General features: G+C 37.4%; 1 protein-coding gene across 3 annotated transcripts; it reads left to right on the plus strand.

Annotated features, from left to right (window-relative positions):
• Positions 1–15,630: 15,630 nt before the first annotated feature.
• RASSF9 (Ras association domain family member 9) lies at positions 15,631–59,810 on the plus strand. Of its 3 annotated transcripts, none has more exons than XM_021092782.2 (3): positions 15,631–15,808; positions 20,466–20,607; positions 55,835–59,810. In XM_021092782.2, exons 2-3 carry the CDS (start codon positions 20,498–20,500, stop codon positions 57,093–57,095), a joined length of 1,371 nt encoding a protein of 456 aa, XP_020948441.2. In that variant the 5' UTR covers positions 15,631–15,808; positions 20,466–20,497; the 3' UTR covers positions 57,096–59,810. The 3 variants fall into 3 exon arrangements, with proteins under 3 accessions (XP_020948441.2, XP_084881357.1, XP_020948443.2); XM_085025231.1 differs by lacking the exon at positions 20,466–20,607 and adding an exon at positions 53,260–53,386; XM_021092784.2 differs by lacking the exon at positions 20,466–20,607.
• Positions 59,811–144,179: the final 84,369 nt, after the last annotated feature.

Consider the following 144,179-nt stretch of genomic DNA (forward strand, 5'->3'; position numbering starts at 1 on the left):
AACCAAGACCACAGGCCCCAGAGTAATCTAAAGATTAAACTTGAAATTTATTTATTGGAAACCCACTCTGTGACAGGCACGGTGCCAAGTTAATTTGATTTCCTGTAACATAGCGTACTGTGAAGCAGGGTTCACAAAATATTACTCCTATTGTGTAGATTAAAAAAATAGCAAAAAAAGAGCCATAAAAAGTTTAAATAAGGATAAGAGGACTTATTAAATAGAGCTTGGATAGGACTGAACGAGGCTTTAATTTCTAAAGCAAGAGCTAATCTTTGTCATATTAATACCAGATCTAAATACAAGTCAAAGAAAATCTTGTGTTAACATGCCACAGAAAATACCAAGCCAAATAAGGACAGGCTAATACTTCAAATCACACATAACCTAAAATCACATACAGTAAAAAGTCAGACTGGATTCTATTTTCACAATGATTCCAATTCATCAGTTTATCCTTGTTTTCCTCCCTCTCCGAGTTTAGGTGTGTTACACATATTAAGCAAATAAACTTTAAAAAGATCTCAGAATCCTCCTCCTAATTGTTAGGGCTGTGTAGCACCTCAGTGACTTTGCATGCATTGAATTGTTTTAATTGGGAGAGTAATTGAGAAAGTGTGGAAGAAGAACCAAGAAATTGGAGTTCCCGTTGTGGCGCATCCGATTAGGAACCATGAGGTTGCAGGTTCGATCCCTGGCCTTGCTCAGTGGGTTAAGGATCCGGCGTTGCCATGAGCTGTGGTGTAGTTCGCAGATGCTGCTCAGATCCCATGTTGCTGTGGCTCTGGTGTGAGCCTGCAGCTACGGCTCCGATTCGACCCCAAGCCTGGGAAGCTCCATATGCCGCGGGAGGGGCCCAAGAAAAGGCAAAAAGACAAAAAAAAAAAAAAAAAAGAATCAGGAAATTAATTGAGGTCACAGCCCTCGGTGAGTTGGGGTGAATGATCTGCAAAGGAGAACACCTCCCACTTTGTTCTCTGGGTGGAGGCACTAGTCTGTATACAATGGAAATACAAGACAAGACCTCTTGTGGTTCTGGGGCCATATTTTATTGTCATCCTAATTCATGAAGCCAAAGAATGTCAGAACTGAAAAAGGCTATAGGACAACCAGTGAGAACAACCAGTCTTAAGAACAACCAGTCTTAAACTTCAGTTTTACAGATGAGGACATACAGATCTAGATAATGTAAGTAGGTTACAAATTTCCTTCACTTTCCAACTCTTTACCCCATTGGTCCTGACTGACTACCCAGAGTCTCACCTCACTTCTTATCCCAGAGCAGGGTTACTCGTTAACATCAGGCAAGCAATTTTGAGAAATTAACTTATCTTCTGTGAGTTGATTACAGGCCAGCATCCCAACCACAAGCTGGAACGCATACAATGGGTATTACTCATATAAAATGGACTTTCCTTTTGGACAGGTCTCTGTTTTTTGTCTTTTTCTCTTACGTGATACTTTGGGCTTATCAGGTTTTGCTTTATTTTTTTTTTTTTCAGTAAGCACAAATGCATTCACTCCTAAATCATAGAAATCCTAGACTTTTTACTCATATGATCTTCTCTCCTTTCCTTTTTTTGATAGAAAAATTCTTTAATCCAAACAAGTTTACATGTTGACACTTAGGGCCTACCTAGAAAAATCTGTCCAAATTTAGATTGCCTTAAGAACCAAATGGATAGAATCTAACAGCAAGTTTCCTCAGAACAGTGGGTCCTAGTTCCATTGTAAGACCTCTCAAAAGCAAAACGTCAATAATGAAATAATTCAAACTTTTCATCTATGGTTGAAAACTGTAAAGATCAGAGCAAAGGTAAATTATCATCACCTTTTTTCCTATGTCCTCTTTGGCCTTGAAATTAGATAAACATGGTCATAAGTCAGGGCTCAATCCTCAGATGCCTCCAGGCACCAGGCAGGTAACACGTCCTATGGAAGGGGGTTGTCTGCTTGATACTGAGCTTCAGATGATTTTTACCCATGTGGGGACATGGACCCCCAAATCAGATGTCTTCCAATTTTGCAGCATTTTTCAGAAATTCGGATTTAAATAGAAATATCACAACCTTTAAATGCTACTTCATTTTTTTTTTTTTTAACAAATTGAAAGTCTGCACTGAATTCAGCCTCAAAATCCACCATTCTATGAGTCCCTGGTTTAAGTCCTAGTCTGATAACTTTCCACCTTGTAGCTTTAGACTTTAATTCTCTGGGCCTCCATCATCATCTCAAAAATAGCAATTACTCTAAAAGATAGTATGCATATATCAAAATGTGTGTATAACAGGCACTCATTAAATCTTAGCTTGTGGATCTGATTATAAGCTACACACACTCTTTTTTCTTCTTAAATTTCCCCTGTCTTCTATCTTTCTGCTTTACATTCACACAGCTCAGTCTTTGAAGAAATCATTCCAGTTCTTTGCCTCCTTTGTTTTAAAGGTAGTCAGATACATAACTTTTGTTGCCCTGTGGCTTATTGTTTCAATTAAGATATGATATACATATGGTATAAAGCATAGATCTTAAGAGAAAAGTTTGATGAGTTTTGGCAAAAGTTTGAATTTGTCTAATTCAAAACCCAATAAAGATGAAGATCATTCCTTCACACCAGAAAATTTCTTGTACACATTCCCAGTGAATTTCACTGACATCACAGGCAAAAACTGAATTTTGCCTTTTTTAAATCTTTATCTAAATGAAATTAAACATTATGCACTTTTTGGTGAGTGTCTACTATTCCTTAATACAATCTTTTTAAATTATCCATTGAATTTTATTACATTTATAGTTGCACAGCGATCATCATAACCAAATTGTATAGCATTTCCATCCCAAACCCCTAGCCCAAGCCCCCACCTGCCATCTTGTCTCCTTTGGAAGCCATAAGTTTTTCAAAGTCGGTGAGTCAGCATCTGTTCTGCAAAGAAGTTCATTGTGTCCTTTTTTAAGATTCCACATGTAAGTGATAGCATATGATGTTGGTGTTTCACTGTCTAATTTCACTTAGCGTGATAATTTCTAGGTCCATCCATGTTGCTGCAAATGCCATCATTTGTTTCCTTTTAATGGCTGAGTAATATTCCATTGTGTATATATACCCCATCTTCTTTATCCACTCCTCTGTTGATGGACATTTAAGTTGTTTCCATGTCTGGGATGATATGTCTTTACATCCGTTTGTGTCATCATAACTTCTTTCATCAGTGTCTTAACACATTTCAGAGTACAGGTGTTTTGACTCTTTAGGTAAGTTTTTTCCTAAGTGTTTTATTCTTTTTGATGAAATGGTAAATGGGATCGTTAGCCTAATTTCTCTTTCTGATCTTTCATTGTTAGTATATAGAAATGCCATCGATTTCTGTGTATTAATTTTGTATCCTGTGATTTTGCCAAATTCATTGATGAGCTCTAACAGTTTTCTGGTAGCGTCTTAAGGATTTGCTAGGTATAGTATCATGTCATCAGTAAAAAGTGAAAATTTTACTTCTTCCTTTCCAATTTGGATTCCTTTATTTCTTTTACTTCTCTGATTGCTCTGGCTAGGACTTCCAAAACTGTGTTGATTCGTAGTGGCGAGAGCAGACATCCTCGTCTTGTTCATGATCTCAGTGGGAATTCTTTCACCTTTGCATGATTGAAAAGAAAATGAAAACTTTCTGTGTTAGCTCTTGGCTTGTCATATGTGGCTTTAATAACGCTGAGGTAGGTTCCCTCTATGCCCATTTTCTGAAGGGTTTTGATCAGAAATGGGTGTTGGATTTTGTCAAAGGCTTTTTCTGCATCTATTGAGAGGGTGGTATGGTTTTCATGCTTCAGTTTGTTAATGTGTACACACTGATTGATTTGAGGATATTGAAGAACCTTTGCCTCCCTAGGACAAATCCCACTTAATCATGATGTACAATCCTTTTAAGGTATTGTTGGATGTGGTTTGCTAGGATTTTGTTGAGGATTTGTGCATCTATGTTCATCAGTGAAATTGGCCTGTAACTTTCTTTTTTTGTGGTATCTTTGTCTGGTTTTGGTATCTGGGAGATGGTGGCCTCATAAAATAAGTTTGGGTGTATCCCTTCCTCTGCAATTTTTTTGGAATAGTTTCAGAAGAATAGGTGTTAGCTTTTCTTTAAATGTTTGATAAAATTCTCCTGTGAAGCCATCTGGTCCTGGCCTTTTGTTTGTTGGAGGTTTTTTTAATCACAGTTTCAATTTCAGTACTTGTGATTGGTCCTTTCATCTTTTCTTTTCTTCTTGGTTCAGTCTTGGAAGATTGTACTTTCCCAAGAATTTGTTCAATTCTTCTAGGTTTTCCATTTTACTGGCAAATAGTTGCACATAGTAGTCTCTTAGTATCCTTTGTATTTCTTTGATGTCCAGTCTAACTTCTCCTTTTTCATTTCTAATTTTATTGATTTGAGTCCTCTCTCTTTTTTTCTTGGTAAGTCTGGCTAAGGGTTTATCAATTTTGTTGATCTTTTCAAAGCACCAGCTTTTCGTTTCATTGATCTTTTCTATGGTTTTCTTCATTTCTATTTCATTGATTTCTGCTCTGATTGTTATGGTTTCTTTCCTTCTGCTAACTTTAGGTCTTGTCTGTTCTTCTCTCTCTAGCTGCTTTAGGCGTAATGTTGGAATGTTTATTTGAGCTTTTTCTTGTTTCCTGAGGTAGGCTTGTATTTCTATAAACTTCTCTCTTAGAACTGATATCAGTTCAGTGCTGGATCGCATTCTTGACCTGATTCCCTAGATCAGTTTGGGGGTCAGAAAATTTGCACATGAAACACAATTTCCATGTGACGCTAAGGCTGTTGTTCTGAGGACCAGACTGGAGGGACCACTTCTCTCAGGCATGTTACTGATTCACAAGGGATGGCAAAGATTCTTTGTCAGCAGTATGGAAATCCAACTTCTTCCAACACCTGGCTGCTTCAAGAATCTCTATTCTGCTCTCATTCAACAACTATTCTGTTTCTGGTATGTAGAGTCAAGCCTTGCATAGCACTGCTTTGGGCTTATTTAGTAATCTATCTGGAGGGACCACAATGCAGACTTGTGAGATTTCTTCTCTGTGAAATTCCCTCAACTCTGCTAGCCTGTAGCATACATCAGCCTTAATGGCTCCAAAATGGAATTGCCATTTTCTTTGCCCAGTAGGTTTGCTGCCTTTGTTGGGGGCTGTTCATCCTCAGGCAGCAGTTTAAGTACCCAGGCAGAAAACCAAGTTGAATGTGGGACTCAGCTCAAGTGTTATCCTTCTTTCAGGAATTGTAGTTATATGCTGTGTTTTTTCCAAAGGCTGTAAAGAATTGTTTCATATATTTTATCCTATTTTGTTTATTTTTATGGCAGGAAGATAAACCTGATATGCATTACTCCATTGTGGCCAGAACTGGCTGGGTATATACATCATTATTGCAACCACTTACCCTCAAATGAATGAAATGTTTTTTCAAATAACTAGTTTCTTTTCCTTTCCTCCACTTCTCATTTTCCACTTTCCAATTTCTGTTCCAATTGTAAAAGGTAGAGCAAAATATTCAGTACTTGGAACTCAACTAAAAGGAGACATCAATGAACCAGAAATAATTTTTTTTTTTTAGGGCCACACCCATGGCACATGGAGGTTCCCAGGCTAGGGGTCAAATTGGAGCTCTTGCTGCTGGCCTACGCCAGAGCCACAGCAATTCCAGCTGTGTCTGCGACCTATACCATGGTGAATTCATGGTAGCACTGGATCCTCAACCCACTGAGCAAGACCAGGGATCAAACCTGCAACCTCATGGTTCATAGATTCATTTCCTCTGCGCCATGACGGGAACTCCCCAGAAATAATTTTCCACTTAACAATTTGATTGATTCAACAGACAACCTGATACTAAGAAATCTGTTTTTCAATTTGTTTGTTTATTTTTTGGCCATACTCATGGCATGGGGAAGTTCCCTGCCCAGAGATCAAACTGGCACCAAAGCAGTGGCCAAGCCACTGCAGTGACAACACCAGATCCTTAACCTGCTGAGCCATAAGAGAAGTCCTTGTTAATTCATTTTTAATTCATTCATTCCATTTATATTTCTTGAACACTGACTTTTTGTCAAGCACTGGGTCAACATTGGGTATTAAACAATGAGTAAGAGAGACAATTCTTTTATTACATTTTTTGAGAGAGAAAGTCTGAAAGAAAAGTCTCACAGTGGAGAAAAGAACCTTCCAACTGCCTAGATGCCAGGAGTTCTTTCTGGTTGGTGTCTGTCTTGGTGAATTCACCATGGTTCAGGATCCAGAAAAATGCTCATGCTTTGATTCTTGATGAGACCAAACCTTAGGCAATTTAATTCATGTTGACTGAACTCACTGGAGAGTAAAGCACCTTACTCAAAATAGCAATTCCTTAATTTATAGTACGATCTCTAACCACCACAGTGTTTGCTCTCACACCCCTGGCCCATGGCATTCTTTCATTTTTACACAAGTCTGTTATAATCAGGAATTGTTTTGTGAGAATGGACTCCGTCCAAATATTGTTAAATGATAAGAATGGTTTCTGGCACCAGGCTCTGGTAATCTAATGCTTCACCTCCACAGCAATAATAGCTAATATTTATTCAGCCATTACTTTCTCACAGCATTTCAAGGTGGTGCATATAATTATAATCCTTCTTTTATAGAGATGCTGTGTCACAGAGAGCTTCAATACCTAGTAAGTGGTAAAGCTGGGATGCAAACACATGGAGTCAGGTTCTCAGTGGCTCTGCTGCTGGGCAATATCTCAGGATGTGTATGTTGATTTGGGGGATGGGCAGTGTTGTCCTGAGATCACTTGGATACATCATTTCTTTCTACTTTTCTATGTTTCGGTGGCTGGCTAGTGTCTCTTTGACTGTGACATTATTTCTTTACACACGATGATGAATTCAGTCCTGTTTCAGTGATGTGTGTCAGGTGGGTTTCATCTCCTTAATCCATGATCGTTAACCCGTAACGTGATCTCAATCTGGAACACGGTAAATGGTGTCTATATTCAAAAATGTTATATACGGCTTTGGTATTTAAAAAAAATTAACTTGTTGTATATGTAATATGGTAAGTTATCACATCTAAAAAATCAAAGTTTTGTGGATTTTCTTGAAATGCGTCAGAAAATTTTTAATTAATGGACCCATGTTCCACATCGTTGCAATCCACGTGGTTCCAGGTCCCTGTATTCATTAGCATCACCTGCTACCAACTTCGGGCATTTTCATTAGCAATCCTTGAGGCGTTGTTTAACTTGAAGGAAAATAATTTGTAATATTTCATCAAGTTGTATAGCGACCTCCTTTATGACTTTTAATCATCATAGGTGTGTCTGTAATGGGAGTGCATTATTTATTTCAATATTCTCTTAGTAAAATGCATTCAAAATATTTCTGCAACCTACACTGCAGCTCAGGCCAATGCCTGATCCTTAACCCACTGAACAAGGCCAGGGATTGAACCTGCATCCTCACGGATACTAGTCAGGTTCGTTACTGCTGAGCCACAGCAGGAACTCCAGCTTGACTGTTTACTCAGCCTCTCTCCCAGAGACATACGTACCGTGTTCTTGCATTCTCTATCATCCCATTTAGTTTATACACAGAAAGCATGTCTTTTGTCTCTGTAATCTTCCAGGTAGCTCCATATTGAAAAATTGTTTACCAAATGTCAAACTGTGGGCAACTCCCTATCTTGTTCTCAAGTCCACATCATTTTCTACTTACCCCTGTCTTGACAGGGTTAGAAGCCTGCAAACTATGTATTTTTGAGATGCTCTGCCAAACTAGTGGATTCAGTGCCAACTTTCTCTTAAGTTCTAAGATTGAGAAATAAGGGCAGAAGTTTGGAAAGTGGGAGGAGCTAAGAGATTTGCAAATATTGACCCAGCACTGTTGGAATGCACACTTCAGGGTTTTCAGCAGGAAAAGTTCTCACCGGAGTCAAAGAAATTTCGCCGGCAGCTGAGCAGCCGTCTCTGGCTCATGAGTTCCAGCAAAAGCATGGTAGCAGCTTTTTGGCCCTCTGCTTTTTTTTCTCCATTCTTTCCAACACCCTGGTAACCAGTTCCCTGTGTTTAACCTCCATTGGCTTGGGCTCCCTAAAGTGGTGTCGAGTATCCTCACTGGAAACATACGGCATCACCTTTTCTTATATATTCCATTTCATATTTACTGAAGGAGAGTTTTGAATATGAAAATTATCAGCCTGTGACACATTAAAAGTTAAAGAGTACATTTCTAGTAATAAGCATATCACATATCTCCGTGACTTACTATTTTTTCAAGAAAAACTCTGCTAGTGCTTCATGAGTTCATGAAAATTGTTGTCACTGGATTAAAACTATTTTTTTTTCCCTTAATAAACTATGCAACAAAAGTTGTTTAGGCCTGTGAGACTTGAATCCAAGACATTTAAATTCTTGCAAATAGATTAAGCACATAGAGTAATATAATTTTAAAAATAATGAATTAAGAGAATTGTGTTTCAAGCCTATGAATGTGTTAAGTTTGGAAGTTAATTTATTTTCTTTTGCACTCAAAATCCTTAGCAGTAAACTGAGCACTTGCATGAATAGATTCAAAGGTTAATTTTAAGCTCTGGATTTTTATTTTGTTCTATTTTTATGTTAATTGAAGACTGTATCTGCGTTATTAATTAGTTGATAAGGTCTGTTCTTGGTTCTACATCAAGCTAACATGTTTCTGAGCAAGTGTATTTATCACTGAGCACTATCTTCTTCATTTATATAATGAGAGTTTGAAATAGAGGGTATGTATGCTTTTAACCTGCCCTAAAATCATCTTTGATTCCAGTTTTTTCCTTGGTCTTGAGTAATAGTTAAATCATCCCATGGCTCTAAATCTTGGTTTCCTTATTCATGAAATTGAAATATTTTCTCTTTTGCCGAACATACTGGGATCAAATGAGGTAGCATTACATAAAAATGCTTTGTGTAAAGCACTAAGACATATTATGATTCTCTGATTTACTGTAGCAGGCGAAGGTGTATTTGAGGGTGTTAATATATTCATATGCACTCATTTTATTTTACTAAAGTATCAGGGTTGCCCAACTCTTTCTTTGAAGTTGAGCAATTTCCAGTAGCAGCCTCCCTTATATGGATTTGTCACTTTATCTCATTAAGAGTTAGTAATGGCCATGGCTACTGAGTGGAGAAATTTGGCCTTTTATTTAGGACACAGGTATCTGGCCAACACCCAGCCAGTCAGCTATTCAAATACTGTTTAATTATTTGAAAGCTTGGAGCCACCTGTTGAAGCTGGATGACTAATTAGATATGATTATATAAATCTAACAACAGCTTAGGAATCCTCATTCTAAACTTTTTTTTTTTTTTTTTTGGAGACTCACAAGAACATTGCCAGCACAGAATCCTGGAGCTTAAATGGAATCTCTGCTTCTGAGCTTTTCCTCAACCATTCAAGATTGTTCTTTCTTCCTTGCTCAGAACTGTTAGAGAGGTTCTTTCACAATTCATGAGACCTACATCTATTATGTAAAAGAGTCTATGAGAAAAAACATACCCATTCCAATGTTCAGACACGATTGCTATTTCTATGAGCAACCTTAGGAAAGAACTGTAGAAGGCAGGCACTCCTTGGAATAGTAACAGTAGTAATACTCTTAGCTCCGCAGCTCAGCTTAACCATTTATTCTCCACTAACTTTGGGAGATTTTCTACCGCTTGCTATAAATAGCTCTGTTCTGCATGGTAGGTACACTTGTGCCACACCTTCTCCCTCAAGTCTGAGCCCACTTTTCTGGCTAGTTTTAATTACTTCTGAGTTCTTTGTTGTCCAAACAAAACAGGATTGCGATTTTACCGTTTTTTTCCCATAATTGAAAATGGGGTTTTGAGTAAATCAGATAAACTGATGGCTAATAACAAACTGTATAGTATTTTATTTCCTCACACATGACCACATAAGCGGTGGCAAATGGGCTCAAACGGAAGTGTGTGTGTGTAATTCAAGCCCTAGATCTGCAGCTCCCATGTTTTGTTCCCGGAGGCCCTGGGGAAAATTGGCTCTTACCAGCCCAGATGTGTATGATAATTACACCAGTAAGCTAATTTTATCATTAAAATTCAAAGAGTAAATTTCTAGTAGTAATAAGAGTGCAACACAGCTGTACAAGATTTTTTTTTTTTTAAGATTAAATCCTCTTACAAACTTACTTAATGGAAAATGAGACTGCATTGGTATTTTTCTTTCCATTTTGCAGATCAGAAATCTGAGGCTCAGACAGGTTAAGTAATCTATCCAAGATCTTTACTAGCAAGTGCTGGGGTCTTGAGTATGATGTGGATCTCTGTGTGGCTGCAAAACTCAGGCTCTTAGCCCTACGCTTACACCTTCTCTCCTTTGAGTGAAGTCATATGTGCTAACGCTAAAACTTAGAAAAGTTTGTGAGTTCCCATTGCGGTTAAGTGCTAATGAACCCAACTAGTTATCTGTGAGGGTGCGGGTTCAATCCCTGGACCCACTCAGTGGGTTAAGGATCCAGAGATGCTGTGATGTGCAGTGTAGGTTGCAGACGCGGCTCGGATTGCACATTGCCGTGGCTGTGGTATAGGCCGGCAGCTTCAGCTCCAAGTCGACCCCTAGCCCAGGAACTTCCATATACCCTGGGTGCAGCCCAAAAAAAAAAAAAAAATTAAATTTAAAAAGGGCGTTCCCGTCGTGGCTCACTGGTTAACGAATCTGACTAGAAACCATGAGGTAGCGGGTTTGATCCCTGGCCTTGCTCAGTGGGTTAAGGATCAGGCATTGCTGTGAGCTGTGGTGTAGGTTGCAGATTCAGCTCGGATCCCACATTGCTGTGGCTTTGGCATAGGCTGGTGGCTACAGCCCTGATTAGACTCCTAGCCTGGGAACCAACATATGCTGTGGATGCGGCCCTAGAAAAGACAAAAAGACAACAGACAAACAAACAAAATTTAAAAAGTTAGAAAAGTTCATATAATAAAAGGCCTTGAATGTGGCCGGGACGTAGGGATGGGGGGAGGGGGAATTGCAGGAAGGTGGTCCAAACTTGCAGTTCCAAGCTAAATCAGCACCTAGGGATGTAATGTGCCACATTTATTATACATAGCTGACACTGATGTATAATATATACCAACATTAAGAGAGCAAGTCCTGAGAGTTCTCGTCACAGGAAAGCGTTTCTTTCTACTTTTTTGCTTCCTCTTTTTACTGTACCTATGTCAAGTGATAGATGTTCGCTAAACTTATTGCAGTAGTCATTTCACAATATATGCACGTCAAGTGATTATGCTGCGCATCATAAACTCATACAGTGTCAATTATAACTCAAGAAAACTGGAAAAACAAATTAAAAACAGACTTCCTAATATGAAAAGAGGCTGAGTCTATGGGATGAACTAGACCAAAAATTGATGCATTAATCCTGTTGTGCCTTCTCCAAAAACAAGGTTTTCTGTGAGAATAGATGTTTTAATACTGTTTAGCTTCTGATATCAACTTAACCACAGATTAAATAATCTTCATTTGATTGAGAGGAATATTCATTGATTCTTCTATTATCAAGTGTAATATATCATCTTCCAGGTTGATTTTTCATGTTAATTTAAATATGTAAGGAAATATATCTTTTTTATTTATAATGATATTTTTCCATTATAGCTGGTTTACAGTGTTCTGTCAATTTTCTACTGTACAGCAAGGTGACCCAGTTACACATACATATATATATTCTTTTTTCTCACATTATCATGCTCCATCATAAGTGACCAGACATAGTTCCCAGTGCTACACAGCAGGATCTCATTGCTTATCCATCTCAAAGGCAATAGTTGGCATCTATTAACCCCAGATTCCCTGTCCATCCCACTCCCTCCCCCTCCCCCTTGGCAACCCCAAGTCTGTTCTCCAAGTCCATGATTGTCTTTTCTGTGGAAAGGTTCATTTGTGCTGTATATTTTGGCTGAGCCTCATACTTATCGATGATTGAAAGAATATTTTTAAGTATTTTCTACCATCAAATCACATTTTACAGATTTTATCTTTTAAGATAGGGATAGTATAAATAAGCAACCATCTTTCCCCTATGAAGACTTCCTATTGGTTCTGAAAGGACAGATGCATGCCCAGAGGTTTTCAAAGTGCAGTTTTCAAAAAGCAGAAATGTAAGAATCTCATACAAATATTTAGTGGGCAAATGTCAGAGACTGACTTATTAATGAGGAATTCAGCCAAATTGTAAAGCTGGTCCAAAGAGGATAGGAAAGACTGCTACATATAGAGAATGACTTAAAGAAAGACTGCTGAAATAAAACTGAGATGTCAAATTGGTTCATGTATTATAGGGCAATACAATTATAACCTTTGGAGTTACCTTTCTAGTTGCAACTTTCCTTTTTTCTTTTTTACTTATTTATTTTTTTTGTTACAACGTAAACCATAATTTCACGGAGTCTGGGCCTAGTAAATAGTAAGTTTAAAACATTATATTCTGGCAGGGACTGGATAATCTTTGTTAGATTACATCACTGGAAGGACATACAGTCATTAGCTTGCCTTATTTTCAATTTGAGATACTCTTTATACTACTCCCTACCCTGTTTTTTTTTTTTTTTTTTTTTTTTTTTTTTTTCTTTTTTTAAATAGCACCTTGTCTCAATCTACGTGTTAATACTTGGTGTGCAGTATTTCATTTAGATTTCAAATGATCATTAACAAGCGTAAACCTTTTCATGAAACTCTGATTATCTCCTTTTGAAAAATTCTTATGAGAACGAACATGGATATAACAGTTTGCATATTTTGAAAGTTATTGATGCACACAGCCAAATTCATTTTTATAAGGCATTTGACAGTCTGTACCACTCCTATACATCGTACTGACAGAGTTGAGCATCATTGCGTTAAAAATTAGGCAATTTGGTAGATGCATATTAAAATCTCACTTCAATGTACGTATATACCACCTGGTTACTAGTTGATTTTTTAAAGCATGGTTTGTTATTTTCAAATTGTTATACTTGCTTACTTTTCTATTTAAATATTAGTGCCCATGTTTTTAATTCCTTTCAGCTTTTACTATCAGAGGGACATTAACCCTTTGTGTTTAATTCTTAGACATAAAAGAGCTTGTCTAAATAGTATCAATAGAATGTTTTAGGTGAGGAATGATAACATCCTAAATGAGGTTCATTTGTGCTAACTTGACACTCAACACTATGCTAATAATAATAGTTGTTCCCTCTTGTTCCATTAAAACTCCTCTATTAAAATTTGTTTTATATGAAAACTACATATACAAATGTTAAGAAGGGTGGAGGACTGAAACGACAGGAAACACAGGGATATTTGTAAAAGTAAAATTCTTTGCCAATTGGCTGCAGTCATTATATTAATAAACAAGCAGTATAGCTTTAGGGGATTCTATTTTCAACAACCTAGAATAATAGCAGTTTTCCATGAGAGTTTAAATCATTTTTTTTTTTTTTTGTGATGTGCTGGTAAAATAAGTCAAGAACTGAAAATGGAGAAAACTAAAGATTGTGTTGCTTATGTTGCATGTAAAGAGTGTATGTGGGAGTTCCTTGAGTGGCTCATTGGTTAAGGAACCCAACCAGCATCCATGTGGACTAGGGTCGGATCCCTGGCCTTGCTTAGTGGGTTAAGGATCTAGCATTGCCTTGACCTGTGCTGTAGGTCACAGACGCAGCTCAGGTCCCTGGTTGCTGTGGTGTAGGATGGCAGCTACAGCTCCAATTCGACCCCTAGCCTGGGAACCTCCATGTGCAGAAGGTGCGGCCCTAAAAATGCAAAAAAAAAAAAAAGTGCATGATTATATGACATATGTATATATAACAAAATATGCCATTACTACTTAATATTTTCACTGCTGTAAATGGTTTCTCTTGTATCAGTACCACAGATCCATTTAGGAGATGACTGTATTTTTTAAAATTATCCTGTCTTCCAGGAATAGAAAAAAGGTAACTGAATGAAAGCACTGGCTAACTGTAATGTTTCCCAATTTATAACAATTAGGGATATATATATATATATATATCATATATTTTCATACAATTACAAACAATAAACAACACTTAATAATGTTACACAAAATACATATATGTGCATATATACATATGTAACTATGATTATGTACAGTACAGAGGACTAGAGAAGCATTATGAGAGTAAATTTTGGAAAAATGATTTTTTCACTTTTATAGAGTCCTGCATAAATCAGTGCACATAAAAATCATACAAGCCCCTGAGATCCCTTTTTTGGTTTGCTTTTGTTGTGGGGGGGCGGGGAGTGCTCCCGAAGAAAGTGTGAGCCTTTCGTGTTCTTTACTAAGGGCTAGAGCTCCACTAGCCTGAAGTGCTGTTCAGAGGGAAGCCACAGTCCTTTGATTTCTTTTTCCTCCCTCCCACTGCTGCGGAAGCCAAAGAGAGGGCAGCGGGGCCAGGGGCCAGGGGCCAGGGGCCAGGGGCGGGCGGATGGGGAGGACTGCAGGGGAGGGGAGTTGGAGCCCGGCGGGGGTGGAAACGAAATCCTAGGAACAACGTTCTGGGAAATTCTGCAGGGCCTCGCTCCTGGGCAGCGCTTTTCCAAAGCATCGCGGGCGCAGGGAAGCTCCGACCCTACTGCTCCTGGCCTCCAGCACCCGCATCCGCTCGCCCAGCTCTTCCTGAGCCGCACAGGTTGTGGGTTCGAGCTCACGTGTGACTCAGTGATGCCCACACACCCCTCGACGTTTGCTGCACTCTTCGGTTGCTTCCGGTCCTCCGGGCTCGTCCTTTCTCGATTTACCAGTTGAGGGACCAGAATGAACAGTTGGCTCTCCCTTCAGATCCCCGTGGTCCAGTCGGTCCTGTAACTGCCAAAGATGGGCCAGGATCGGGACCCCGAACCTGGCTGGTTCCTCTGCCAACTCTGTGATCATTCAGCCTTGGAGCCCTCTCGTTCTTCAGGTCCTCCAGCTTTTGGAAGGGGACCCTGAAGAGCGGAGGGATGAAGCTGGGGGAAACTCGTCATGAACTTGGGAGCTCCGATTCCCGTGTGATCTGAGTGCGCCTGGATCCGACCTCCTGCCTGGTCCTTTAGAGCTCTGACACCTCAGGCAGGGGATTTTTGTGTTGAGTCTGTAGGCAAAGAATGCTTGGCCCTCACTCCTGCTTGCCACGGTCAGATTACTTTTCACAGACTGGAGCTGGCTGGCAGGCCGGGGTATTTCCTTTTCAATCTTTTCTGTGTGTTCAGTTCACCCTGTGCGGTTGGGAGTGGAAAGCAGGGCAGGGGGGTTTCCAAATGGAGTGAAATTCCTATTCCGTGGGTATTACCATGCCCGTGGGGTTGGCAGGGCTTAAAGTTGAGCACGTCTGCAAATAACCATAGAACACAATAGAGGCCCCCTCCCTTCCTCTCTCTCCCTCTCTCTCTCTCTCTCTTTTTTTTTTCCTTTTCCTGCCTCCAAATGCCTTCTCCGAGGCTGAAGCTGGGCAGGTCTCCAAAGGTACAGCAGCCACAACAATCCCGCAGTTCAAAGTTAAGCAGCAGTTGCACAACTTCCAGCAACTCTCTTAACAGGCTGCTAATGAGCTGAAAGCCAGAAACATCTAAGGAGGTGAAGAGGAAGCTTCTAGTTCTCCACCCTCCACCCTGGAAATCCAGATATTCCCAGCCCCCACCTTCAGATAACTTGGAGTTCCAGTGGTTGGTGTTCCCTTGCCTAACGGACCATGGCTCCCTTTGGAAGAAACTTGCTGAAGACTCGACATAAAAACAGGTAAAGTCTAGCGCGTGTGTCCTGGAGACCTTAGCTGTGAATGTGTGTGTTTGGTGGCAGTTACATTCTGATGAAAACTGCTCTTAGGGGACAAAGCCCTAGGGGGTTAGCGCTTGTGTTTATACTCCCTGGTGAGGTCTCGTTCCAGTAACAAGGGTTACAGAAGCCAGTTCAAAGATCTCTGAAAATAAGGGATGCTCATTTTGACTCCCTTTTTCTCCCTTTGGCCCCTTCTGGTTCCACAATCATCCAGATCTCTCTCTGTGTGGCCCTGCCTAGTTGAGAGGAGTGGGAGGGCGAGTTTTATTCGGCTCCAGACAGAATCTCAGTGTATGCTAGCAAGAGTTACAGTTTGGATGAAGACAGAAGGAGAATTTATTAGCCACTAATTCGAATGAAAAACACAGCTGCTGTTACAGTTCCGAAATAGTGCTTTGGCTCCCCTTAGAGCAGGGCATGCCTGAAACCTGGAAAGTTCCCAAAGTGAAAACACTTTGTCCGGAAACTTCTTGTGAACGCATCATTCTTTTGAAAATCTTTGAGAACTTGAACTGGTTTTAGGCACTTAAAAAAAAAGAGCTTCAAATGGCTGCCCTCCTTAATCCTTATTACTCTTTTAGTTTGATTTGCTATTTTAAGCCTGCAATGCCAGCAGTATAAATGTTTCTCTCTCTCTCTCTCTCTCACACACACACACACACACACACACACAGATGTTTCTTGAGTATGTGTGTTCAATCCTATTGTATTAAGTCGAATGTTACATTTCCAGGCCTAAATAATATGAGGATAACTTTAGACATGGGCTGTACTTTTTTAATACATTTATTTTGGCATCAGGGCTTTTCCACAACTCTTCTCTCAATCATGCCTGTTTGTACTTGTCATAATTCACTTACTGTACATTTAAAAGCATACAATTACATGGTAGGAAATGATAACGTTATTTTAAAGTGTCTGCAATGACAATATAGAGTGGTACAACTTTAAATCTCCAGACTATTTTGTGCATGAATGCCTACCTGAAGAATTCTGATATTACCTTACTCTGTGTCTTCATGATTGCGTTGACTCAGTTACCTAAAGAAATGAAAGCAGCAATAATCAATGCTGTCAAACTTTCTAAACCCATTTTATTTGCTAGTATTTTGGTACTGTGTCACAAATATGGTATTTCTGATAATGAGTGAAATGTCTATATGTTAAAATAAAGAAATATGTCTGAGTGTTCTTAAAAAATAAGTTAGTGATGGATATTCACAGAGGGTTGTAAAAAAAAAAAAAAAGTAGGGCTGTATTTTAGTGTTGTCTATGTGTTAAAACAGTCCAGCTGACTCTTCTGGCCAAAACAAAACCGTCACTACTTTTTAAAGATTATTCAGTAGCATCTTTTTTGAAGTGTGTTTGTTTAAATGCTATAAAAAATATAAGAACTTACTTTGGGGAAGTTCATGGTATTACAAAACAAGTTATGTTTTTGGCATAGTGATCTTTGAATACCCTGGTAGTTCAGGGTCGTTGGGTATTTGTGGGTGTGTGTTTTAATTAATTCAAACTACATGCACCCTGTGAGTTCCCCTCAGTAACTTTCATTCAAGGAGGTGAATACACAAGCATTTTTTAATATGACATTTTCTATACAAAATTATGGAAAAAAGTAGAAGAAAACAATAAAAGATGGGGAGTTTAATAGTATTTCATGTTTCTCTGAGAAAATAGAATGCTACTCCCGAAGATGATGCTTTATTATCAACACGTTTTGGTGAAAATGGCAACAGTGAGGTTATGTGTAAGTTGCTGTAATTAACAGCGCTTCCCTTTAAAGATTTGTATTTTTCCCATCCTTAAGGAACACTGAAACCACAGCAGTGGTGAGGGACATAAAAATATGTGTATTTCCAACTAAGCAGTAAATAAACCATGTGGTGTGTTGAAATAGAATTGATGTATATTTGTTTTCAGTGTTTAGTTTTGGTATAAATGAGATAGTTCTTGTTTTGTTTTTTTCACCTTTAAAAAGGGGCAATAATGACCTAAATAATCATTACTTATTTAAATAATGGGGTCCATAATGATTTAAATAATTCTCCTCCAAACATAGAAACAAAATAACTTTCCTTAAATGACAAGTGATTCATCCTTTGATGGAGTCATCCTTTGATTCATCCCTTGGCTTATGATAAAGTGGTTATCTGATAACAATCAATGAATTCCTCAAATATACAGTATAAAATTCCTTGTAGAATGTAAAGGAAGCATTTGAACCATATACATATATGTATCTTGTGATGTAAAATTTATAGAGTGAAAAGAATAACTTGAACATAATTGCGACTTTGTCAGAAGGAAAAAATGAGGACTAGTAGAAGAAATATTAGGATTTTGAGGTCATGACATTTTGAGAAAGTTTGTTTATTGAGCTTCTCTGCATCCTTTTCTCTGTCATTTTTCATTTTTTTCACTCTTAGAATGATATGTAATCATCCAAGATTGAACCTCGTAAGGTAGTTCTGTAAACAGCCTTATAATTCATGGCTAATTGAGAGTTTCAGAGATAGATGGAAAACAAATGGAACTTGAAAGTATGAGGCATAAAAACTTTTAGAAGGTACAAACTAAAGCTTGAAGAGGGCAGGGCCATATCTGTCTAGTCACCCAAGTATTCCTGTGGCTAAGACAGTACTTGGCGTATTATGGACCTATATAATACAGTTGTTTATATAATTTTGTAAACTAAAGTTATAATCTGTAGTCTGAGCAAAAACATAATAACTTCATTCTCTAATCATCCTCCATATCAGCTGGCATTTTATAAAAGTGAATATTTTATAAAGGATTTGATGACATCTGATATAATCCAAAACCCAGGAGGATGGACAAATAATTACATGGATCTGGACACCAAGCTAATCCTAAACTACTGGAACATACTTTCTAACTTTTAAGAAGCAATCCAAAAATTCTGAAAGCAGTCTTAAGCAAATTTGAGGATAATACATGGCCGTAAAATGATTTTATTTGGACAAAGAAACATTTTGTGCCTTTCATTTCTAACTTTTGGGTAAATAAAAGAAATGGAGCCGATCTAAAATCTTTATGCTTACATTAAGAATTAATTTGTAAGAGTTTTCTAATTGCCATAACATTTAGTAGGAGGAGTATAATTTTCAGAAGGACTTTTGGTTTCAGGAAATGGGTTGTTTACTTTTCCCTAATAATAGAATGTTCTGTGACTGAATCCCAAAACTGATAATTATCTTCTTACATAAATGAAGAATAAAAATAGTGGCGAGTTGAGACAGTTTATTTTCAATAAACTATTGAAGTCTCTGAAAATATTTTCTAAAAGTCAGTAGGCAGCTTTTCTTTCTCATAGAAAACCCAAAGATCCAAATAATGAAGCATGAATTCACTTGATATCCATATAGACATTAAATAATATTTAGATTAGCATATTCAGGTATTCACATAAGGTCTTATCTATTGGTGTGATTATCTTTTTTTTTTTTTTTTTTTTGTCTTTTGTCTTTTGTCTCTCTTTGTTGTTGTTGTTGTTGCTATTTCTTGGGCCGCTCCCGCGGCATATGGAGGTTCCCAGGCTAGGGGTCCAATCGGAGCTGTAGCCACCGGCCTACACCAGAGGCACAGCAACGCGGGATCCAAGCCGCGTCTGCGACCTACACCACAGCTCACGGCAACGCCGGATCGTTAACCCACTGAGCAAGGGCAGGGACCGAACCCGCGACCTCATGGTTCCTAGTCGGATTCGTTAACCACTGCGCCACGACGGGAACTCCCTGATTATCTTTATATTAAGTTCTATTTTCAAGACAGTGATTGTTTTAAAAGCTAATGCTTCTTAATAGCACACAGCAACTTTTTCAAAAAATTCTGAAAGTGGAATGTCACTATGAAGCTTTTTGGGATACTTGATTGTGAGTTATGATTCCTTGGTATTTTAATTAATAGAATTTGGGGGCACAGAATTGGTTGAACTTTTTACCAGACCTTGCTAGAAGCAGAAAGTTATCATAGTAAAGCGGTATTTTCATGGTTGTTGGAAATATAAAATTAGAGTTCTTTCATGTGATTCATTGAACATTAACAATGAATATGAAAGGATCTAATTTAGTGAATAAGGCTTTTATAATTATTGATCAGTACTATTCAGTCAGCCTTTGGCTTTGCCTGGGCTTTTCTCACATCTATATGCCACAGGTGGTAACAAACATTGTTCTAATACCAACCTAAAATTGAAAGTCTCCAAAAAATAGGTTTGTAATAAAATTGTTGGAACTAAATAATGCAGCTCTACTCTTTCATAATGGACACAGAGTATTTGCATTAAAATTTGTTTTTGAATGAATTAGAATAAATCTAACCAAGTTTTTAAAAAGCAGGTGCCTCATATTGCTCCTTTAAGCACCTCATGCTGCACATACTTACTCTGTTGGAAGGACTGAGTTTTGTGGTTATGGTAAAAGTTGCTGGCAACACTGATGTTTTCTCTTGGTAGTTAGAAGTATGGTAAGTTCTGAATTCTGCAGAACAGGAAATTATCATGTACTATTTTGTCTAACCTCTAGTAAATACTTGAAATGCCTCCACAAATGGGGGTTGAGAAATGTCAGCTATTTGAGTACAAACATCTTTTCAGTTCCCAGGTGTTCCTGAAAGAGATTTCCCCTGATGATACCTGGTAACTTAAGTAGTTATTACTTGGCAGCAGACAGCCCATTAGAAGCAATGATTGGAATGCTCTGTCCCTGGCAAAAATGTCCTGACAACACTGGCAGCAGGTAAATTGAGCTCTGGGTTAAGTCCCGAATTGTTACGCAAAAACCTATAAGCCAACTTCAAATCCACTACATGAGGTGTTTTATTATGTACCATATCGACTTGTGAAACATGTCAAGGTGAAAATCTTAAGGATTTTTTTCTAGGTTTTTAAAGGTTTATAGCTGGTTAACAATTTTATTTACGTAACCTCTTTATTGGCTGGATGTATAACTTAGAAAGTTTCAATGTTATTTGGTATGTGGATTGGGAAGTCTGATAGTAGCTCTAAGTAATTGACAAAAGTGTGACTCTCTTCTTTGATTTTAGTTTTAAAATGGAAGAAAGTTGAGGTAGGAGCAGGAGTTTACTTCTTCCAGGTGAATGTGGATACTAGCTCTTGACAAGCCATCTTTTTGTCCCTAGCGTATTGGTTTTCTAAAACAAGGCTTCGTGCCATCTGCACTGTATACATGTGAAAGGAAAAAGTTCCGCATATTTCTGTGTTCTAATCTCTTTAGTGTATACTTGCTTAGGAGTTTTAAAATGATCCCTTTGGCAAAATGCACTGAATACATGCAACACGGATTTCTTAAGAGTCAGTTAGTTGTTTGTTTGTTTTTTAAAATAGATTGAGATTCAGTTATTGTGGAGTCTGTTGTAAGGCTACACTAGAGAAAGTCTGCGTATTTTTTTATTGTAATTTACTAGCGGGAACAGTCACCCAATGCAAAGTGATTACTTATATGAATTTAATAGAGCCTTGATGAGATATTTAGCACTGGCGGTGATGAGTAAGATATTTCAAGAATAAAAATTAAAATTCATATTTCAGTTATATGAATTGAATAGAGCTTTGGGGGAGATATTTAGCACTGGCTGTGATAAGTAAGATATTTCAGAATACTGAAAAACAAGGCAAGTTATCCTCAAAGGTTTGTATCTGCAGGTTAAAATGTCTTCTCTTCTTATAAATAAAGTGTCTTAAAAGATAGTTATTAAAAAATTATCATTGGTATAGGCTCAGTGAGATCAGGGACCTTACCTCTCTTGTTCCTTTCTAGTTAAACACTGGATTAAGTGCCCAATAAATATTTGTTGGTTGAATAAAAGCAAACTATACACTCTCCAAATGTAGCTGGTCCCATAAAGTACTTGGATCAGAGCAGTGGATCAGCACATTTGTGGTGAATGGATTCATGGATAACTTAAAGACGGCATGCACACATTAAAAATTGACCTCTCCTCGTCTTTGCTTCTAGGGTCAACGTCTCCTTGCTTCCGCATGGTTAGGGGCTGTATCTGAGAAACAGATGCTGTAAGAGACTTGGCCAGGCTTCTGGTAGAAAACGAACCAAGGAGCAGGGTAATTTATCCTGCTCTAGGACTGCTCTCCCTTCCTTCACACTCCATGCATGTAGCCATGTATGTATATGAGTGAGGTCTGGTGGATGGTGTTGCTTGGTTGCCATAGACCCCACTGTTGAAAATGGTCATTTTCCTCCTTCTTTTGAGATAGAGGGAAATAAGATTGGAAAAGACTCGTTTTCTCATGTGAAAGGAGGATTTAATCTCTTTGTGTAAGGTAATTACAGTTTATGAGACAAAGGGAAAATGCGAGAAATAGGCAGAAAGTATCTTGGTTAAGGACTCCAGCTCTTGAGTCACACAGACTTGAGGTCATCTGGATACGCCATTATTAGTTGTGTGCCCTGATGCAAATATTTCATCTTTCTAATACAACAGTGACAATATGTGAAGGCAATTTTAAGTTTGACAATTGGAGGGGTTGCTCGTTAAGTAAAGGAACACACATTTATGAATAATAATATTACTAAGATCATTCTGGGGCCTTGGAATGTGACTGTGCAAATGAGGCAGCCCTTATGCTTAAGGTTTGTTCTCTTCAGGGTAAATCCACCTCTGCCAACACCTCTTCTCACACCATGTGCCACGCAGTGTTCTAAGTGGTTTACCTAATACTTAAAATCATGCTGTGAAGAACCACTCTTTTCCCTATTTCACATATGGGCCATTCAAGACCCAGAGCAGTGTAACAATTCATCAGTGGCAGAGACAGGATTTGAATCCATGCTCTTAACCATGGCTCTCTATGGCCTATTTGGTATTTAGCTTTCCTCGCCTCTAAAACAGAGGTAATCCTAAACCATTAAGTGCAAGGATTAAATCTGATTATATAAAAAAGTTTAGCACAGCACTAGAGCATAATAAAAGTTCAATAAATATTCACTCCTTGTTCCAGCCTGTTGGATTAAATATGTTATCAAGCATATCTAAGTTTTTAATACCTAAACATGATATTTTTGGCTTTGAAGCCTCAAACTTATTGGAATTTCTGTATCACCACGGATCTCTTTTCCTCCTTAGATACGAAAAGGTACATCATAAATTACTGAATATAATTAGAAATGAGTCTATAAATGTTGTGCAAATACTATCTTTGGATCTTGATAAAATAGTTCAATTCTGACAAGCTATTATGTTTAATCCTCACATCTCATCTGAGCCCAATTATGAGACTATTAATGATTTTGCAATGCATAGCATAGTTCAAAATTTTTCCTCCTGTGTCTTTGCAGAGTTTGGATAGAAACAAAGCTACCTTATTTAAATATTTTATGTTTGTTTAATATTGAGAGGTTGAATTGGATACAAAAGATCTCTTTCTTGACTAAGCTTTTGTCATTTAAAAATACCCTCTGCAGAGCAGAATTTACTTCTCTTGTCCTGCTGCTTCTTTTTTTAACGTTTTCAAGAAAACTTTAAGACATAGAATTACAAGAAGGATTTTTTTTTTAAATTTCATTTTACCTAAACATCATCACAAGAGGTAGTATTATGATAAGACAACTGTGTTATTTCCAATTATAAATAGATGCATTTCTTTGAATGTACTAGGAAAGGCTGAACTGTGTACTCCAAATGGGTGAATTTCATCCTTTGTGGAATAGATGTCAATAAGCTGTTTTTAAAAAAGAAAAAAATGTGAACAGTTTATAAATTATATCTAAGAATTACTGAGTGTTTACTATTTGCAAGGCACAATTTTAAGTTTAGTAATACAAACATATGAATGTTAGGAATAGCTATCTTTTAATTTTATTCCTTTAGGTCTAGAAAACTCTGTATTTTGTATTGTACTAAACATGCAAAGACACAACCTCATTCCTAAGGGATTAAACTCCTAATTGAGAAAACAGCATTATGGTTAAATATCTCATGCATGAACTTTTTTTAAAAAATCACTCTTCCATGGGAAACTGTCATTGACAGGGTAAATAAAATCATAATCTTCACAATACAGTTGAGAAAATGAGAATATGATCTCTCGAAGTTGAGGAAGCCTCTTCCTCTGTAGAGTAGGTGCTCACTAAATATTTTTGATTGTCTCTAAGTAGAAGTATGTAAGGGAGGAATAAATGGAGATAAATGAAAATAAAAGATGCATCATCATAATTAGACAACATTTATTAAACTCCCACAGCAGATGACAGGCTTGGACAAGAGAAGGGAACACAAGAAGATGTACAAAAATATGTAGGAGGGGCTGAATCACACAAAGCTAAGAATGACTCAGGATAATCAAAAGACAAGAATTCAGGAAGTAGGCAGAAATATGGTCAGTTTGGTAAGAATCCAGAATCTTGCTTGGGTTAGTAGAAAATAGTGCTTTATGGTGACAGAAATGTTGGGAGTTCCAGTTGTGTCTCAGAGGTAATGAACCCAACTAATATATCCATGAGGACACAGGTTCAACCCCTGGCCCTGCTCAGTGGGTTAAGGATTCCGCATCACCGTGAGCTGTGGTATAGGTCACAGATGCAGCTTGGATCCCATGTTGCTATGGCGTAGGCCCTTTTAAAAAAAAAAAAAAAAAAAAAAAAAACTACAGATGACTGATGTTTGTTCTAATAATCATATTAAACTGGCAGTTTATCATCTTATAAAATTGAATTATTTTAATTCCATTAATGTAGATAGTGGTCCGATCTGAAAAAATGTTCATTCTCACTTCTCATGGTGTATAATTGGTAGGAATTTCGTGTCTGAGGTTTATTGATGTGCTGCACAGTGTATGCTTGTTGTTCTCAACCAAGGACCAAGACATTGTATGGCCACCTCAAATCCCTTTGGTTACTCCATTGCTCCTCATTTACGCTGACCTTGGTCAATCCTTGTGGAATTCCCTGCAGTTATGTTTAACTGAAGATACTTAAGATCTAGTAGCAGCGCATTAGTTTGGGGGGGGACGAGTCTCCCATAGTAGAACCCAAGGATACCTATTTTTAGCTCTGTACATAATTACATTGTCTGGAAGCTATGAGAGATGCTATTGAAAAACCACAGATGTTCCCATGGGTATATAGATAGTAATTAAAATCTCATATGAAGAAGAGTTGTACACAATTAGAAAAAGTTCTTATGAAGCTATAGTGGACCTTTGAGAGTCCACCTTTTTTAACAGTGCAGGAAGTCAGGTACTTGACAGAAGTGGACCATAATGTATTAGCTTTAATTTCTTGAATGTTCTTCTACTCTAGTACTGAAAGCCAAATAATTTTTCCTCAGACTTAATAACCAGCATGAGGCTTAGACTACATTATTTTTTAAATGATCATTTGTAGTGGTTCTACTTTTAGTTAGGAGGACTTTCTGTAACCCCAGTTTAGAGAAGGAGATACAATAGCTGCTTGTGCTACATAGTGTTTTTACATAGTCCGAGCATATTTTAGTATTGCTTTCTCCTCTTTCTTAGCATCTAAAACCAAAATAGTCATAAACTATCTCACTCTATCATATTTGACATCTACCTGCATGTATTTTCCTCATTGGATCTCAAGATAATTATTTGATGATTTTTAAAAATCCAGAAATATCAAATGAGTCACACATTTTAAGGAGAATTATGAAAAATTAAAGATAAATCAGATCAAGAGTTCTCTCTGCGGCACAGTGAAACAAATCTGACTGGGAACCCCAAGGTTGTGGGTTTGATCCCTGGCTTCGCTCAGTGGGTCAAGGATCTGGCGTTGCTGTGAGCTGTGGTGTAGGTCACAGATAGGGCTTGGATCTGGCAGTGCTGTGGCATAGGCTGGCAGCTGTAGCTCCTATTCAACCCATAGCCTGGGAACCTCCGTATGCCATGGGTGTGGCCCTAAAAAAGCAAAAAAAAAAAAAAAGATAAATCAGATCACACTTCTAAGGAATTTGTTGATTAGTAGACACTAATATAAAATACAATGCAGACATTTTAAAGTATCATAATGAAATCTATATATTTGACAAAAAATAGTTATTTGCTTTATAACGTGTGCCACGTAGTGTTCTAAGTGCTGAGGTTAAAACAGTGGAAAGATAGTCTAGGTCTCTGTGCTCATTGAGCTTTTAATACAGTGGTGAACAGACAGCCAATACACACACAGTAAATGATTAAGAAATTTCAGATAAAGGGTACTGTTAAGAAGTTCCCATTGTGGCTCAGAGGTAACAAGCTCAACTAAGATCCATGAGGATGCAGGTTCGATCCCTGGTCTCAATCAGTGGGTTGAGGATGCAGCGTTGCCATGAGCTGTGGTGTAGGTCACAGATGTGGCTCGGATCCCGCCTTGCTGTGGTTGTGGTGTAGGCCAGCGGCTGTAGTTCCGATTCGACCCCTAGCCTGGGAACTTCCATATGCCACAGGTGTGGCCCTAAAAAGAAAAGAAAAAAAAAAAAACCTACTGTTTATAAGAGTCACTAAGGAGGCAGAATTTTTAGAGTTCTAAATTAAGTGGATGGATGGTGGCAGGAGAAAGTATTAGGTTGGGAAAAAGGGAATCCGTGCTCATTACAATTTTGGGTCTGTGTAAATGGGAATATAGTTGAATCATCATAAAGAACAGACAAAATGGCAAGGGTAATTTTGGGGAGCAAAGAACTTCAGGGTGAAGAGTGAAAAATTCATGGCGTCATTTGAATGTTTCCAAATACTGCACCTCCAAACACCTGGTGTTTGGACACAAGGCACCGTGAAAGCAGCCTTTCATCCATCCTACTCCCATCCCTCTGACATCCATACGGGACTGATGAGTAGGGAACATACTGCACCTGGAATGGGTCTTTAAAGGCAGGACTCTTGTTGGTTTCCCAGCCAAGGCCTTTGAGCTGACTCATCCTACGTTAAACCCACTCAGTCTCCCTGAAGCCTTTCATAGACCTCCTGGGATGATCCTTCAATCACTGCCTTTCGTTGATTCCTTCCAAACATGGCCCTCACTTCCATGAGATTACATATTTCTTCTGTTTAAAGAACACATTATTTTCAATGTTTTTTATCCCCTAGAGAATCTAGAACAAAATCTAAATGTTTGCAGCCGGTAACTCACTAGGTCAGGAGTTGACAGACTTTTTGTATAAAAGACCACATGATAGGAGTTCCCGTCGTGGCGCAGTGGTTAACGAATCCGACGAGGAACCATGAGGTTGCGGGTTCGGTCCCTGCCCTTGCTCAGTGGGTTAACGATCCGGCGTTGCCGTGAGCTGTGGTGTAGGTTGCAGGCGCAGCTCGGATCCTGTGTTGCTGTGGCTCTGGCGTAGGCCGGTGGCTACAGCTCCGATTCGACCCCTAGCCTGGGAACCTCCATATGCCGTGGGAGTGGCCCAAGAAATAGCAACAACAACAACAACAACAAAAAAGACAAAAGACAAAAAAAAAAAAAAAACCACATGATAAATATTTAGGGTTTTGGGGGCCCTGATGTCACAATCTCAGCCACTCACCTCTGTCAGTGTAGTGTGAAAACAGACGTAATTAAATGGACATGACTGTATTTCAACAAAATATATTCACAAAAATGAATGGTGGGATCATTGTAGTCTAGTTGATGAAAATATTCCCTTTATTTGCCTCCTCTAACCTCCTTCCACCTCTCAGGCTCTAAAAAAATAAAAGAACATTTAACTCTAGTATCTTAGGCTCTTAGGCTCTAAAGATGAAAGAGTTAGCCTGGGACCTGCCTGGCAAACCAGCAAAAAAGAAAAGCAGAAAATGTTATCACACAGTGAACACTGAATTCTAAAGGTGCATCAAGAATGGGCACCCATTTCCATGTGGGGTGTTGAGAGTGGGGTTATTCAGAAACAGTGAGAAAATTGAGGAAGCAACATTTGAAGCAGACTAAGAGTTAGATGAAGAAAGGGGGAAAATGTGTTTCAGGCCAAGAAAGCAGTTTTCGGAAAAGCCCAGAGTGAAAAATGAAAGTATGGCACATACAGTTCATGCAATCTTAGCAATTCACGGGGTGATAGATGTGACAGTGACAGTCAGTTGCCTCATATTAGATCTGTCGGAGATCAGCAAGATGTTGGGAATCGCAGACTCACCTTGTATATTGAAGAGAGCTTGGCTGTGAGTTGGAGGAATCGTATCCTGTAAGTAATTCTAGGCACACTCAGGAGAGAAATGATGAACAGAAGAGATAGTGAGAAAGAGACAGAGAGAGAGAGGAGGGTATAAGAAGGGAGAGGAAGAAAGGTAAAGAAAATAAAAATGTGAAGTTCCCATTGTGGCTCAGTGCTAAGGTAGTACACCTGAGTAGTATCCATAAGGATGCAGGTTTGATCCTTGGCCCCGCTCAGTGGGTTAAGAATCCAGTGTTGCCATGAGCTGTGGTGAATTTCACAGATGAGGCTTGGATCTGGCATTGCTGTGGCTATGATATAGGCTGGCGGCGGCAGCTCTGATTCAACCCTGGGTTTAGGGCAGATGCAGCCCTAAAAAAGCAAAAATAAAATAAGTAAATAAATAGGCTTGGAATCCATTAAAGATTTTATTTATTTATTTTTTTGTTTGTTTTGTTTTTTTCTCCTTTTTACGGCTGTACCTGCGGCACATGGAAGTTCCTGGCCCAGGGGTTGCATCGGGGCTGCCGCTCTGGCCTATGCCACAGCCAGGAGAGTACCAGATTGGAGCAGCACCAGTGACCTGGGGTGCAGCTTGTGGCAATGCCGGATCCTTAACCCACTGAACGAAGCTAGAGATTGAACCTTATCTTCTCAGACACTATGTTAGGTTCTTAACAATAGAAAGCCACAATGGGAACTCCCATTTAAAGGTTAAAACGACAGTTGTCTGAATTGTAATAGTGGTGATAGATATGAAGGCACATATTTGGGGGAAAGGATAAAACATCGTGACTGGCTGTTGAAGTGGGAGGAGACAGAATCTTGGAAGATTCTCAGTTTTCAAGCTTGAGAGAAAGGGGGGAGCAGACAGTGACAACATTCAATAAGGTGGGAAATCAAGAGATAGACGAGTTTGAGATTTGCCGGGAGAGGATGGTGCATTAGTTTTGATGGGTCAGATTTGAGGTGCCTTTGGTAATATAAACATCAGGTAAACATGCAAAGTGGAAATTGGGAATAATGTTCTAGAGCTCAAGGGAAACATAAGTAGATTTGGGAACTGTCATCACCAATTAGTTGATGGAGTTGTACCTGGTATTACACTGGTAAGATGTATACATAGTGAGACAAGAAATGAGTCATAGAAACCTGGGGGGGGGGTGCCTATTTTCTTAGTTATCACTTACTGATGGTCAAACGTCCTAAAATTAGTTAGAAACGATTTATTATTTGTCCTGATTCTTTGGGCAAACTGAGGTGGTTCTTTTGGCTTTTACCTGGCTGTCTCATGGGCAATAGGTTGGTTGAAGGTTAGGTTCCCCTAGGACAACTGTGATGGCAGGGTCTCTCTCTCTCTCTTTCCATAAGATCTTTCTTCTCAGGCTTTTTCATCAAACAGCAGTCTTAGGATGGCATTCCAGGAGGAAGAAGGCAGAAGCTTCCAGACTTCTAGAAGCTTGGACTCTAGAACACATGGTTTTCACCACATTCTTTTGACCTTACTTAGTCCCAAGATTTATTCCAGGAAAAAGAAAGAGACTCCATCTCTCGAGGGTAGGAGCTGCCAAAACTTTGTGGCCACCCTTGCGTGGTAGCTATATTGACTAAATATGGAGAGGAAGCTTGTGCAAGAACTAAGAAGAAGCTAGAAAGGGAAAGGAAGAATCATGGAGGATGAAATCAAAAAGCCAAGGAATAGATTGCTGCAAAAATGGGAGGGAAGGGTCACGGTGCATAATATTACAAAGAGGTCCAATCAGATCAGTTCCAAAAACGGCTACCGGGTTTGGAGGTTAGAGCTCTGCTAAACCTAAGAAGAAACGTGTGTGCTGGGGGTAGGTGGGGATAGGAATCCCATTATGGTTGCGGTTGTTGCTGGAAAGTGATGAAACGGAGAAAGTGAAAGTGACTGTGGATCACTATTTGAGTTTGTGAAGGCAAGATGGTTGAGGTGTGTATGTGGTCAAATGAAGGTTTTATAACGTGACCTAATGGGACGAAGGCCCAGAAGTAAAGGTAGAAGGAAAACAAAAGAGTTTAAAAAGGGATAAATTGTGAAGCCCAATCCTAGAGGAGGTGGAGGTAGTGAAATTCAGAGCATATTGGAGTTAAAACCCTTGGGAAGATAAATGGACTTCAGATATTTTTGATATAGATGACCAGTGTTTTTCTCTTATCAGTGATGTTTTCAGTTATCTTCCTTTTCCTTAACAAAAAGTCCTGACAGGCCCTGGTATATTCCTGTTTCTACAAGTTATTGATTTGTTGTTGCTTTATAGGTGATTGATTTGTGGCTAATGGGAAGAGCTGACTATTGTAGATGAAGCTTCCAAACGGAAATCACAGTTTTCTGCATGATAAACACTATGTTGCCTAGAACATGGAAATCAGGGATAAAGGAGCTCATCTCGTGTTTTCAGCTATCCTGCAGGATAATTCAAATTCTTACTTATTTCCAGAGTTCCCGTCGTGGCGCAGTGGTTAACGAATCCGACTAGGAACCATGAGGTTGCGGGTTCGGTCCCTGCCCTTGCTCAGTGGGTTAATGATCCGGCGTGGCCGTGAGCTGTGGTGTAGGTCGCAGACGTGGCTCAGATCCCACGTTGATGTGGCTCTGGTGTAGGCCGGTGGCTGCAGCTCCGATTGGACCCTTAGCCTGGGAACTCCATATGCCGCAGGAGCGGCCCAAGAAATAGCAAAAAGACAAAAAAAAAAAAAAAAAAAAAAAAAAAATTCTTACTTATTTCCAGTGCCATTCAAATATGCCCGCATATCTCAGAACACATTTCAAGGGAAAAGGGTGGGTGGCTGCAGGCAGATACAAGCTGAAAATCACCAGCATTAGGAAATGACTTCCACCAAGAAGGCAAAACCAATTATGGACTTAGCTGCCAAAAGGAAAACAAATGTTGACATAGCTACAGCTATCATTACCCTAAGTCTTCAGGCTTGGTAACTTTCCTTTAATAAATATGCTTTGTTGTTGTGAAATATTTCTTTGCAAAGTACAAGCCAGTAAGGAAAACTTTATGTATTTGCCAGGTGCAGGTAACACTTGGAAGTAAGCCCTAGAATTTCCTATGAGATTTGGTATTTTCTCAGCATTTAATCTGATAAATACCGCATGTTAAATATTTACGTTTTGAGGATAATCAATTTCTGGAATCTGAACTATGAGCTTGGTTTACTTAACCCCCAGTGGTTTCCACTACTCATTCTTTACACATTCCCTTCCCTTTTCTCTGTTTATGGGAATTGGGTAGTCTATTATAGCTACTCTGCAGTTATGGAATGCCTAGAGTTTTTCTTATCCTGCATGACCAGCTGTATTATTACTCCCCAGAAAATTAAACTGGCATTAGTAGAGCATAAAACTAGTGATTTTTAAAATTTGCTTACACATATAAAATTTTAGTTTTCAAGTAATTTTATTTTTTGACTGTCCCGATTTTTCGTAGAACAATTAATTTTCCAAAGGACTCCAATATTAGGACTATTTTAATAAAAGTTGGAGTTCCCATCGTGGCGCAGTGGTTAACGAATCTGACTAGGAACCATGAGGTTGCGGGTTCGATCCCTGCCCTTGTTCAGTGGGTTGAGGATCCGGTGTTGCCGTGAGCTGTGGTGTAGGTTGCAGACGTGGCTTGGATCCCGCATTGCTATGACTCTGGTGTAGGCTAGTGGCTACAGCTCTGATTTGACCCCTAGCCTGGGAACCTCCATATGCTGCGGGAGCAGCCCAAGAAATAGCAAAAAGACAAATAAATAAATAAATAAAATGTTAATAGTTGGTGTTTCGTGAAAACTATTTGATAGCACTATTTTCATGCTTCATCTACCAAATCAGTGATCTAAATTTGCATAGCGACCTAAGAAAAAGCTAGCATTATTTTTGGCTGACAGACCTGTGATTATCTCTTCCTGAGACTGCAGTACTGTGATGTCAACAAGATGTTACTTCAGAGAGCATTTGTCATACTTTGGGTAAAACAGTCAGAGTTAGCTTGTGGGCCAGAGAGTTTCCTCACTATTTGCCTGCTTCATTAATTCTAATTTTTCTTAGATTTTATTTTGTGTGTGTCTGTATACTTGATAGAAATAATCAGAATTGTCATTTAAGGTATATTTTTAGAATTTTATATATAGCATAAGGGAATAAAACGTTTTCTTTGACCCTCATAAGGTCCCTGCCTGAGTCTGAAAATTAAACTGAGAGCGATTAACACAAGAAAGGCACTGAATTTTTTTAATGTAAATTTTATGTGACATAGAAGCCTTCTTAAGGTTAATGGTTAATCTGAGTCATATGGTAGGTTTCATGAAGAGAAGACAGCCATGGACAAGCTCTGTAGACAGGCCAAAGGATAGAAAGTAAGTGCAGTAAACTGGGAGGAATTTAGCAGGGCATGTTTGGAGTCTTCCCATCCCTTTGTCTTCGGAGATAAAGATGCTCTCTACTTCTGGGTATGGGAAGGGCATCTGGGTATGGGAAGGGCATCTCTTACATGAGGGTGTTAGGACTTGCTTCAGGGGAGAGGCATGGGTGGAAAGTCCAAGTGAACTTCTTGCTTATCCCATTTTCTAAACCATCTTCAGCTGAAAGTATTCAATACACCAAGGTGCCACTTTTTGGAGTATCAGGTCCTGAATCCCATCAACAGTATATTGCTTTATTCAAATACCTTCAGGGTGCCTAAGGTGATTGATTTTTTTTTTTTTTTTTTTCCTTTTTTGGCCATCCCTGTTGCATGTGGAAGTTCCTGGGCTAGGGATCAAACCTGCGCCACAGCAGTGACCCAAGCCACTGACGTGACAATGCTGGATCCTTAACCTGCTGAATCATGTAGAAACTCCATTGATCTATTTTTATTTTTGTTTTTTTTAAATGATTTTTTTTTTCCATTATAGTTGGTTTACAATGTTCTGTCAATTTTCTACTGTACAGCAAAGGGACCCAGTCACACATAAATATATACATTTTTTTTCTCACATTATCAGGCTCCATAAGTGACTACATATAGTTCCCAGTGCTATACAGCAGGATCTCATTGCTTATCCATTCCAAAGGCAATAGTTAGCATTTATTAACCCAAATTCGCAGGCCATCCTACAACCTCCCCTGCCATCTTGGCAACCACAAGTCTGGTCTCCATGTCCCTGACTTTCTTTTCTATGGAAAGGTTCCTTTGTGTCATATATTAGATTCCAGATATGTGATATCATATGGTATTTGTTTTCTCTTTCTGATTTTCTTCACTCAGTATGAGAGTTTCTAGGTGCATCCATGTTGCTGCAAATGGCATTATTTTGTTCTTTTTTTATGGCTGAGTAGTATTCATTGTGTAGATCTTCTTAATCCATTCATCTGTTGATGGACATTTAGGTTATTTCCATGTCTTGGCTATTGTGAATAGAGCTGCAGTGAACATGCAGGTGCATGTATCTTTTTCAAGGAAAGTTTTGTCCAGATGTATGCCCAAGAGTGGGATTGCTGGGTCATATGGTAGTTCTATATTTAGTTTTCTGAGGTACCTCCATACTGTTTTCCATAGTGGTTGTACCAATTTACAGTCCCACCAACAGTGTGGGAGGGTTCCCTTTTCTCCACCCACTCTAACATTTGTTATTTGTGGACTTATTAATGATGGGCATTCTGACTGGTGTGAGGTGTTACCTCATAGTAGTTTTGATTCTCATTTCTCTAATAATCAGTGATGTTGAGCATTTTTTCATGTGTTTGTTGACCATTTGTATATTTTCTTTGGAGGAATGTCTGTTCAGGTATTTTGCCCATTTTTCAATTGGATTATTGGCTTTTTTGCCACTGAGTTCTATAAATTGTTTGTGTATTTTAGAGATTAAGCCCTTGTCAGTTGCATCATTTGAGACTATTTTCTCCCATTCTATAAGTTGTCTGTTTGGGTTTTTTTAATGGTTTCCTTTACTGTGAAAAAGCTTGTCAATTTGATTAGGTCTCATTGGTTTATTTTTGCTTTTATTTCTGTTGCCTTGGGAGACAGACCTGAGAAAACATTTGTAAGGTTGATGTCAGAGAATGTTTTCCCTATGTTCTCTTCTAGGAGTTTGATGGTGTCTTGTCTTATGTTTAAGTCTTCAAACCATTTCGAGTTTATTTTTGTGCATGGTATGAGAGTGTGTTCCAGGTACATTGGTTTACATGCAGTTGTCAACTTTTCCCAGTACCACATGCTGAAAAGACTGTCTTTTTCCCATTTTATGTTCTTGCCTCCTTTGTCAAAGATTAATTGACTGTAGGTGTCTGGGTTTATTTCTGGGTTCTCTATTCTGTTCCATTGATTGGTATGTCTGTTTTGGTACCAGTACCACACTATCTTTTTAACTGTGGCTTTGTAATATTGCCTGAAGTCTGGGAGCGTTATGCCTTCTGCCCAATTTTTGTTCCTCAGGATTGTTTTGGCAATTCTGAGTATTTTGTGGTACCATATAAATTTTTGGATGGTTTGTTCTAGTTCTGTGAAAAATGTCATGGGTAGTTTGATAAGGATTGCATTGAATCTGTAGATTGCTTTGGGTAGTATGACCATTTTTACAATATTAATTTTTCCAACCCAGGAGCATAGAATAGGTTTCCATTTCTGTGAATGCTCTTTAATTTCCTTGACTAATATTTTATAGTTCTCAGCATATAAGTCTTTCACCTTCTTGGTCAAGTGTATTCCCAGGTATCTGATTTTTTGGGGGTGCAATTATAAAAGGTATTGTATTTTTGTATTCCTTTTCTAATGTTTCATTGTTAGTATACAGAAATGCGACTAGTTTCTGAATGTTAATATTGTATCCTGCTACTTTGCTGAATTCGTTGATCAGTTTGAATTGTTTTTGGGTTGAGTCCTAAGGTTTTTCTATATTTAGTATCATGCCATCTGCATGCAGTGACAATTTTACCTCTTCTCTTCCAATTTGGATATCTTTTATTTTTTTGTTTGTCTGATTGCTGTGGCTAGGACTTCCAACACTATGTTGAATAAAAGTGGTGAGTGTGGGCATCCTTGTCTTGTTCCAGATTTTAGTGGGAAGGCTTTCAGCTTTTCTCTATTGAGTATTATATTTGCTGAATGGCTTTTGTTATGTTAAGGTCTGTTTGCTCTATACCCACTTTGGTAAGAGTTTTTATTATGAATGGATGTTGGACTCTGTCAAATGCTTTTTCTGCGTCTATTGAGATGGTCTTGTGGTTTTTGACCTTTCTTTTCTTAATGTGGATATATGATGTTGATTGATTTGCATATGTCGAATCATCCTTATGAACCTGGGATGAACAAATGTGGTCCTGGTGTATGATCTTTTTTATATGTTGTTGGATTCGGTTGACTAAAATTTTGTTGAGAAATTATGCGTCTATATTCATCAAAGATACTGGCCTATAGTTTTCTCTTTTTGTGGTATCCTTGTCTGGTTTGGAATTAGGGTGATGTTGGCGTCATAGAATGTCTTTGGGAGTATTCCTTCTTCTTCAACCTTTTGGAAAAGTTTAAGGAATATGGTATAAATTCCTCTTTGTATGTGTGGTAGAATTTGCCTGTGAAGCCATCTGGTCCTGGACCTTTATTCGTAGGGAGTGTTTTTTATTACATAGTCAATTTAATTTCTAGTGATTGGTCTGTTCAATTGATCTATTTCTTCTTGATTCAGTTTTGGCAGGCTATAAGTCTCTAGAAAGTTGTCTATTTCTTCTAGGTTGTCAAATTTGTTGGAACAAAATTGTTCATAGTACTCTCATAGTTTTTTGTTGTTGTTTTTTTTTTTTTTTTTTTTTTTTATTTCTGCAGTATCCATTGTGATTTCTCCTTTTTCACTTCTTGCTTTGTTTATTTGGGTTTTTTCTCTCCTCTTTTTAGTGAGTCTGGCCAGAGGTTTGCCAGTTTTCTTTATCTTATCAAAGAACCAGCTCTTGGCTTTATTGATTTTTTTTCTATTGTTTTTTGAATCTCTATTTTATTGATTTCCTCTTTGATCTTTATAATTTCCTTCCTTCTGCTAACTCTAAGTTTTGTTTGTTCTACTTTTTCTAATTCATTTCGGTGGTGGGTTAAGTTATCTATTTGAGATTTTTCTTCTTTTTTGAGGAAAGCCTGTATCACTAGGAATTTCCCTCTGAGCACTGCTTTTGTGGCATCCCATAGATTTTGAACAGTTGTGTCTTCATTATCATTTGTCTCAAGGTATTTTTTAATTTTCTTCTTGATTTCCTCATTGACCCATTGGTTTTTTAGTAGCATGTTGTTTAGTCTCCATATAGTTAGTTTTTTCTCATTTCTTTTCCTGTGGTTGACTTCTACTTTCATGCCATTGTGGTCAGAGAAGATACTTGATATAATTTCTATACTCTGAAATTTGTTGAGGTTAGTTTTGTGTCCCAGTATGTGTTTGATCCTTGAGAATATTCCATGTGCACTTGAGAAGAATGTATATTCTGATTTTTTTGGATGTAATGTCCTAAAAATGTCGATTAAGTCTAACTTCTCTATTGTGCCATTTCAGATCTCTGTTGCCTTATTGATTTTCTCTCTAGAGGCTCTGTCCATTAATGTGAGTGGGGTGTTAAAGTCTCCTACTATGATTGTATTCCCATCAATTTCTTCTTTTATGTCTGTTAGTATTTGTTATGTGCATCTGGGTGCTCCTATATTAGGTGCATATGTATGGACAATTGTAATAGCCTCTTCTTGAATGGGTCCTTTAACCATTAAATAGTGTCCTTCTTTGTCTTTCTTTATGGCCTTCATTTTAAAGTCTATTTTGTCTGATATGAGTATTGCAACTCCCGCTTTCCTGTCTTGTCCATTGGCATGAAATATCTTTTCCCATCCCCTCACTTTCAATCTATATGTGTCCTTTGCCCTAAGGTGAGTTTCTTATAGATAGCAGATTACAAGTTTTTGCTTTTTTATTCAGGCTGCCACTCTATGTCTTTTGATCAGAGCATTCAGTCCATTGACATTTAAGGTAATTATTGATGAATATGTATTTATTGCCATTTTAAACCTTGTTTTCCAGTTGATTCTATGTTTCTCCTTTCTTCCTTTCTTTTTTTGGCTGGATGATTTCCATTAATTTTATGCTTGTGTACTTTTTTTTTTTAGTTTTTGTGAATGTATTGTTTGGTTTTGATTTGTAGTTTCCCTGTTTTTTAAGTGTGTTAATCCCTTGCTGTATCTGCTTGCTTTAGCCTGATAGTCATATAGGCTGAAAGACATTATTAAAAAAAAAAAAAAAGTCTAGATTTTCTTACTTTCCTTCCCCACATTCTATGATTTCCTATTTCTTACTTCTTTTTTTATTTAGAGAATCCCTTTCAGTATTTCTTTTAGAATGCGTTTAGTACTGCCATACTCTTTTAACTTTTATTTGTTGGAGAAATTCTTTATTTCCCCTTCTATTTTAAATTATATTCTTGCTGGATAAAGTATTCTAGGCTGCAAATTTTTTCCTTTCATAATTTTGAATATATCTTACCACTCTTTTCTGGCCTGTAGTGTTTCTGTAGAGAAATCAGCTGATAGCCTTATGGCGGTTCCCTTATAATTAAAGCTTTGTGTTTCTCTTTCTGCCTTTAGAATCCTTTCTTTAACTTTTGCCAATTTTATTGTAACATGTCTTAGTGTGAGCCTGTTTGGGTTCAACTTATTGGGGCCCTCTGTACTTCCTGTATCTTGATATCAGTTTCCTTTAGATTAGGAAAGTTTTCAGATGTAATTTCTTCAAATATATTTTCAATCCCTTTTTCTTCTCCTGGAATTCCTATTATGCGTAGATTGTCCCAATTTATATTATCCCATAGAATCTTATATTGCTCTCCTGTTTTGCATTTGGTTTTCTGTCCACTGTCCTGATTGGGTGATGTCCATTATTCTATCTTCCAGGTCACTAATTCATTCCTCCGCATTATTCATTCTGCTCTTTAGTGCCTTTAGCTCACTTTGCTTCTCTGCAAATGAATTTTATAATTTTTCTATGTTCCTCCTTATATTTTCCAGTTCCTTTCTAAAGGAATCTTCATTACTGTTCATATCTGCTCTTAATTCCTTGATATTCAGTCTTAATTCCTTCAGTATTTTCACTATCTCCCTTTTGAACTCAGCATCTTCAGACTGCAGAGATGTTTCATTGTTTGCTGCTTCAGGTGAATTCTCTTGTGGTTTTAACTGGAAATGTTTCCTGAGTTTCTTCATCTTGCTTATGTTTTTCTGTGCATTTAGGGAAGCCAAACTGTAGTCTTGGAGGGCTACTTCCACGCAAGAGCACCCCTTTATATTTTGTGGGGGTTTACTATTTATTTTTGGCATGGGAGTTTGGATGTTTGCTGTCTCTTTCTTTGGTGTGAGCAGGCTATTATCCCCAGGATGCTCAGTGTGTTTTCAGTGAGAAGGAGGCAATGGGTAGGGCTAGTAGTCAGTGCCTATTTACTGGGCTCTTAACAGCAGCAATTTCCTGCAGGAAGATGGCACAGGCTACTCCTAGTTGCAGGGCCCTGGGAAGTGGTTATAAGCCTTATGTAGATTTACCAGGTGCCCAGAGCATTTGGCAGTGGCAGCAGTAGGGTTTGTGAGTTCCCAGAGGAGTGAGAGCAAAACAGGTAGTATTTGATCACAGTACCCTCCTCTGAGGTTATTGGGGCCATAAGTTGTGCCTGTTCAGTTACCCCTACTGGTAGCAGGCCATGCCCACCTCTAGAGTCAGTGATTACTGTGGTGGTTTGCCCCTGCCACCTGTAGACCATGCTAGAAGCACCCTGTCCCACTTAGCCCACACAGGAGGTGCTGCACAGGGTCCTGGGAAGTGACAGTGACATTGATCTATTTTTAAGTACAGAAAATTGTCAAAACAAACTTAAAATAGATTTAAAAGGTCAGTGTAGGTTTAAAAGGTCCATGTAGCTTTTAAATGAGTAGGGAACCATACCATGCTTTAGAATTTACTAAAAATAAAGTTTATATGTAGACAAATTATAAATGGTAACTACCTCTAGGCGATGGGATGAATAAAATACTTTTAAAAATCTGAATTGAATGGACAATTCAATATTGTATCCAGAGGTTTACCAGAGAAACTGCAAAGTAATTTTATATTTGCTTCTTCAACAAGTAAAGGAATTAGGAGTCTGTGTAATGACATGCCCCCCAGATTTCCAAGAACATCAATCATTAAATTTTTCATTGATAGATGATCCTGTATGTATTAACAATGGATGGAAGTAGCTAATAAATAATGAAAAAATACATATTTTTATAATGCCAAAAAATCCTTTTTCTCAATAGGTTAGTACATCTGACTCATATTTGGTATCCTGTTTTCAGAGGGAACAATAAAATATGTTGATTATTGTATTAGGCAATAGGGAGTTCATCAGTGTGGATTCAATTCTAACTCATTTATCCAAATTATTCTTATTTTCCTGATTTCCATATGATCTTTCTATTCCCCCACTTATTAGCTGAGGGCAGTATTGAACAAATCCTTAATATCTTGTGCCTCATTTTTTAAATCTGTAAAACAGATTTGATTACAGACCTGATAGGGCTGTGACAAAAATTATGAGTTAATATGTGTAAAGCACTTAGAACAATGCCTGGCATATATTAACCATTCAATAAATGTGAGCCATTATTTTCCAGTGTATCTTTTACATATACCCCACTGTTCTCTGTAGTCGTCTTTCTATTTTTTAAGTACCTTTCCTCAACTACCAGGCCCAAATATAATCATGTTAAGTAATACTCTGAAAGGGTCTTCCTTACAGACAAGACCCAAATCAGTATCTTAACTCAAATGATGTCTCTTAAGGCTCTTTTACCTAATCTGGCTTTCTTCAAAGGGTTTAGGGAATTGAACATGAATTGAAGATGTTGTGATCAACTCCTATGTCTTATTATTAATTATTACTTAATTTTGATTATTGTTTTTCTTTTGAAAATTTTGATGTATATTTATATAGAATGTATCTCCTGATTTCCAGTAACGCTTAAGATGGCATGGAATTTTCTTTTTTCTTTCTTTTTTCTCTGCCGCAGTTGTGGCATGTGGAAGTTTCTGGATCAGGGATCAAATCCAAGCTGCAGCTGTGACCTATGCCTCCGCTGCCATAATGCCAGATCCTTAGCTATTGCACTGGGTCAGGGATTGAAGCCACAACACCTTGGAGAAACACCAGATCCTTAACCTGCTGCACCACGGCAGGAACTCCAGATGGTGCTGAATTTTCAAAATCTTTCTCTCTAAACATACCTTTGCTTCTTCCTAGCTATCTGACACATTCCCGAACATAAAGATCACCTTATCTTCTACGTCATTTTACCCCCAGCATTTATTCTCATTTACTAAATCTGTAGTTCTGTTAAGAAATGAGCATTGAATCAAGTTATAAAACTCATATGCCATAATTCAAAATGGGCCATTTATTTGGGGGTTAACTAACTTAGAATGATTCATTTGATTTACATAAAACTTTTTTTTCCAATAGTACATTTAAGCATTTATTGTTAACAAATTCTGTTTTGAAATTTCTGTTTGTTTTTGTTAATCCATTTCTCTTACCGCAAAACCACCCAATTATAGTATACAAAATATAGTATTTCTTTAAAAAGTAATTTATTATGTAAGCTAAGTAATTGATTAGCTCAATTCATTATAGTAGTACTATAATTTTTATTATTAGGAAAATATGCTATTTAATTTGGAAGTTTGACCTTTATATCAAAAATAGGGATGATACATAATTTAATCCTTCACCCTCCAAACTAATTATTTATGGCATCCTCAGCATTTTAAACTTCATAATTTGTATACATCTGGGTTTGTAAATTCCAATACCAGTTTATAACCTTTGATAGGGAATGTGATTTATTAAACTTTTCTTGTCTTTATTCTATCCTTTTATTAAAAGTATTGGGAATTTACACAAGGCACTGTCAGATTTAAGCCTGAGATAAATATACTGAAATCAAATTTCTTTGCCTCTTACTGTTTTATAGCTCCTATTCCAATCATTGTTTCTGAGTCTTTCATTCCTGAGTTCTTCTCTCGCCAGGTATAATTAACTGACATGTTTTTAAGATGAGTGCCACATAGACTGGGTTATACATTGACGGGCTAGAGACTGGATCTCATTCCCTGTGTTAACTTATTTGGGTAAGATAGTTTGAAGAAGGACTGACTAGGAAGGATTTTTATAATTTCACAGAATCTATGCTTTTCATGAAAAATCTATTATGAGGCATTAAAATCTGTTTCCTGTTGGATCAGAATCTGTATGTAGAATGTATTTTTTCCTCTGTATTGTTATTTGGTATTGCACTTAGCAGAATACAGGACACATAAATGAAAAACATATGCTATATTAATTCTGGTTGTGCTCCTTCTATAGCTTTGAATCATGATGATATCAGGGTAAAATAAACAGTCGCTCTTTTGAAGAGTATAAATATGTTTTGTGGTTTAATCAAAATTTAAAATGGTGTTAATTGTATTATGTGTTAACAAAATATTAAAGAGGCAATTCTCACTTCCCTATGGAATGAGAAGTTTGACTGAAAAGCATTAATTTAATTTCAACTGCATGAAAAAAATACTGTAACATTATCTTAGGCCCAAAGGCTAAGATAATGAATAATGATAAGATATGGAATAATAGCAACTCTTGTTTTGCATTCAGCAATCGGAAATCACAAATAACTAGATTTTTAAAAATACAGTGTTGCAGGCCAATTCATTTGAACAATGGTGACTTCAAGACAGTATTAGATTTCAGAGCATCTTCTGAATAACCAAAGCAAGGCAGTGTTATAGTCAGTATAGTTTTATTGCTCATGTTTTTTGTTTTTTTGTTTTTGCTTTTTACATTTGCACCCACGCATGGCATATTGAAGTTCCCAAGCTAGGGGTAGAATCAGAGCTGCAGCTGCCCGCCTACATCACAGCCACAGCAACACCAGATTCAAGCTGCATCTGCTACCTACACCAGCTCACAGCAATGCCGGATCCTTAACCCACAGAGCAAGGCCAGGGATCGAACCTCATCCTCATGAGTCAGATTCATTTCCGCTGCGCCACAACAGGATATCCTGCTAAGGTATTTTTAAAGGCTGTCTTATCTAGGCATCTTCCATCCTGCAATGCCTCCAGCCTTAACTAAGTGATAGCCAAGATTTTTCTCCGTCATTTCCCACCATATCTCTGGGAATTTCCCTCTGGTCCTGTGAAGATGGCAGGAGTTGTCTTGACCTCTTTCCCCAAACTTAAGGTGTCTTGAAACCTTCATTCCTAATTCTGGTCTTTGTCTCCACGCTGTCCAGAGCAGAATAGACTGCTAAGAAGGAGTAAGGGAGAAATACAATGAAACTCTGCAGACTTCTAACCCCTGACACTGCACTGGTCCCTTTGACCATTGCTGTTATGTCATTTCAACCACATACATTTCCTATCATGTCATTTCATCCCCACTGTCCATTCCCAATAATTGATGTCCAGATACTCAAACACTATTGACTTCTCTTTTTCTTTTTATGGCCACACATGTGGCATATGGAAGTTCCCAGGCTAAGGGTCGAATCGGAGCTGCAGCTGCTGGCCTATGCCACAGCTCACAGCAACACCAGATCCTTAACCCACTGTGTGAGACCAGGAATGGAACCCACATCCCCATGGATGCTATATTGGGTTCTTAACCTGCTGAGTCACAATGGGAACTCCTCAAATACTATTTTTTTTTCTTCTGTGTTTTAGGGCTGCACCCTCAGCATATGGAAGTTCCCAGGCTAGGGGTCAAATCAGAGCTACAGCTGCCAGCCTATGCCATAGCCACATCAACGCCAGATCTGAGCTGTGTCTGTGACCTACACCGTGGCTCAGGGCAATGCCAGATACCTGACCCACTGAGTGAGGCCAGGGATCGAACCCGCATCCTCGGAGTCTTTGGATTCCTTTCCACTGTGCCACAATGGAAACTCCCTTCAAATACTATTTCTCAATGGAGAAGGAAGATTTACTAGTCTGTGAATTGAAGTTTTTTCTTGAACTAAAATTAACCCAATTGGAATGTTGGTGTTTCTGTAGCATCTTAAGTATCAGTATTCCTTAGGACCAGCTCTGGGATTAACGGAGGGTCGGTTGGGCAGGATTCATAATAATAAGCATCAAGATGGGCTATTGGGTGAAAGGAGAAAAGTTCCATTAAGTAGAATGCCAACTTGCATCATTTATTTTAGATTACTTGAGATTGGAAATGTCTCCTCTGTTATTTTTGTTTTCATATATTTACCGTTAGAGTCCCCCCAAAATATAAAAGTGTAAAGACGAGCTGCAATGAAAGTATATTTTGTTGTAAATCTGGAAAAGGATTCGCCAGTAGCACCAATGCTGATATTTTGGGCTGGATCATTCTTTGCTCTATCCACTAGATGCTAGTGGCACCCCCAGTTCCTAATATGAAAAGCAGAAATGTCTCCACACATTGCCAGATATCTCCTGGGGGACGGGGGAGGGGGTGCAAAATCACCCTTGGTAGAAAACCACTGGTTTAGAAGAAGTGTCTTCAGTTTAAAAAATAAGTAAAGGTAATAAAAAAGAAAGAGTAGTCTTTGGGCAGTGGGCCAAATCTCAGATACGTCCGCAATATACCCCTGAAGCTTCCCGGGTCTTTAACCTGTTGGAGCCTTCCATCACGATATTCAGACACAATGGCTTGGAACTGAAAAGGTTCTAATTCTTGATTTGCACGCCTGGACTATGATTTTGCAGAGAGTCAAGCAAAAAGAGAGTTCACTTAGAATTACTCATATATATGGCAGCTAAACTGTGCTAGTATCATACTTTCCAGGTTGACCTCAGATATAAAGAATTATAACTTCTATGGAAAAATGCATTTGGATGTCCCAATATTTTCCATAAATATCTATAGATTGCTGGTTTTCTTATACTGGGCCTTAGAAGAGTATTTCATAATGTCATTTATTCTTAATAATGTATAATATTAACAGTATTATATTCAATAATTTGATATTATAAATTTATTTTAGTCAATAATTTAATGACTCATTGTTTTGAAGGTAGGGCCCAATATGAAATGTTTATCCTGATAAGTTTTATACATAAAGTATCAATTAAACTTTAATGTCTACTGTATGTTAGGAAGAAATGTTTTTTATGTTATTCTCCTGGGTCCCAGCTTCAAAGCCCTTTTTCTTTTTCTGGGTAACTGAAAAAAGACAGCTAGATATTATACATTTATCTTTGTTTTCACTGCATTCAGAATTATTCTTTTTTCTGTAAATATATATCCTGTGGAAATCTTGAATTTGGCATTGCAATATCCTATTTAACACTTGTTTTAAGATTTCTAGACTTAAATAGTTGATTTATTCCCTAGTGATTTATGCACCATAGTTGTTCGGTGGAAATTTGTTGAAGAATTATTTAATTGTATGAGTGCTGCATTTGTAATTACAAGCCACCTCATCTTAATTCTGTGTTTCTGTGGTATTAAAACTAATTATCCATGGAGAAATATGTATAGTTCCTGATTGATAATAGAGTAAATGCACAAAGTGTCAAAACTTAATTTTCATTCTATTTCAGAGTAAATGTGGGAAAGTACCTATAAGTGAGGCTGACATATATTGCTGAAGAATTTCATTTAGCATATACATTTTCTTAGTCTGATGAAAATATTATAAAAAGACAAAAAATAATGGAATAGTTGTAGAACAATCATATATATATATATACACACAAATATGTGTATTTTTGTTTAATGTACTTCATTAATACAATCTTAATCAAAATCAGAGGGTTATAAATGAGAGAAAGATTAAAAGCATCCTTGGCTCCTCTGTGATCCAAATATTGTATTAATGACCATTTTAAACATCTCATTAATTAAGCAAATGTGTTCTATTGAAAGTGTACGTGCAAAAACACTGATTAGTTGAAACAGGTGAAAAAATATTGAAGGACAGGTGGAAAAAAATTTTTAAATAATGCTGTTAACGACAGTAACAAGTTCAATAGTTACTGAATAATAATATTAAAAACTCTAAACCCTTCTCTGCATTAAATAATAATAACGGTAATTTTACTATTGGCGTTAACAGCACATATTTACCCAGTACGCTTTTCAAAATTTTCAAAGCACTCTTATTACTTCTCTTATCTGATATTTGAAGCAATCTTGTGAGAAATGTGAGTCAGATATATATACTTTGCAGTGTTAACAGCACAGTGTACAGAGGATTGGAAAAAAATTATTTATCAGATCCGAAATGAGTGATATTTAAGGTGAAATCAGAAATTTAAAATTTCAAGTATTGTTCCCACTGTACCGTTTTTTTGTGAATCCTCACAAATAGAGCTTGTCAGTGTCTCAGAGGGAAAAAAGAATTTAAAGCATTAGATAAAAATGGGTACTGTAGCACTGTGAATATTTTCTTTGTGCATATACAAATTTTCAAACACAGGGGTTTTGGGGTTCTTTAATTTTATTATTTAAAAATTATTTTTTAAAAATTAATGATTTTTATTGTATTTATAGTTGTACAAAAATCATCACAACCCAATTAAAAATTACTTAATGATTTTTATTGTATTTATAGTTGTACAAAAATCATCACAACCCAAACACCCAGTGCTTCCACCTACCCCCCCATCCTGTCTCATTTGGAAACCATAAGTTTTTCAAAGTCTGTGAGTCAGTATCTGTTCTGCAAAGAAGTTCATTGTGTCCTTTTTTTAGATTCCAAATGTAAGTGATAGCATGTGATGTTGGTGTTTCAATGTCTGACTGATTTCACTTAGCATGATAATTTCTAGGTCCATCCATGTCACTGAAAATGCTATAATTTCTTTCCTTTTAATGGCTAATATTCCATTGTGTATATATACCCCATCTTCTTTATCCACTACTCTGTCAATGGACATACAGGTTGTTTCCATGTCTTGGCTATTGCAAATAGTGCTGCAGTGAACATTGGGGTACATATGTCTTTTCGAGTCATGGTTTTCTCTGGATAGGGTGGGATTGCTGAATCAAATGGTAGTTCTATGTTTAGTTTTCTGAGGAATCTCCATAATGTTTTCCACAGTGGTTGCACCAATTTACAATCCCACCAACAGTGTAAGAGGGTTCCCTTTTCTCCACACCCTCTCCAGCCTTTATTGTTTGTAGACTTTCTGATGATGGCCATTGTGCCTGCTTTAAGGTGATACCTCATAGTGGTTTTGATTTGCATTTCTCTAATAATGAGTGATGTTGAACATCTTTTCATGTGTTTTTTGGCCATCTGTACGTCTTCTTTGGAGAATTATCTGTTTAGATCTCCTGCCCATTTTTTGATGGGGTTGTTTGTTTTTTTGTTTTTGGTATTGAGCTGCAAGAGGTAGTTATAAATTTTGGAGATTAATCACTTGTCATTCAATTCATTTGCAAATATTTTGTCCCATTCTGTGGGCTGTCTTTTTGTCTTATTTAGGGTTTCCTTTGCTGTGAGGAAATGTTTAAGTTAAACTAAGTTCATTTGTTTATTATTGTTTTTATCGTCATTACTCTAGGAGGTGGATCTAAGAAGATGTTGCTGTGGTTTATGTCAGAGTGTTTGGCCTATGTTTTCCTCTAAGAGTTTTATGGTATCTGGTCTTATATGGAGAACTTTAATCCATTTCGAGTTTATTTTTGTGTATGGGGTCAGGAGGTGTTCTAATTTCATTGTTTTACATGTGGCTGTCCAGTGTTCCCAGCACCACTTATTGAAGGGGCTGTCTTTTCTCCATTGTACATTCTTTCCTCCTTTGTTATACATTAGCTGACTCTAGGTGCGTGGGTTTAATTCTGGGCTTTCTCTTCTGTTTTTGTGGTATTTTTGTCTGGTTTTGGTATCAGGGTGATGATGGCCTCACAGAATGAGTTGGGGGAGTGTTCCTTCCTCTGCAATATTTTGGAAAAGTTTCAGGATAGGTGTTAGCTTTTCTCTAAATGTTTGATATAATTCACCTGTGAAACCATCAGGTCCTGAAGTTTTATTTGTTGGAAGTTTTTTTAGTCACAGTTTCAATTTCAGTACTTGTGATTGGTCCATTCATCTTTTCTATTCATCTTGGGGTTTGCACTTGGAAGACTGTACTTTTCTGAGAATTTGTCCATTTCTTCTAGGTTTTGAATTTTATTGGCATATAGTTGCACATGGTAGTCTAAGAACCTTCATATTTCTTTGATGTGTGTTCTCTCTTCTCCTTTTTCATTTCTAATTTTATTGATTTGAGTCATCTTTTTTTCCTTGATAAATCTGGTTAAGGGTTTATCAATTTTGTTTATCTTTTCAAAGCACCAGTTTTTAGTTTCATTGATCTTTTCTATGGTTTTCTCCATTTCTATTTCATTGATTTCTGCTCTGATTGTTATGATTTCTTTCCTTCTGCTAACTTTAGGTCTTGTCTGTTCATCTCTCCTAGCTGCCTTAGATGTAAAGTTAGGTTGTTTATTTGACCTTTTTCTTGTTCCCTGAGGTCTGCTTGTATTGCTATAAGCTTCCCTCTTCAAAATGCTTTTGCTGAATCCCATAGGTTTTGGAGTGTTGTATCTTTGTTGTCATTTGCTTCTAGGTATTTTCTAATTTCCTCTTTGATTTCTTCAGTGATCCATTGGTTGTTGAGTAGCATGTTGTTTATTCTCCACGTGTTTGTGTTTTTTTTTTTTTTTTTGCAGTTGTTTTCTTGTTGATTTCCTGTCATATAGCTTTGTGGTCTGGAAAGATGCTTGATATGATTTCAATTTTCTTAAAGTTACTGAGGCTTGATTTGTGAGAAGAATGTGTATTCCATTTTGGATGGAATGTCCTATAAATATCTATTAAGTCCATCTGTCTGATATTTCATATAGGGCCTATGTTTCCTTGTTGCTTTTCTGTGTGGGTGATCTGTCCATTGCTGTAAGTGGGGTGTTAAAGTCCCCTGCTAGTATTGGGTTATTGTCAGTTTCTCCTTTTAAGGTTGTTAGCAGTTGCCTTATATATTGAGGTGATCCTATGATTGTTACGTCGTCTTGGATTGATCCTTTGATCATTATATAATGTCCTTCCTTGTCTTTTACAATATTCTTTATTTTAAGGTCTCTTTTGTCTGATAGGAGTATTGCTACTCCAGATTTCTTTTTATTCCCTTTTTCATGGAATATTTTCTTCCATTCTCTCACTTTGAATTTGTATGTGTCCCTAGAAGTGAAGTGGATCTCTTGAAGACAGCATATATATGGGTCTGGCTTTTGTATCCATTCAGCCAGTCTATGTCTTTTGGTTGGGGCATTTAGTCCATTTGTATTTAAGGTAATTATTGATGTGTATGTTCTTGTTGCCATTTTATTTACTGCTTAGGGTTTGTTTTTGTTGCTCATTTTTTCTTCCCTTCTTGTCTTGTTTTCTCCTCTTGTGGTTTGATGACTATCTTTAGTGTTGTATTTGAATTGATTTTTGTTCTTTGTGTATCTATTGAAGATTCTTGGTTTGCAGTTACCCTGAAGTTTTCATATAGGAGTGTACATATATATATATACATGACTGTTTTAAGTTGATGGTCTCTTAATTTCAAGGTAATCTCCTTTGTCCTGCATTTGTACCCTCTTCTCACAATTTCTGATTTTGGTAGCATATTTGTGCATGGATGATTTCCTGCCTTTATTGTATATATGCCTTTACTGGTATTCTGTGTCGTTTGTGGTATTTTTGTTTCTAGTTGTGGCCTTTTCTTTTCTTCCTAGAGAAGTTCCTTTACTATTTATTGTAAAGCTGGTTTAGTGTGGCTGAATTCTTTTTGCTTTTTTGTCTGTAAAGCTTGTGATTTATCCTTCATATCTGAATGAAAGCATGCTGGGTAAAGTAATCTTGGTTGGAGGTGTTTTCCTTTCATCACTGTAAGCGTATTGTGCCACTCCCTTCTGACCTGCAGAGTTTCTGCTGAAAAATCTGCTGATAACCTTATCAGGGTTCTGTTGTAATTTTTTTCTTTTCCCTAGCTGCTTTCAATATTTTCTCCTTGCTTTAATTTTGGTCAGTTTGATCAATATGTGTTTCAGGGTATTCCTCCTTAGGTTTTTTTTATATGGTACTTGTGCCTCCTGTATTCTGCTGTTGGTTGCTTCTAATTATTTTTTTACTTCAGTTATTGTATTTTGCTTCTCTTCTTGCTTAAATGTTGTATCTTGTATTTCTTTGCTCAGTGTTTCCTGTAAATTATCCATCTTTGCCTCCAGTTTATTTCCAATGTCTGGCATCATCTTCAGCATCAACAATCTAAAGTCTTTTTTCCTGGAGGCTGAGAATCTCCTGATCACTAACTGTTTTTCTGAGGTTTTTTCTTGTTCCCTTATCTGAGTTCTCTGCCTTTTCATCTTTATTGTTTTTAATGGTGTGGTCTCCTTTTTGCAGAGGATAGAGTTGTAGCCTCTCTTACTTCTGGTGTCTGCCCCCTTTGTGGCTAAAGTTGGTATGGGGGCTTGCTGTAGATTTCCTAATGGCAGGGACTGGTGCCCGATCACTGACTGGTAAGTGGGGCTGATTCCTATCCATCTGGTGGGTGGGGCTTTGCTCTGGGTGGAATACAGGCATCTCTGTACCTGGGAGCTCTTTAGGCAACCTGTTTACTGTTGGGTATGGCTGTGATCCCACCTGGATTATTTTTTTGCATGGGGCTGATCACCACTGATTGGTGGGGCCAGATTTTCCCAAAATGGCCATCTCGAGAGGAACACACACTGATGAATATTCCAAAGACCTTTGCCTCCAGTATCCTTCTCCCAGAAGGAGCCACGGTCACCCCCGATTTTCTCAGGAGATCCTCCAAGAACTGCAGTGAGGTGTGACCCAGATTGCTATGGAGTCTCTGCTTTGCCCTGGGACCCAGTGCACGTGAACGTCTGTCTGTGCCTTTCAAGAATGGGGTCTTCATTTCCCCCATTTCTGTGGAGCGCCTGTGCACAATTCCCACTGGCCTTCAATGCCAGATGCTCCAGGGGCTCCTCCCAATTCTACATTCACAGGCATGGGTACCTGATGTGGGGCTAAGAACTGTCACTGCTATAGGTGAGTCTCTGGCTAAGAACTGTCACTGCTATAGGTGAGTCTCTATTGTATAGTTATTCTCCAGTCTGTGGGCTATCCACCCAGTGGATATGGGGTTGCTTATATGGAGTAATTGCCCCTCCCACCATCTTGATATAGCCTCCTCTTTGTCTTCTGGAGTAGTATATCTATCTTTTTTGAAACTGTGCAATCCTTTTGATTGAAGTTTGTTCAGCATTTAGTTGTAATTTTGTTGTTTTTACGAGAGAAGGGAGTTCCAGTACTTCTATTCTGCCATCTTAATCCTGTCTCCCCAAACACATTTTGTGGTTATTAACTATTTTAAAAATAAATTAAACAGGAGTTCCCGTCGTAGCTCAGTGGTTAACGAATCTGACTAGGAACCATGAGGCTGTGGGTTAAGGATCCGGCATTGCCGTGAGCTGTGGTGTAGGTCTCAGATGCGGCTTGGATCCCGCATTGCTGTGGCTCTGGTGGAGGCCAGCGTCTATAGCTCCAATTAGACCCCTAGCCTGGGAACCTCCATATGCCACAGGAGTGGCCTCAGAAAAGGCAAAAAGACCAAATAAATAAATAAATAGATAAATAAATTAAACAGAACATGGTAAGCAGCAAAACAATATTAAGTATTAAATTACATAAAATTTTTAAATATATGTATACGAGAAACATCAAATATATACTAAGTAATTATAAATGTAGTATAATATATATTTAGCATGTGTAGTAAAATCTCATGAATACTGTTTCAAGTTACTCTTTTTTTTTTTTTGTCTTTTTGCCTTTTCTAGGGCCGCACCAGTGGCATATGGAGGTTCCCAGGCTAGGGGTCTAATTGGAGCTGTAGCTGCCGGCCTACACCAGAGCCATAGCAACACGGGATCCAAGCTGTGTCTGCAACCCACACCACAGCTCACGGCAATGCCGGATCCTCAACCCACTGAACAAGGGCAGGGATCAAACCCGCAACCTCATGGTTCCTAGTCAGATTCACTGAGCACTGCACCACGACGGGAACTCCTCAAAGTTACTCTTAATTCAGTTTCCAATGAGTAAAACACAGTTAAAGATGATTGTGTGAAACAGTTATGTGTTGGTGGGATTCATGGTTTAGGTATCAAGAACATTTTCTGTTATGAACCGTTCTTGAAATAATCTAGTTTGAATCAAGTCAAAACATAGTATTATTCAATTTTTCAATATTATATCTTGTAAAATTTCTTAAGCTTGATTTTTTTTTGTTTTAATCGTAAGCAAAATTTGAGATACCCTATGTTACATTATGCAAGGCATTGGAAAACATTTTATTTGGGAATTCCTGTTGTGGCTCAGTGTGTTACAAACCCAACTGGTATCCAGGAGGATGTGGGTTCTATCCCTGGCCTCCCTCAGCAGGTTAAGGACCTGGCATTGCCATGTAGCTGTGGTATAGGTCACAGACACGGCTTGGATCTGGTATTGCTGTGGCATAGGCCCAGCAGCTGCATCTCTGATTCGACTCCTATTCTGGGAACTTCCATATGCCATGGGTGTGCCCCTAAAAAGAAAAATATTTATTCATTGTTTTTTCCTCCCTAAAGTGGATACCTTTAAATAAATACCCTTGCTATATGAATCCATAACCTGATTAAATTCTGGCTTATGCATTTTCATATCTACTTTCTAATTGTATGTATGACATTTATCAAATTAATATAAAATTCCAAATTTAAATTGGTGTGAATTAAATTTGAGTGTGGTAGCTTTGGTAGTTACTTTATTCTTATAAATAGAGTATTTTTTAGGTGAATGCTTTTACTGTATAAAGCAACACAGAAGTTATAAAAGTGAATTCCCATAATCCAAGAATTTCCCAATTTATGGCCAATGAACTATAAATAGTCTATAATTGCAAATAGCTATGGTATTTCTGTATGGCCGCCTATCTCAATGTCCACCTGTTGTTACTTTCTTCAAGAGTGTCTAGAGAGAACCACCCCTATAATCTCCTGTATGTTAACCTTACATCTGCTGAGGGTATTTTTGTCTCTGCTCCTTTAATAGGATCAGATACATGGGACTCTTTCAATCCTTGCCTTTACACTGGGTGTTCAAATAAAGAATAACAGAATCGAAGCAACAAAATTTATAATTTACCTAAAAGCCTTCAAACCAGGAATTAGATTGATGATATGAGGTGGAATATTAGTCATATAGGGAAAAATGTGCTCAGTTTCAAGCAATTAATTTAAAATTCACATTAGAAATATAATCCATTCAAATATTAGGAAAATGTAATCCATTCAAATATTGGGAAATATTTGTGAGTGGGCAGTCATAATGGCTATTGTAATGTTTAGGGATTAACATCTAAAGCCAGAGTTGGAAGGACCACTTCTGCTTTCCAGCTTTGTGACTTTAGGCAAGATACTTACCCTCTCTGTCTCAGTTACCTTATCTGTAAAATGTGGATGATATTAGTACATAATATCTACCATGTACCTAAATAAAAGAAAAAAGGCTGCATTAATCAGATCAGACAATGAGGTTGTTGATAGATGGAACTAAAACTGTGATAAAAATAGAAAATATAAGTAAATTATTAGGACAATTTTATAAATTAAAGTTTTATGGTTTTTCAGCTTTTATGAAGTTATAGTATGTTCTCTGGGAAATTTACGATCCAGTAAAAACTTTTATCCCTTCCTGCCAATAAACATACATAGCAGCAAAGCAGCAAAATACAAACACTTAGTCATGCAATGAATGTGTTTATTTTTATTTTCTTCCATTAGAATTAGAAGGTATATGTCTCAACTGCTAAACTTGAATCATTAGGTAAGAAGTTTGTTACATTATATCACATAACAAACCAAATTATCTGGTGTGAGTTTGTATTTTCAACCTTTGTTAAATAGGTATTTGTAGATGGCATTAATTATACTAGTTATAAATTAGTTATGCTAGATGGCATTAATTATAGCTAGTTATAAGTGAATTATACTAGATAGCAACATTTAGTTCCAGTCCTACTGTTACATTCTTTATTTATATCAGATAACTAGGTTTATATGGATCTGTGACCAAATGAAAACCAACTATTTCTAAAAAGTAGTGATTCTACAAGGTTCCTAAATTGGTTTAATTTTGGTATTAGTTTAGCATATTTTCTTTTCTTTTTTGTCTTTTTAGGGCTGCACCTGCAGCATATGGAGGTTCCCAGGCTAGGGGTCAAAGTGGAGCTGCAGCTGCTGGCCTGCACCCCAGCCTCAGCAATACCAGATCCAAGCTGCATCTGCGACCTGCACCACAGCTCATGGTAATGCCAGATCCTTAACCCACTGAGGGAGGCCAGGAATCAAACTGCATCCTCATGGATGCTAGTCAGATTCATTTCCACTATGGGAACTCCACATCTTTTCTATATTTAAAAACAAGTGTAGTCAAAGGATGCAGATTTCATCAGTCCAACACCATTTGGAAACTGCTGCTGTAATAAGAAGCTTAGTGCTAGAATTGACGCAAACGTATTCTCTTCCCAACCCTAGTACTTGTTCCCCACCGCAAGCCAGGATACTTGTAAATCACACATGTCGTTTAATCAGCCACATTTCCATGACAGCGTCAACCACAGAGGGGGCGCTCCGCAAATATTTGTCAAATGAATGAATGCAGAGAAGCTTGATTGGAACCATATTTTAAAATCAACACAGTTTTCAAAACCCTAAGCCTGCTACAAGGTAGAATTAAACATGATAAAGCTTATACAAGACACAGAAGATTTATTGCCTAAATTCAATAAAGAATGGCGATTACTTTTAAACATGCTCAGTCAAGTGGCATAATGTTTGAAAAATATCTGGTGTTAATGAATGCTGTAAAAATTCCTCAAAATACGTAGAAAATAACTGACCCAAGATGTTTAAATGAGACTTTATTAAGGGCGTCGGGAGCTGTAACTGGTTGGACTGTGAGGCTAGCATAAAAGCACTTATTTTCTCCTACGTAATGTGGAAACAGTATCTTTCTTGATTGTGCATGATGACTATCCGTGTTACATCATCCACAGGAACTCACAGGGAGCAGGTCTCTGGTGGGAGCCACTGCCTGGAACAATTGACTCCTTTCAACACAGGAGACTTGCAGTTGGCGTCGGGATCCTGGAGGTGTTAGGGAAATTCTCACGCACATCCTCCTCCTCCCCACTAGTCTAACAGCATGAGGAGTCCCTGGCGCCCAGTCCTGCACAGTTGCGAGTTAGGGCTGGAGAGTTTCGAAGTCATGTGTCATCCTTAGCTACAGACCCAGAACCGAAGTTTTCCAGTCGGCAAGTAGAACAGGCTGGAGGGACGATTCCCATAGACCAAAATGAGGGATTTTCTATACATTAGCGTTTTGCCAGCTAAGGGAGTCATCCAGGCCAGTCAGAAACGTTTCATCACCGCATCAACGCGGGAACAGGTTCCACAAGAAGAAGGCAAAGAAGGCAACAGAGTTGCACATGCTTTACTCTGTGGCTAGCTGTGGAGAAGAGTCCTTCCACGACCAGTTGAGTGCTCTCATGGGGAATTATGGTTCCACTGCTCCCAAAGGCTAATTTATATGATAAAGTTCCTCTTTAAAAAGTGGTTTATGGGAGTTCCTGTCACGGTGCAGCAGAAGCAAATCCGACTAGGAACCAGAAGGTTGCAGGTTCGATCCCGGGCCTCGCTCAATGGGTTAAGGATCTGGCGTTGCCGTGAGCTGTGGTGTAGGTCGCAGACATGGCTTGGCTCTGTCGTGGGTTGGCAGCAACAGCTCCAATTAGACCCCTAGCCTGCGAACCTCCATATGCCGTGGGTGCGGCCCTAGAAAGACAAAAGCCAAAAAGCAAAAAGTAGTTTCTGATTTTTTTCCAATTTAATCTACATGTCTAATCAAATTTGTAAACTTTTTTTTTTTATATATAATGTGATGGTTAAACGTACACTCTGGAGCCAGCTTCCTCGCTTGGGTGGAATCTTCTCTATGTCACTACCAACTGTGTAACTTTATATTCCTATTCAAGTGTCGCCTTCTTAGAGAAGTCTCTCATGTCTCTCAATAAAGCAGACCTCCCTTGCTTCCAAGTCATTCCATATCCCTTCATCCAGTGTAATTTTCTTCCTAGCATTTACTACTATCTGATATTATATTAATCACACATTTGTGTCTGTGTCCTGGTCTCCTTTGCTTATTGCTATATTTTTAGCATCTTCTGACATTGTCTGGCACATTGTTGACATAAATAAACATTTGTTGAATGAGACAATGATCTACTTCAATAGTGGACTATTTTCAGCACCATGAGTTTATTATCGTCCTACCAGTCCTACTTAAGTTTCCATGGTTATTCCCTAGTCCTAAGGCACCAGCAAAAATAGTCTTAATTTATCTCTTCCTATTCATCTCTGCTTGGATTATTATTTTATCTTGGATTATCATTTTAACTCCGACGGTTCTAACTGTAGTTATATTGGGGCTGACTTCTAAAGAGAAATTAAAGAGCCTCCATTGTCTTGGATGACAATTTGTTCTTACTGGAGTCTACTAGAAATTCAAAAGGAAATTAAGATATTTATCATGGTTTTAATTTTTCTGCCATGAAACATCTGATTCTTATGTAGTCTCAAGCTCAAAAAGCATCTCTTATTCAGAGGAAAATCTAGAAAGGGTATTAAAATTAAACCCGCTTTCTGAGTTTACAGAGGTGATGACAGAAATATAATGTACTTTGTTTTTCTTTCAGATCTCCAACTAAAGACGTGGATTCAGAAGAGAAGGAAATTGTGGTTTGGGTTTGCCAAGAAGAGAAGACAGTCTGTGGGCTAACCAGACGCACCACCTCTGCTGATGTCATCCAGGCTTTGCTTGAAGAACATGAGACTACATTTGGAGAGAAACGATTTCTTTTGGGGAAGCCCAGTGATTACTGCATCATAGAGAAATGGAGAGGTTCTGAAAGGGTTCTTCCTCCACTAACTAGAATCCTGAAGCTCTGGAAAGCATGGGGAGATGAGCAGCCTAATATGCAGTTTGTTTTGGTTAAAGCAGATGCTTTTCTTCCAGTTCCTTTGTGGCGGACAGCTGAAGCCAAATTAGTGCAAAACACAGAAAAACTATGGGAGCTCAGCCCAGCAAATTACATGAAGACGTTACCACCAGATAAACAAAAAAGAATAGTCAGAAAAACTTTCAGGAAACTGGCTAAAATTAAGCAGGACTCAGTTTCCCAGGATCGAGACAGCATGGAAACATTAGTTCATCTGATTATTTCCCAGGATCATACTATTCATCAGCAAGTCAAGAGAATGAAAGAGCTGGATCTGGAAATTGAAAAGTGTGAAGCAAAATTCCACCTTGACCGGGTAGAAAATGATGGAGAAAATTATGTCCAGGACGCATACTTAATGCCCAATTTCAGTGAAGTTGAGCAAAAGCTAGGCTTGGAGTATGATGAAAACCAGATTCTGGAGGACCTGAGTGAAAGTGATGGAATTCTACAGCTGGAGGAACGACTAACATATTACAGAAAGCTCATTGATAAGCTCTCGGCCGAAATAGAAAAAGAGGTGAGAAGTGTTGGCACTGAGATAAATGAAGATGCAGAAGGGGCAGCTGCAAGTGAACTTGAAAGCTCTAATTTAGAAAGTGTTAAGTGTGATTTGGAGAAAAGTATGAAAGCTGGTTTAACAATCCACTCTCACTTGAGTGGCATCCAGAAAGAGATTAAATACAGTGACTCATTGCTTCAGATGAAAGCTAAAGAGTATGAGCTCCTGGCCAAGGAGTTCACTTCACTTCATATCAGCAGCAAAGAGGAATGCCAGCAAAAGGACAGCCGAGGGAAGGAATCTGAGGTCACTACCATCAGCGGGGAGGTTCCTCCTTTTACTCAGAAAGTATTTAACACGCACACAAATGACACAGACTCAGACACTGGCATTAGCTCCAACCACAGTCAAGACTCGGAAGCAACTGGAGGCGATGCGGTGCTGTGGTCAACATAATTTGAAAGGCTTCTTTCTGACCTACTTTAATGTTGTTTGTGTAATAGGAAACCTTATTTTAAATATTACATCCTGGGAAAAATGTAAATCACATTAAAGTATTCAGGAGTTAATAAAAAGTAGAGAAATCTGTAACCTTGTTTTTGATTTAAGATTTCCAACCTGACCTAATTATTTTAAGTTCAAACAATGGACTGTTTGTTAGGCATGCAGCACAAATAGCTTGCAGGTGTATAACAGAAATAATTTGATGGAATTATAATCTCCCACAGCTTCTATGAGAAATGATGTCTTCAAACTAATTCTTGATATTATGTAGTCAATATATTGAAACTGTACATATGAACAAGAAAAATTAAAATGCGCTGTAATATAGTTTTCAACACTATATCACTGGGATTTTATAATCTGTAGAGTACATGACAGCTACTATATTGTAACTTTAATAACTCAAACCTTGGCTCTTCTCCTTGATATGTGGAATGTATATAATTTCTGTTACTTCCTGAAACCCTCTTCCTGTTTAGGCCTAGGTAATAGGAAGCAGGAAGGGTTGCAACTGGGACATGTACAGATACCAGCAGTGGATCAGACAGAGTAGAGATGAGGAAGGGCCATTGCTGCTTGCGTTCGACAGCAAGTTTTCCAAAGAAGCCTAAAATTATTAAGAACTCTGTATGTGCTTTTTCTATCCGACATGCAAAACTCTGGATGACACCCATGGTCTGTGCATGTTTATTCTTTGAGATGTGGTGTGGGTTACAGAGAAAATCACAGGTCAGAGTCCTGTTTAATTATGTCCTCACTACAACATTTGAAGGGATGTAACTTGGGGTTCTTCCTGGAGCTAAAATAGAGCTCTATGTACTATGAATATTATTAGCATTTTTGTCTCTGAAAATACAGAGAGGAACTCATGGACAAAACTCTTTATTCTGCTATAATTCAGATGGTCTTTGTAGTACTTAATCTAAATAGAAACAAAGTGCTAGCTCTACTCTCTACCCCATTCGTAAGCATGACCATAAATACTTAACAAGATTATTTAGATCCTACCTTGACTGAATCATGTTAGTGCCAAACTAGGCTTGTTTTGCCTGGTTTTTAGTTAGGAAGTCCCTTTCTTCCTTCTTCTCTCTCCTCTCCCCTTTTTCTTTCCCTTTCTTCTTTTTTCAATATTGACCACATGACATAACTATATTGAAAACAATTGATTTGTTTTATTATATCATTAAATGAACAGAACTACAGTTTATTTTTCTTTAGCTGACATCGTTCCTATATGTCAGTGCACATGTATATAGAAATACTATTTTGCCTAGTTTCAGTATGTGGATATTGGTTAAGATACCCAGTATTTCTCATTTCTTCCCTTTTATTCTTTGTTTACTGTAGTGTATGTTTTAACTCGGTTTCTTTTTTTTTTTTTTTTTTTTGTCTTTTTTTCTTTTCTAGGGCTGCATGCATGGCATATGAAGGTTGCTAGGCTAGGAGTCCAATTGGAGCTGCAGCCACCAGCCTTCGCCACAGCCACAGCAACTCGGGACCAGAGAGGCATCTGCAACCTACACCACAGCCCATGGCAAGGTCAGATCCTTAACCCACTGATGGAGGCCAGAGATCAAACCCCCAACCTCATGGTTCCTAGTCAGATTCATTAACCACTGAGCCACGACCGGGAACTCCTTAACTCGGTTTCTTAATCTATTTTTTTTTTTTTTTTTATTTCTCTGTCCCCTAGACTTTTCACCAATCTTTGGGAAGATATTTAGAACCTTCTTAACATTAGATGTTCCTTAAAAGTGAAATACTATTTTTATACCAAGATACTCCTGAAGGCCTTATTTGAAGTTAGATGTTAAAAAAAAAAGTAGGAATTTCCATTCCAGGGAAGGTATAGTGATGAAGAGTAAATAATAATGCTAACATGATTTTAATTAAAAAGAAGTAAGAAGGGAATTGAATACTCCTCTGAAAAAGGGAAGTTTATTTGCTTAATATCCTGTTAAGTCATTCAGCACTATGGTAAGCTATGGACACATTTATTGTTCACTACTGAGGATTAAATTCAGAAGATCATAATAAATGATAAACCAATTGTATTGTGGTTTTTCTAAAGTGAAAAGTAATCTCTTTGGATTACTCCTTAGCAAGACAATAATGAAAAGAACATTGTTATCTGCCATATAATGTGATGATCTGAATTCCAAAAAGTGCGGATAAGAAACTGGACTAGACAGATAATTTCATTTCTGAACCTTTGCATTAATGTCTGCTCTTATACAGTTAAGCACAGTGATGCATTCTACGGCCAGTTCTACATCTTTATAGTAAATGACATTAAAAACTTTTGTCAGAAAGCAAGACCACTGAGTTTTAAATTCACATTGGAATTTCTGTGCAGCTGCCTGCCTACACCACAGCCACAGCAACGTGGGATCCCAGCCATGTCTGCGACCTGTACCACAGCTCATGACAACACTCGATCCTTAACCCACTGAGTGAGGCCGGGGATCAAACCTGCTTCCTCACAGATACTAGTCGGTTTTGTAATCTGCTGAGCCACAATGGGAACTCCTAGAATTTATATTCTTTAGTTATACAAATGTATTTGTGCTTTTGATGCATTATAATATGAAATCAGTTATAGAGGTGAATCTCTAATGCAGAGTAATATATGAATGCAAATAAAAATATTAAAATACGGTGGCCTCATCTCTGGGTACCGAGTTGTTTTTTATCAAGTTAAGTGTGAATTTATATTACAAATGTAGATCTTGATAGAAACCTTAGTGTTTTACTTATTTATGGAAGGTTTAAAATAAAAAGTTTATAAATTTTTGAGTAACCTGACAGGCTAACCATGAAATTGCCACATGCAGCTGGAAATAGCAAACACAGCTGGATGTTCTTCTTTCCTGTAACAAAGACTTTGATTTTCATAGACTGAGCCTCGTTCATCCTCCCACATGGACTGTCTATTGATTATTCCACCTGAAATCCCCCCATTTCAGGTTTCTTAACAGGTTATCTCTATGAAACATACTGTCCATTCAACCACTTGTAATAACTTATCTCTGAAACACACATATTTTAGCTGTAGTTTTCATGGAGGAGCATTTGTATTCTGGCTTAGCTTATATTGATTTGTGTACTTCTCTAACCTCTCTCCCCCAAAGTATTTTTATTGTCTCGTTACCTTCTCTTGTATCACGTTACCCTCACTCCCTTCAATCAACCTCTTTCCCCTTGCTCATTTTTGGAATGTAATTGCTAAATTTTAGAGGATCATAACCTTTAAAAAAATGTCCATATATGGTAAATGATGCTTGTGCATTTTATACATAAACATACATTTTAGCAGACTGCATGAAATGAAGAATGATTTTTTTTTTTTTTTTTTTGTCTTTTTAGGGCTGCACCCATGGCATATGGAGGTTCGCAGGCTAGGGGTCAAATCGGAGCTGCAGCTGCCAGCCTACACCACAGCCACAGCAATGGGGGATAAGAAACAGGACTAGACAGATAATTTCATTTCTGAACCTTTGCAGAACCTACACCACAGCTCATGGCAACGCCAGATGCTTAACCCACTAAGCAAGGCCAGGGATTGAACCTGTGTCCTCACAGATACTAGTCTGGTTCATTAACTGCTGAGCCAAGATGGGAACTCCATAATAGTCATTTTGTTAATCTTTTTTTTTTTAATTTCATTTTTTTTTTTTTTGGTCCATGCCCAAGGCATGTGGAAGTTCTTGGGCCAGGGATAGAACTCACCCCACAGCAGTGACCAGAGCCACAGCGATGACAATACCAGATCCTTAACAAGCCAGGCCACTGGGGAACTCCTATCATTTTGTTAAATCTAGAATTAATTTGTGTTTCCAACATTTGTTGGAATTGTTGCAATTTGTAAATTCCATAATAGTTTCATCAGAAAGTGAAAAATAGATACTATGTCCATATTAAAAAAAACTTAAATGTTTTTCCAAAATAGAAATATCAAACACCTTTTTACAGAAGACTACTCAATCTCTCCCTACTTATGTACATATGTATAATGTACATGTAATACCATTGTTTATTTTCAAGTAAAATAGACACATGATATTCAAATTATTATTATTACTACTATAGCTCAAATTACTCAAAAAATGTACTCCATGAAAAGTAAGTCTCCCTTCTACTCCAGGGCCTAACTACCCAAATATCCTCCTTGGAAATACCACTGTTATTTAGGAATTTTTCTAGAGATAATCTATGCATATACAGATATATATATATATGTGTGTGTATGTGTTTATATATATATAGATAGATGTATAGTTCCATATGCATATATACTTATCTTATTCATATAGATATTCCTTATTCTGTTGGATGGCAGCAGAGAATTCCACTGTATCAATTATCATAATTTTAGTTCATCAGTCCTCTGCTGATGAGCAATTAGGTACTTTCCAGTCATTTAGTATTGTAAACAATATTATCACATGAAGGCATTTCTGTGAGGCTAGATTGCTAGATGTAGAAATGCTGTGTCAAAGAGTGAGAAATGGATTTTTTTAATTTAATAAACATTGCTGATTATTCTTTACAGAAATGAACTCTTTATGAATCGAGCTGGAAATATACTCCTCCCTCTCATAGTGCTGCTATCTGTCTTTCTTATTTGAATGCAAAATTAAAAAAAAATTGAATTTATGGATTTTTCTCTTTAACAAGGCATGAGGTTTTTTCGGTCATGCTTGTAAAGGCTTTTCCATTGCATGATAAGTAATTTTGAAAATAAACTGCTATCATGCCTTCTTTCTAGTATGTTTTATATTTTACTTCTAAACATTTGAACTATCTGAAATTTATTTTGTTACAAAGTTTAAAGGGTAAGGAAACAATTTTTTTTGGTAGTTATCCTACAACACCAAATACATTTGTCCTACCATTTTTTGTGTGTGAAACAATCTCTGGTATGTATTCCATATCTATTTCTGGACTTTCTATACCATTTCTGTATATTTTACCCCTGAAAAACACTTTTCCTGATCAAAAACATCAAAGAAAATTTGAATGTGAAGTCTAATATCTCTACTCACATGTGTAGAACAACTAGTAATATTTGTAATGCCCATGATCATAAGACAGGTACAAACAGAATATCCACTGGTAGGAGGTATTAGTCAAGTTAGAACATTGAAGCCTGCTTGATTCCAGACAATGGCCAGAAAGGAAAGCAAAAAGGTAAAGAGATTAAAGAACTAGCTGTCACAGGCTTACTAAATAGATCCGTAATGCCTCTGATTTTATTGGGGTTTTAGGTATTTCATTCTTAAGTCTTAGACTTTGTGACATATTAGAATTATCATGATTAGCTGTTACCATGTACCGGCCCCACCATTCGGATTACTAAAGAACTTTCCATTTCGAAAATTAAACATAGCTGACCCTTGAACAATATGGATTTGAACTGCACAGGCCCACTGCACTTGTCTGCAGACTGTTTTCAATAAATACCTCCTGTGAGACTCTATGATCCATGGTTAGTTGAATCTGAGGATACGAAACCACAGATAGCAGACAAGTTATGTACACTGATTTTCCACATTTGGGAGTCAGGACCCCTGACCTACATGTTGTTCAAAAGTCAACTGTTATTGAAATGGCCTGATTAGTCACCCAGATTTACATATGGTGATTGCTATAACTAACACTGGCAAGTAAGTTGGAAATAGTAATACTTATCAACAACCCTCAGATATTTACAGCTTTCAGTCAGAACTCCTATTGTTCATAATAAATGGCAAGAAAACATTTCAGAATTTGTGACAACACGTATACATTTAGGCATTTATCAGAGTTTTATGGATAAAAGCAAATTCAAAGCCCCACAATAGAGGAATTATTAAGTAAGTTCTGAGGTATTATTTCTCTAAGAAATTTGTAAATATTAACACTGATGTTTTTAAGACCATACAACAGTGAAATCTAGTTTAAAAGGGGGAAATTTAAAAATGTATATAGACCAACACTGTAAAAAGACTCCATGCATACCAAAAAGCAAATGCACAGGAAAATGGAGGCAGATAATTTCTGCTAAGCATTTTTGTATTAAACCACTAATTTGGGGAGCAAATTATATTATATTATAATATATATATACATATATATACATATATTATAATTGAGATATACTAAAATGTTTTCTCTATATAATAGAATATCCCTCTGAATCTCTTACTTCTTTCATTTATTTTCCTTTTTAGAGACACTTCTGTGGCATATGAGAGATCCCAGGCTGGGGTGGAATCAGAGTTGCAGCTGCTGGCCTGCGCCATAGCCACAGCAACACTGTATCTGAGACATCTGTGACCTATGGCTCACCTTGTGGCAATGCCAGATCCTAAACGCACTGAGCTGGGCCAGAGATTGAACCTGCATTCTCAGAGTGACTATGTCAGGTTCTTAACCCGCTGAGCCACAGTGGAAACCCCACAGATCTCTTACTTCTTTGCTAAGGTTTTTTTTCAGAGACTTTCATGACCATCAAACAGCTAGAAAGTGATGAGCTGGTGACAACCAACGGAAAACAGAAAGCCTGAATACTGTAAGCAAGCCATATGAGTCCCAGGATGACAGATTTTTACCTATAAAATATTTTTTTAAAAATTAAAAGAACAAATTAGATGAGCCTCAAGGTTCTTTTTAGCTTGGTTAAATAACATAAGGTAATGCATTCAAAGCATTTGGTACATGTGCAACAAATGTTAGATATATACTTATTACTCTTGGCTCTATTCTCTTTATTTTATCTCTGGCTAAGTCCACATAATATTAAATTAAAGTAGCCCAGTAACTGACAAAAGAGAGAGTTCAAACTCAAAATTCTTCCTCTCCCAACATTTTCACTCTTATCTCATTTCTTTCCAAATTAGTTAGGGCAGGGCTGTAGCGTTGTTAGTTTGGGCCTTGATAGACAAAAGAGTCATGGTTACATTAACTAAACAATATGTGGCTAGGAAAAAAGAACATCATTTGTGTTTCCAAAACAGAAAAATTATGCTAGAAATAAAGGTGAAGAGGAAACTACTCTGTATTATTTATTTTTATATTTGCTCTAGTCTCTAACAGAGATCAGCACCTACTACTCACTAATAAATATTTTACTAAAATCTGATTTGTAACTAGGGGGGCTAGCAGAGCTCCTGGAATATAAGTTATTCTCTAAATGTTAACTATTACTCTTGTAGGTAATGAAAAAGAAGTGAAACTTCTATCTTTCAGCAAAACAGGCTTCTATCCTATATTTGAAATGAACACTACCTCTGTCCCTTCCTGTAAAATAATTCATTTTCCTATTATAATTGAAGTATCTTGGAAAGACTGCATCAGTGCAAATATACTAGCACTTATACAGATGTACATTCAAGATAAAGTCTTCCCATTCTGAATCCTCTTTAAAGTTTATTTTTTTTTCACTCGAAGTAGAATTTGTCCTATCTCAGAGGGGAGAGTGGAGAAAGTTTTATATCATTTCAGAAGTGAAACTAAGCTTTTGAAATGCTTCTTAGCATTACCTTTTAAGTACATGAGTTTCATGAGTCACTCCACTAGTAAGTACTGGTATTTGACATAGTGATGGTCAATAATTTTTCTGTTTTTCAAGTATTGACAGAAAAGTTAAATTACCTCAAGGGGAAAGAGCCCAAAGACGACAAGGAGGCTGTATGTCCCTTTTTTAGCTCCCACCCCCTCCTGAGGTCATCTTCCAAAGGATTATAAAATGACAATGTCAGCCATTGAGAGGAACAGCAATTTCCCCAAGGAGGAAGGGTGGTAATACTACCTGAGATATTTAATTCAAAAGTAGGCCAGGGGAGGAACACACCCAGGATTGAACACTGAATATTTTAGGCCATTTTGAGCCATAAGCCCTTCTGTAGCAATTCCCAAACCTGTCTCCACAACAGAATCACAAAGAGAGCTTGTTAAAAATAAAGATTCCTGAACCTCACCCTGGAGAATTTGACTGAGGAGGTCTAGATTGTGGCCCCAACTTTTGCGTTTGTAAATAGCTGCTACCCAAATGTTTCTAAAGCAATGCCATTCCGTTGGGGTTTATTAATTCTAAAAAGAGCTGGCGAGTAAATGAAGGCTTTACCAAGCTAAAAGGAAAGGATGTGAAAAGCAAGCATTTCAAGATGACCAAGAGAGGTTATTGGCTGGGGAAAGACATGGATGGTTCTAGGGTTGGAAGCCAAAGGCAATCTGGAAACAAAAGCTTGTTAAGAGGCAGCCCCAGAGACAGAAGATACCCAAGGATAGAAGCTTTATTGTCTCATTTCTAAGTAGTGCTTCATCTGAGATACAAGTGATAGAAGAAACTAGACTATTGTGGGGACGACTATTGCCATATAAGTACTGAAAATATTTTTTGATGTATCTTATATGCTTTTCCTCAAGTAGACCAATAAGAAGTCTTTTATATTAAGAATAATAGCTATCCAAAAGTATTATGGTTTTATTGTTGTTTTGGGCTGCCACCCCCCGCCCCCATGTCATACGGAAGTTCCTGAACTAGGGATCAAATCCAAACCAAAGCTGTGAACTATGCCACAGTTGCAGCAATGCTGTATCCTTAATCCACTGAGGCAGGCCAGGGATGGAATTGGCATGTCCACAGAGACAAGTCAGATCATTAACCCACGGCACCACAGCAGGAACTCTTTCAGTGTTACAATTTTTAAAAAGATAAGCAATTATTATTTTGGGGATACAAGTGATAAAAATACCATTGGAAAACACTACATGGCTCTTATAATCAAAATTAAATCAATTACAGTGATTGAGAATAAAGAATCCCCGAATTACTATGAACTTAAAATCTTTCAACTTTTCATATATACACAAACACATCAGTAAGCAACTTTCCATATATAATGGGATTGGAGGATGAGATGCGAGTTAAATGCTATGAAGCCTTGACGCAGTGACGTGTCATTCCAAATAGACGTTTACAAGCACTTTGTGTAGGCCTCAGTCACCATGGAAGCCTGAATGAAACTGGCTCTGTAAGTCTCTGTCTCCACCTTATTGTACTTAATCCCACCATTATCTGGGATCATGGGTGGTCACAACTTTATGCTTTACCCCACTATCTTAAATCATAATTAGAGCCCATGCTTAGCATTCATCATTCCTTGCAGATACAAATTAAATGAGGCTTGAAGAGTGTATGCTTTCTCCATGCTAAATGAGTAATGAGTTTTTATGCATATGCCAGGTAAATTTTTTCTAGATGAGTAGAACAAGAACACACAAGTCAGAGAAAGGATGAAAAAAAAAAAAAAGATTGATTACAGCTTTCTTAGGTAATCAGTACACAATTGTCAAATATATGAATCACCCTGACTGTTGTTTTCTCCTCATTTTTCCTTTTTTTTTTTTTAAAGGAGTTAACAATTAACTAACCTCTCTAAAACTTTTACCCAGACATAGGTTATCCACATTGGAATCCTCAGAATATCCTTAGACTTTTTACACTTTACCAAATCCTCATATTCAATGCCTCATTGCTTTTTTGTCATCCATGTATTTCTAAAAAATCCCTTCTTCCTTTTATCATGGTCTTATTGCAGTTAGGGTCTTAGATAAATTTAAGAGTTCATGTAGTCCAAATCTCTCGTATTACAGAGTCTCAGACGGCTAAAACATAGTTAATGGTAGAATTAGTTAGCTGAGATCCAGACCTTTGAATTCCCGAAAGAGCTCTCTTTGCTCTCTTTCCACCTATTGCCTCTAGGAAAGTGGATGACTTGTAGTTTCTGTCTTTATGTAACACCTATTATCCCAATTCTAATATTCAAAGAATATTTTCCTTAGCGTCATTTACTTCTTTGGAAAAAAAGAAAATAGCAGAACTGAGAGAAAAAAGTCATATAGCCCTGGAAGAGTTGGATCAAAGCCTTCTGTAACTCACACCACATGTCCACAGAAGCAACACATGGACACACATAATAACTTGTTTACCTTTGCATCCTTAATCACTAGAAAATGCCTAGAACTGCCAAGTCCATCATGAACACTGGTTGAATTCAAATTACATCAGTCATTTGACAACTGGTTGTACAATCAGAAGACACGTATCTTCTCACCTATTTCAATAAAGAGTTTACATTTTTCTGTGAATCTGCCACAGGAAAATGAGCAGTAGTTTCCACAAGAGCAAACGCAATATTGTTTCTGAAGGTCATAAATATTGGGCAATCTTTTAAAACGTACTAGTCCATATTTAGCATTGCTTTTAAAATATTTCATTGTTGTTTCTTGTTTTATTGCAGTGAAGATATTTTACAGAACATCTGACAGGAATGTCTCCCAAGGAAGTCTAGCTTCCTGAGTCAAGAGTGGGCACCACCACAGCCTTTCTTCAGTGAATGCATTTATTTCCTCCAAACTCTTGGGAGCCATAAAAGAAGAGACCTCTCCTCTGCTGGAGCCACACCACGTAAATCCTCTCACTCCTTCATTTCCTCAACAAACCTTTGTTGCTAGAGGCTCTCAGTTTTGTCTGTCCTTTCATCCTTGAGGTTGGGAGTGACACAGGGACATTCCAGAAGGTATCTTAAGCTACCCTCTGAAGCCTCAGTCATTGTGAGGAGCCAGCCTGCCTGTGTCTCTCACCCATCCCTCTCTGCCACTCCCAGGGCATTGCCTGAGAGCGTTTCCTCATGGTGACAAATCTCCAAACCAATCTGTTTAGAGAGGCTCTCCCGGCAACCCAGCACCACTGATAACTGAGAGGCACCTGTACTCTGACGATGATAAAAACATCTTGAGTTTTAGTCTTTCAGTGTGAACCTTAATGCATACAACCTTGAGGGGTGGGTGAAGAAGCTGACCTTGGATAGGCCTAAACTTCAGGCAGCATTTCCAGTAAGAGAGGCAGGGGAGGAAAAGCAGATCATATCATGTGTAATGAATGCTATGTAAACACGAAATCATGACTGAAAGGAGAAATTATGAGAATTAATTAATGCTGTAAATCTGGGAGTACCACAGTATTTACAGGACACACAATGATGATCTCACTTTATATATAGCAGTTCTTTGCATTTTTCCAAACGCCTCAAAATATTTCCATATATGACATTGTCACGCCACCATAACTCATATGAAAGAGAGTTAAATGTGACTTTATCTTTATTTTAGAGAAGCTGAAACAAAGGGACATCCGGGTACGTGCCTCCAAGCATTACCCTATCATTAGTGTTGTAGGCAGAGAATAAAACTTACTTTCTGGCTCTCATATCAGTATCTCAACTTGAACTGCATACACACTTTGCTTTTCAAAAACCAGATTTTAGTTGTTTGTTTCTCTCTTCGTTCCCCTCTCATCTCCCTTCCCCTGCCCTCCCTCTTTCCTTCCCCCAGGCTTCCTTCCTCTCTTTTGTGTTTTCTTTTTAAAATACCAAAAAGTAGATGGCTTTTTGTCTCATCTACAATTAGAAGCTCAACACAAAGTCCTTCGTAATTTAAATTTTTAAGATTTTAATTTGTACTTCAATAGAAGATTTTATAGCTTATTTAGGAAAATTCATTCAATTAATACTCAATGGTCCTAACAATGCATCTAATACATATTAAGTACTCTAGTGGAGACAACAGAAGTGCGATTTAAGATGGGTGCAGTCTCCAAGGGCTTACTGAGGAAGCAAGACATACAGCCATACAAGAGTAGAGTGATGCTCATAATAAAAATGACATGACTGGAGTTCCCGTCGTGGCGCAGTGGTGAACCAATCCGACTGGGAACCATGAGGTTGCAGGTTCGATCCCTGGCCTTGCTCAGTGGGTTAAGGATCTGGTGTTGCCGTGAGCTGTGGTGTAGGTTGCAGACTCGGCTCGGATCCCAAGATGCTGTGGCTCTGGCATAGACCAGCGGCTACAGCTCCGATTCGACCCCTAGCCTGGGAACCTCCATATGCCACAGGAGCGGCCCAAGAAATGGCAAAAAGACCAAAAAAAAAAAAAAAAAGTGAATAAATAAATAAAATAATAATAATACTAATAATAACATGACAGAATTTTAAATAAAGCCTATATTGAAGGAAAAATCAGTTAGGAAAGGAGCCTAACATTTTTGAGAATCTATATTTAGCTAAGAATTTTGCAATCATCTCATTTCAATTTCGCAAGGCTGAGACAGACAGATATTATCATTTCAACCATATAGACTAAAAAAACAAAACAAAACTGACGCGAATAGAGGATAGGGAAATTTCTCATGATAACAAAGTAAGATTTGAAACTCAGCGTGTGGTGTCCAAGATCTTATTTCGAACCACAAAGGACTTGGAAAGCTGTAGGTAGACAGCAAAAGCATAAGCAAAAGAATATAAAGATTAAAGAATGAGCAAGAGAGCTGAGTAGTCTAGTCTGGCTAAAGGAAATGGACTTGGGAAAAGTGATAAACAAATCTTGCATTTGCTTCTATTTAATTTAAATGAGTCAATAAATTGACAATAACGTGATCGAACTTTTTTGACACTCTAATTTTAGAAGGACACTGAATAGACACTATTGCAAAAGTGCAGGTAGGAGGGAAGGAGGTTCTCAAGGGTGGCTGCCATTGGGACTATGGAGAGAAAGACAGGGAAGATACTTAGCAATATTAACTACAGAAAAGTGTTTGAAATTTGGGGTTATGATTGAGGAAGGAGATAAAAGCATATAAAATCGACTGGAACGTAATGGAATCAAGAATAGATAAAAAAATTAAAGATTCCGATTTGCTGATTTTGAGGTACTGCTAGACATGAAAAATTAGTTGCCTTAACTAGGAGAAAATTCGCAGAGTAGTTGCCTTGAGATACGTGTCCCTTCCTTGTGACTTTAAGAAGAGCTTCGACTGGTTATACTGATAAAAGCTAAGTGAGGGAAAGAAGAAAGAGTGCATTGGAATACGGACTGTGAGGGCGAGCAATTGGGAATTTGCTCAGTCAAGTAAAGACCTGAAAGCAGTAGATTAGAGGAGGTGATAAAAAGAGAAACATTTCAGAGTTTAAGACTGAGCCATGGAAATTAAAGTCCAAAGACACTGGGGACGAAAGAGTCAGAAGAGTAAAGATCACCAAATCTAGTGCTTACAGGCACGTGGGGCTATCATGCTAGAAAATTTGCATAAGGCTTAGAGTCTAGTCTACACAGACCACTGAGTAGAAGCTACTAAAAGAAACTATGCTAAACATTCAAGGAAAATAGTTTCTGATATTTTTACACAAATGTTTGTTAAGACATGTTCATTGAAACACTTGTTGGGTCCTTTAAGTGAAAGGAGTGGAGGAGTTCCATGGCTGAAATTTTGGGAAATATTGTATCTTTCTATTATTATAATTTTATTATAATATGGGGAAATATTTTGAATTTCTATTATTGTACATTTGTAATGTATATTAGCATATTAAAAGATATGAGAAAGTGTTAAGAATAAAAATACGCAATAACAAACAATGATAGTAACCGACAACCTGCTTCACTTAAGACAACTGAATGTGTCCAAAATCACTTGGTTACCGAACTCCTTTTTTTTCTGTGACACTTATTAAAGAGCCACTAAAGAAGCTGTTTGTTTGTTTGTTTTGTCTTTTGTCTTTTTAGGGCTGCACCTGTGGCACATGGAGGTTCCCAGTCTAGGGGTGTAATCAGAGCTACAGCTGCCGGCCTATTGCAGAACCACAGCAACGCCAGATCCGAGCCTCGTCTGCAGCCTACACCACAGCTCACGACAACGCCTGATCCTTAACCGACTGAGCGAGGCCAGGGATCAAACCCGCCACCTCATGGTTCCTAGTCGGATTCATTTCCGCTGCGCCACTACGGGAACTCTCTATTATGTTCGATTTTATGTAAATGGAAGCATACATTTATATACTGGAATTAAAAGAATCGGCAAATACTCATTTTCTAAAATACTATGAGAGGATTATTAACAGTCTGGTGCTTGCTTCAAACTGTTCATAGGTGCAGAGGAACAGGAGGTACCACAGTAACAAGAATTCAAACGGGTCCATCAGCCATATATCACATTCTTGAAGCAACTGCATCAACATACATGCACATAAAATATATGATGCAAATACATGTATATTGATGTATGTAACTGTAACATAGGGAAAAGAATCTAGAACATCTGTCAGAATAGATATTTTCTGAATATAGAACATTTTTCACTTAAGAAATCTGCCATTTCATTTGTAACTTAGATATTCTATGTAGAAATTCCTTTTTTAATATTCTAAGTTTTGTTTTGTTTTCTTTTGCAGAGAATGTATGATAGATACATCTGCAATTAAAAAAAGAAATATCAGCTTGACCAGATATTCCACTGCTCACAAGAGAAGTTCAGTTTTGGCTGGCTATAAAAGGCTGATTTATGTTCTCAAAGAAAATTACAGACAACCGAAACCCAAATGTAAGCCTGTATCAACTCAGGTCCACACCTACGTCGAGAGGTAATCTGGGTGGTGTTACATATTATTATGTTGTCTCAAGTTTGGACATATGCCGAAAAATATGATTATAAATGAACCTGAAGCAGATCACATCTCACAGGCAAAGGTTGTTCAATGGGTTTTAAAAACCGTGGGGGAGACAAATACTCTTTTCATGTGAACAATCACCCAAACGTAGGTTAACATTTCTTAAAAGAAGAATTGGAACTCAGGTATCCTGCGAGATCGAGCAGGGTAAAGTTACTGCAGTGAAGCCATTTTTCACGTAAGAAATCTGCAATTTCATGTGGCTCAAACCAACACTTGAACATGCACTTATTCAGGACCTTAATCATTTGCAGTAGAATGTAAATCGAGGGCTAGTTGCTGTGCGGAAAGTAACCTGAGAAAAGAAGGCAAGGACTTTTTGTAGTTTAAGACTAAAATTCTGTTGTTTTCCTTCTCTTCTTTCCTTATATCTGATGTTAGGGACTTCCAAGGGCAAATAATTATTAGTTTGATTGGCATTATATTTAGAACACATAATTAAGCTGCAGGTTGTAGTTCTACATGGAGATATATTTTACGAAGGGAGCGAGGGTGGGGATGGGACACAGTAGTTTTCTTTCAGGAATCTTAATGAGATAACGGGTAGAGGCCAGGAAACAGTAAATATTTAATTACATGGAGATGTAACTCACCAATAGTGGAAAAGGGCGCAGTAACTGCTTTCTCTCTAGGTTGAAACTCTCTTAAAACAGTAAGATTCTCTCTGTTTTCAATCCTCATCTGTTGAAAACTGGACATATTTATTTGATCCCATGATTCTCTTCCTAGTGAAGATACCGACTGCCTACTTTTTTCATGAAGGTTTCAAGGCAGAAATTCTAGGTGAATGATGCGCTTTTGTGGCTTCTAAATGAACCTTTGCTACATCCAACTATTTGTCCTTAAAAAAAAAAAAAAAAAAGACTGTTCTTGAGTTTCTTGTTTTTACAAATGATCTACTAATGTGTTATAGTACAAATGTGCTCAGGTGATTTTGTTGAAGTAGAATCATAACGCCTAAAGCCTTGGGGGTCTTTGTGGTGTGTCTGTTTGCTTTAGTCATTGTTTTGTTTTATCTGGTTGCATACAAGTTCTTAATTACATAAAGTAAAGGAAGAAATATTGATATACCACTGTGAGAGGAAAAAATAATCTAGTAAATCAAAAGAAAACAGTGGTGAGTCAAAAAGAAAAAAATTGGTCATAAAATTAGGTGAGAGATTATATGGGCGAAGAATAATCTCAGAGATACGCCAAAAACAAAAACAGACTGAACAATCAAAAAGTCTCTGGAAGAGAGAGGAAATGGAAAGATCCACAGAAAGTAACTTTTCTTAGAAACAATAGGACTCAAAGCATAATAAGTAACTCAGAGTATATTTAACCTTTACCTATATGATGGAATAATTTCTTTAATGTCTTCTTTATACTAAAAAAATGAAAAAGCTTTTAAGACGTTTTGATTATTCTGGAAGTTCTTATAGTGGTACAGTGGAAACGAATCTGAGTAGGAACCATGAGGTTGCGGGTTCAATCTCTGGCCTTGCTCAGAGGGTTAAGGATCTGGCATTGCCATGAGCTGTCATAGACACGGCTTGAATCCTGTATTGCTGTGGCTGTGGCATGAGCCAGCTGCTGTAACTGTGATTCAACCCCTAGCCTGGGAACCTCCATGTGCTGTGGGTGTGGCCCTAAAAAAACAAACCAAAAAAATTAAAAAAAAAAAAAGCAGTTTTGATTATTCTTAGATCTCAGTGATGATGCCTGGGTGATAAAGAAATTATACTTTTTTTTGTCTTTTTGCCATTTCTTGGGCCACTCCCGCAGCATATGGAGGTTCCCAGGTTAGGGATCAAATTGGAGCTATTGTTGCCAGCCTACACCACAGCCACAGCAACACGGGATCCAAGCTGTGTCTGCAACCTACACCACAGCTCACAGCAACGCCGGATCCTTAACCCACTGAGCAAGGCCAGGGATCGAACCCACAACCTCAAGGTTCCTACTCGGATTCGTTAACCACTGAGCCACGAAGGGAACTCCCAAGAAACTATAATTTTCAAATGATAACTTGCTCTACCGCCAAGAGAAGAATACACATCTCTAGGAAATATCAGAAAAAAATATTTATAAAGTTCTATGCACAGATAAATTTATGCAAAATTACCTAATCTGATTAGCCATCTAATTTGCTGCATAACAAATTATCTCAAAACTTAGCAGCCTAAAAAATAAAAAGTTTATTATTTCACAGTTTCTGTGGGTTGGCAGCCTAGAAACAGTGAGCTAGGTCCTCTCTGTGAGAAGCTCACAAAAGATTGAAATGAAGTAGGTCTCATCTGAAAGCTCATATTGAGAAGGAGATGCTCTCAAGCATGAACCTGGAAAAAATGCAAGTCATATTCATCTTAAAAATCACACATCTAACTCCATCTATAGAATCTGTTGAAATTATTTAGAGTAAAACCCACAGCTTTGAAATGAAAATGATGAGTGATGATGCTTAGAAACAATTATTTGAGAATAATTATAATATTCTAATATATAATATAAAGAATATTAAAATATTCTTAAATGCCTCAGTATAGATTTTGGATGTTGCTATTCCATTAATTCATTCTTCCTTTATTTATTCTTTCATTAAGTTAATATTTTTGAACCTCCACTTTTTTTCTGAGGATATGTCCATGAATGAAATGAGTCCCTGCCCTTTACTCAGCTTTTATTGTAACTGAAGATAGAAAATAAAAATTCAGCATATTAGTTGGTGATAGTTACTATGAGAAAGCAAATCATGTTACAGAAACATATGGCTAATTTTATGTACAATGGTCAGTCCAGCTTTTTCTGAACAGGTGACACTCCTGCAGATGCTTGAAGGTAGGAAATAAGCAAGGCATATATATATGACAAGGTGTAGAATACTTCCGAAAGGAGAGAAGGGTATCACCTGAACTGTGTGCTTGCATGATGTGTCCACAGAGCAGAAAGGAAGGGAGCAGAGTCGGAAGCATGATGAGGAAGATTCCATAAGGGGAGATCTGAGAGGAAACTGCTGGATCGTGTGGCCCTAGTAAATCATCACACAGGCTACCATTTCACGGAGGAAGCTGGAGAGACATAGGAGGGAAAAATCAAAGCTGCGGATATTGCATGCAGAACATAACGCTGGAGAAGGGATAGACAAGACAGGAAAAATCTACTGAAACAATTCAGGTAGGAAATGTTGGCTTGAATGGAAGTGACAACAAGGGAGGTGGTGAGGAGTGACCAGATGTGGGGTTGCTTCAGCTTTCTACTGAAAAATTAGATGTGGTGTGTAAGTAAAACAAAGGAGTTGTATATTTCCGTGGATACTCAGTTAAACAGATAGAATGAATCCCTAATGTTACTGATACAATTTTCTTATACACTGCTTATAATAGGTTTCTTAAAGGAAGTAATATTTTTTACTGAAAAAACATAGAATTTTGTCTTTTTAAATTTCACACCCTCTTTATCCAATTTAGAATTCTTTATGACTTTAACACTAAAATATTTATGAGGATTTCTGAAATCTTTCATTTCTCACTAAGTACTCCATGAGAAGCCTATTTCGGAGAAACTTTTTAAGGCAGATTCACATCAACTTTCACTGTTTATGTCTAATAAAGAAAAAAAAAGGCTTAAAAAAGTTTTAATGGATGATGCTCACAGTATATACTTAGGGCAAATGTCAAAAGCTTAAGAATCAATTACGTGTCCTGGAGAGTCCTATTGACAGACTCACTTTCTTCTTTACTATGGATTTACTCTCTGCTGGACAAACAAACACATAAAAAAGAAAGAAATCTATTTTTTATAGTGACTATAATTTTAATTCCTAGGAAACACTGTTAAAAGCAGAAACAATAAATTTAAATAAAGGAGGATTTTTCCTTGGAAAGCAATGACAATAATAAAGTTGACTAATGTTATCTAATTTAACTCATTGTATTACTTTTGCTTAGATATTTATTCTTAGCAAATGCTTTAAAACCTTTTTTTTTTTTTTTTTTTTTTTTTGCTTTTTAGGGCTGCACCCACAGCATATCAAAGTTCCCAGGCTAGGGGTCCAATCAGAGCTACTGCTGCCAGCCTATACCATGGCCACAGCAATGCAGGATCTGAGCCGCTTATCTGTGTTCTACACCACAGCTCAGGGCAACGCAGGATCCTTAACCCACTGAGTGAGGCCAGGGATTGAACCTGCAACCTCATGGTTCCCAGTCAAATTCATTTCTGCTGCGTGGAGCCTAAATCTTTCATCAGCAAAATGATAACTTTGGGCACTAGGACTACTGTGGTCAAATATTATAATTTATAATTTTATTATGAAAACAGTTGAAAATTGATTTATAAAAATTATTTCAACATTCATAATTGTATATGATCTTAAATTTGCTTGATTTTCAAAGCTTTGCTAAATAAGTAATCTGTTAACAGCGTTATTTAACAATTACGTATTATTTATTTTGCTAGTATTTGCATAGTCATATATGTAACACCACTCTCTCCTCTCATCCCTTAAATTTTCAGTCTTATTTGGGGAGTAAAATACCCAAATATAAATCAATAGAAAATGAGACTGTCAGAGCACTGACAGCACGTGGTCCAGGTTGCGTATTTTTATAGTTAGCACTCTGAGGTTGTGAGTGACCGAAACCCAACAAAGTTGCTGATACAAAAAAGGAGCTATGATGTAAAGATAATAAGATTCTTTCCCAATTTAAGGAGGTTCTATAGCAACCATGGTATATCTGGAAATTTCAGGGTTTCGAAGAGGAATTCAGCTCTGCCAATACTATTTTTCTACATATCCTTTCTCTAGTCCTACCTCTCTTTCCTCTGTATTTAAGATTATTTCATTATGTTTAATGATCCCATGTTTCCTGTTCCATGTGCCTGGGAGAACAGAGTTTTCTTGTTAGTGCCATCAGAAAAACTTCAGAAAGAGACTCTGATCAGACAGGCTAAATCCATGCTAGATCAGTAACTTGTCCCTGGAGTGAGGATATTGTGCCTAGCCAAGCTGGGGCCATCTGCCCTCCTACTTTTGTGAGAGACAAGACAAGGAGTCTGAAGTTTTCCAGTGGCCAACCCAGAATATGGAAATTCAGAGCACGAACTATTTGATTCTCATCTTAAGGAGGAAAGGGGAGGAGGAAGAAAAAGGCATCAAAGGCATGGAAACATGAGCACATATTAACACGCGTCGAGTACAGCAAACAGTTGTGCAGGGCTACAGGTGAAGGATGTGGGGGGCGCTGCTAGGGGACAGTGAGAAATAGGGCTCAAAATGTGGGTAGGGTCTCAACACAGAGGGCCTTTATATTTAATGCTAAGGTTTTGAAATTCTCTGTCTTTGTTGGAAGATTATTGCGAATGGAGGCCAAGAGACAATCCAGGCAAATCTGGGAAGAGCTTGAAGTGAGGCAGAGACGTGGAAGAAGAGCAGCTAGAAAGGAGACAAAGAGGAATATTGCGGTATAATAATTGGACATTTTGCAAAGAAATAGGGGCAAGAGAGAAGGTAAATTCTAGGATGGAGCACCAGATTGCTATTCCCATTAACAGAATGGTACCAGTAATACCTTAGAGAGAATATCAGAGGAACACTCAAAACTGACTTAGGAAAACACACTTTTTGATGACTTCGAAATATAAAATTTTCTTAGGCATCTGGATTACAAGTCTTGCCTTTGATTTCAACTTGGAGAGCATGGGCAGTTGTCATGCTAAAAGCTCTCATTTTTCTTTCTTTCTTTTTTCTTTCTTTTTTTTTTTTTGGCTGCCTCAAAGCACATGTGATTTTGAAGAGACAGCAGCTTTGATGGCTTGAAGTGAGATCTTAATTCTCTGCTCAGGAAATTAACCTGGGCAGCCTGGATGAAAACCAGGAATCCTAGCCACTAGACCAGGCAGAGAATAAAGCTGTCATTTTTCTATAGTTCACCCATATTTCATTATTTTTACTTAATTTATCCTTGATGGGTTTGATGTAAGTGAGATTCCAAATGGAAATATTTCAGTCTCTGAGTTTTCCTAGATACCTGACTGGTTGATTCCGGCATGGGATTAACTGTTATGATTACCTGTGTTACCTAAGAAAGATCAAGTAATCATTTTTAAATTGAGTCATTTTATCTGTAAAATGATAACTAGAATTACCTTCGAAATTTGAACATTTTCTTAGTCATTTCTTGGAGACAGGTGGAAAACAAAATTACACTGAAAGTGGACCCCTGGTATTCGGCTCTAAGAAAAGACTGGGGAAGAGAAAAAAAGGGCCAGAATATAAAATTCTGAGCCTTACTTCCTTACTCCTGAAGGCTGAAATTTAATGGGAGTTATCCCGCGCCTTACTGAGTCCAGGTCCCCAGGATCCTTAAATTAGTCATTAGTCACCCAAAGTCTATGTCCCTCCCAGACTTATGCCTTAAACTGTATTTAAAGGCTTTGTCCCACAGAAAGACACTCTTGGCACCTCAGCAGGGGTGGGGTAAACAAGAGTATAAACTCCCATTTACACGGGTGGCACAAAGACCCGGGCACTGTTTTCAAGTTTTTTGCACTTGAAAACCATGTAAAACCAACCATGTAACAATCACAGAAGTGCTGTGAAATAGGTGTTTATTTCTTAGTTCTTTCATTTGAAAAGTTAAGTACACTAAGGTAGATATTTTAAGTGATGTGTCCGACCTAAAGGCAATAAGTGGGGGAGTTAGGCATGAACCCAAGTAGCTGTATCTAGAAGGACTATGTTTAATTCCTAGGGAATGCGACCTCTCAGACAGGCCAGAGACTTTAATATCACTGTGTTTCCACAGGAGTGGGAAGGCTGTGGGCTAAGGTGTCCAGCAGCTTTGAAACACTGCAAACTTTATTTTAGCAAGAGGCAGTTAATATTACCTGTTGTATTTATTTCTAGAGCTCAGCCAGGGAAGAAGTGACATTAAATTTACTTTTAGAAGAAATGGACTATTTGGTCTCAAGCTTCCTACTTCCGATAGTTTGGGCTGTACATTTTCAGTTTAATCCAAGGGTAGACAGTTGGAATTCAGTAATCTTAGTTATTGTAATTGCGGAAATGGCTTCTTATGCATTATAGGTACAATGCCACTATGTATTATATCAATATTTGTTTAAAATATGTATTGACAGGAGTTCCCATTGTGGCACAGCGGAAACAAATCCGACTAGGAACCCTGAGGTTGTGGGTTCGATCCCTGGCCTCCCTCAGTGGATTGGGGATCCGGCGTTGCCATGAGCTGTGGTGTAGGTCGCAGACGCAGCTCAGATCTGGCATTGCTGTGGCTCTGGCGTAGGCCGGCAGGTGTAACCTGATTAGACCCTTAGCCTGGGAACCTCCATATGCTTCAGGTACAGCCCTAAAAAGCAAAAAAAAAAAAAAAAAAAAAAAAAAGAAAAGAAAATAATAATACTAAAATAAAATATGTATTGACAATGAAATATTGATAAAGTGAAACATTTGTGCTTCCCAGCTTACTGCAGTGTTGTGGGACAAATGAAGCAACTGATATATTTTAATATTTTTGTTATTGTCATGAGAGATATTCTCTATTATGGTGACTGAGTTTATTATTTATACAAACATTCTGTCTTCAAAACCAAAGATATAGTGGGTCCAATGAAAACACATGTGTATAAACAGGTACCTCTCAGTTTCTTTGTTTTTCCCTCCATGTTATTTTTGTGGGGTGGCTGGGAACCTTTAAATGTTGGTTAAACCCATTTTGTCACCATGTTAAGGCATTTAAATACCCAACAGATTGGACATATTTTAATTACATTGTTCAATAAAGCAATCCGTTGTTTTGCATGAAGCTGATATACTGAATTAATTATTTATAATGCTAACTATGACACAAGAAGGTCCACTGTAAATCAGGTGAGCATATAATAGGATGTGCAGGGCTGCACTGATGTGTTATTAGAAAATGAATCTCCAAAATGACTGTTAATCAGCTCTCATACATTTTTCAGGCCCCTATTACATGGTTTTCAGTGGATAGAATTACTGATGCTATTTTCCACGTAATTTATTTAAGGTAACATAGATTTCAAATGATTTAGCCTACATTAAGACATATTCATTAGTACTTTTAACTATTTTATTAAATTATAATATTATATTCATAGACTAAGCAAGCCCTTCCTACTTATCATCCAATTATAGATAACTTTGGAATGCAGAGCAAAGCTATCGGGTTAATATTAATTAATTAATAATTAATTTTGTGCTTTTTTAGGGCCACACCCATGACATATGGAAGTTCCCAGGCTAGGGGTTGAATCAGAGCTGCAGCTGCCAGCCTACACCACAGCCAACAGCAACGTGGGATCCAAGCAGAGTGTGCAACCTACCCCACAGTTCCTGGCAACACCAGAACCTTAACCCACTGAGTGAGGCCAGGGTTTGAGTTCACATCCTTGTGGATACTAGATGGATTCATTTCTGTTGCACCATGACGGGAACTCCCATAAGGTTAATATTTTTAAAAAAAAATGTTGCGGTGCGTGAAGGAGTGTTAGGTGTGTTTTGGGGGGGTTGGTGTGGTTTGGTTTGGGGTTTTGATTAGGTTAAGTAAAACTCTCTTAATTAATTTTTGTTAAAATACAGTTGGTTTATACTGTTCTGCCAATTTCTGCTGTAAAGCCAAGTGACTCTGTTATACATATATGCACATTCTCTTTCTTACAGTATCTTCTTCACGGCCTATCCCAGGAGACTACATAGAGATCTTGCTGTTTATCCTTTCTAAATGGAATCATTTGCATCTACTAACCCTAAATTCCCAGTTCACCCCGGTCCCTCACACCTCCCCCACAAACGACGTATTCAAAAAGGAATCCAAAAAGCTAGATCTTGCAAATAAATAAGGAGATGCATTCATCTAGTTCTAATGATAGGCAGAACAGAGAGACAAAGTTACCTCATCATAAATGAGGAAAAACGAGGCTGTCCTCCATCAACTAGCACAGAACTGCAATGGAGCTAGAGAGACTGTCGGTTTCCACCGAGAAGGCCATTGGCTTCCGCAGCTCTTTCTTCCCATCCTACTCACACAGGACCTTAATCCCTAACTCTTCCTCCTCCTAAGTCTTGACAAAGCCAAACGGATCATCAAATACCTCCTTATCTGCAGAGCAATCGCTCCCTCTTCCCACAACTGATTTTGAACAACTCTTTCCAAAATTAGCTCAATTGGGTATAACCTCTCTTGCTAAAGCTCTGTTAAATTCTTCCTTCGTTTCTTTGTGACCATGTTCATCGTGAACAGTTTTGTTCCCAGCATTTTTGAATAAAGTATTAGGCTAGTGGTGCTCGGTGGTTCTTCCACAAAATGACAGAAAATTGAGCAATGTGTACACCTCACAGTGTGGTAAGAACCAAGGTGACTTTCCGTTTCTATTGATAATTTGGGATTTAATGAGGAACAAGGACTACTGTAGTGTAAGAGGAGTCATTGTTTCTTCATCAAAAAGTAATTTATAAATGTTCACTGAGTTGAAAGCACCCATTCTTGTTGCTTTGAGACATGGTTGCCCTCAAAAGGCAGGCTAAGGATAGTACAGAAATTTAAAATCAATTCATCAATCCGGTGAAAAATGCATCAATAGCTAGACCTGCTTTGTTTTCAGTTTCATTCAAAATTTTAAGACAAAAACAAAAAGCACGAATTGGGTCTGAATTTCTGAAAATTTTTATTCACCTTGGGTACTTGAAAAACATCTCTAAATCTAGGTGTTTTCATTTGGAATCATTATAATTGTAATGCATTGAATTCAAGGTAGAAAACTAAGTCTGCAAAACCGTGTGAATTAGGTTCCTCAGCAACAAGTGACAAAAACCTATTCAAACTCCCTAAAACAAATGTCATGATATCTGTGAAGAAACGCTTGCTTTGTAAGCTGAAAATTGTTATGTGTATCTATCATCTGTTCCCATATGAATTGGAAAAAAGACTTAAACTTCTGCTTACTTCTGTGGGGAAGCTCAAAAGAATGGGAAGGAATTCATATGAATCCCAACTATTCCCAGATTTAGGAGAAGGTGTGTATGATTTAGGTTCTCATTCTAGGATTTCTGACCGACTCATTGTCCTGTCCACAGTGACGGGTTTCAAAGAAAAGCACATAATTTCAACTAGACTGGGACATTCTTCGTTAGGAGTGTTAAAAGTTCCTCTCTCGCTTCTGGATTCACTGTACAGCAAGTATAACTAAGTGGGCTAGCATTGCCCATTTCGCCCGTCACATGGAGGAAGTCTGACCATATTAACGGAGCGTATGGCCAAGACAGAGAGAGAAGCTGGGTGAGCGGGTGGAAAGACTTCTAAGGACAGTATGTGAGCCCAGGATCCACTCGTATTCCTCTGTCACCTCCACACCTGCCCTTCTCAGCTAGTGCCCAACTGGCCTTTTAAAAATATTTCTCTACCTTGAGTTAAGTTTCTGCCAAGTGAATGTTTAATGCATATGAGGCTGAATTGACTTAATTCTCCACTTTTAGTTTGATTCTATATGATTCTTAAGAAGAACATTTGATAATATTAATCATACTAATACCAGTAAGACAAGTGTCTTTCAAGGTGGGTAGAGATCAAAGTGAATGGAACCAGAGAGATACAGAGAAAGATTTACACAAGAATTCGAATCAAAATAAGATCATTTTATACACACACACACACACACACACACACACACACACAGCTAGTATATGCCTATATAACTTCCTTGTCTGCTCATAAAATATCTCTTTCAGTCTTAGCTCTTTCCAAAGCTTTTTACTAACATTGCCGCGAACCCATGTGGACCTTCTAAGGAGAATAACCTTCAATGATTGAGAATGTGGGATTATTTTGGAAGGGATGGTGACTGCATTTTTCACAATATGTGAAAACCTCTGTGTCTTGACATATATGTCTTCCCAAAATTTGTATCCTTAGTTGAGAACTGTTGTTTTTTTTTTAAGGCTATTACATGGCATATCATACTTATTTAGATTGACTTGCAAAATACAAACTTTTAACGAGAGTGTGTGTATTGTGTGTCATTTATCAATGACCTACGGGACTGTTGTTTTTGGAGGGCTAACTGAATAGTTCATCCCATTTGAAAGTATGCAATGTGCCTTGAGGATTCCATAGAACTGTCACAAACAAAAGCAGTAACAAAATTATTTCTTCACTACTAACATACTGTGTTGATTTAAGGAGAGCTGACTCTATGTCTGCATTAAGGGCACCTTGCAAAACCAGGCTGTGTGGAGGTTGCCTAACAATGTAGCTTGTCTTTGTGGAATTTTATAGGGCATCATTCTGTATTGTTCTGTGAGAGTTGACTCAGTTGTGGCTTTCTACTTTCTTATAAACAAATCAATATTTTCTGTTGTGATGATCTCAGCAACGCGTGATCTGTCTCCTATAGAACACAGCAAATCATTTATATGACTCACTTTGTTCTAGAGCTATTCCACAACCACTTTTCTCATCTTACCCTTCAAAAATGCCTTGACACTTCCTCTAGAGAAGGATGAGTAAAATGACTTTAACATAACCAAGAATTTTCCAGTAGAAACTAGTTACTGATATTGAAAAAATGTTTTAAATGTTGTTTTACTAAGAAGGATTCTACTCCAGATCCTCAGACTCCCAATTCATGTTTTGTTTTGTTTTGTTTTTGTTTAAAAAGATTGGTTTTTTTGGCTTCACCAGTGGCATGTAGAAATTCCTGGATCAGGGACTGAACCCGTGCCACAGCAGTGACAGCACCAGGTCCTTAACCCACTGAGCCATCAGGGAACTCCTGTTTTTTTTTAAACTTTGAATGAAATTGAAAACTAGGCTGGTCCAGATTTTGACTGATTTCATCAAGTCTCTCTCTTTCCCCTCCTTCCTTCCTTTCGCCCACTTTCACTCCTTTCATTTTCTTTCTTTCCTGTTTTTTTTTTTTTTTTTTTTTTTTTTTGTATTTTTAGGGTTGTACCCGCAGCTTATGGAGATTCCCAGATTAGGGGTCCAATCAGAGCTGTGGCTGCTGGCCTACACCACAGCCACAGCAATGCCAGATCCCAGCTGCGTCTGCGACCTACACCACAGCTCACGGCAATGCTGGATCCTTAACTCGCTGTGGGAGACCAGGGATCGGACCTGCATCCTCAGGGATACCAGTCAGGTTCGTTTCTGCTGAGCCACAGCAGGAACTCCACTCCTTCCTTTTTGATCCCTTTTTTTTTTTTCTTTTCTTTCTCCCTTCAGCCCCACCTCTTAGCTAGTCAAAACAAGACTCAGATTTCTAAGGGGCTGAAGATGAGGAAAGCTGTGTAAATTTACAAGCAATAATGTTCTAGTAAAAATAGAGCCAAACAAAAAAAGCCTGATTTGCGGCACTTGCTGATTTCTGTGGCGTAGAATATATCCATGAAGGCAATTTCAAACCACCAACCTGAAGTCACTAAACATGTAGTTGGGAATAGATGTTTACACTTGACTCTAGCCTGCTCTAACCATCACCATTGGCAAGGAGGGTGCAACTGCGCGGTAATTTACAACGACTAAGCCCTTTGCTTCCTTCAAGGTGGGCAGACAACATTCTATTCGATGCATGGCCAAAAGCTATTTTCTAAAATCAGTACCAGAATCAAAGGGAGGAGATGGAAAAGGAGTTTTGTCCACCAGCGGTTCTGAGGACTTTATGCTTGTACACTCTCAAGCTTGAAAATTTTTCAATATGTTGCCACTTTTAAATATGTCTAAATTTTTTTTTCATTTTTTTTGTGTTTCTAGGGCCACACCTGCAGCATATGGAGGTTCCCAGCGAGGGGACGAATCAGAGCTGTAGCCGCCCACCTACACCACAGGCACAGCAACGCTGGATCTGAGCCGTGCCTGCGACCTACACCACAGCTCACCGCAACACCAGATCCTTAACCCGTTTAGCGAGTCCAGGGATCCAACCTGCATCCTCATGGTTGCTAGCTGGGTTTGTTACCCACTGAGCCACAGCAGGAACTCCTAAAAATTTACCTTAAGTAATGGAGCTAGAGTTTATTTCCCAAAGTATGTAATAGCCTCCAGACCGATTGGTGTTTTAAGAATCAATGAAGAGAGAAAAATTAAGTTCACTTAATCATTATTATTTTTGGAAACAGCAAGGTTTGCAATGAGTCAAATAGTCTCACATACACAAAGAAAGAAAGAAAAAGCAGATGGAAAATATTAGGAGGATGTAATAGAATACAATCACAGGAAGATGAAGTATTCAAATAAATTACAACATAAATCGTCTTTCAATTCCGCTCATCGTAATGGAGAGGATTTTCAATGAACATCAGAGCATCTACCTGCATCTCACAAACTGTTCTGTCAACAGTTTGTGTCCGAATTCATGGAGATGACTCCTCCCTACAGACTGAATCTTTTCTTTTGAGGACGGGAAATCTACCTCTGGTAAACTTTCCTGATGAATCTTAAGCATATTCTCATTTTGAAATCGTCTGCAATCGTTATGAAGTCTTGCAACCTCTTTCTGTCAAAAGGCAATAATACAACGGCAGATACGTTACTTTCCTACTAAGAGAGCCCTGCTTTTGATTGGTTCAGACACAGAGTTAAAAGCAGTCGCAGAAGGGCTGCTGTGTTCTAGCCAAAGTTATAAGCGGGAGTCCTTTGGCAGGACGGTCTGAGCTGCCCTTCCTTTCTGCCCGTCTTTTCTGCCTGAAAGATGATCAAATTCCCTGGAAGTGAGCGGTGGCAAAAACTATATGCTAAGGATGGTAGACCAGGAAGCGAGTGTGAATCTTGGTCTTTGACAATTTCCACAAGCAGCTGCACTGACCTCAGCTGCCTGTATTTCCTGACCCTTGTTACTTGAAAAAAATAACTCCTTTTTGTTTTCGCCACTGTGGCCAGACCTGATACATAAACAAAATTCTGAATGCCACAGGCAATAATGTAACATCAAAATAACAAAGGCAATCATTGCAAAGCACTGGAGTTTGGTGAAAAATGACGGATATGTTTAATACCATCGTATTTGAGTGGAATAAAAGATAATCTAAAATTTTACATATTTTTTGGTTCATTTAATTCTTTAGAAGTTAATCACCGTTTATATCCATTATCTCCTTTGTAATGTAGCATTTACATTTCATAGTCAAAAAATGGTGAATATCTGATCATTTCCATTTGCTTATGAACTTTTTCATTGACTTACAATAAAATGTAATTTTTATCTTCTTGCCTAATATGATACTCTCGGGTGGTATGAAGTCATTCCACAACACAAAAAGAAAATTACATATTTAAAAGTAAAGAGAAAAATCTAAGTTTACGAAAAAGGAAATCAACTTTCTAAAGGAAAAATTTAAGACTCTGTAAAAATAATAATCACAAATTATGAAGCCGATAGAGGACCAATTATAGCAAAATGTGGCAGAAGAAAATGTCTCAGGCTTCTGATATAATCTCTAGAGTTATTAACAGCCTATGTAATTTAGTTTATCAGTCTTCTGAATAAAATATTACACATGGAAACAAAAAATAATTAAAGAACATTGGGCTGAAATCCAATAAATTTATTTTTCAAAATCTCTTCACAATGATTTATATGTTTAAAATATATTCTCTTTAATTTTCCTGATACAATTTAAAGTGAACACAGGAGTTCCCATCGTGGCTCAGTGGTTAACGAACCTGACTAGCATCCATGAGGACGCAGGTTCAATTCCTGGCCTTGCTCAGTGGGTTAAGGATCTGGCGTTGCTGTGAGCTGTGGCATAGAAGTGGCTCAGATCCCACGTTACTTAGGATCTGAGTGGCTACAGCTCCAATTCGACCCCTAGCCTGGGAACCTCCATATTCCATGGGTGCAACCCTAAAAAGACAAAGTAAATAAATAAAGTGAACACAGCTGCTGAGAAGACTTCTGAAGGAACTAAAAAAAAAAGAGAAAAAAAAAAATAGGATAAATGCCTAATATCTCCAACACAGTGAGATGCATCCACCCAAAGCTCTAGGTAGGAAGAGCTCTATACCAGCCAAAAGGCTATAGTAGTGTCTCAATAAAAAATTTAGAATCAAAAAACATTATTATAGGATAGGAAATGGACCACAACTTTGGGGGGAGATGGTGAGAGTAGATGTTGCAGATGTAGATACAAACAACCTAACTATACTCCAAGAAGTTTAGAAAGTCTGAAATCCCCAGCTCACACCTTCTCTGAGGCAGACCCTTGGCTGTCTGCATATACCCCACTTCCTCCTCCACCGAGTTGAGGAAAATTTACCAGTTTTTTTCAGATTTTATGATTGAGAGGCAATGATGGAGACAAGGAACAATCCTGTTCTACTATCAAAATGAACCAACTATAGGATAAGCAATGCTCTTGCTCATGCTAAATTTGGGTGTACTCTAGTGAAATACTAGGGTAGGATAGCAAGATTTAGCCTTTTACTCATCAAAATCTTAACTGCCTCGGTCTGATCTTCACTCTAGTGTGGAAGACAGCAAGCACTTGACTCTAGAACAAAGCCAAAAGAGCGAGAAATCTTTGTTCTACGACATAGATTAGTAGTAGAGGGCGGGAGGGGGAAAGAGAGAGAAAGAGTGTGTGTGTGTGAAAGACAGAGAGAAGGCGTGAGAGGGGGAGGAGAGAGAGTGCTCTGTTAGGGGAGAATGTGTTTATCCTTAATTCCCATGTTTCCAAGTGGAAGCAATTTCCCTGTGGAGTTCCTCTTTGCCGTTCAGTCCTACCTATGGAAGAACAGGGACTAACCTGACTGGAGACCCAGAAAGGAACTGAGCCTGAGATCCTACACCCAATCTTTAAGTCTGCCTTCCTGGTGTGCTCTTTCCCTTTTGGGGGAGTCTGTGTTTGAGGAAATAGACCCAGTTTCCCACTTCTACAGACGTCAGCTGAAAAGCCAACTATATTTTCCTGTGCTTTAAAGACCCCAACACCAGACACAAGGAAAAATATTGAGACTATACAGTGGTTTTATAGGCACTTCTGCTGGGTTTTTACTCAACATTTACAACCAGAGTTTCTTCTTAACCAATCGATGTACATGAACCTCTACTTCTATGGCAATTATTTTAATATCCCCTATTGTCTAAGCTCATCTTGAGTGAGTTTTCTGTCTCCTACCCAACAGCATTCAATAGGTGGAACTCTTGAATCCTGAATTCAAAATTTTTCATATAGGCCATCAGCAATTGTTGAAGATAAGCTTGATGATTCCAGCAGAGAACATATGTGAATAGCTTCTCCTACATTTCCAGAGAGAAATTTTGAGTCTCAGGCTCCGTTCACAAACTGTAAATCACGCATGCACTGCCTTTTTTTCTTTTAGTCATGGACGACATGTCATTTTATGACCTCCTTAAGGCTCATACCTACTCATCTGGCTTTAGAATAACTGACTGCTAGTCTTACAGTCAGATTCCTGAGCTATTTTCTTTTGTTCTTTCCTCCCTCTCTCTCCCTCTCTATCTCTTCCTTCCTGCTTTCCTTCCTATTTCTTACTGTTTTTTTTTTTTTTTTTTTTTTTTAGCAGTTTCCCAGGGGATTTCATCCAATCTACTTGCTTCAAATAACTAGGTTTTACCAAAACCACTTCATCAGCCTGTTGCTACACGTACACTTTCTACTACTTATTAGTCTTTAGCACCTAAGAGTAACACCAGCACCTGAAGCTTAACAAGCCAGATCTGCTCTCCTCACCTGCACCTATAAATCTATTATTCCTTCTGTGTTTCTCCCATCGCCTACTTTTGCCCCTTCTCTAATCTCTAAACATATAGGACTTAATTGCCAAAGCTTAAACCATAGTCATGCTTGACTCCTCTTTCTGTTCTTATCCCTAATTCCATGTTCTTGGCCCAGGATCTTATCAAGTATGAAAATCATATGAAAATACATTTCTCTTAGTCATAATTTATATTGTTATTGAAAAATGCTGAGGCAGATCTCAACCTGGTAGCAAAATTAGACCTAGATTTATGTGAGAAAGAAATAAAATGACATCCAATTACCTAACCTAGTTTTGATGAACTATGTATGAAATCATTAAAAAGTACTTAAGGAACATTAAGCATTATACAATAAAGGCACCCAGAGAGCAGAATAGTTCAACAATGGAAAGTAGCTTGGAAAGGAATTAATATTATGAAACTGAATAAAGTTTAAAAACTCTATTTAGTAGTCCTATAGTGAAATTTTCTAGATAAAGGTTGCTACGTGAAAGGAACTAGTACATTTTGTTCTATCATTAAAAATGGTTATAATGTGTTATGATGTCTGGTATACAGAGTTCTTACTTTTTTTGATAAAATGATCACGGTCTGCTTACGTTTTACCTCCTCTCTATAAATGTTGCATATCAGTTTGATACACTCTATTAGTAAACTTTCCAAAAAATTAAAAAATTTAATACATTTCTGCAATATGTGGTTTTTATATTTATTTATTTTTTACAAAACAGCCACTTTTCATTATGACACAGCATATCTGATATATGTTTGGGTAGCTTTACAAAGTAGTATACTTTCCAAAAACATGTTTGGTTTCATAACAATTTCCATCAATATTTGGATGGAATTAGAAAAATCATTAGAAATAACAATTTATCTGATTGGAAAAATAAAATGGTTACTATGAAAAAGGGATAGTATTCTGGGAATTAAATTGATGTGGCAAAGAACACAAAGGCAGCTGTAAAGGGGGAAGTTAAGCAACATGTTGAATCAAGGAGTGGGTGGTAATGACTGCAGAAATATAGGGCAGAATGAAGTCATAAGGATAAGGCATCCTTCAATTCTTTGAACAAATATCAGAGGCATATGGGTTGCATTAGGATACACTTTTTAAAATTAAACAGAGGCCATGGCATGAAGTAGCTTGTGAATTTAAGTATAAACAAGATAACAAAGTCAAAAAAACTGGAAAGTATAACAAATTAAACTTAAGAAAATAATACAAATAAAAGTAACTAAAAATAAACAATTTGTTAGTAATAAAATCAAAGAAATTAAATTTCTATTATGAATGACATATACATGATTTAGTAAAAGTTACAAATAATGTGGAAGATACCTTAAATATTGCTAGTTAAATTTTTTAATTGTAGAGAGATTATTGTGTCCAAGTGCTTTATTATTGGAAAATCAAATAGTCTTAGTTTTTAAGATAAAGAAACAAATGTAAAGCAGAGGAGAGAGAAGAATACTTATGAAGTCATACCAAAAATAATTATTTACCAACCCTTGATTGCATAAATATAACAAAACACGTTTTCGTTCCTTCTTTTTAAAAAAAATGTAAGAAAATAAAAGATGTATATATAAATGATGATGTAATTCCAGCTAAGTCCATTCTTTTATGCCCTGACATAGGAAACTATTCCAGTATTGCATCATGAGAGGTAGAGTAAAATTCTGTCACTGAAAATAAATGCGTGATCTTAATCAATTAATTTGACACTTCTTCATTGTTTTTAAGTGTGGTTGAAATTCTTGGTGGACTCTAAATCTGTAATCAAAATTCCATCTTTCGTCTCAGAGGAAAGATGACTCTTCACCATTCTCTCCTTGATTAGCCAAAACAAGGGAATCATCTGGTCACAGTCAGTTCATCTACAAAAGCACGTAGCCTGGAAAACTTATTTTACACATATCTGATAGGCATGCATGTTGTAAAAGATCTGCGGAGGCAAGACCTGTATCTTCTTTCATCTTTGGGCCACCATGTAGCCCAGCACCTAATGTTAAATACGTAATTGTGAAATGAAATGAATGGATGAATAAGTTAAAATGATTTTTAAGAGTCTCCTTCTCTTCTTGTTTGCCCTTATCCTATGATTAACATGTTTCCATCAATTTCACTTCTGAACTGCATTTTTGTCCTGTCTCAAATCAGAAATATAATCATCATAGACTTCGGTCAGTGTGAGGAAGGAAGAAAAAGCTGAAAATTACTTGATAAGAAGACATGTTGATGCTACCATGATAAATGGTAATTTTGAACACTGATAAAAAGTGTCTTACTGATTATTTTTGTACAATAGACGTTTTAGTGAAATAAACATATAAAAGTTTCAATAATGATTCATTGCCTTTTAAAAATATTTCCGAAGAATTTTTTAAAATTTAACTTTCCAATCTGTAATTAAGATGCTTTTACTAAATTGTTCTTAGTCTTAACTACCTGTTGAAAGACTCATGATACACATAGTAAACTGATCAAACAAAAAAAGTGTTCTAACTTTGTAAAGGCGGTATGAAAAGCCTTAACTTTCTGAGACAGCGTATAAAATTTTTGGATTTTATTTTAATTTTGCAAAGAATAAAGCACCACGTTAAATCAGTCGAGCATTTCAGGCAGCATCATTGTCATAACACAGGTAACAAGGACGAATGACAGCTCTTTTATCATCTTGGTAAGAGGAGAAAGTGATTCATTTTTATTAAGAAAGTAATTTACGTAATGTAGCAATTTAGAATTTTAAGTGCTCTTGAAAATAAAAAATAGGATAAAATTAATTTTCATTCACCACTAAATGTACCATACTAATTTGATACATTAAAAAATCTCTAATGAAATATTTCATCGTACAATTGTCTTTTCCAAATTAGCATTTTGTGAAGCCTTAAGAAAGACGTCTAATGAATAAATGTGTTACTACCATTTTCTAAAATTATTTTCAAAGAAAATTTTAAGTGGAGCATATTTTTGCCTTATGGCTTTCTTAATATCCAAGAATGTTAAAAATGCTCTGTAAATACTAAGTAAACTATTACAAACCAGTAATTTGTTTTACTCCAATGGAATTTATTATTGTCTGAATGAAAAACCAAATGATTTTTCCATCATACTTTTAAATATACAGTGACTATTTTTATTGGACCATGATTCATCTAAAATATAAAAAGTAAAAAGAAAAGCTGATACTTTGTTTTTATCTTTTTACAATTTTATTACACAGATATACATCTTATTTGAGAGTCTGCATTTTACTATAAGGTAAAGAGAGAAATTGGCTACCATGCTTTTCTCACCTCTCCTTCCTTTACCTCAACACCTGTAAGCTGAAGGGTGATATTGAAAATTTTAAATGACATGCACCAATACTGACGTAGAGAAAGAAAAAAAAGGAGTTGGTACATAAACAGCAGTCCTTTTTCAAGTTAATAATTTTGTAGTTCTATATTAAAAAGACAAAAATAAATGGGAGGAATGTGGCAAATAGTACATGCTCCTTGATCATAAAGCGGAAGAAATGCAGTGCTGAAGTCTTTTGTTGTTCTTGTTGTTGAGGTAAGCATAATGGAAGATGTTAAAACAGAGAAAGAATCTAGAAAAAATCTAGAATATCCAAATCTATTTGCTTATAAGATATGAATTGCTTAGAGAAAAAAATGATTAAAAAGATCTTAAGATTCCAGAGAGTAAAAGCGGTAATGTGATGTGAATTACTTGCTATAAATTATTCAGTACAAATATTTGATTATTAAAAAGGCAACTCTTTGCTTCTCAATATCTCTGGATAAGTTTTCTACGCACAAATGGAAATGTAGGCGTTTAAATTGCTTGACAGAATTTTGTTATAGATTGTCATCTTGATGAAACATAAACACACTAATTTTTAAGTCACTATTGGGAATGAAAACGCCAAGTTAAAAAAAATCCTCCTCAAGTACTTGAGAGGAATTTTAAAACCGCTATTTTACATACCAACTAAGAAACTAAGAAAACGCCAAGTTAAAAAAATCCTCCTCAAGTACCTGAGAGGAATTTTAAAACTGCTATTTTACATACCAACTAAGAAACAAACTAAAAGCATTGACAGACACTGCATCAAAGAAGACAAATTTTTTAAAGAACTATATGAAAAAAATGCTCAACATCATTAATCATTAGGAAAATGCAAATTAAAATCACAGTGAGATTCAATTACACACTCATGAGAAGAGCTCAACTTAAAACAAATACACACACACACACACACACACACACACACACACACACACACACACACACACACACACACACACACAGACTGAGTATCATCAAGGATGCAAAGGAACTGGAACTTCCATACAATGATGATAGAATACAAAATGGAAAATGGTTTGGCAGTTTCTTAAAAAGTTACATTTACCTGCCATCTGATCCAGATTTTCCACTCTTAGATATTTATCCAAAAGAGGTGAAAGCATATGACTACGTAAGGACTTACATGTGAATGTTCATAGCAGCTTTACTTGTAATGGCCCTAAAATGGGCAACAATCTAACTGCTGATTAACAGGTGAATGGGTAAATCACTGTATATCCGTACAATGAAGCAGTACTCGGCAATAAAAAGGAATGAACTATTGATGCATAATATATAACTTAAGGGTATCACAATAATTGTGCTGAATGAAATAAACCAGGCCAAAAAAAGGGTACATTTTGTAGAATGTCATTTATGTAATAATTACAGAAAATACAAACTAATTTATAGTGACTGAAATCAGCTAAGTGATTGCCTGGTAAACACAGTAGGAGAGCAGTTTCTCTGCTTTCCTAATTCTATGATGTATTTGTTTAAGATTCCACATGTAAATGGGATCATACGGTATTTGTATTTGTTTGGTTTATTTCACTTCACGTAGTGCCCTCGTGGTCTATCCTTGTCACAAATGGTAGAATTTCCTTACTTTTATGGCTGAAGAATATTCCACTGTGTACATATATACCACATTTTCTTTATTCATCTACTGCTAGATATTTAGATTGTTTCCATGTTTTGGTTATTGTAAACAATACTGCAATGCATACGAGCCTGTGGATATCTTTTCTTTTATGCTCTCAGGTCTTACATTTAATTCTTTTGTCCATTTTGAGTTAATTTTTGTGTATGGTATAAGATAGGGGTCTGGTTTCATTTATTTGCACATGGTCATTCAGTGATAAATTAATTAAACAAAGAGGCCATTAAACTGAGATGGTTCTAATGCCATGGCAACAAATGAAAATATAAGACTGTAGATGCCTCAAAATTATGAAATCAAAACCTAAGATCAACTACTCACCAATAGTCAACTGCGCTTTAAGCAATAGCCGATCGGTAATTTCCTTACTTTCCTTCTGTCTTTTCCTTCTAAAAAAATCTCTCCCCAAGCCCTGATTGTGAAATGCTCCTGTAAATATTTTCATGTTAGCATTGCTCAATTCCAATGGATTTTTGTTCAAATAAACCCTCTGTTGTGAGACATGTTTTTATATTTTCTTAGCCTCTTTGCTGAAAACTCCATCTTGTCCTTCCTTACTTTGTCCTGTCTTCCTGCTTGAGAAACAGTCAGGGTGATGATAAATGACTTGAGCTTAAGAACAAAGACCTAAAGGCATGGGTTATTCGCGGGGTCAGCTGAACAAGGACATAATACAATGGTCTAGGCACACCTAACCCGTGCAGATGGGCACGCCATTTGCACAATCATGATAAGTCCTTTAAAGAATAAGAGAAAGAGGAACCTCATGGCCAAGTGGTTTATGAGGGGTCGTTAGCAGAATATGCATTAGCAAAGAGAACCAAGGTGCAAACCTAGGCACACAGGGTTGCCGCAAACGGGCATGCCCTTTGCAGAAGCACAGTGAGGATTCTCTGAAATGCTATGCATAGATAGCTAACTCAGATGCTAATGATTCTTAAATGCCTAAAGTTTAGAGTAAAAGCTTAACCATCTAGCAGCTAAGTGACTTTTAAAATAATAAAAGAACTTATAAAATAATAATAAAAAAGACCCTATATCCTGCACCTACAACCCCTTCTCACTTGACATAATCCTCAAGAGCACAATCAAAGCCGTGTGGTTTCTTGAGGCTTCAGGGCTCTTGGTCCCTGAGACCTTGAGTCCCCCAGTTCCCGCCTTTACTTAAGATAAATGTCTCTGTGTCTTGTTTATGTTAACTTTTTTCCTTAAGTTCCATAGCACCTGTTCTTCAGCCCTATCCTGCTGAGCTGGTCTCAGCAACCCTCAAATTTTAATATACCTCAGATAATTTTTTTTTTTAATGGCTGCACCAGGGACTTATGGAAGTTCTCGGGCTAGGAGTTGAATGGGAGCTGCAGCTGCTGGGCTACATCACCGCCACAGCAATGCTGTACTGGAGCTGCATCTGCGACCTATGCCGCAGCTTGTGGCAATGCCAGATCCTTAACTCACTGAGCTAGGCTAGGGATTGAACCCTCATCCTCAAAGAAACTATGTCTGGTTCTTAATCTGCTGAGCAATGGGAACTCCTACTTCAGATTATCTTTTAACATCAGATTTCCCAAAACTATTTAAAAGACTATCCTTTCCCTACTTTGTATTCTTGCTGTCTTTTGTGGTAGATTAATTAACCATTAGGATGTGGGTTCATTTCTGGGCTCGATTCTATCTGTTTGTATGCCAATACTACTCTGTTTGACTACTATAGCTTTGCAATATAGTTTGAAATCAGGATGTGTGATGCCTCCAGCTTTATTCTTTTTCCTCAAGATCTTCTCTTTTTAGAATCGTAACTTTGGTGAACTCAAATTTCAGTATGCTAAGAAGATGATTTTCAAATATGTAATTTTAGCCCTGACCTAGCACTAAGACTGTTAGATAATTTCACAAGGTAATGTGATATATAGAGATATAGACTTAGAGATGTATAAGTATATATGCTACACAGAGAGATCTATAGTAATATGAATATATCATATATTTATAAACATATGATATATGATACACATATATGATATATATTTATAAAGATGGCATAAGTGTGCCTTTTCCACTTGAATTGTTGTAGAGCTTCCAGCTACTGATTTTTTAAAATTTATTTTATCTCTTGGGGGAGATAACAAGATATTTTTTAATTAACATCTTAGTTGAGGAACAATTTGTATGTAATAAATGGCACATATTTCAGGTGTACATTTGATAAGCTTTGACACATGTATACACCCCTGTAATCATCAGCACAGACAAGAAAAGGCTCATATTCATACTCCTGCAAAATTTATGCTCCATTATAACTCCTCCACTCTTCCCCTTGTCATGCTCTTCCCACCCTATCATCAAGCAACCAATGATCTATTTCATCACTATTGATTAATTTACACTACATGGGATTTTATATAAATAAAATGAAAATGAATTTATATGATATGCTCTCTTTCGGGCCTGATTTCTTTCAATCAGCATAAATATTTTGGGAACTAATCATATTTATTAGTGTATCAATAATTTCTTTTTTGCTGAGTAGTATTCATTGTATGAATATAGCACAATGTTCTTATTGATTCACCTGCTGAAAGACTTTTAGTGGTTTTCAGTTATTGACTATTACAGAAAAATGCTATGAGCATTCATGTGTAAGTTTTGTACAGATATGTTTTCATCAAGATGAGGTTCGATGAAATTTAATGGTATGGTATAAAAACCTTAACAGAGCATATACTTCTATTTCTCCACCTCTGGTCTTTCTCTATTGCTGTACATGGGGTATAAAAACCCACACTACACTGGAAAATCAAGCAGCTGAGTTAAAAAATTATTTTATTTATTTTGCCATAGGTATAACTTAGACCTCTGGCTAAGTTTATTTCTGCTGAATTTTTTTATGGCTATACTTTTCAAACCAAGTCATGTAAAAGTTATAATTCAAAAGGCATGTGTACATGTATGCCAGTATTGACAGTTGTAGGCCACCCTCCAAACCCAATAGAAACAGCTATTGCATTTAGATCACATCATTTCAATCATGCTTGATCAACCAAGATCATCGAGAAGATCCTAGGAAGCATTTTTCACTTTACTGTTTTTGATTATTTTTTTCTAGCAGGTGATTATAGCAGTATCATATACCATTTCATATATTTCAGCTTCAAATAAAGTAAACTAAGAAAGCATTCAAAGATTGTTTAGCAACTCACTAATTTCCTTTTTCAGAATTAAAACAGAAAAAAAGGCTTTTGGTAAACAATTATTAGGCAGTGGTCTTCAAGATCCCTAAAAGAACCTCCTTTATCAGACCTTGTGTCTATTTTATTTAATCCTTAAATACACTACAAAAGTAAGCACTATTGTTACCATTTTTGAAGATATAGAAACTGAAGTACAAAGAGAGAAAATGTAACTCGTCCTATCTTTTAAGCAAGATCGCTTATGGAGATGTAGCCCATATATACTGAACAGAGAGAGCACAGAGGTTTTACTCTAGTTGGGGGTCAAAGGGTTGACTACTTCTTAGTTCTATTAGCAAATGTTTTGAAGGGAGGAAGCCAGGAAGCAGCACTGAGAGAATTTTATATGTCAGTTGTGTTCTGTGATGGCAGTGGGATCTTGACCATTGGCTGATCGGGCAGCCGTTTACATAGAGGGTTTCCTACAGGAAATAAACAAAACCTTCCAAGTATATACTCTTAGGAGCCAGAAATAAAATTTCAAAAGCAGATGTGAAGTGGTCATCTAGCCCTAGGAAATGACAGTAGCGCAAGTATGACTGAACAGAAAAAGAGAAAGCTATTTGCCAGGGATGGGGGGTGCGGTGGGAAAGCTATAGTAATAACAGACCATGGAGGGCTCAGTCAACTTGGAATTGTACAAAAGAGGAAAAGAATGACCTGTGGTAATGCATTTAAAGAGAAAGACTGAAGAAGTGAGCAGCAAATCCAAATTTTAAGATAAACGGATACTGAATAAGTTGCAAAGGCAATCTATAAGACTTTTGCAATTTACCTGAGAAAACGAAGATTACAAAAATCTTGTATGAATACTTAGCCTCAGATTAATGAACTATTGCCAATGATATATAAACAATCAGCCTAAGTAAACGTACCGCTATCATTCATGTGTATGATTGGTTCCATTTAAATGTATTTATACATTTAGTTACTGTTTTTCCAGACACGTTGGTCTAGGAAACAAAGATTCCTTTGTAGAAGAGCAACTTCTGAAACCAAGTGAGACCATCCTCATAAATCTGGGTTGGATTCAGTTTCTTTGTACCCCTAACTGCTTCTTAGCGCTCACAAAAAGGGAAACTGCAGTTTGAAAGCGGGCGCCCACATGAATAGAGCACAAATATCACAAAAAGTTCAAGCATGAATGGGAACATGTTTGCAAAGTACTTGGCAACCTTATTCCCCTAAATTTTCCATATTTTAGTCATGACAGTTATTGCTTTAGTTACTCTGTTCGAGAAGCACTATAAATCAAAATTAATCAAGTTATAAGTAGTTTTTGAAGATCTCATATTCAGTACCTCACTGTTAGCACAGTGATGACCTGTAATTAATTTAATCACACACTGGGTAACTCTCCCAAAACTACAATTTTACGAAATTCAAAAAACTTAAAAAAAAACTCCTTAATTACAGAATTACAAAAGAGAAATATTTCGATAATTGATAGCATTATACTACATAATATTCTGTGAATAATTCTAGAATCCAAGCAAAGCATTTGTGTGAGTTAGGACAGAACTGAAAAGAAAGGATTTTTAATAAATGTTATCCACTTCTTTTCTATATTTGAAAAAGTAGGTTAAACATCTATCTATAAACTTGAAATAGGTAGGTATTACTTTAACAATAAGTTAACAGAGAGCTCTATAAGATGTAATAGGTGTAAAATTTACGGCATATATAGTGTAAAGGAATTAAAAAATATAAGGCTATATCTTTTATTTTCAGATATGTGCATTTTATGAAGCATAATCACAACATTTTAAGATTCAGATGTTCTCTAAATTGTCTATTATTTTTGTCTTTTGCAGTTTATAGGATGTTTCAAATTAAGCACTTAAGTTATAGAAGTGATACAGACCAAAGAAGGACATTAGAATGTTGAGCAGAAGAAAATGATCTCTCTGATGACACAACTCCGTAGAGGCTATTGCTTTTAAAAAGGAGGCAGTTTCTGCTGTTGTTATTTTGACAGGTGCCCATACCACTTTAAATGTTATACTTCTATCCATTATTTCAACTTTTTATATCTACTGACCACCCACTACGAAAGCTGAGATTTTGATACCTGATGTTTCACTATCCTTCCCACCACGACTTCAGCTTATAGGTTTTTAAAAAATTTTGTTTTCTTGTGGCAGTGTTTCTCATTTTATTTATTTATTTATTTTTTTGTCTTTTGGCCTTTTCCAGGGCTGCACTTGCAGTATATGGAGGTTCCCAGGCTAGGGGTCCAATCGGAGCTGTAGCCACTGGCCTACGCCAGAGCCACAGCAACGCAGGATCCGAGCAGCGTCTGCAACCTACACCACAGCCCCTGGCAACGCCGGATCCTCAACCCACTGAGCAAGGCAGGGATCGAACCCGCAACCTCATGGTTCCTAGTCGGATTCGTTAACCACTGCGCCATGGCCGGAACTCCTATCATTTTAAATATGTACTAACATCCGTATTCTATGATAAATACATTTTAAATAGTGTATTAACAATTTTAAATAGTATGTTAACTTTAATAGTATGATATTAGATAAAATATGTTGCTGTGATTATGTTTATCTTTTCTAAAATGTCCACTCTCCTTTTAATAGTCACTTTTTCTTTAAAAATTTTAAGGCTATTGTTCCTATATCAACAACCAATCTTCTGATTTGCCTGGTACTAGCTGGGTGTTTAACAATTCCATTCAATTCTGGCTCAGCTTAAGAGTTCAGTTCCCCACTTCAGATGCCCGTCACAAGTCTTGGCCCTGCTGTAAGTCTGTTATAAATAGGGAGTTACCACAACTCCATTCCAAGGTTCAATAATTTGCTAGAAGAGCTCAAAGAAGTCAGAAAGACACTTTACACTTACTGGTTTATTTTAAAGGATACGGATGAATAGATGGATAAAGAGGTATACAGGGCAGAGTCTGGAGGGATCCCCAGCACAGGAGCCAGTAATTTGTTTGTTTTGCTTTTTAGGGCTGCACCTGCAACATATGGAGGTTTCCAGGCTACGGGTTGAATTGGAGCTACAGCTGCCAGCCTACACCAGAACCACAGCAATGCAGGAAGGATCCAAGCCACGTCTGTGACCTATACCACAGCTCACCACAACACTGGATCCTTAACCCACTGAGTGAGGCCAGGGGTCAAACCTGCAACCTCAAGGTTACTAGCCGGATTTGTTTCCGCAGTGCCACACAGGAACTCCAGGAGCCAGCAATTTGGAAGCTCATCAAATGCTGTTGTTTAAGAGCTTTTATAGAGCTTAATCTCCAGCCCCTCACCTCATTTCCTGGAGGTTAGGGGAATTGAAAGTTCCAGCCCTCTGGTTACTTACTCAAATGACAAGCCTCACCTCAGTGTTCTCTATTGACCCCACCCTAAGTCACCTCATTAGCATAAGCTCAAGTGTAATCAAATGGGGTTCTAAAGAATAACAAAAGACATTCCCAATATTCAGGGAATTTCACCGGTTTCAGGGATTCCTGTGTCAGGAACCAGGGACAAGGCCCAAATATGTTTCACACTAGAGCTATTAACAATTATATTTTATTTGGTAATTTTACTAACCATTTTGGGCTTGATTTGGTTGAATAACTCAAATGTTAATAAACAGCATTGAGAATTTATTTATAAAATTATTTACTATGAAAACCAATAGTGTGATTGGAGATCAAATAAAGAAAATGTAAACTTCATGAAATTTCCTGCAGCAATGAGAATCTTTCAAGTGACAAGGTCTACTGGGTTCTCTTTTAATCATTTGAAATTTTATTTACTACATCTGTATTGTCTTCAAATGCTACTTATATCCTGTGCTCTAATTCTTGGATTTCTTTTTTATTTGCTTAAAGCATGACCTTGAGTCATGCTCTCACATGGATTGCTTTGGTAATAAATTGTGTATGCATAGTCCAAACATGCTTACTTTTTTTTTTTTTTTTTGCATTTGATTGATAATTCAATTATGTGTAAAATTCTAGGATGACTTGTTTTTTCTTCAGGACTGTGACCTTACCCTCAATTATATACAACTATCTAGTTATTAATATTTTTCCCAAAGGCAATCTGATTATTATTTATCCCTTCACTCTGCCAGCATTGATTGAGTTTCTGCTATGTGTTAGGAGCTCTTCTAGATGGTGAGAATTCCCCAGTGAATCTAGGGTAAAAAAAATTCCTACCTACATGAGAAGTTTTATCAAAAATACTGACTTCTGGAGTTCCCACGATGGCACAGTGTGTTAAGGATCCAGAGTTGCCAAGCTGTGGCATAGCTCACAGCAGTAGTTCAGGTTTAATCCCTGGCCTAAGAACTTTTCTATGCTGCAGAGATGGCCAAAATAAATAAATAAATAAATAAATACTGACCTCTGGATTCTGTAAAAACCAATTCAATCAGACTACCTGGGGAGGGCAGACTGAGAGTTCAACCTTTGTAAAAAGGCTCCCCTTCTAATCCCAATAATGCCTCCACGGTTGAGTATCACTGTTAGAAGGGGATGGAGCCATATTGCTCTGTCATCTCCCTCTCCTAAATAGCTCTTCTGTTTCCATGGCAGTAAGGAGGAGAAGGACAACTATTCGGAAAGCAGTTCTTTAATGATCCCTTTAATGATGCTCTTTCTGCAATTGGTACTAGTTAAACTTGGAGCTTAGCTGGCACGGTGATGGGTGAAATCCCTCACTCTGAACGCTTCAGCTGCAGAGTCCTCAGTTCTGATTTAAAAATTTACCCAATCCTATTAGCCAATCCTATCTTTTTGGAATTTTTCAAATTTTGTGTCCTGTTGATCCATACTTTCTCTTCTCCAGTATTATAGTGGCCTCAAATTTTGGTGAATACAGCTTTTGCAATGACTGTTTTGCAGCGACAAGTTCACTGTCATAACATGTTCAATAAATATGTGATGAATCAAGTTAATTAGCAATCCTTTACCCTAGAGTTGAAAGAAAATTTTGATATGCAGATGAAGAATTTTAAGCAAAGCTCCTCAAATACACCTTCCATGCCATCCTCTTTTCTCTTAAGAGATTTATATGAGGCATTCCTTGTCCAAAATGTAAACTCAGGAGAACACCAGAGTTATCTTCTAGGGTCTTAATTTTTAAAAAATTGTCTATGAGAATGATTAAGAACTGTTAGGTCCTCAGAATCCCTTTATATCCTGAGATGTAGCTAGCATGGGATGCAAAGAGTATTCTGCCTGCTTCGTTGTCACAGTAATATTTCATTGTATCTAAGGAGTTAAATGCTTCTCTTCCCCCCCCCCCCCCCCCCCCGTCTTGTGACTATGCATTTCTACTGTCTGAGATTTTCCACATTCACGGCAAAAAAAAAAAAAAAAAAAAATGTTCATTTGAATTTAATATAATAGAGATTCAAATGGTCTGTCAGACTGACTGATCTATTTCTACGAGCTGCCTTTCAACTTGTTATGCTCATTCAAAAATTTGAATCTGTTTTTCATCCATTTCAATGTTAATATGCACTCCTGTGCCTCCCACTTTGAAGTCAACGGGAAAAACTTTGCGTGGAAGAGATGGCTTTGGGGCATAAAATAATTCAAGTCCTTTGTCAATTGAACACAAAAAATCTGGCACAGCCCAGAAATTTGTGATATAGTCTCCCCTCTCTCCTCTTTCTTAAGGAGAAAAAAGCTTCCCATATATCTTTCAACATTTTTAGAAATCAATGCTATGAAACTGGTGTGGTTGTCTTTGTGTTATATTTTAAAAAGGAAAATTAGCACTATTTTGCTACATAAAATGCTAATTTGAAGCCATTATCTATCTCCTAGCTTGAATTAAGAGTTTACTTTTTCCTCAGTGTTCTCTCTCATTAGTATTTTGGTTAAGTAGTTAGACACATTTCAACAGGAAACATTAATAGGAGAAAGTAGACACTATTTTATTCTCCTGTGAATCTAATTCACTGCAATTATCAGCAATATTAAACTATCATCACAGCAAGTTTAAGCTTAATTTGCTCAATGACTAAGAGAAATGAATGTAATAATCATATCACTAAAATAAAAATTGGAAATAAAAATACAGAGATTGGAATGCAACTTATACATAATCCTAATGTCCATTTACACTTAAGCTATGTAGCATCATTGTTTTGAGGTTGATTTTTGGAATACAAATCACTTTTATTTCATCAAATAAATATGATTTAACGATTTAATATTTAGTATCTTATTATTTTCATACCGGCTCAGAACACTCCCTTTACAAAGAGGCGCTCAGTGAGAAAGAGATCTGGAATATTTAAAGCCAAAAGAATTCTAACTGCAAAGAAAATCTGTGCTAAGTGCTCTCCTTTAAGCATTTTTAGTATGCCAAGCATACCATCTGTGCTCAATTACTTGTTATTTTGTAATGTCAACATCTGCTTATAAGAAAATATATGCTTGCATATATTAAGGATTTTCTTTCCATACAAGAATGTGGAGATTCTTTATGTCAATCCACATGTAATTCATTCTTCTTTTTGTTCTCTCCTGAACAATGTGAGTTAAACTATCAGAAAAGTCACTCATAAATCTATGTAATTTACAGAAAGCAAGAATACAGGGATTCAATTTTGTAATCTTCATGCATTTCATTATATATAGATATGTTTTATGGAAGTAGTCTGGATATGTCAGAGGTAATTGAATACAAAATTTTATTCAATAACTCAGTAAAACTACTTATCTGAATAGCAGAGACCAGCTCACATAATATTTTCTATACTGAAAAAAAGCCCTTACTTCTTTTTCCATCAAGAAAATGCTGAATCTCAAAAATACCAAATCAAATGTTACCTATGAACTAAGAATAATTTCCCAACTTCACCAACCAATATTAATCCTACTTCTACTACATTAACTGTGTAGTTATATTTTTGTTCATTTCATTTTAATTTTTTTTGCATTTCTGTCATTATTATAAATACACATATTTGAGAATTCAAATAAAGCTAAGCCTTTTAAGAAAAGCTAAGGGCATACTCTTCAATTCTCACTTCACCTAGATCTTCTTCCCCAAGACAATTTTGCAAATATTTCATTCATTTTTTTACAGGCATTTTAAATATTTTTAAGAAGTAATGTTCATAAGGTTTTGTTTTCTAATCTATCAAATTTTGACATTATTTATTAACTTCTCATTATAGCATGGTTTAATTCTCTTATTTCAAGTACTTTTCCCCAGCATCCAATAGCCCAATGTAGTCACATAATAAGCATGCATTAAGTCAAATAAGTCATTATTTTATTGTGATATATAAATATGCCTTATTATCAGCCAAGCATTGTATTGTATTTATTTTTATATTCTTATGAAAAAGCCTTTTCCCTGGCATTAATAATTGCATTATTTCCTTTGTCTAGTTTTCTGGGTATCTACTGCTTCTTTTCTAAATACAGCAACAGATCTGTCAAAGTCTGGGACTAATTTTCTCCAGTGATCCTGTATATAGACAATATATAATTGTACTTAAATTTTTTTCACATTGCTCCTAATGATTGGTTGTCTTCTGTGAATGCTGCTGAGCTGTCATCTTGAAGCTTTTCTGCTCTCCTGCAGCAATCAAGCAATGGAACCGGAGGAATCACCTATCCTCTAGAAAATTCATTTTCTTGAATTACTCTCTGTTTTATTGAAGATCATCTTTCACTGGCTTCCTAAATGCCTAAGAATTTAAAACTGAGAGTTCTCTTTCATGTCAGGAGAAAAATGTCACTGAATTGGAAGTGGACAAAGAGATTACTGAGTGTCTTTTCAGTGGAGTTCTGAGCCTTGGCCAGCAAGTCCTTTAGGGAGTGTCTGATGATACACGTGTGGTTCTTTGACGATCTTCCACTCAACTAAGCCATTTTAGGGTTGTGTAGGGTATAAGTCGAGGTGCACTAATATCGATAGTCATTCAAATCCTCTTTTCCATAATCACCCAAGTGAATTTTGTCCAGCATAGAGAGATACGCGTAATTTTGCCCAAAAGAAAAGATGGCCTCAAACATCACCTTGTGTGCCCTACGGGGGCCGACAATTTCCACACCTGCAAATTCATTTTAGTATTCCTGTTAGACAATATATTCAAATTATCCTTTGAGTTTCTTTTAACATCAATTAATATTTCCTATATTCATAAAAGTATTTTTATCTCTAAAAAATGTAGCATATTTGCAAATGTCTTTGCTATAGACTCCTACTAAGTTAATAGACTGGTTAGAGAATTTTGGGTGGCACACCATTTTCTTTTAGTATTTTGATGGCTTTATTTCACTGATCTAGCAGATCAGAAACCTTATACCTTTCCCATTCATTCACCTTTATATCACCTTTTTCATTCTTTCTCTCCCTGGAGATTTTAGAGTTATCTCTTTTTTTCCCCAGGATAAAATTTCAGAATCTACTGAGTATTCAGTAGTTCCTTTTAGTCTGGAGACTCAAGTTGTTCTGGACAACATTCCTTGGTTTCCTTGATGCACATGGAGTAGCAGTTATATGTGTAAGCATTAACATTAGACTGATATTTTTTACATTTCTGTGTGTACATTCTTAATTTACAAAAAAGGCTTTTCTTTAATCTGATTTTCCCTATTCATGGCATGGCCCTTTATGATAGAAATAACTATCTACAATTAGGACTAGGATGATATTGGACCAAAAAGAAGAACAAGTCAAAGACTCAGTGTCTAAAGAGTTCATAATTTGCAGGACATGTAAAAATGCTCATTTTTACTAGAAGTATTTGGGTAAGCAATAGAGATGAAGATATAAGAGGTGGGCAGATATTGAAGGAGTTATCTTCCTTCCTATATCACTGTTTCCTATGGTTTCTCAGTTGATTCATCCTCTATCATGTTTTGTTTCTGTAAGATACATTTCTCTTCCTCTTCTATTTTTCCTTTCTTAAAATTTAGTATGAAACATTTACTTTTCTGCTTCTTCTAAGTCAGATTTATTCCTGGGATATTTATTCTACTTTCCAAAAAGTGTTTTCTATTTGAAAAAAAAAACCACTTTCACCATCCCTGACTCAGGCCATCCCTCCTCTTCTCTGACACTCCCTGAGGAGTCCAGGAACTTACATTGGTTTTGTGTATCACCAATGGTGTGATCAGTCAAACGGCTTCCAATCCCTGGATTCATTTCCCCCAGTGTTGATGTAAGGATAGTAATTCCCACCTTCCAAGATAACAGGTAGTATTATTTGGGATAATGGGCATTACATTAACGCGTGATCAGTCATCATGGATTCTGCACACTGAATAGCAGAAGGGTGGGGGTGACCAATTGGATTTCCATAAAAGTCATTTTAATGAAAGTATTACAGAAATACGTTCCATTGTGAAACAGATTGAGAAAATTATGGTTTCCGTAACACGGGATACTCAAACTATTTAAGTTATTTTTGCCTCTTAAAATACTAACGGCAGGAGCCCCACATTTAAAGACTCAAACCGCTTAGCAATTATCTTGCTTAACCTCTCCTTTTATTACATTTATGTTCTATCCCATGTAATTGAGCAACTAATTATATATTGTTTGCATTTTCTCTAGTTGTAATTTTATGATAATCTCATCATTTCTTCTTTCCTTTTTTTTTTTTTTTTTGTCTTTTTGTCTTTTCAGGGCCACACTGTGGCATATGGAGGTTCCCAGGCTAGGGGTCTAATTGGATCTGTAGCTGCTGGTCTCTGCCACAGCCACAAGCAATGCCGGATCCGAGCCGCGCCTGTGACCTACACTGCAGCTCAGGGCAACACCGGACCCTTGACCTGCTGAGCGAGGCCAGGGATCAAAGCCAAAACCCTATGGCTCCCAGTCAGATTCATTTCTGCTGTGCCACGATGGGAACTCCAATCTCATCCTTTGTCTACTTTAAAGACAGAAACTTAAGTTTTATTTTTCTGTTTCTGAAAGTTCTTTGCACGATATAGCTGAGCATATTCAGGTAAAACAATATTTATTCATTAGTAGGTGATAAACATTCCCCTGAAATTAATAAAAAAGAATCCCCACTATCCTTCTCTCTTTAAGGGCAGGTGAAAGTTTATTCTGGACTCTACCATATGGAGACATGGAATATTTTGACTGGTAAGAGAATACCAGTTTGACTTGAGGGTAAGAAGCTGCTGTAAGTCATTCAGTTGAAATCAAGGTCTGGTTTTCTTGGAAGAAAAGAAAAGCAGTGATTACTGTCACCTTTGAGGCCAGATGGGGGTAGCAGTGTCAGGGACCAAGTGAGTTGAGTTGTGACCAGCAGAGAGATGACGGTATAAGTTTTACATGCAATACAGTAAACACGAGAACACCAAGAGGTCTTGGGAGGAAGAAAGAGAGATCTGTTCTAAACATGCCTCATCCTGGGAAACTCTCAAAAAAACGTTGGAAATCATTTGGGGGGATGAGCAAATTTTTATTTGTAAACATTCCATCCATTGCAGAATCAAGGTTGCTCTATATCAGACTAAAGTGTGATTATGCAGAGCTGATATCAGATTTTAAACATTGTCTTCCCATCAAGAAACAGGATATAGGACTTAATATATTTAAGTCTTTATATATATATAGGTAATATATGAAATTGTCTTTTCTTGTAAAATTTATCAAAAGTTGTGAAAGGTTTGTGGTTTTTTTTTTTTTTTTTTGGCTTTTTTATTTTTTTGTGGGGGGAGCAGCAACTGTGGCATATGGAGGTTCCCAGTCACATAGGAGCCACAGCCACGCAGGATCTGCGGCTGCGACCTATTCCACAGTTCACTGCATCACCGTATCCTTCACCCACTGAGTGAGGCCAGGGATTGAGCCTGCAACCTCATGGTCACTAGTCAGATTCGTTTTCACTGCGTCACAATGGGAACTTCAGTGAAAGGTATTTTTGACCCATTTTCTAAATGTTTTTGGAGTAGACATGAAAATATTCAATTTATATATATTATGTTTAAGGTCCATTATCATTATGAATTCAACCAGTTCTTTAGTAAATTTTTTAGTCAATCTAATAGAGTAATTTTTTGCAAATATCCATATCCTTTCACTTCTAGTTTTTAAGAACTGCTTTTGTTTGGTTTTGCTTTTATAATCAGGAATGCATCTTAAATTTAATGAAATAATTTTTAGGTCCACTGAGATAGTCATTTAAAAACGTGAGCCACTGGTGGAGTTCCCGTTGTGGCACACTGGGACCCCCAGCCTGGGAATCTCCATATGCCACAGGTGCTGCCCTAAAAAAAAAAAAAAAAAAAAAAAAAAAAAAATGTGAGCTGTTGGTATTCCTGCTGTGGCTCAGTGGTAATGAAACCAACTAGTGTCCATGAAGATGCGAGTTCAATCCCTGGCCTTGCGCATTGGGTTAAGGATCCAAAGCTGCGGTGAACGGTGGTGTAGGTCACAGATGCAGTTTGAATCCCATATTGCTGTGGCTGTGGTATAGGCTAGCAGCTGCAGCTCTGATTCGACTCCTAGCCTGAGAGCTTCTATATGCCACAGGTGAGGCCCTAAAAAATCAAAAATAAATAAATAAATAAATAAATGTGTGAGCTATTAATGTTTTAGGATATTTCTGAATGTAAAAGGAAACTTTTTCTTTGTAGGGCCACAACCGTGGCAAATGGAGGTTCCCAGGCTAGGGGTTGAATCTGAGCTACAGCTACTGACCTACACCACAGCCACAGCACACAGGATCTAAGCCTCGTCTGTGACCCACACCACAACTCATGGCAAAGCCAGATCCTCAACCCACTGAGTGAGATTAGGGATCGAACCCACAACCTCATGGTTCTTAGTCAGATTCATTTCTGCTGCACCTAAAAGGAAACATTCTTATTTTGACCATTTTAGGGGTTAAAATATGTCCCCTGAAAAGGTATATTCAAGTCCTAACTCCCAATACCTCAGAGTGTGACTTTATTTGAAAATGGGTTCTTTTCAGATGTAATTGGTTAAGATGAAGTCGTATTGGAGCAGGCTGAGTCCTTAAACAGATATTATATTATTGGTGTCATTATAAGAAGATGATGATGAGATAAAGAAATGAAGAATGACATTTGACTACAGAAGCAGAGATTGGCGTTAGATGACCATAAACCAACGAATGCCAGTGGTTACTGGTGACAAGAGAACTAGGAGAAGTCACTGGACACATTCTCCCCTATGGCCTTGAAAGGCCAGGGACATCTTGATTTTGGACATCTGATCTCCAAAACTGTGAGACAATAAATTGCACTTGTTTAAAACCATTCGTGTGTGATAATTTGTTACAAGGACACTAGAATATTATTACAGTATGTTTAGATTAAATTTATAGTTTTTGCATTGTAAGAGATGTGATGTTATAGAATATTTCCTCCTGTGTCTCTAGAATATCAAAATAGATTTCTGTAAAAACATGTTTAAATATTGATAAAACCAATATGTAATATTATACAGAATGATTTAATTGTTTATTGCCTCTTATTCGAATGTAAGTATATATAATTGTGTAATTTAAAACATTTCAGACATCATGGACCTGCGATGCATTTGATTTTTCACTAACTCTTTTTGCTCATAATTCCTCTAGTTATTCTACCCCAAAGTAGAAGAGCTGAACCACAACTGAACCTCAGCGTCCCTATGTTGGCAACATGAAGAAATATAAAATATGCGTAGATAGGAAACAGTGGGAGATACTACTTTTGACACTCTACTGATAAACTGCTGAAAATCCAGTAATGAAACTCATATAAGCACATAAGCAGTGTCTCTGTTTATGGTAAGAACTACATGAATACTGCAAAATACTAGGGACTTTAAAACAGAAAGACATAGTATTTGCTTCTGGTAATAATCAAGGGAACCACTATGAAAGTGATGGTGTTTGATCTGTCTTAACAAATGGGTGGAAATTTTCTGAGTAGAGGTAGAAAAACAGCATATTCTAGGCAAGTAAACATTTGGGGAAAGGATATTTTGAGGTACATTAAAGAAAAGAGGAAAACAGTTTGGGAGGAAACAGGGTGTGATGGTTAATTTAATGTATTGACCTGACTACAGTGCCAGATATTTGGTCAAACATTATTCTGGATGTTTCTGTGAGGGCATATTTGGATGAAGCTAACCTTTATATCGGTGATATTTGAGTAAAGCAGATTCTCTTCTTAATGTAGTTGGGCTTCTCCAATCAGGTAAAGACCTGAGTAGAACATAAGACTGGCTTCAACTGAGTAAGAAGAAGTAATTCCACCAGTAGAAGCCTTCAAAGTTGAACTTAAAACATCAGCTCTTCTCAGGTGCTATGGACCAAAATGTATTAAAATTTATATATTGAAGCCCTAACCCCCAATGTGACTATATTTTTAAGTAGAGGTAACTAAGGTAATTTTAGGAGGTAATTAAGGTATTTGGAGATAGGGTTTTTCGAAAGTAATAATGTGGAGTAATAACCTGATAGGATTAGTGGTCATTTATGAAAAGAGGTGGGGGGTGGGAGAGACTGAGAGAGAAGGAAAGAAAGGAGGAGGAGAAGGGGAGGAGGAGGAGATGAAGAAGAAGAAGAAGAAGGAGAAGGAGAAGAAAAAGGAGAAGGAGAAGGGGAAGGGGAAGAGGAAGGAGAAGGAGAAGTAGATGGAGAAGGAGAAGGAAGAGGAGGAGGAGGGGAAGGGGAAGGGGAAGAGGAAGAGGAAGAAGGGTAAGGGGAAGAGGAAGAGGAAGAAGGAGAAGGAGGAGGAGGAGAAGGGGAAGAGGAAGAGGAAGAAGGAGAAGGAGGAGAAGGAGAAGGAGAAGAAGGAGGAGGAGGAGGAGGAGAGGAAGAAGGGGAAGGGGAAGAGGAAGAAGAAGAAGAGGAAGAAGGAGAAGGAGGAGAAGGAGAAGGAGAAGGAGAAGGAGGAGAAGAAGAAGAAGAAGAAGAGGAGGAGGAGGAGGTGGAGGAAGAAAAGAAAAGGAGAGAAGGGAAGAAAAGAGGGGTAGAGAGGAGAGTCCTCTCTCACTTATAAGGACACACCAAGAAGATGGTCATCTGTAATCCAGGAAGACAAGTCTCACTAGAAAATGAACTGCTATACCTTGATCTTGGACTTCTCAGTTTCCAGTACTATAAAATAATAAATTTCTCTTGTTTAAGTTACTTAGTCAATGGTATTTTGTAATGGCAGCTATATCTGACTAAAGCTCTAGCTTTATGGCTTTCATACTTGAACTACAAAACCAGCTCTTCCATGGGTCTCTATCCTGCTGGATGACCCTACAGATTTTTTATTTGCTCCACTCCATAATGACGTGAGCCAGTTCCTTAAAATGCCCCCTCATACACACACACACACACACACACACACACCCTATTGATTATATTTCTCTGGAAAACCCTAATAAATGCAGTGGGTATATAAAATAGAAGGATAGAACGAAAAGTTCACTAAAACTACCCAAACACCTCTGATTTCAACTTAAAAAGCTCAACATTCACTCTAGGAGTGCTTCAAATTATTCCTAGTTATTCAAATTTGCACACATTTTCTCCTACCATAAGTATGTTTTCATTGCTCTCAAGATATATATTATCTTACATATAATATATTAGTACATAAGATATTTATGGTTGTATGGTATTACACAAGCTTTTGCCTCTATATGGATTTTAGTTGTATTATTTTCTCTTTTTTTCAACTCGAAATCAAATTTATTTTATTCATTTATTTATTTGTCATTTTATCTGTTTAGGGCCAATACCCATGGCATATGGAGGTTCCCAGGCTAGGGGTCTAATTGGAGCTATAGCCACCAGCCTATACCACAGCCACAGCAATGCCAGATCTGAGCCACATCTGCAATCTACACCACAGTTCATGGCAACACCAGATCCTTAACCAGCTGAGCAAGGCCAGGGATCAAACCACAACCTCATGGTTCCTAGTTGGATTCGTTTCCACTGCATCATGATGGGTACTCCCAAATTTCTTCAAATTGCAGCCTCTTTCTCTGATTTTTACTGAACTCACTAGAAAAAAATTTCCCTTCTATTTTGCTTCCTGGTACAGTCCTCTGTTCTATATCTTCATCTATCTACCTGTGTAGGATGAGCTAGAATCCGAAGACAGTAATGGCAGGAAAATCAGTTCAGAATTCAAGAGATAAATCCAGGTAAGAGTTACCAAAAGTCCAAGTGGTAGCAAAGGAAATGGAGAAAGTGAGAGGAGTGTTCTGAAGTCAGAGTAAAAGACTCCGTGACAAATTGATTATGGGAGGAAAGGCAAGAGTAGAAGTTAGGCTAAAAATGTTTCATGCTCAGGTGACTTCATGTCTATAATTGCTATTCTTTCTGACAAGGAAGCTCTTTCTTTTCCCATACTCTTTTGCTGACAAATTAACCTACTTTAAAGCCAAATTCACTGACCTTCTTTTTAAAATCACACAGACTGAATTATAGAGGCATCTTCTGACTCTTCAGATTTGTTTCCTATTAGACACATATGTAGTTCTTACCATGCTTTTCATACTATAACTAGAGAATTTATCATTTACTGTTACATGTTTGGCTAACTGTCACGTTCTTCCCTTAAGACAAGGCTCAAAGTTTTCCTGGGTTTTGTATCTTCCAAAATAGCTTGGCTCCAGGCATAAAATAATGGAAAAAAATAAGATAAGCTAACACATGAAAATTAATGTATATGAGAGAATGCTAGTATCATTAGCACAAAGAAGTAGTTTAGTAGTAGAAGCTAATTTGATAAAAATCTGACTTTATATTTTGTGGAGTTTGACAAGATGGCACAATGTGTAGCATAAATACTCTCTTACTCAGTGGATTTTTTTTTTAAGCCTAAGATTTTTGAGCTTGACAAAACTGCACACTCACATAAAATTTTGAAATATCTGGAATTTCAGATGGATGTAATTAATGGTGATAGGATTTTAAGAATTCATTATTTTGAAATGATGGTTGAAACAGAGGTGAGAATCTGATCACTACAATAAATAGGCAGAGAAGTATGGATGATCAAGGATACAGCCTTAATCAGGATCTACCTTGATAAAGTCAGTGATGGAAATGTGCTAGCTAGGAGAAAGGACCGTGGGCTCACCTCCCCCTATGAATAAATCAAAAATAAGGCCACATATAAAGCAATCTCTCAACAAGAATGACATGAAGACCTGCAGAATGGCTCCTGCACCCTGGGAAGTCCCCCCACCTCTAGGATGGAGGAGGAAGTCTAGACAATCAGTGTGAAGCAGTGCGAAGCAGTTAAAACAGAAACAATCCTGCAAAAAGTTCAGTGCTAAACCAACCACATGCAGGTGCCAACTAAAACTTTGGCCTTAGAGATCAGACACAAAGAAAGAGCTGGGGTTGGCTACATGGGGAAAAATGGGTTGGCAGTGCAGAAAGAGCTTGGAGGGACTACAGTATAGGGCGACCACATTTGAGGGTGTAAGATGCGACAACCCCAGTTGAGCTTAGAGGCTGGGTGCCATTGTTTGGGGGTGCTGGAGGGAAGGGGTGAGATCCAACACTACAGCCATGTTCCCTGCACACGCTCTCAAGCTGTAGGACACTGTCAGCTTCCGCTGTGGGAGTCACACAGCAGCAGCGGCTGCCTAGCAACAGCTGGGAAGTATCCCTTTCCCTAGGGTTACAAAGAATTCAGAGCAGACACAGTAACTGCCCAAGGGAATAACACAAGCTCCACAGCTCCTGCCAGTAGCCCCTGTGCTGGACGTGCCTGTTCTGTGCCTGTTCTACACCAGCAGGTCTGAGAGAAGACTATTAGTGCACACTGCCTGTGGGCACCACAAACTGTCCAACTAGGAAAATCACAAGTTCCTTGGTTCCAGCCAGTGGCTCTAAAGGGGTTTGTGCTAGCAGTGCTCATCCCATGCCATAAGAGCTGCAACAGGGCTGCTGGTGCATGCTTTCTGAGGGCTCTATGGACTGCCTGGCTGGAAAAAAAACACAAGCTCTGTGGCTCCTGCCAGTGGCCCTGGAGGTGCCCATGCCAGTGGTGCTCATTCCATGCCAAGGGAGCTGCAGGAGGCCCACGGATCCACAGTGTCTGCCAGCAACTGGGCAGGGGGAGGGACTGCCAGAAGTTCACATCCTACAGAGAGAGCCTTTTAGCAACAGTTAGGGAGCAGCACCCCCGCCTGGGGCTACAGAGAGAGATTCCTAGAGTAGCTAAACAAAGGGAGTGACTGTGGAATGGCACCTGCCCCGACACATACAGAAAACAGTCCCCAAAGTCTCCCCAGCAAAGGGAGGGACTACGGGAGCAGCTGCGGACATTGCCAGCTAAAGGAAGTACTCCTGAGAGCTACCTGGTAGCATGAGGGGTCACAGAAGCCACTGCTGCCCCCCTGTATGCTGCAAAAGCAATCCTGTGAAGAGTAAATCACTGCCACCTTCCTCACAGACTCCATTCCTAGCAGCCACTCTTCCCCAGGAGGGGTAAGGTGATATTGCTGCTCCCACCACATGCTCTGGGTACATGTGAACCACTGCCACCCCTGAGAACTCCAGGACTGGGCACCTGCTGCTGCATGTGCACACCTGCTCTCAAGGGGACAATAAACAGACAGGTAGACTTTATGAGACAAAAAGAAGTAGCTTTCAGACAAAGGAACAAGACAAAAACACACAAAAACAGAAGATGAGGAGATAGGGAATCTACCTGAAAAAGCATTCAGAGTGATTATAGTAAAGGTGTTCCAAGGTATTAGAAAAAGAATGGAGACATAGAGCAAGAACTTAAAAGAAATGCTTAACAAAGAGCTAGAGGATTTGAAGAGCAAGATGAATAGCAAAATAACTGAATTAGAACATAAACTAGAAGGAATCAATAGTACAATAATGGAGGCAGAAGAACAAGGAAGTGAAGTGGGAGACAAAATGATGGAAATCACTGCCACAGAAAAGAAAAAAGAAAAAAAGAATGAAAAGAGCTGAGGAGTCTAAGAGACCTCTCGGACAACGTTAAACATACCAACATTCATACCATAGGGATTCCAGAAGGAGAAAAGAGAGAGAGAAAGGGTCAGAGAATATATTTGATGAGATTATAGCCAAAAATTTCCCTAATAAAAGAAAACACCCACAAAAGTTGAGGAAGCACAGAGAATCCCATACAGAATAAACCCAAGGAGAAACACAGCAAAACATACTAATCAAACTGGCAAAAGTTAAATACAAAGAAAAAAATATTAAAAGTCACAAGGGAGGAGTTCCCGTCGTGGCTCAGTTGTTAACGAATCCGACTAGGTTGCGGGTTTGATCCTTGGCCTTGCTCAGTGGGTTAAGGGTCCGGCGTTGCTGTGAGCTGTGGTGTAGGCTGGTGGCTACAGCTCCGATTCGACCCCTAGCCTGGGAACCTCCATATGCCGCGGAAGCGGCTCAAGAAAAGGCAAAAAGACAAAAAATAAAAGTCACAAAGGAAAAGCAACATATAATGTACAAAGGAACCCCCATAAGGATAACAGCTGATTTTTCAGCAGAAACTCTATAAGCCAGAAGCGAGTGGCAAGGCATATTTGAGGTTGGGAAGAGGAGGAGCCTAGAACCAAGTTTACCCAGCAAAGCTCTCATTCAGATTTGATGGAGAGATCCAAAGTTTTTCAAAAAGCAAAAGCTGAAACCTTCAAACCAGCTCTATGATAACTAACCAGCTCTATGATAACTAACTACTAAAGGCACTTCTCTAAGCAGAAAAGGAAAGGCCACAACTAGAAATGAGAATATTACAAATGAAAAAGGTCACTGGTAAAGACAAATATAATATAAAAGTAGGAAATCACCCATTGGCAAATATGGTATCTAAACTAGCAAGCTTGAGACAAGGACAAATGCTGAATATTGAAAATGCATTTGAAATTAAGAGACCAGCAACCAGAAATAATTCTGCAAACATAGATGGTTATATCAAAATAAAATAGGAACCACAAATCAAATAACTATAATGGATGCACACATAAAAAATAAAAAGCAATCCAATCGTAGCACTAAAGATGGTCAGCGTTCCAAAAGAGAAGACACTGAAAAAGGAGGGATGAAAAAAGATCCAATATAACAATCCAAAAAAGTTAAGAAAATGGCACTAAGTACATTCGTAAATACATAAGTACTTTGTCTTCCTTCTCTTGTTTCCATTAGCAGAAGCCACTTTTAGGTGAGAGGAAACTTGTAACTTCACCAAGTTCACAGTTTTCATTGTGACAAGAAATTCATTTTTAAATACTGAACCGAGGTCATGTAAATGAGTAAAGTATTAGCAGGACTTTTTGTTATTTAAGATTAAATTGAATATATGGAAATGTCCAACTTTTTACCAAAGGCAAGGGAAAAAAAGCTTGATAGGTAGATTCAAAAGGATTGTGAGATCTAAAAATATTTTTTTTATATTTCACACATTTTTTAATATTTCACACTGAGTTTATTATATATATGTGTGTCTGTCTATCCATATATTGTATTACAGCTACATATATTAATTTTACTTTATATTAGATTTTTCCATAGTATTAATTCACAAACTGTACAACTACATTATGTGAAGGCAAGCTATGGATATGGAATTAGCAAATCTTTAATTTAAAATAATGTTTCAAAATACACTGTTCTTTACTTGCGATTGGGAGCTAACTCATCCTACTGATACTTGAAGCTTCATATGTTAAATCATCAAATGTAGGTAGTAATTTACAACATTTGTGCCAGTTTTTTCACAAATTCTTATCAAATTAGTGAAAGCAACCAATGAAAGGAAAAATACTTGAAGGATTTTGGGTTAAATGGAATTTTGTCGAATATGAAATTTCAGTTAAACAATCACAAGTATATTTTGAGAGGTATGAAAGGAGCAGTAATTTCTGGTCATAAATTCAGATCTGATTGTTATGTTGGCACAAATGAAGTTAGAAATTAATGTAAGAGTGGAATTACATGACAGCTCCTCCTACTGAAAAAAACTGAGGGAAAGGCATTTGTCAGTAGCAGCTATGTTATTATATAAAGTCTTTCAGTTCAAAGACTGATTTTGATGCACTTTTATCCAACATTACAGTGCTTTGTTCTACTTCATAATTTCACTAAAATTACACAGCTGTCATGAAGTCATGGTCTGTGAACTGCAGGAATACGTGTTGAGAACATTGTCAACTTCTTGCCATTTGCCATCATTTTTTTCACAAGGAGCATTTATTTATTTAAAAATTTATTTATTTAAAAATTTATTTATTTAAAATTTATTTATTTAAAAATTTCTAGGGCTTGGGAGTTCCCGTTGTGGTTCAGCTGGTTATAAACCCAGCAAGTACACATGAGGATGCAGGTTTGACCCCTGGCCTTGCTCAGTGGGTTAAGGATCTGGCATTGCCTTGAGCTGTGGTGCAGTCCACAGATGTTGCTCAGATCTGTTAATTGCTATGACTGTGGTGTAGGCCAGCAGCTGCAGCTCCGTATTGACCCCTAGCCCAGGAACCTCCATATGCTGCAGGTGCAGTCCTAAAAAGAAAAAAAAAAAAAAAAAAATTCTAGGGCTAGCTGAGACGACTTACATGATACTAATAATTTCAGTGCCTGAAAATTTGATTTTTTTATGGTTTATCTTAAAGCCTTAACTACTATACATATACAAACACAGACATATATAGAGAGTATATGGGTATATATAATTGGTCATATATATATATATATATATATATATATATATATATATATGAAAAGGTTAGCTCTGGCTAAAAACTCCCTAAGTTCTAGATATTATATCGGACTAATCTAACTACCTACTGGACATTTGGGCCTGAGTTTCTGTGTAATTCTCAAACTTAGCTTATTCCAGAATGAACCCTTCATCAGTTTTTGCTATTCTTTACCCTCCTAATTCCTTAATCTAATAACTTACAGATGTCACACACACCTTGACACAACTCTGTTCATCACTGACATCCAAGCAGATTTGATGGATCTATTTCTTTCTTTCTTTCTTTTTTGGCCGCCCCACGGCGTATGGAGTTCCTGGGCCAGGGATCAGATTTGAGTCACAGTTGTAACCTAAGCTGTAGCTGTGGTAATGCCAGATCCTTAACCCACTGTTTTAGGCTGAGGATAGAACCTCTGTCCCAGCACTTCCAAGATGTTGCCAAAACCGTTGCACCACAGCAGAGCTGCATATTTCTTATATGCATCTCCTTTTCATTGCAATCTCATTCTTATAGATTATTGAAATAGGCTCCTAATAGTTTTCCCTGCTTCCATTCTTTCCAGGCTATGCAGACCAGGTCACCAAAGGTTGGCTAATACTTCAGACTGGTAAGAATAAGCATTAGATATGCTTAAGTTAATACTGACCAATAAGAGCTAAGATACAAACAACTAGATACCATTCCCAGTGCCAAACTAGTTTCCTATTAAGCAGGAACAAATTTTAGTGGGCAATGAATGAGGAGAAATATACTGAGTTGAAAGTAACAATTAGTAATTGGGATGGATAATAAAAGCATAAACTAATGGACATAACTGGGTATAACTATAGTAAGTGTGACATTTGACCCAAGAATTCTACTTAATTGCATGAGGCATTATAACAAAGAAGGTGGCCAAATATTATGTACCTCTACAAAGTATTAGGTCCAAAGAAATGCCTGAAAAGAATAAGAGGTGGAAGAAAAAATATGGTAATAATGACTTTATAAGCTATAACAACTAATTTTCAAGATGATTATTAAATTCAGCTAAGAGTTCTTACTATGGCTTAAAAGGTTAAGAACCCAGTGTAGTCTCTGTGAGGATGCAGGTTTGATCCCTGGTCTCACTCCATGGATTAAGGATTTGGCATTGCCTCAAGTTGTGGTGGAGGTCACAGGTGTGGCTTGAATCTGATGTTGTGGCTGTGGCACACGCCTCAGCTGTAGCTCCGATTTGACCCCTAGTTTGGAAATTTCCACATGCCACAGGTGCGGCTGTACAAAGAAAACAAATAAATAAACAGATATTCAGCTCAATAGCTGAAATAATAATAAATACATACATTTTAATATGATCTCTCTCCTTTTTGTCTTTAAATGCTACTTTCAAATCTTCACAGTAAAAGATATAAATTGTTATTATACAACATATTATTACATCGAATTCTAATAATTCTATAAGAAATGTACTATTTATATTTCAGAGGTTATAAAACAGGCTCAAGATCACAAAAACTGTAAACAATGGATAAACTTGGGTTTTGAACCATAGTTCCACATGTAAACTTCATCAAGTCACTTAAGCATTATAATAGATCAGTGATTCTCAGCCAGAGTGATTTTGTTCTCCAAGGAACATTTTTTAATGTTTGGAAACACTTTGGGTTGTCACAACCAGGAGAGGGGGAACTTGCCACTAATATCTAGTGAGTAGAGGCCAGAGATGTTAGTAAATATCTTATAATGCACACAACAAAAAATTATCTAACTCGTAATCCCATTGGTGGCAAAGTGGAGAAGTCTTAGAATAGCTATAATGTTACCCAGTTACTATGATAAGAAATGTAGAGTAACAGAGATTAATATAGGCCTTATAACTTGAGGGATGCATAGAAAGAAGTAGAAAAAGAGAATAAATTACTGAATTAGTAATAATAAAGATGAAATTCAATAAAAGGCTACCTGTGCCTTTTCTATGATAGAAGTTTGGCTACACAAATGTATAAATCACACAGTATCATATGAACAAGGTCTACCCTTTCAAGGTAGCAAATGTGATGTCAATTTAGAAAGAGCATTTACAAATAAAATGCAATTGGGGCTGGGATTTTGTTTTGTGAAATAGAGGGACCATATTTCCTCAATTCATAGACTTTGTAAATTTTAAGACATCATCCATTTTTTGGAAGCTCCGTGAGAAGAACAAAGTATTACCTTAAATATAAACATTTATACAGACAACTACAGCAGAGGATATAGTTCCTGTAACTACAGACATGTTAATCCTTAACGTCATAGCATTTAAATGTCTTCCTTATATACCTTAAATGGTCTCCTGAATCAGTGCTCCAAGTACACGCATCAGGTCATTCCTGCTCATGATCTTGAAATTATTTGCAGCTTGAAGAACTTACTGTCATCTTACACAATATCAGAGAATTCTAGATTTTTATGAGTACTTCCTATTTAGTAAAGCCCACCCCATTTTTATTTTCAATGCTGGAATTTAAACAGTTTTTCCTGAACAATCATTTAGAAGCCTTTGACAGATACCTACAATACTTAAGTGATCAAGTATTTCAAGACACATTAATGAAGCTTCAGTTTTTCCCAGCTTTGTAAATTCTCCTATGGTCTGAAGAGGCTTAGTTATTTCTACTTCCTAAACTGACTTGCTGAGTTTGCGACAGAAAATCATTTCATAAACAATAATTTTTTTTGTTTTAGGAATGCACCACAGTCTAATCCTTTGAACAAATTTTTAGGGGCAATCCGGGATTCAAACATAATTTAAATTTTTGCTGACTTTTCCAAATAATTCAGCTGAGGATAATTAGATAAATACATGTCTTCAGTACTGTTCATCTGTGCTTGCTCCCTCTCTCTCACGTACACACACACACACACACACACACACACACACACACACACAGTGGCTATGACCACAATCAGAAAGTCACCATTGACTTCTTTTTTTATGAAATTTGATGAATTTGACATGTTATACTTTGAAAATTTAAGGTATACAGCATGTTACAATGATTCACTTATATATTGCAATACGATTGCCACTGGAGCAATATTTATCACAAGGCATCATAATAGTACAGTATTATTGTCTGTATTCTGTGCATCACACCTCTGTGGTTTATTTATTACTTGTTATACCTTTGTACCCTGAACACAATCACTCTTATCCCATATTCCATTCCTTGCTAACCATCAGTTTACTCTGTTTTTTTGTAGGTGTAGCTTTTTCAGATTCTACGTGTAAGTGATATCATACAGTACTTGCCAGATCCGAGCCATGTCTGTGACTTTCACTGCAGCTCATGGCAAGGGATCAAACCTGCGTCCTCATGGATTTTATTCAGATTCATTAACCCCTGAGCCACAGCAGAAACTCATAAAATAATTTCTTACACAGTCCTCAAAAAAAACTGTATGGTTTAAATTAAAGAAACAATTAATATTCAGAATTAATTTATTTTATTGCAAAATGACATGTATTTCTACTGTAAAAGAAGCACACATTATTTAAAAAATAAAATAAACCATCATAAGTTATACAATATTGCTTCAAATGATATAAGTAATGTAAATAATGCATCAACAAATATGCCCAGATAAAAATTAAAAACTATTAAAGTAATTCTTTTGGCTGAAACAGTTCTCTCTGAAAAAATTATACTGGTCTTAGAACCATGTTAACAAACCGACAGAAGACTTGTAGATTTCCAACACATTATCTTTGCAATTTTTCATAAATATTATTAGAAGTAAATTGGTAAGAATTTTTTCCAATTTTTCTCTTATGAATATGGTTATTGTTGAACCTCAAGATTTCTTTTATTGGTTTCCATTAGTAACACACAGTTACTAAAGCATCAAACCTGATAATTACATATTTTTAAGAAATACTGGCAAATGGGAGAGTTATTTAAATTAAACCTTTGTAAGATTATTAATGGTTTTGCCTTTGGTATATGTGTTGGTGACATATTTAGCGTATGGAAAGAGATTTAAAACTATGAAATGAATCATAAAATCTACACACATACGTGGAAGATCAATGATTACATACCTAGGAATATGCAAATAATTGAATGATTTTAGTGTTATATGATCCTAAGAGTATACTACCAATAACTATTAACTTTGTAAAACATTGCCTCTAATTCTAGGCCAAATAAATTTAGAAATTTTATTCATATAAATATCTCAAAATGAAAAGCTTCTGCCTTATCTGTTTTATAAACACAATTATTTATATTTCATCACAACTCAAATTATCATCACAAATTTTCTGTCACAACTTAGCATCTTGCTTTATTTTCCTACCTTTGTAGTTCTTTATGGGTAGACTATACAGAAGTCAGAATTATTTGGGGAAATAAAACATAACATAGAAAACACTCTCCATACTTTTGAAGAAGTGTTTCTGCACTAACCGGTGTAATCTGATGACTGACAATTTTAATTTTCTTTAGTACATCTGTGTGTTGCTAATGAATTAAGCACTCTTTATATCAGACCCACCCTGAAAATGTGAACTTGAAGAGAATTCCTATTTATTTGTGTGGAAGCAAATAAGAACGCTATGCTAATGAGTCAATGCTATCTTCTTTCATCATTCAAATATAGGGGAAAAAAACAAATTACCTGAACATGATTTCACTTTTGATAGATTAAACTGATGGTAATTTTCTTGGTGATGCCTTTTCCTTAACTGTGATGAGGATGGCTTGGCCCCAGTGTAGATTTGCATGTCAGGTGCCATCCAGATATGAGAGAGGTAATGCAAACTAAATAAAGTAGTCAACATTTGTATAGAAGACCCTGACCAATTAGGGTAACTTTTAGAAATATATGATGCATTTCTATCTAGTGGTGGATTAAATCTTGTCTGGAATTATCCTCCCCTCACCCTCCTACTCCCTTGGACGCAGCTATGAGACTTTCTACTTCCAATCCAACTCTTTTTTGTCCAACAAAATTTTAATAAAAATGATACAAGTAGAGATTTGAAAAGTTACTTCTTCATTGATGTCCCTGTCTCGAAAATATACTATTACAATGAGGAGAATGCACCTAGCAAACCGATTTACAGAAGGTAGAAAGACAAACACAGTGAAGCTCAAAATACACCAGGCTATCTCCAGATGCATGAGATCAAACATCTGGAATAACCACAGCCTCCCATCTGAGTCCAGCCAAATCTGTTAACCTTCAGTTTATCCCCAGACTGAGAAAGTAAACACCGTTTAACTCATGGAGTTTTGGGATAACATTTTAGGAGTTCCCATCATAGCTCACCGGTATGTATGTATGTATTTGTTGTGCCTGTATGTGTGTGTGTCTGTGTGTGTGTGTGTGTGTGTGTGTGTGTGTGTGCGAGAGAGAGAGAGAGAGAGAGAGAGATTATACTGGCATTGAATTAGAGGTAATTTGAGAGATTATAGAACAAAAAACATGGAAGAGGAATATAGCATAATTTATACGTAAACTACCATAAAATCATTAAACATATTTAACCTCAGGTACTGTACGTAGAGGAACATGTTAGGAAGGCCAACATACCCTTGAGAAGAGGAAGCAAGAATCAATCAACAAAAAGAGGGGACAAATATAGGACAATCTTGGAGATAATACTTAATCGAAAATGATTTTTTTGACATTTAAAAACAACATGTAATGTCACTTTAAATCAATGAAGAGTATCTCTGTAACATTCATGATTGCAAGGAAAATCTTTTTGGATGGAGTGATTATATGATAAGATAAATGGAACATATATTTGAAAATAGATGCAAAAAAACAGGCTAAAGTATCTCATTTTCTTCTTATGTAGCTTTCTGAATATCAGCATTCTCATCCATAATACAACAATTCCTTAACATATCTGTTGTGAAGACTGAGCTATACATATGAGTTTTCTCAGTAAACAGAAGTCACTGCTATTATTACTCCTGAGACTATACTTAGTCCACAAAAAATCTTCAATAAATAGTAGCTATGGTTATTATTGTTATTACAGAAGAGAAAATGTAATATTTTGTGGATCTATTAAATAGAAATTAAGAAAAATAGCCATAGCAATAATAGTTCTGCAGATGTAAATTATGCATTTGAGTTTGAGAGATGACTGATGCAGAAGTCAAGCTGAATGGAACAAACAAGAAGTCAAGCAAGACTTTTCTACAACAGTATACTTGCTCTAATTCCCAACAAAAACAAGCATAGTCTAAAAAGAAAAAATTATGCTGTATTAGAAAACAATTCAGATTTATGATGGAGAAATGAAATGAGAGCAGTAAGACAAGATAAGGAATAAAATTATTCATCCTATTATTTTAAATAACTCCTGATTGTTTTCTCTAATAACACAGGGAAGTATGAGGGACAGAATCATACTTTCCTAATGCTCACTTATTAATTGTGCTGTACCTGTTAACTACGGATCAAATCGTACGGGGTTTATATCCACATGTGGACTGGACCCTTTTAAAAAAATTGTATTATTTTGAAAACTCCTGAATTAAGAGAATTCCTCACTGATATGCACAGATATTTACTACAGATGATACATTAATCATACCTGCCATTTAGCATTCATTATAAGCTAGGAACTGGGATAAATCTTTGCATACATTATGTAGTTTACTTCCCATAAACTCTACATTTTACACAGAAAGAAAGTGAGGTTTCCAAACAGTATGTAACTTGTTTAATATCACAAGACTAGTAAGGAGAGGAGGTAGGAATTGAGAATCAGATTTGTATCCTTCTAAAGCCTGTGCTCTTAAATACCTGCATTTAGAGTGTTTCTCAAAGTGAAGAAATTTGAACATAAACAGCATCTACTCCATTCTTCATTCTTGTACCTCTTGGATTTAGTTATTTTACAAATTCACTTTAAAATGGTATGAATGAGAACAATGTATGTATGCTCAAAAAAAGTTGAACGGGTAAAGGATTTCATGTAATGATGTGTCCTTGGACAATTATGAATTTTAAATATGCCTCTCAGCAGTATCCTGATCTGATCTATCACCTGTTCTTTGTTGGAACACTTTGCCCTTTTTTGTTATACTTTTATTTTTAAAAATTTATTTCAATTAATGTATCATCTCTTTTTTCACTAGGGCCAATGTACTCTGATTATACAGATACATTCCTCTCTTTTAAACTTTTTCAGAGGCTTGGTAATTTTTCTTTTTTTGCTCAAATGTATTAATGATAGTTTAATGTGTCTGAGATGGACTATGTCAAAATTTTATAGATTGCTGCCCAGTTCTTTCCATTCAAAATAAAAGGAGATTTAAAAAACTGAGTTTATAGGAATTTCTTTGTGTTAAGATGGGATACAAAATTAACCTATTCGCATTATGAAATCACTGGCAAAAATTGTCAAAATCAGCTCTTCAGGAAGTCTGGAGGTTAGCTGAAGTCTTGGACAATCCATAAACATTTTTTCCAAGATAAATTGCTAAATCTAGGTAAATGCAGAAAATTATGTGGTGTTTTTAACTTGCACTATTGCCAGCCCTCTCCCCCTGGCTTTGTAGTAGCAAATACAAGAGCTGCATAATCACAGTGAAAAAAACCAGCCTAGTATCAATTAGAGAAGATAGAATAGAATTGGAGTTCCTCTGAAGCCCAATTTCTAAATAATTGTCATTATTTGACCTGTCTGCATTTTCCTGAAAAATTGCCTACATGGGGTCTCTCTCTATTTGACTTGATTCAAACCTTACCCCAGTGAACAACCTTTCCCTTTGGGCATTCATGGAAAACAATTGGCAGCAATTTTTTTAATGTTGCAGCTGCCTGTTACAGCAATAACAGATGGAGCAAACAAGCTGACCAACAGATTTAGAAGGAAAATCTAATGGATGAGATGTTCCTAAAGGGTTTGAAAAGTTAAAATATATTCCTGGGAATCTAAAAGGCACATGCATGCACAGGACAGTGTAGATGCCCAGGAAGGACCTGAGAAAGCCCTAAGCTCTCACCTCTGGATGCCTACAAGGCACAGGGAAAACAGGAAGTAAAGATTAAGCTATAGTTCAAAAAACTGTCTGTGTGAACACTGAATGCATACCCCAACATACACTCAGCCCCATGAGAAAGTCTAAGAGACACAGTGGTAGAAAGCAATGAAGGGAATCTCTGCCTAATCATTAACTGATAACTAAACTAACCACACACACACACACACAAAGACTTCACTGCCTACAAGCGACAGTGAATAATGATTTTATAAAATTAGTTCAGGAAAGTAACTAGCAACAACAACAATAATAGCAAGAAGGAATAAAACTAAACCCTGGAAAAATAAATCTGATTTCTAGAGTTGCAACACTATTTTATCCAAATGTCCAGTTTTCTACACAATGTATAACACGCAAAGAAATGTGAAAGTTAGGCAAATATACTTGAAAAGGTAATCACCAGAAACTCCCTGAGACCCTGAAAAAGCACATGTACTGCATGCAACAGACAAATAGTTTAAATCAGCTATTTTAAATATAGTCAAAGAGCTAAAAATAAATCATGCAGAAAGAACTAAAAAAAAGTTGGCAAACAATGTCTCACCAAATATAGATTATCAATAAGGAGACAGAAATTATATTAACAAAATATAAACTCAGGAGTTGAAAAGTACAATAACCAAATTAAAAGCACACTGCAGGGACTCAGCAGCGGCATTAGTTGGAAGAAGAAAATACCAGTGAAGTTGTAAATAGGTTAATTGAGATTATCCAACACGAGGAACAGAAATTTTAAAAAAAATGAGAAAATAAACAGTCTCAGAGACCTGTGGATAGAATATATGCTTATTGGGAGTCCCAGAGGAGAAAAAAAGAGAGAAAAACAGAAAGAGCATCTGAAGAATTAATGGAAAATCAAACAAACAAACAAACAAAAAAACCAAAAAGACAATTTACAGAATGGGAGAAAATAGTTTCAAATGATGCAACTGACAAAGGCTTAATCTCTAAAATATACAAACAACTTATACAACTCAACAGCAAAAAAGCCAACAATTAGAAAAAAATTTAAACTCCTTACAACATCCCACAACCTGTGACCTCACCCATCTCTCTATGTCATTTCCTTTCACTCTCATTTGTTCACTCTGCCACCTGGCCTTACTTGTCCTAAGAATGCTATTGATTTACCTCTTTTTAAATATAGGTTTTTCAGCTGTTATTTTTCCTCTAATTTTTGCATCTAAGTTTCAATGTTTTATTTTCACTTCCGGTCATCTCAAAATATCTTCTAATCTTTTTTGTGTTTTTCTTTTTCTTCAGCTCATTAGCTATTTAGGAGTGTATTGTCTAATTTCTGCATAATTGTGACTTTCTAAATTTTTTTCTTATTGGGATAGAAGCCACTGGAGTATTCAAAGCGGGACTGGAGGTGGGGGCTATAATGGCATATGGTATTTGATTATATTTTGTGGGATGTGACTGATTTACATAACTTAAAAGTTATCCTAGTGGCTGAGTGGACATAGGGGTGAGAGCAAAAACAGACATAAGTTGTCAAGCGGTTGTATTGGCCTAGGTGAGAAATGACAGTATTTGGATTAGGTAAACAGAGGAAAAGTGACAAATGGTTACGACGGGCATACTTGCTGATGCACTGTATTAAGAAAGGGATAAAAGATGACTTCTAGGTTTTAGATCTGAGAATACTGTTGACTTGAGTGGGAAAATCTTGGGTAAGAGAACCTTTGGAAGAACATATACTTCAAGATGTCTAGAATTATTCCAGTGGAGATGAGATGGACATTTTAGTGTTCTAGGATACAAGTGTTGATGGCTAAGTTTAGGACTCAGATGGGTGCCAAAATTCTGGAAGTTACATAATCAGAGGAAGAAAAAAAATTCTTTATGCTGGCCGAATTCCTGGCTAAGGAAATCCCATTTATATAATTTATATTCATAAAAGGGAAGTAGACTGGTTAACAGTATCAATAGATGGTTAAATCCTTGACGAAAGGCATTGTGAGTTTTCCATTTTTGTGAATTGTGTGTCTCATAGAGAACACATGAAATAGTTTCAATAAGTTCATGTTGAATAATTTCAAGAAACACAAGGGTATAAATTCATATTCTATTCTAATTACCGAAAGAAGGGCTTCCTTTGCATAATTTTTGTATAATTCCACATGCAACTCAATGCAGCCAAAATGCTTTCTGATAACCTTTAAAATTATTTCTGCATATCAATTTACTTTAATCTGGATGCGTAAAGATAAAAAACTTGCAGTTTGTAAGCACAAGCTAAGCATATCATATTCAAAGGTCAGAAGCATCATAGCTGACACGTAAACATTTTGCTGCCTCCTTGCTCGTGTCTAAGAGTAACTGACCCAATAAACTTTGAAGAATAATTATCATGTGATTCTTTCCCTTCCATGCTCTTTAGGAGATACAGGGCCAGAAAATTCACATGAGTGATTCACAGGTATAGAATTAATAGTAAAATAGTGTTTTCTGCTGTAACGCCATGTCTAATCCATCCAAATAATAAAAAATGTTAATGTACATAAAGGCAAATATACCTTTAAAAGAGAAAAACTGAAAAAGTTAGAATATATATTAAGAACAAGGAAGTTCACTTGAGGCTGTTGCTTCCTTTGGGGACCTGTGTTCCTGGAAAATTCCTTTTAATTTTTTTATTCAGTACATTGTTTTGATTTGCAAATAAAATCAGAGAAGGAAAACTCAAGTCAAGTCTAGTTTTCCCAGAATAATCAGATACCATTCATTGCCTGAAAAATAATACCCATGTAAAACATGGGCAAAGCTACAGCTGAGGTAGCTGTTGTTTCTGCTACCTTTTAAAGTGCACTGCAGACGAATGCAGTAGGTTATCAGAACAGGACCTGTGCGTCCCTTAGAACCCCTGGGAAAGTAAAACACTTGGAACAAAGAGGTATTTCTTATCTCTGGATTTAGGGAATAGAGACAAACATTTTGATTTTTTTTTTAAGGTATGTAACACCAGGCTGAATGCTGTCACTCAGAACTCAGGCAATCACACAGCAACTGGATTCTTTTTGTCCTTGATGGGGTACAAGCTCACATTTATGACTTGTTATGTGCCAGGCAACCCTACATGTTATTGCACTTAATCCACAAATATTTGATTGATAAATCTTATCCCCACTTCACCGACAGAAAATGAGGCCAGAGAGGTTAACTGCCCTGCACATGGTTGCACAGTTAGTGAGGTCCTAAGGCCAGAATTCCTCCACAGGGAAAAAAAAAAAAAAAAAAGAAAAAAAGAAAAGATACTCTTCATTATCTAATGGTATCTTAAAATATTTTTAACTTGGGTTGAAGGCTTCTATGTTCCCTGCAGCAGGTAGTCTAGAATGCACCTACTCTTCTCAGATCCTCAACAACCCCCTTCAGCTAACTCTGGGTGGATAAGCAAGGCTCGAACCCACTCTCAGCTCAGACCAAGATGAAATCCTCTCAGCATCCCTCTATATCTCCCGAAATTACCTGTCATCACCAAGCTTTCTCTCATTTTCAGCTTTCTTATATCAAATGTATCTGCCATGCACCTGTGAGGGCTTTCCCTGAAGTCAGCAATGACGTCTCTGTCCCCAAGACTGATATCCCTTACCATTTTTCATGTTCTGTTTTCACTGGGGCTCTTCCAGAAGACCCTGAGGCAGACCTGAGTTTGAGAGCACAGTCATTCTTAAATGACTACGGGAAACACTACCAGGGCAATGATAAAAGAGAACACGGTCAATAAAATTTTGTTATCACCTAAGTTTCCCCTGAGAACAACTTAAAACTAGGCATGCTGGTGAACTGGCATAGCCAGTGTGGAAGGTATGCCTCAGAGGTCTCTTGCTGAAGCCCTAAGGATGCTGGGGTACATATACACTAAGTCACATCAGTTGGCTGAGGGCTGCTGCGGTTGGGAGGAAATTTGACATTATTAGTCTGTGGTGTGAGCAAAGATGGGAGATTCCAGTGACCAGAGAAAACAGGCGATGGGAGTGGAAACTTGAATTCCAGCAGCCATGCACTAATCTAGTTAATGTGATGGCATATGGGCATGAAAGTGTATGTTATGCGTTATTTTCAAATATTTTCATCGTTTGCAACAGATGATTATTCACTTTGTATAAAATCTCTTTCATTTTCTACTTCTCTACTCCTTTTTGTATCTACATTCTTTTCCTAACCCCACCATTTAAGTAGAGGCATTTTCTAAGTATCCATGATTTTTCTCATTTCATCTCATAACCTGGCAACCTCATAGTTTCTATTATGTCAGTGCAAATGGGTCCCACATCTATATTTCAATTCGAATCCTTTTTCTGCTGTTAGAGATGCCATTCTACAGTTTAAATCATCACATAGGACTTTCCCTCTTCATTTGGCACTTCATGATATCCAAAACTGACCTTGTAATCTTCCTTAGAAAAACCTCCTATCTGAAAAACTACGCATATGTTCTTTCAAGCCAAATTGTTGGAAAATACCTAATCATTTTTAGCAATCTATATTCCTTCCCCAACATTCAGTCATCCTGTCCTGTCAATTCTCTCTCTAAAATCTCTCTTCTCTATATCCTCCTCTGTCACTTCAAGCTACTGCTTGCATTCAGACACAGGGAGTCCATTATCCTCAACTTGGCCTACTTCAATAGCTTCCAAAATGTCCTTTTCTAAAAAAAATTCTCATGTCATCTTTTGTTAAATTGATTTTCTTAAAGCACCGTCCTGACCATAGCATTTTCCACTCCAAAGTCCAAGAGACTCCCTATTGCTTAGAGAATTCTGCTGTAATAGAAAGAATGTGAGCTTCAGGTCAAAGAGAACCAGTCTAAATTTCTGCCTCACCACTTTCCAAATGGGTGTCATTGATCAAACTGTTATTACACTTTGTGGGATTCAATTTCTTATCTGTAAACCAAGTATAATGATACCCTGTTAATAGTGGCGTGACGTTTATGACCAGTCTGTAAATCAGCCATGCTGTGCCAGGCTTGCCATAGGCCCTCAGTAAACTTTAGATTACTTTAGTGGAAATATAAAAATTCAGTTAGATTATTTTACCTTTCCTTCCAAGATTTATTAGCCTGGCATTAAGAGTCCTTCAGGTAGTTCCCACTGTGGCAGAGTAGGTTAATGTATGGTGTTGTCTCTGTGGTAGCATAGGTTCGATCCCCAGCCTGGCGCAATTGGTTAAAGGATCTGGTGTTGCCACAGCTGTGATGCAGATCACAGTTGCAGCTTGCATTTGATCCCTGGCCTGGGAATTCCACATGCTGTGGGTGCAACTGAAAAAAAAAAAGTCCTTAAGAATTTGTAGCTAGAATATAAAAATTACTGTACAAATTAAAAACAAATTCAAGAAATATATGGGTAAATGGTTCTTTAATTATGGCAAAGAACTTACTAGACACAAAACGGAGAAACAGCAGCAATGATGCAATGGTTTGGATTATGCAATTTTTTTAAGGCGCGCTCTAGATAAAAAATACCAAAAATGAAATAAATGATTTTAAAAATATAGTATTAATACATGTGCTATATATAGCAGACAAGTGTTAACGGCTTTCCTGTACAAAAGCCTCTTATGAATTAATAAGAAAATACCACTACCACCATAGTAAAATTTATAAAGAACATAACCCGGTAATTCACAATGTAAGATAATATATGATCAATAGGTATTAAAAATATGTAGCTTCTGTAACAAATGAAGCAATACGAATTAAAATACCATGTTAGCAAGGCACTTTTTAAATTATTCTACTCAGTTGCCATCTTTCTTCCTATAACCTCCAACCGTGTTCCTAATTCAGCATAGAAAAGGCAATCCTTATCTATAATTTATAGAACGTCTTTTCTATAAATTGAAGACATCACTTTTGTCCCTAAAGACTTTCTGCCTAATTATGGCCGCATCCTTCAACGACTACTTACATTACTTCATTTGAAGTCCATTTACAATTTCCACGTCCAGAAATGTTGCAAACTCCAGAAAATGTTTGACTGTAGTACCCAGGTTTGAAAATAAGCACCCGTGGTATAATGTGAGCAGAACGGGGCAGACTCATATATTTAAATCAAGAGTTCTCAACTGAAGGCAATTTTATTCCCCGAGGGACATTTGGCAATGTCAGGAGATATTTTGGATTGTCACGACTAAAGTAAAGGGGTTTGGTACCAGGGGTGGAACCCAAGGATGCTGGTAAATATTTTGCAATGTACAGGAAAGCGCCCTCCCTCCACCAGCAAAAGATCATCTAGTCCAAAATGGCAATAATGCTCTGGTTGAGAAACTCTGATTTAGATGATGATTTAAGTAGTATCATGTCCAAAGGAGAAAAGCACATTTTTACATTTTAAATTTTTGGTGATTTTTTTCTCAGGGAGAGGTATTCTATATTCGTGGATATTATCTGGCTTTGAAAAAGATTATTATCTAAATAGCTCAACGGCCATTATGAAATTCCCCACTAGAAAAGTGCTGGCCTCAGCTCTGATTACCTTGCACAAATACTATCTCTTCAGGAATACATTTGCATTTAGTTAGAGAGCTATTTCATTTGCCTCATGCTTGTGCCTATGGCATTATTTTATACCTATGTTTCTAGAGTGATATGCAAACTTTGAAAGGCAATCGGTTTTACATCCTAAGGATCAAACAAAGGAACATTTTGTAGTTAAATACATTTGAACAGCAGAGTTCTTGGCAAAGTCCTATAAAAATTATTCTACCTGAAAATTACCTTCATTATTTGACTGTGAGCAAAGGATATAACATAAGATAAATGAAAATCTTACATACCCAACTTTGTGTGCAATCTACATCAAGAATCAGAATCACAGCATTAAGTAAACATGTCATGAATACTATTCCCCTGGCTTTGACTAAGAACTCATGGTGATATGGAGAAATATATGTATGTATTAAAAAAAAAATCTGAGACGAAAACAAAACGGTGCTTTAAATCAAGGGGCTTCTTGCTAAGCTTTCAATGTAAAAAATCTCCAGATATGTTGATGCTCTAGGAATTGGACACTGTGATTCACAGCAGCAGCACTTGTGGACCACAGGAAAAGAGCAAGTCAGAGAGATAAAACCAAACGTGGGGTGGTGCTGTCCTTGCTTCCCTTTTCCTGGCAACAGTGAATGGTGCGCTAACACTAGCTCACCACGTGACAAAGTGACAGTAAACAAAAAGGCAATAGAAACAACAGATTTTTAATAAAGATGTGACAAAATACAAACTACTTGGGTTCCCTTGGGAAGAGAGGCAAGTTTTGTTTTGTTTTGTTTTTTTTGTTTTTTTGTTTTTTTTTTTTTTCAGCTGTACCCATGACACGTGGAAGTTCCTGAGCCAAGGATTAAATCCAAGCTGCAGTTGCAACCTATGCCCCAGCAGTGGAAACACAGGATCCTTTTACTCACTGGGCTGGGCTGGGCATCAAACCCATGCCTCTGCCAGCAAACCAAGACACGGCAGTTGGATCCTTAACCCGCTGCACCACAGCAGGAATGGCAAGAGGGGAGTTTTGACGATGGGTCACTTGGAATTCCAGCAATGATGTTGTCACTTTTTAGCTGCATGTGTTTATAAAACTATCATCAGATAAAGGCGGCCAGTGACTTAAGCTGGCATTTGCATTGGGCATTAGAAATTAATAAATTAATAGTTCATCTATTTAAGCTTTTATCTTTAGAGTTGGCCCTTGAACAACATAGGTTTGAACTACACGAGTTCCCTTTTGCAGGGATTCTTTTCAGCAAAGGCACACGACAGAACTACACAATCAATCCAGGGCTGGTTGAATCAATAGGTGAAGAACTTTTGCTGTGGATGATCAATTGTAAAGATACACACTCATTTTCAATGGTGCAAGGGTGTTTGGCATCCCTAACTGTACGCAGTATGACTTTACACAATACTCGTAACACAAACAAGGGAAAAAATGTTTGTTATGAGCTGACTTGTGCCTCTCCCATACTCATACACTGAAGTCCTAAGTCCTGGTACCTCAGAATACACTTGTATCTGCAGATAATGTCTTTAAAGAGGTAATTACGTTAAAATGAGTTCATTAGGGTGGGCTCTCATTCAATATGACTGGTGTCCTTATGAGAAGAGGCAGTTCAGACACAGACATGTTCAGAGGCGTGATGATGTAAAGATCCAGGGAGAAAGAACTTTCTACAAGCCAAGGAGAGAGGATTCAGAATAAACAATCCTGCCAACACCTGATTTCAGACTTTCAACCTCCAGAACTGTGAACAAATTAATTTCCGTTGTTAAGCCACCCAGGCTGCAGTACTCTGTGGTGGCAGCCCTCGCCTACTCACACAATGTTCAAACAAGTTCTCCAAACAGTGCTTTTTAAAACGAATGTCACCATTTCTTTCAATTCACATCCTGCCGTTACTCTCAAAACCTCGAAGAAACTTTGAATTGTCATTTTGATTTCAGAAGCCCAGTTCAGAGTTTAAGATTAACGTATAATTTCCCCGTAGTACAAGGGAAGTACAGTCCTGCAAGTTGCGACTGGCTCAAGTCCAGAAACTGGGCAAGGGATTACAGCTATTTATTGGGATGGTTGCCTTCTGACTTTTGAGAATCCATAATGACTTCTTTTAGTTTATAAATTAAGCTCCACATTTGTTGGACTCATCTATCTTGGTCTTAGTACCACTCGATTGTATTAACTGCCTGTAGAGTTTCTGTAGGTCAGACCTCTTTGATCTACTACTTGCTAATAATAACTATATCCATTTTGCTTCTGGCACATAAAAGCTGTCACCTGACTTTATCATTTTAGCTTCCTATTGTCTTCATTACTGTTAGGGAACCTATGACAACCATTAGTGCTGGCCTCAGGAGAAGGACCCACCTTGGTGATGAAGGCAACTGTCCTGCTAGTACATTTCTTATTGCTTTAATTAAAGGAGTCTTCTACCAGTTCTCCCAGAGAACATAGGTGGTGTCTGTGTGTTCTGGCCTCCTACTATGCTCACTTTTATGAGATTTTTATTCTAACTTCCACCATCTGCAATAGTAGTTCTGGTAGGTAGATATAATGCAAGCCACGGACTTTGCATTTGTCTAAGAGTCACCTGAGGTATGACCAGAGCCAAAGACAAACCCTTCTTTGTTATCTCATCCTGGTTTGTCATCATTAAAATTTTAGCAATTGCGCGATGGCATGGGAGGGGCTGTCAGTTACCATCAGCGATGGAGTCTTTCTTTACAGCTGGTGTTCCATCTGCAGAATCCCATTTTTTGTGCCTGTGTTTGGGGTGTTCCTGACAGAAGCTATTTCATATCAGGTTTTGTAGGAATCAGATCTAGGATGGATATTTGTGTGCAGGAAATTTTTTGAGTTCTCTCAGAAATATACTGTAAAGGATGAAGGAAGTGGCACTAGGCAGAAGAAGAAGCCGAACCACAATGCAGCTCCATCAGAGGCCTTGTTTGATAGCATGGTATCATGAGGAATTCTGAAGCTGAGGTGACCCTTTGTTTTCTTGTTTTGCTTTTTTGTTTTGTTTTTTAGGGCGGCACCAGCAGTATGTAGAAGTTTGCAGGTGAGGTTTCAATCGGAGATACAGCTGTTAGCCTACACCACAGGCACAGCAATGTGGGATCCAAGCTGCATCTGTGACCTACACCACAGCTCACAGCAATGCTGGATCCCTGATCCACGGAGCGAGGCCAAGGATCAAACCTGCATCTTCCCGGATATTAGCTGGACTCCCCATTTCCCCTGTGCCACAACGGGAACTCTTAGGTGACCCTTTGAGTTGAGGAGAGGGTGCCAAGCCATTTACCACAGCATCAGCTAGTTATCAGATTTATATTCGCTCCAAGAAGGGACATAAGCTTGGGCAAGGAGCTCCTTCGACTCAGGGTAGGTCCTGACGTAGGTCTCTGCTCTTGAGCCACCTGTAGTGAACGCTTGATGACTGGGGATCTCAGTGCCTCTGAACTGACCAGTGATGTGGGTAGATCGTCACAACATCCATTTCCTATATTGTTGTACATTTAAAATAATGTGAACACTCATCTCAGAATCCCTGAAGCTTACAATGAAATAGAATACAGCTGTATCGGGAGTTCCTGTTGTGGTGCAGCGGAGGTGAATCCAGTTAGCATCCATGAGGAGCGGGTTTGATCCCTGGCCTTGTTCAGTGGGTTGGGGATCTGGCATTGCCGTGTGCTGTGGTGTAGGTCGCAGATGGACCCGTGTTTCTGTGGCTGTGGCTTAGGTCAGCTTGGATCCTGCATTGCTCTGGCTGTGGCGTAGGCCAGCAGCTGTAGTTCTGCTTCCACCCCTAGCCGGTGAACTTCCATGTGCCATGGGTATGGCCCTAAAAAGCAAAACAAAAAAGAATACAGCTGTATCTTTTAATATATTGGATGCAAATGTAGCAATTCATTATTTGCTTACTAATGATGAGACCAGATTCTACAAATGTTTCTGTTTTAATGTGAAAATTAGATTTGATGTAGAGATTTCATGAGAATGAAAGTTAATAGGATGAATCATCTTTATTTTCTAAAAGAGAAAAAAGATAAAACTATTTCTAGAAACAAATTAATTAGCATTTAAATCATTGCTGTTTGAAAATATCCCAATTTTTTCTAATCTATGAGGATAAACATTACGACTCTTTTACTAACACTGGCAGAAGCATTAATAGTGCAGTACACAACTATCAATTCAAAAGGCCTGAGCTTTTGTGCCATTAAATCTATGGGGATTCTACCATTTATATCAATATAATTTTTGATCTATATTTACCTGTGCAAAAATTTAATCCTTTAGGCACTGTTGGTAAATCAGCTTTTAAGATCACAGAGATTTGATTTTGAGAAGAAGGGTTGTTAATTTCTATGTCCCCTCCCCCCTTTAAAAATGGTTACTTTTTTACATTTTGTAAACAATATCAAAGTCCTCTGGTTCTGCTCCCTTACCAGTAGTACAGCCTAAGGAGTTGATTATTGACCTGTTGTGTGCAAAATTCATGATCTGTCATCTAAATGCTGAACATACAAGCCTTTGGTTCAAAGATTTTTATAATCCTCATGTTTCATCACCTCGGATAGAAATGGCCTTCAAATGGCCTCATTTCTGTGAAGAACCATTCAGAGCAGGCTCTTTGTCCACTGGTGAACCCCGCCGCTAACAAGACAAAACAAAGCAAAAACTACATAAACTAAACTATTAAAAGCCAACATTTTGCTGATTATTATCCACACATTAAAGATAAAAGATAAGTTTTATTACTCATCTGCAGTTTAAATTAGTCAGCAATTGAACATCTGATTAAAAACTTGCCCTTTTTGAGTTTAGATCTGTTAGTTTCACTGCTGTGTAATGTAATGTAATGCAATGTAATGTGGCAAACCTACATTTAAACTATAAACATTTCTTATGTTTATTCCAACTTATAACTTGGGACTAATGGTAACTATGCAAAAGGCAGTTCCTATATATGGTACAGATAGGATATATAGTATATATGTTGTATTAAATATTTAATATAATAATAATTGGTAATAAATTATATATATTGTATTTATATATGATTATATATATTAAATTCAATATTTGCGAAGCTAGGCTGGTTATCCCTGTTTTAACAAAGTAATAAACAAGTTCTCAGAGAGGCTTTTCAAATTGCCTAAATTATAAGGATTTGAAACAACAGGTGTCCAACTTGAAAGCTCCTCTTCTTTATGGTATATGACTCACAAGTAAGGTTCGGTTCTTTGATATTTAAGCTCTGTCATCTTCCCATGGACATTAACATTTCTAGTCCTCTGCAGTGTGCCTGGGATTCCTGATAGCCATGGCAGAATATTTATTATGAGGTAGAACTTTTGGGAAAACAGATTGTTGGATAAAAAGGAGAAATTTGACTCCTGGGATCCTCCCATCAAATGCTCCAGGGAAGTGCATTTCATCCAAAAAGGATAGGCAGAGAAGGATTGATGATAGCAAAATTATGTACACAGTGACAGATTCTTATGTATACACATACAATTAAGAAAGTATGTGGTGTGAGATATCAAGAAATCTTTTCTGAAGCTAAGCAAATGCTCATAACTGGACAGAAAGTCAAATAATCACTGACTCTATTAGAATCAAATTTTCAAAGCATCTCCCCTGAAGTGTGAGCTACTAAGTTGATGACTATTTGACTAATAAGCATCTAGTTTTCAGTTTTGTGTGCACATCTGAGTCCTAGTCAAGAGAAACATAATGTATATATTCGTTATTACAAACCACGTACATAACAATTTCCACTTGAGAGAGTGATGCACTATTTATCCAGGAAAAACAATCTGAGCATTTTAAGGCAAAAGGCAGTTTGCTTTCCATTTACTGTATGTTAGCATTTTGGTTAGAAACATTTATTAATACAGTGCTAATTTTCAAAGAAGAAGGCTCTCTAGGGTTTAGAAATAGTGAATGAAAGAGTGAATAAAGATATCTGGTGAGATAGGAATAAAAAGAAAAAAATGAGTGAAAATAATTTTCCTTAGAGCATTTATAGCAATATAAACATTCCATATAAAGTCATTTCCCCTTAGCGACATTTTATCATACTTTTTATTTAAGAACAGAATTGACCCAATTTATAAGAAAGTTTTCTTCCTCTAATTCATTAAATGAAACAAACATGGCTTTAAAGAATCACCAAAATAAAACTTATTCAGACATGTTTTTAAAAACGCTCTAAAGTGACATTTAATAATTAACGGTTATTGAGCGTTATTACACGTTTATGACAGTGGGCTCCACCTGAGTGTCACCGCTTATTAGCACTGGCGACTTGGCAAATTACTATCCTGGAGCATCTGCCATTTATTTTCATAAAATTTAGACGGTATATACATTATAGCATTGTTGTGAGGGTTCAATGAGAACACATGAAAAAAAGAAGAGTTGAGCTATTACTTACTCAAGTAAGGGAAACGAGAAAAACCTTCAGAAATTATAACCACCACATGGCAGCAATTGTACCAACTGCTAGGTTACACGTGTGTGTGCCAGCGCAAGGAAGAAGGGCAATGTCTGCCCCCAGCGAGTTTGTGGGCTAGTAGAGTGTTCAGAAAACAAGCAGAGTGACAAGTACTCTGACAGAGATGTCCAGAAAGTACTTAAAAGGCTATAGGACTCTGGATTTGAGGATAAATATACAGTAGACACACAGATTCAAGAATTACACAGGCTAGTGTTACTTCCAAAAGAGCACGGCATACTGGGAAGAAGTCAGTCTTAGCTCTGTCAATAAATGAGTGTAAGTCCTGTAAACTTTCCAAATTTCCTAAACTTTTCTTCTAAATTAGCATTTTCGATGAACTGCGAAGTTTTATTTTTGCAGTTCTCACATTCTGTTCCTCTTTACTTTCTGAGGGTTTGTGTTTAGGTAATAACATGGCATCTGAAAATGTTTGCTATTTAATTGTATTCCTTCTTGAATATTTGATTGCTCAGTATATACATATATATACTTTTTTTTTTGCCTTTTTTTTAGGACTACACCCATGGTATATATAAGTTCCCAGGCTAGGGGTCTAATCGGAGCTACAGCTGCCAGCCACAGCCACAGCCATGCCAGATCTGAGCCATGTCTGACCTACACCACAGCTCATGGCAACACTGGATCCTTAACCCACTGAGCGAGGCCAGGGATAAAATCCACAATCTGATGGTTTCTAGCTGGATTCATCTCCACTGTGCCATGTTGGGAACTCCCTGATTGCTCAGTACATTGGTTATATCAACCTGGTTATTTTAAAGTTTTTCATATTCATATTGCCTTACATCTATTCTGAATTTCCAAAACACTTAGGATATCTGTTCTCAAAATGTGGTTCTCAGAACCCTATGGGTTCCAGAGACATTTTCAGAGGATCCACAAAGTCAAAGCTATTTCTTTAAACACTATTAAGAGACATCTTGTTTTTTTCATTGTATTGACATTTGCATTGATATACAAAAGCAATAGTAGGCTGGTAACTTAGCATGGATCAGATCAATTACCTAGAACTATACCAGGAGCCATTGTGTTCTTCACTGGCAACAGGGCGGCCAATGTCACGTAAAAATATCCTCGGGAGTTTCCTGGTAGCCTAGCAGGTTAAGGATCTGGTGTTGTCACTGCTGCAGCTTGGGTTCAGTCCCTGGCCTGGGAACTTCTGCATGCTGGGGGCATGTAAAAAATACCTTAATTGAAGCCTAATAATTGTTAATTTTATTAAAGCTTACCTTTGATGTCTTTTTAATATTCTGTGAAGAGGTTTTTTCAAAGACAAATGTATGCAATATATAATGTGTTCGCTGTTGACAAGCCTTAAGAGCAAACCAGAACAAGAAAGGGATTTGGTGAGTGCCTGAGGTCAAAGAGGACAGGCATGGCTGACTGGGTTGCTGGAGGAGCTGGCACTGAGACGATGGCAGCTGAGTAGAGGCCTGAAGGAGGTGAGAGCGTGAGCCATGTGTATGTAGTTGTTGCATCTGAGGAAAGAGTAGGTTTCTGCTGTGGGAAACTGTCGATGGGTTCAAGGAATGGCAAAGGGAGTCCGTGTGGGGGGAGGCAAGGGAACCAGGTGGGGACGTCACAGAGAAGAGATGGGGGAAGTCAAGTAGGGCCTGTCATCCTTATAGGAGCTTGGAATTTCACTCTTCATAATGGGATGCCAATGAAAGAATTTCAGCAGAGGATCTAGCTGTGATTTTTCAAGGACAACACCAATTTCCGTGTGGAAAAGCAGACTGGTGTGCTAAGGGTAGAAGTATGGACATAATCAGGAAACTTACACAATCCAGGTGGATCGCTGTGAAAGAGGGAGGGTTACGAAGAGGGATGGGAATTTATGGCAAAAGTTTGAGGCACATGATGTACCCAGTGGAACGTGTGATAAAGCCATTAGACAAGGAAAGGAATGGGACAACCATGGGCAGGGCAGGTGGACAGTGGGGGGAGGTGAGGCTGGAATGGAGGGAGAATGTTGGAGGAGGACAGGAATGGGAACAGGGTGTAGAAGGAAAAGACCGGCAGCTAAAATTTGAACCTGGTAAGTTTGGCATGCAGATGTAGAAGTAAGCAATTGGATGCATGCATTTGCAGTTCAGGGGAGAAGGATGGGTGGGAAAAAAAGTGTAGGAATAATCTGTGTATAAATTGGCAAACTATGAGATTGGATGAGACTGCATAGGTAGTACAAATAAATAGAAAAATGTAAATATAAGGAGAATAGGTCCAGGAACTGAGCCCTAGGACATTCCATTGCTTAAATGTTGGAGGAAATATGAAGGGACCAGAAAAACAGACTAAGACACATCTACCTTAAGGTTAAGTGGGAAACCAACGGCAAGTGGTGTCCTAGAAGAACAAGTGAAACAATAAAGTATTTCAAGGCTAAAAACTGCTGATGAGTCAAAAAGGATGACGCCTAAGAATTAATCTCTAGATTGAACCATACAAAGACCAAAGGCGATGCTGATTATTGTAATTTTTATCACTTTATTTTTTTTTTTGGTAGCCAAACCCTTGGCATATGGAAGTTCAAGGGCGGGGGATTGAATCTGAGCCACAGCTGCAGCAACACCAGATCCTTTAATCCACGGCACTGGGCCAGGGATCAAACCCATGCCTCTGCAATGACCCAGACTGCTGCAGTTGGATTCTTAATCCACTGAAGCACATCAAGAGCTCCTGATTACTGTAGTGTTGATGGAGTATGAGGGGTAAAGACCAGAAGTGGTTCAAGAAGGAACGGAAGAAGATACACTGATGACAGTGAGTACAGAAAACTGTTTCTTAGGAGTTCTACTGTAAAGACCCGTGGGACAATGGGGCAGTATTTTAAGAGAAATGCAGTAATACAAAGCTTTCTTCTGAGAAAAGATATACAGTCCCTTTTGTAAGTTAACGTAAAAGATCAAGTAAGTGGTAAAGGAAAAACTGCCATGTAAGGGACAAGTTCTACTGATTCATCACGGAATTTAAGCCTCATAAAAAAGAAAGAAAGAGACAAGAATGTATGAGATTCTCTCCACACCTCAGCCGATGATATTATTGGCAGGAGTTCAGAAGCCAGATCACCTGGTTTAGAATCCCATTTCTGCCACTTACCAGAAGGCGACTTAGATAAGCTCTTAGCTTCGCTGTATCTCACTTTCCTTACCTCTAAAATGGTGATATGAAACGTTCTTCAGAAAGTTGGCATGAGAACTAAATGAGTTAATGTTTTTAAAGGCTTAGAAGCACAAGTATTACATCATGTCATTATATATATGCCAAAATAAATCCATACATTCCTAGTTATACTCCCTTACCTGAATGCCTTTTCTCCTTTCAGTCCAAATAACATTACTAATGATTTGCTAAATGGCTCTTACACTGGTAACATTTCTGGAACAAGAATATCAGGTAGGCTCCTGAACTAGAAAGCAACAGTTAGAACACGGTCCTGGTACTGACCTGCTGGGTGCTCAATTTTATTGTAACTCAAATGCCTCGGGTATAAAATGGGTAAAAATGGAGTTCCCCTTGGGGCTCAGTGGGTTAAGAACCTGACATAATATCTGTGAGGATGTGGGTTTGATCCCTGGCCTTACTCAGTGAGTTAAGAATCTGGCATTGCCACACGCTGCAGCATAGGTCGCAGATGCAGCTCAGATCCAGTGTTGCTGTGGCTGTGGCAGAGGCCAGCAGCTGTAGTTCCAATTCTACCCCAGCCATATGCCACAGGTGTGGCTGAAAAAGGAAAAAAAAAAGGGTGGGGGGTAAGTGGGTAAAAATAAATCTATTTCCTAGTGGTTTTGAAGAATAAATGAATAAGGCATATAAAACACTTTTTGTCCAGTACATGTGACCCAGTATAAATTAGATTAGGGATGGCTATTAATATTGTTATGCTGCCCTTAGATTTTGGCACCTGGCTGATATGGATACACCATGGGAAAGACAGTAAAAAACACTGAGATTTAATTTCCTTCTTTTTGCCAGCTTCTCCCATTCTTCTCATCTATATTTCATGTGGAAAGATAAAACTTAAAAAACATGATATCCACCAGAGAATGAAAGGGTTTGGATCATAGTGAGAGCAGCAACTTCGTCCAAAAACGATCACTGTCAGTGAGGGATGCTATACTGTTTCTGGTTCTGGCAAGCAGATGGGCATGTAGTCAAAAACACCCATTGATAACAAAACTGTACTCAGTGTTAAGCAATGTTTGCACATTTGTTTGGGGCAGTTTTTATTTGTTGAAGCCAAACTTCTGTAAATGACCTAGTAATAAATGTACTGGAATGTAATGTAATGGAATGGATGAAATACAAAGGAACATACATGCAAAGGATTGACTGTTTATCTTGCATTTAACATGTTGAAACTCTAATCCCTGATGATGTGACGGTCTTAAGAGGTGGGCGGTGATTAGGTCAGGAGGGTGAGCCCTCATGAATGGCATCGGTGCCCTTATAAAAGGGACCCCAGAGAACTCCCTTTCCTCCTTCCACCGCGGGAGGCCACAGGAAAAGAAGGCCATCTAGGAAACAGGAAGCAGGCTCTCAACCAATGAATTTGCCAACTCCTTGATCTTGGATTTCCCAGCCTCCACCAATGTGAGAAATAACTGCTTGCTGGTTAAACTACCCCTCTATGGTGTTTCTGTTATGGTAGATCAAATGGACTGAGACAATAAGGCGCCTACAGAGATCACCATGTAGCAGAAAAATAAGTGGTCAATGCAGATCAATTTAACAATGTTTATATGCTAAATGGTGCTGATTAAGAGTCATCAGAGCCCAAAATACATGGGCCAGTTGGGCAGTGTTTTCAAGATACTCTAGTTGTACAGCCTGCAAGCTTCCAGATTGGTACTTACTCAGTTTGACTGATTTGGGGTTAGGTTGCTAGTTTGAAGGAGAAATTCTGAGTTGAAAAGACTATGCATTGTTAAGATGTAAGAACGAACTCTTTTAGGTAAAGAGGAAACCTAGAATTGATGTTTCTTAAGTCCATATGTCATGAAAACCATCTTAAGTGATTTTTCAGAACTTAAATTCTTTCGTATATACAACAATGAAACAACTTAGACTTGAGTGACAGTAGAAGAATTTGAAATGAAAAAAAAAAAAAGGTCAGTATTCTTCGTTTACTAAATAGAGATATAAGTCAAAAACAGTCCTGCAGTTATTCAGTACTATAAACACTATGTAAAAGATTCCCACAAAGAAGAGATTATAGTTCGATATAATTAAAAACCATTTGCACTAACTAGTAAACAAAAAGACAGCGGCTTAGATGGGACTGTAACAAGCTGCCATTGAATTTAATCTGATAGAAGACAGACATCTGCATCAGACAAATTTGGTCCTTTATCTGTGGTGCTGGGCAAGATACGTAAAGCCTGAAACACCATTTTGTGTACCAGTTAAGTATTTCTAAAAATATTTCTCGTAAATTGTTGTTGTAAAGATTATAAATCACTATAAATGGTCTAGCATAATATTTGACCCATAGGAGCCTCGATCAATACTTGCTGTTTTTGTGGAGCTGTGTTTTAACACCGTTTACCATCACAGGGGAATCCAACGTAAGGGGAAACCAAGTGTCTCCAACCAGGAAAATTAAATTGGAGCAACATTATTTTTGCGCTCAGCTCCTGGTAATTAGAGACTGGGAGTGTGACTTAGGTATAACTAAGTGGATGCCTCTGTTCCACTTTTGAATGTTGAAAGAGTGAAGCAAAGACATAAACAACACGTACTTGCAAAGCATCACTGTTCTCAATTGGGGCCATTTTATAATGTCTGTAGAAATTTTTGATGTCAAGACACGG

Source organism: Sus scrofa, chromosome 5 (assembly GCF_054392235.1).
Source record: "Sus scrofa isolate SSC_HxYL_T2T_F1_AM1 chromosome 5, Sscrofa_HxYL_maternal_Yorkshire_Landrace_v2.0, whole genome shotgun sequence".
Taxonomy (NCBI): Eukaryota; Metazoa; Chordata; class Mammalia; order Artiodactyla; family Suidae; genus Sus; species Sus scrofa.

What these genes read in the sequence shown, in the direction of transcription:
- RASSF9 (XM_021092782.2), top strand. Translation starts at nt 20,498, where the DNA reads ATGATACCTGGTAACTTAAGTAGTTATTACTTGGCAGCAGACAGCCCA. An exon ending in CCTGACAACACTGGCAGCAG is followed by an intron (nt 20,608 to 55,834) that starts GTAAATTGAGCT and finishes TTTTTCTTTCAG; the next exon opens with ATCTCCAACTAAAGACGTGG.